The sequence below is a fragment of the Haemaphysalis longicornis genome, unplaced genomic scaffold (genome assembly GCF_048455015.1).
Source record: "Haemaphysalis longicornis isolate Haplotype H1 unplaced genomic scaffold, Haemaphysalis longicornis Haplotype H1 scaffold_4, whole genome shotgun sequence".
Lineage (NCBI taxonomy): Eukaryota > Metazoa > Arthropoda > Arachnida > Ixodida > Ixodidae > Haemaphysalis > Haemaphysalis longicornis.
In genome coordinates, this window is record NW_027526361.1 from 218,105,925 (window position 1) to 218,250,103 (window position 144,179).

The 144,179-nt window shown below is 46.5% G+C and overlaps 2 protein-coding genes across 2 annotated transcripts; both read left to right on the forward strand.

Annotated features, from left to right (window-relative positions):
* Positions 1 to 4,198: 4,198 nt before the first annotated feature.
* LOC144178066 (galactosylgalactosylxylosylprotein 3-beta-glucuronosyltransferase S-like) lies at positions 4,199 to 95,544 on the forward strand. Its single transcript, XM_077705593.1, has 6 exons — positions 4,199 to 4,319; positions 59,886 to 59,977; positions 75,380 to 75,645; positions 82,403 to 82,606; positions 85,030 to 85,317; positions 94,927 to 95,544. Exons 1-6 carry the CDS (start codon positions 4,261 to 4,263, stop codon positions 95,044 to 95,046), a joined length of 1,029 nt encoding a protein of 342 aa, XP_077561719.1. The 5' UTR covers positions 4,199 to 4,260; the 3' UTR covers positions 95,047 to 95,544.
* Positions 95,545 to 108,982: 13,438 nt separating this feature from the next.
* LOC144180218 (iris-like) lies at positions 108,983 to 123,150 on the forward strand. Its single transcript, XM_077708598.1, has 4 exons — positions 108,983 to 109,174; positions 114,738 to 115,291; positions 117,192 to 117,315; positions 122,726 to 123,150. The coding sequence occupies exons 1-4, from the start codon at positions 108,983 to 108,985 to the stop codon at positions 123,086 to 123,088; spliced, it is 1,233 nt and encodes a 410-aa protein (XP_077564724.1). The 3' UTR covers positions 123,089 to 123,150.
* Positions 123,151 to 144,179: the final 21,029 nt, after the last annotated feature.

Here is a 144,179-nt window from a genome sequence, read left to right on the forward strand (position 1 = left end):
TGGAATTAATGAAAGTTACGGAAAACTAACGTGCGTATCCCTCGATTAAAATTAGCGGCTTCAGAATGTTTATAACTATGTTCATTACTCCTACCCTCGAGTTTGCCATCAGAATTCGCAGAAACTCTCCTAATACAGCATCTTTATTAGCCTAATGCGGCTCAACAATGCCATTTGTCCTGGGGAAGGAGGCCTCGTTCCCACCACCACTTAAGAATGTTTAACTCTTTGTGATCTATTCATGTTTAACCTTTTGTGACCCTACCTATTTCCTGTTCAATTGCTAGCTTCTGTGAAATGCTCTTTCCTGACCCCTATCTATTCTCTTCATCCGCGGGGGGCACACCCATCTTCGCTTCCCCCCGAACCAGTCTCCCCAGACACTGAATACATTACTGTATACTCTTCCCTTTCTTTTCAAACCGCGGTTGTCCAGTTTCCCCCATTGTCTGAACTTGCAGCCCGCGCGGCATACGTTGACCCGTCATGGTGCAACCTTGAACGCTGCATTGTTAACACGACCCCTTTTTCTCTCTCTCGCTCCCCCCCCCCCCTTTTTATTTGTTATTATTTTTTTTGTTTGTTTGTTGATGTTGTAACATAGGTGTAGCCTGACTGTAGGCACACTCTCCATTTCCGAAACGTTTTCCGCTCCTTCTCACAGTTTTATGCAAACCTATCTAAGAAATGTGTCCAAAATGTTTGCGACAGGAAAAATCATGTAACTTTAGTCTGATGAAGGCGAGTCCCGTTGCCGCTACGTAAGTAAACATTGTTTGTTATTGTTCTTGCTGTGTATCCTACTCTTTACTTATATATATGTACATATATATATATATATATATATGTTCATTTTTCACCACTTTCTTTTCGACTCAAAAAATTCTTCATCTATTTCTATGACCCACCACAGCCTCCCCTTTGCTTTCCGAGGTTTTCTTGTCTGCCAACCCTTATTTTCTGTCTTATTTTCACGGAGCCCCTCATTTCCCATTTTCTGATTCGCTACATGATTAGCGAGGGCCTCTGTTCTGGCAGTCTTGGTGCCAAAGGGAGCTTAAGAGGGTTCAACGCTGGTCGACCACTCTCGACATGTCGTAGACACTCGAGTCACGACCCGGGGGTTAAAAAGAAGGTTCCCTTCACCCCGAGTAGTCCGAGTGGCGCTGGCTACCACCCCCAAGTGCAGGAAACAAAAATACCTTAACATAAATACCCGAGAAAGTGCTGGGGAAACAGCCCCGCCGGTAGCGTAGTGGTTATCGCACCAGACCGGTATTCTGGAGGTCGTGGGTTCGGATCCCACCCGGCGGGCATTTTTTCACCACTTTCTTTTCGACTCAAAAAATTCTTCATCTCTTACTATGACCCACCACAGCCTCCCCTTTGCTTTCCGAGGTTTTCTTGACTGCCAACCCTTATTTTCTGTCATATATATATATATATATATATATATATATATATATATATATATATATATATATATATATATATATATATATATATATATATATATATATATATATACACACACACACACACGTGTTGCACGGTGGCTAATCAGGAAACCCAATTATTGTGCCTTGCGAATGCTATATGTACACGCGAGGAGCTCAGGCTTGTAGGGCGCCGTTCTTTTTTTTTTTTTTGCATCGTTTCCATTCACTGACATTATCGCTATCCATGGCGTTACAACAAGCGTAACATTGCAAATTATGCAATTTTTTTGCGCCAATGTAGGCTGGCGTAGGGTTGGGTTCGGTATTTGACAAAATGTGTTTCATTGTTAAAAAAGCGCTAGGCAATCAAACGAAAGGAACGAATAACCCTGGTCATGAAAGGCTGGTTTGACGCGCGGATCGGTAGGTTCTTTGCTAAGCCCATGTTTTGGCGCTTTGCCTACACGTTTAGGGGAGTGCGTAAAAATAAATAGAGATCGATTTCGTCCACTGAGGCCGAATTCTCTAAAAAACGGGCGTCGCTTTGAAACGACGGGGTAGCGCCATGCAAATGCATGTGTTCTGGGGTTGGGGCCGTCGCTTTGGGGTTCGCGGCAGGGGCGTGAGCCACAGAAAAGCGCTGTGCCAAGGGCGCGAAGCGACAAGTGAAACGACGGGGGGGCAGTGGGTGTCGCTTCGCGCCCTTGGTACAGCGCTTTTCTGCGGCTCACGCCCCTGCCGGGAACCCCAAAGCGACAGCCCCAACCCCAGAACACATGCATTTGCATGGCGCTACCCCGTCGTTTCAAAGCGACGCCCCGTCGTTTTATACACTCTAGTTCAGCAAAAACTGGCAGATAATAAAATATGGCGTGCACAACCGAGCCCCCCACACAAAACCAGAATTAAGACAGATAAATTTCTATGCCAACGTTGCTTGTTTTTAACATTTTTGGGCTTACCAGAATCAGCGTATTTTTGCTCCATCGCCAACGATAAGCTAGTTACCATTCGTCAGAGGTATTCCCCCACGACGCTACCGACCTGCTGGAACTTAAAGGGGCACTGACACAAAAATTTTGCATCTTTTTTTTTTTGTTGCGATAAGTAGCTAGTGACCTACTTATAACCTGTAGAAACCTCATTTGCTTCAGCGTGCGACGGTTGTTTATTAGAGGCATTTTCAATGCGGCCAGTCGCAGTTTCGGTTTCAGCGAGTGCCGCGAAACGATGGATTTTGTGGATTTTGTGTGAACAAAGCTGACCACGTGACCGTCGGAGGGATATCACAGAGCAGAGCCGCCGTAGCACTGTCGAATCCGCATCGACGGCAGTTTCTGCGAATGCCCCCACGTACTGATCTCGTGAGGCGCTTAATTAAAAAGCGACCGTGGATGTGATGCAGGCGCTGCGAGTGCGAATGCTACCGCGGCTGAAGAACGACGCGCGACGCTCGAGACGGTGGGTGGCAAGGCGCGCGCTGGGAGCAGCCGGCCGGTCTGCCTACAGGTCCGCCTACAGATGTGTTCGGCTTAGCACAGCGGCGGATATTCGCGTGCCGCTCTTGTAAGCGGTGCAGATGACAATTTTTAATGCAACCCGCCATCGCATCATTAACTCCTTTCTCATGTAAGCCACCATGGTCGGGACTTGGGGACAATTTCGTGCAGCGGTAACAAGCTATCACTCGAGCTACCTGCGCCGGCCGCGGCCGTGGCCGCCGCCTGCACAGCGACCGTGCGGCTAGCTCAGTGGTCTTTTCGTGCCTCCGCCGCGTTTTCGCATCCAATGGTAATAAACAGTAATAGAAACAGAGTGCCTGGAATCGCTGTAGAACTTTGGTCGTGGCCAGCTGCCCGATGAGCTGACGAAATCACGGCGCCTCCGCCGCCAACGATCGGGTTGTTCGTTCTCGAGAGCAGAAGCTCCGCCCTCCGGCCCTCCGATTGGAGAGGCGAGCCGGGCGAGCCGGCAAAAAGCGCCGGCAGTGCGGAAGCGGCAAACACAAACTCGTGACGTGTTTGGATGTTGTTTATTTACAATTGCGCGTGGTCCTCTGCTGGCTGCTCGGTTGCGTTTCGCACACTTTAAAATTGATTTTAAATATGTTCTAGGATGTATTCGCCGCTGATATTTTGAAGATGATGTATATGTGTTCCCACCAATCTATCTCCGAAGTTATCTCGCCTTCAAAATTTTGTGTCAGTGCCCCTTTAACGCTTGGAATGGGCCCGCCGCGTAACTGTAGCTGAAGAAACAGTGAGCAAACAGTGCTTTCCCGAGCGGAAGATCAACTTCCGTGGAAGTCGGTCGGCACGACCAGTCCTTGCCCTTGTGGCAATTAGAAAAGCTCCGACGCTATCGCGAGCTAACAGCTTCCGTGGCTTCCTGCCTCCACTGGGAGCCGTCGAAATACAAAAAAAAAGAATACTTTTCCTTGCTCATTTTGTGCGTCGGGACGGATATATTGTTCAAGCCAGGCTGAAGCCGTTACTGCTCTCCTGTGGCGTGTGTCTTCGCGACTTTAGGTGTTGCAACCCCTCCGAGATACATTGCTGCTCTTTGATCAGGCTCACGCAATTTGAGGTATCAGAGTAGACATCTACGGCGTTCAGCTGGAAGGTTTGACGAAAGCGCTTTTCTGCGTCCTTCTTCGTACTTATATAGACTGGCTCGGCATGTGGATTTCTCTTGTGTGTTCATGTGTCGGAGGGGGGGGAAGGGTGTCACTCGTGTGTGCTACAGTTGGCCAGGTACGTAACGACTTACTGCGAAAATTACTTCTTGTAGCACCTGATGGCTGAGAGCCCCGTCCCAGACAATGCTTCTAGTACCGAGCGTCAGTTACAGCAATCCAAAAGTGCCAAGCAAATCTAAAAGGTAAGAGTGTTAATCTTGACGTTATATCCCGTGTATTGCTCCCAGGTCTTACTTGTGGCAAATGAGCCCTGCAAATGATTGTATCTTTGCAAACTCAATAGAGATGGCAAAGCTAGCCCAAAATGTGTTCAGTATTTCACATTGAAACATCTTTGGCCTAAGTAAAGAAACAAATCTGAGAACGTTCGCAGAAAAGAACCATTGTCTCCGAGTTGTAGCGGTGTAAGTATTGAAAGTGGTCCTACACCGGCATAATCTATCGTTCAAGGAAGCAAAAGAATGTTAGCTGCGACTTAGAATGTCACTGTCACTAACGTTGTCCTACAACAGGAAACAAAGTTGAACACACAGAAATCTTGCGACAAACCTCTCAAATTTTTAAAGTATTTCAAGACGGAAGTACCTTTCGCTGTGAGAATTGTTAAGGAAGCTTACTGTGAAGCTTATGCTGTAATTTTTGTGCGCCATATGTTTATTCATTTTATGTACCAAAAACCTCGGATTTTTAGAGGACAGTGCTTTCACACGAAAAAAAGAAATTACGCCGGAGAAATGCTTTGAAGCAGGACATCGCCTCTTTACACCTCTAGAAATTGACTTCAGTGCGCCAAAGTTCTTCCACTATACAGAAAAAAAATGTAAAATGAAATTCAGTCACATTTAAAATATCATCAGTCATTATAAGTTAATGCATATGCCTTCCGTATACACGGGCTTGTTTTTTACTCCGGCGCATAAGAAAGCTTTTTGATCATAATTAGAACGTTTAAGGGAAAATGCATTGTTATTGGCGGAGAATGATGATCACGTTTACTTCAAAACTTAGCCCGCTTGTGCTGCAGGAAGAAAGAATCGTAAAAAGAAATCTCAGAGAGCGCCTAAGAAATTCTTGTGAGTTATGAAAGCGCAAGCATTGCGGTCCAATTGAATGCCGCATAGAGCTCCTTCGGATGGTCGTGTTGACGTCGCAGCAAACGGGAATGGTGAATCGGCCGTGAAGATCTGCTGGCAGCTGTCATCCGTACTGGAAAATTCCTCACAGAGGGTATGTCACGATTGTGGATGGACAGGCGGACCTTGCGGCCTAGCAAGATTGTATTATTTGAAAAACGTATCCGCGCATACGCACCCAGCCTGCGCCTTTTCCTTGCGTCGTACCACAAGGATCTCAGAAATGATAAAACATGTTGGTGTGTAAACCACCCTTAAATATAGTGAAACATTCCATTTTCCAGACATGCGTAGAGTGTACCTATGAGGTCATTTTGCAATTACAAATTACGAATCTTGGCGAACAATACATGAATGGATCCTGCAACACTTTTTTCGACGCTATTCTACATCCAAATGCTTTCAGAACGTAGTAAACAAACACACTCAGGACTTCAAATAGGGGGTCACAAAGTACCTAATTCAAAATTTACTGCTCTAAGATCATAAAATGACTTAAAAACTTGCTCAAATGAATTTTCTCTTCTTCCCGGACTTCGCGTTCTTCGAGTCCTCCAATTACTTCATTACAGCGATGTAGCGCTTATTGGCTGGCTTTGTTTCAGGTACCGCAATTAGGCGTTCGATAGCGGCTTAACAAATTCCAACAAAAGAAAAGCAAGATCAGAACGCACATTGTTTCGACGATCAAACCAAGCAGTGCCGCTCCGGGCTTGCGAAATCTGTAGCTTTCGCAGTGCTTCCGGAAGCGATGGAAAGAATGCCAGCGTTTATCGGCAGTGTCGCAGAGTCCCAAAACTTTCTGGGTCTCGGACCGAGGCCATTCGGGTAACCACCCTCCGAACACGGGCTCTGCACCTACACTACAGGGAACGAATAGCGTATCTGTATAAACAGTTACTCGTTCTAAGTCATCCTACAAAAGTGTGGTTGAAAACTGTCCGTTTCAAATGCACGCTCCTCTGAAAGTGAACCATTCCTTCCGCGCAATAAAATTGTTGCTTAATAATGGGATATCCCATCTTTCAAAGGAAGCGATATCTAAGGCGTCAGTTCCGTGAGCGCTACTAAACAACGTTTCTTTTGTGAAAATACTTCTGTGGCTTTGGGTGACATTCCAGAATAAACCTTTCCACGCCTCTCCGATAGGAAGGCCATGGCACGAAAGGAAACGGGTACAGTATATTTGCGAACAATATCAAGGTTTCCGGCACGTAACTTTCAGAATTATTTTCACCCATCAAGCTGGAGCTGAAACGAATTTTGTTCACATTCCACAAACCACCCAACCGCGTGTAAGTGCCTTCTGCATACGGCCGCACTTCCCTGTGCATTGACAGTTTGGGTCAAAGCAATCCGCCGGCGGTAGCGGTTGGCCATATTGGGAGTTCTCAAAATGAATATGAAGCTCGTAAATATTCCACAATTGCGCTATACGTGTCGTATTAGGAAAATAACGTCGTAGTCATATAGCACCGCCATTCAACCTGGTGATCGTGAGGGTATGAAACTCATTGGTCAAATTTGCACTTTGTAATCGAACATTGGTTGGGCCTGTTTAAATCTTCACGTAGAATAATAATTTTTCGTTTCCCCTGAGTACTGGTTTGGAACTATTTTGTTATAAACATCACCAGCAATGTTTCCTTGTATTTAGCAGCCACGCGAAAGATTGCACATGGAACTTTGATTTTTAATCAGTATCGGTATACATAGTCTTGCACTGAGCCTTGTTTTTCACGTAAAAGAACGAACGCATTAGATTATTCTAAGGTGAACGGTTTTGGTGCCCCGTTGTGCCAAAAACAGTCTTTGTCGTATTTGTCCCGGACTGAACACGGCTTCCGATGTAAAGAGCAAATACACAACGCATTTTAGTACTTATCGGATCTGAATCCAACGTCTCCAGAGTCAAAGCGCAGAGCGCTGCCATTGCGCTGGCCCCGAACGTTCGCACATTATTCAATGCAATTCGAAATGCCTCTTCTCAAAACGTATATTTACAAAAGTAAACTGAAGGTCGGGATAGCGGGACCCACAGAAAGCCCCAAATTTTATCAACAGGTTACCAGCGGTAGAAGAAAAGTTAAACGAGTGTGCCCCACGTTACATGTGGACAGGAAGGAATGTCAGAAAAACAGGTGCACCCCATCTGCGTAGAGTTCTGACCCTGGGGAAGCTCTGGCATGTGCCACAAGTCTGCCTGTTATAGCATTTGGCTCCAAACGACGAATAAACTGAAGTTAAGAAAGAGATGCACACAGGGAATTTCCGTTCGAAGCCGTTCGAAGTAGTTTGGGCCAAACTGCGAGGAACCACAAGCGTAGAAACAGGTGAAAACACGGCGTAGCTGCAGGAAGTCTTAAGAATCACCGAGCATTCGCATTAAAAGAAATTTTGTTGCTTGACAGTAGCAGGTGTTTCTACCACGTAACTCGTTTCCCGTAACAAGGTAATGAACTGAACTTCTACGAACTGCGCTAGCCTCTGCTATGGCTTCTCACAGTAGAGTTTTTTTTTGTCTGATTCTGCAGGTTTGGCAACTGCTTATGTAATTATTTGGGTCTAGTTATCGGTGTTGTAGGCTTCAGCCAGTAATTTCTTCCGGGCTTCACAGAGAGTGAAGCCCGGAATTCTATCGCCTTATCTGGCAAAATAAAGGCAACACGCAGAAAATACAAGTTCAAATTGAAACTAACCCGTTGCAGTGGTTTGTGCTGTCATCTCGGAGGCAGAATGCGCCTGAGGCTGTGCCTCGTGTTCTCCCTCGTTCCGACGAGATCTAATTTAAGAGGAACCCTCTTTCGGGATGTGTCTGGAAGCAAGTTGTGTCTCCCAGAATTCTTCTTTTGCTTAGTTTTTGTTTTCTGCCGTCTTCCTGGGGCATCAAAACTGCAAATTGCATGCAGAAGTAATCTTATGATGTTATCAGTTCGTGAGATATATTGCTAACCATAATCCTGATTGTTTCATTACTAATGGGCAATTTTGATTTTGCTATTGAAATAATAAAAATCAATGTGTCAACATGTAGGCACTTGTGATAAGCTGTGAATGCAAATGCAGTTTTTTTTATATTTTAACGGCGCTGAGTGCTTATTCGGATTTTGGACTGCGAGTAACGTTGTCGACTTTCGCTTCCTGTTGTTTGCAAATTACTTGCGTGAGCGACCACATTTTGAGACTAACGAGGTTTGGCCCACCGACAATAGATGTTTCATATACCAGACCTGGCTCACTGGTAAACTTTCACCTCTAGAGGAGCTCCTCTGCGGGTGCAGAACGCTGTGTCTAGCAGGGCTAAGCGACATCCAGTAAATATGGGCGGGTAGCTTCTAGCGCAAGTGTTTGGTCTTGCGTTCGTAGTCTTAACCGTCTTGGCGCAGCGACTTTGGACCAAAGTAATTGTACGTCAAACTGCGGGTACTCCTTAACGTGCTTCTATACCACAAATTCTTACACTAGGCCTCATGTCGGGCAAATCCCGAAAAGCGTTGGTCAAAACACCTCTGCGGGTCCTGCAACGCACTTGTTTGGTTTAACGTGAGTTCGCCCAAACTTTGATGCTAACGTAGTACCAAGGAACGTCATACACTTACGACAAGCAGCGCGTGCCTGTTACGTATTTATACCCGAAAGCGTACTTCCAAACTGAATTTGAGGAAAGTCTAGGGGAAGCGTTGGTCAGTGCATTTCTGTAAGTACGGGCTACACTTCGGGCCAATGAGATTTCAGGAGAAGTTTTGCTGCTTAGGACACCGAACGCCGGTTTTTTTTCCATCAAACAGCGATGCATTGCTTTCTTATTTCAATAAGGAAATATCTTTCAATGAGAAGATATGTAACGTCAGCGTCCGACACCTAACATATAACAAGAAGTGTATGTGTAATAAGTAGCCTGGTGATACTTCCAAAAGTCAATGCGGGGTAAAGAGTACGAAAATGGAGAACGAGTAATGCCAGTAGTAGGAGAATTGATGTCGCAGAGAAACTAACGAATCCTGGCCCTAGCATTAAGGCCGCTTACCCTGCCCAAACACAACAAATCAAAGCACGAGTTTCGAATTCCTGACGAATGCATGTGCGTGGGCTGCCATGAAACCAACGCATCAGCAAAGACTACGCCGGCTGTGAGATGAAAAAGCGGAAAACTTGGAATGGCACGATCTAAAGATATAGCTTGTAAACACACTGTGGGAGAAGTTCTTTCAATAGATGGTAGGCGTCGTAACTCTGCGGCTTGATATTGAAAGAAAAAGAATAAGAAAAAGAATATACAAAACACACGAGAAATTAAGCCGTCTTTGAAGTGCCAGGGGCATTCTGTTAATGCTGAATTAGCCGCAAACTTGTGGACTAGTGCGCTGGATAATCTTTCTGGATATTACGGGATTACTGCACAGGTTTTTTGAAAGATTTCTTCATGGAAGTACAAGAAAATAGGATTATAAAATCCACTCTGTGCCTGATAATTTTTGTGGCGTTGATTGCGCACGTATGTGCTGTGCTGTTTCGAACAGTGGTAACAAAATCCTTGGTAAAAATGCGCTTATCCTCGGTGGAATACTGGTAAAGTTCAGATGCCGGGAAAGTTTTCAGCCGCTCATCACTGCTCACCTAGTACGGTAAAAAATGTTTTAACTACGTATTCTACAAAAAGTTGATGTTTTGATTGTGGGGTTTAACGCGCCAACACAACGCAGGCGATGAGGCGCGCCGTAGTGGAGGGATGCGGATTAATTTTGACCACCTGGGGATCTTTAACGTGCGCCGAAATCTCGTACACACGGGCGTTTTTGCTTTTCGCCTCCATCAGAAAAGCGGCCGCCGCGGCCGGTTCTACACAAAGTTGAGATACGTGCTTAGTAATTCGATTGAAGGCAATACATTCATGTTGAGCTCGTACAAATGTTATATACCCCTGAGACAAATAAAAGAGGTGGACCACAAAACAATTACCACGCTTTCGCTCGGTGAATTAGAGATTAGTGTTAGAGCAGGGGGCTCTCCCTTTGTGATTCTTTGTTAGCATTTGTTTACCAAGCTTAAAGCTTCAATAATGGGAATAGGGAATGAGCAAAACCATTCACTCGGGGCGCAAACTACTGGCGCAACCACAAGCTACCACTTTTTAAATATGAAACTGGTTTTGTGGTTTTTTTTATGAGAGCAAAAAAAAAAAACTAACTAAAGACGGCGCAGCAAGGCACAGCAAGGCAAATTGCGAAACGTACAGAGATCGATGTAGTGCTGTTCCAGGTATAGGCAGAAAGGAAACACAAAATAAATATCCGCGTTCTCTCACCAGATGGCGAGTGATCAGTGGAAAGGCGGGAAATTAGAATTGAACTTAACCAACAGCTATTGAATTGACCGTAAGAGACGCTACAAGGGAGACGAAGAGCGTGAGGCGAGGAATCGGAGAGCTGAGAAAGAGTTGCGTGGCAGGAGTGGGAGAATACGATTTTCTAACGACATATGAAGTGAAGCAAGCAGATTTTTGTCACGTGGCAACGTATAATTTGTGTTCATGCGTGACTGTCACAACAACAAACAAATATCTTCCTAATTAGGACAGGGCATTAGATAAAACGCCCGCGTGCCTCCGGGCGTCCAGCGTCTGCACATGCCCCTACTTGTGTACACGCATTTTTTGTGCCTACAGCCTTACTTTATAGCACGCCGTAACACAAATTTGGTTTGGCTGGCATCACGTATAAATGAATTTAAATAACAAAAGCCATAACAAACGCTCGTAGCAAAAATTAAGGAAAGCTCTGAGGCAGATTTATTGTATGGCGGAATCCAGCCTCATTTCGGTCATTTTCTTCATTCACTGGAAGAAGATAATATTGTACTACATATCTACGTAGTACTCCCTAATACTTGCAATACTTGGTAGAGCCGAAAAAAGTTTGTCTATACACAGCTTTTATACTTCCAGCATTATCCTGCCTCGCCCGAGCGGGGTTTCAAGAAAAGCGGCTTTCAGAAGTCTTAGCCCACCCTTTTGTCTCCAACATCTTTAAAAGAGTATGTTGCGGCAGTTTTCAGGTAAAACCAGTGGAAGTTGAAAGCGCAGTTAAAAGCAAGCTTCTTAGCCATTGTACTTGTACATCGGACTTGTATCTAGTATTACAAGTACATAGTACTTCTGGTACTTGTACAAGTACCGTATGCAGAACCGTACAAGTACCTGGTAGTTGTACGGTTCTGCATCGGACTTCAGATAACTTCCTGCGCATAGGAGTCTGGTCCAATATACCTCTGTGGCTATGTTCCATTGTTTGTATGTTACACTGCGGGCTTCAAACTACGCAAAGAGGCTTCCTTATCCAGCACACATTTTTTGTTCTTTACCACACTGAGGCACGGGCTAATGATTTTATTTATTTATTTATTTATTTATTTATTTATTTATTTATTTATTTATTTATTTATTTATTTATTTATTTATTGTGCAAAAGGAAATCTTTTATAGGCTTTTTTATAAAGCACTCCTCTAGGCGTCACTGGACATGCAAGGGCTTAGCAGCGCGACTTCGTTTCTTGCGGTTGACGTTTCTTGCATATTCACATCATTTATTTTAATTTTTGATTCACAAATTTCTTACACTTCCTAACTGACGGAAGTGATTGAATTGATCCACCAGAAATGGTAATCTAAGAAACTAGCCAATTCACGCCTACTTTGGTACAGCGTCATCAACGCGTTCCACAGGCAAAATGTCAACGCAATCGATTGTGGAGTGAAAACAGAACGCATTATACTTCTTCCGAAAAGTGGTAAAGAGTGCTTAAATTTAAAACCTAACCAAGACGCCAAGTTTAGAGATGTTCTTACATCCTGCATCTACGTGAGGACAAGAGTGTCGTTTCCCGTATGTATTGCCTGCAGCACTGAAATAAGTGCTGTCAGGCATCCTGTTCGGCCTCGAGGCAGTCGTAAACACTTTTGCGAAACAATATATTTATAAACGGCCTGAGACCACATGTCATTTTTGTTTACAGAAGAAAATGTCAGTATTGCACGCTTTCTGCTCACTGCTTAACGGATGCCGTCTAAGTCAAAACGACAGCCATCCATTCTCATTCCGGGGGGCTTTTGCTCCCGACTCGAACAATCCCTAGCTTCAATCCTTCGCGAGAAAAAAACAAGGTTTTTCAGCTTGTCTCTGCCAGAATCTGGCTTACAAAACAATAGGGGCGTGCAGTACACGGGATATTAGGCGCCCCGTGAAAAACCGCTTGACATTCGCAAAAGACCGCATGTAACAGCCACCAAGGCAACTGGGCGCGTAGTGTTAGAAAAGGCGTGTGGTCAGCATCATGGACGCCGGAGACACATGGGGCCGTCGACGCTTCGCCGAGCCTTCCGTCTGTAAATGCTTGGTGGGGCCACGTCGGATGTGCGTTCTCGGTTCGCAGTTCTATTTTAAGAAGAAACGTCTAATTTCCGCCTCCTCAAATCCCTACGCTGTGGGCTAGTGGGCTGACAGCTTTTCCAGATGTCTTCAACCATTTTCAGGCTGGTTTTGTGTTCTATGCTTCTCACGGCATTGTTTCCTATATGTAGAAAAATGAGCACTAGGGGTAGTGGGCATGATTCTTCACTCCTGCAGTATCAGAGGTAAATAGTACAGGCAGCCGCCATGGTTCTCTTGCAAGGGTTGTCTGCCGTGAGATTCTCACTATGGACTAACCTTCGGTGTTGCTTTCTTCTTCACCCTCGTTTTTTTCTTTTCGATGGCGGTGGCAGACACGTGGGTGTTCATGTGTTCCGGTTTTGGTAGAGCGATTTTGCCCTGGAGGAAGTGAGGTTGATTTATTGATTGCTTGATTGAAACTTATTTAGGTTTTGCACAGCAACATAAGCAAAAACAGTGTTGGACCCAAAAGCCAAAGGGTAGTTTAGGATCCACAAGCAAAATACAAAACACTGTGGTCGCAGTAAATCGTAGCTTTCTAATTATAATGTTCAACAAACATCCAGTATATATTACATCTACATAGACACACACATATATATATATATATATATATATATATATATATATATATATATATATATATATACGCACAAAGTAGAAGTACGCTCTTCGGAGACTTTATTTCCAACGTTTCGACCTGAGTCAGGTCTTCCTCAGGAATGAAGGTAAAATCGTACGGACTCAGAGTGGGGGCGGCGCCCCGAAACACAAGCCACATGGGAAACAAACACACAAACGACCACACACAGCATACAGAGCTTATTCTGCCAAAGGCAGGCGAAAAAGAGCCTTCAAAAAAAAAAAAGGCGAAAGGAAGAGGGAGGAACAAGGTGGCAAGGAGGAGGCAAGAAAGAGGCAAGGAGGAACACACTGCATGAACGCGGGTTGTGGGGATAACAGAAAATGCGACGAGTTCACGGGTGGCGAAAGGCCCAAAAACATCCGGTGTCTCCGGGAGGGAAAAACTACAAAGCACACGCCGCCACGAGCAGTGAGTTTACATGCGCGTCACCGGTAACAAGGATTAACTACTGACCGTCTTCAGCGGCATGGTCAAGAATGCAAGCGGGGCCAATTGCTGCATCTGAAGCGCAGGCAGCCTCCACGACTTTGAGGGGTCCCACAAAAGCCAATGGGGGAGCCCATTTGAGGCGTCCCCTTCTCCGCCTAAGCCTCCATTTGTACACGGCGTCGCGTCGTGTCGCGCCAGGTCAATGTACGGCCTGTTAACTGTTAGTACTCGGCTGTCGCCGGCACGCGTGGAGCCCTGGGCCCAATTCACGAAAATATGGCTGAGCGCGGCCATTTAAAAAAAAATGAAAACAAGAAGAGAGAGGCGACCGTCGGTATGTGCCGTGCCTCTGGGGCAACCAAAAAAAAGAAAAAGAAAAAGAGGGAAACAATGAAAAAGAGAAACAAAGCAAAACATGAGTGGAAAGACAGGAAGGACGCGTGCACTCCGTGAACACCAGCATTGGGGATCACAATGTGATTACAAAACACCCGAGGCATAAGCCACAACAGGCACCAAAATAAAATACTTCTTACACGCTCAGTTGGAACTAAAAGCTTCAACATTGCGTTTCACATTTCTCAAGGATAAAATGGGTATGACATATGGTGACATAAACAGGCAATGGGTACCATCTGGTTATTAATGAGACATGTTATGCTTGCTGAGCGTTGAGACAAGGAAATGAGAGAAAAAAATATAAAAATAAAAATAGCGGGGACGGGAAGGGAAGTGTTGGTAGGGGGTCGGGAGCGGACGAGATAATTGTAGTGACTGCGGAACATAATGGTAGGTTGTTGGTGTTACAATGTACAACCTCACACTTGGAGCAACAGGCTGCCCGTAAACATCAGACCGTGCAATGCCCTGCGCGGGAAGGGCCGATAGCAAAAGGACAACAAAACTACAAGGTCTCGTATGACCCGGGGTCACTATGCTTCAATGGTCATGCAGCGTACGAATTACAGTCATAGTCCCAGGACTCTCATTAAGACCCCCCTTCAGGGTATTAAATTTGTAGATTAAGTAAGACTCACATTGTTCTCGCTCCCTACAGCTAGAAAAACTGCTCTGTAGAAGCGTGACTTTAATGTCATCGAAAGAGTGATTTTGCATCGCTAGGTGTCTGGACAAGGGAAGGTTTGGGAGTGCCTTGGTGTGATAGCGGTGATTGTTAAACCGCATTCAAAAAGGTCCATCCGTCTGTCCTATGTACTGCATATTACATTCGCCACACTCCAATAGGTAAACCAAATTTGACGAGTCACAATCGAATGACCCACGTATAGAATATCGGAAGTCCGAATGTGTGCTAATTGCCACCCTCGCGGTCTGCACGTGTTTACACACCAAACATCTGTTTTTGCCACATGGTCGGCAGCCTAATTGCTGGGCGTCCCTGTCTTTGGCGTGGACAAGATAGTCCCCTATGCTTTTTGCGCGCCTGTATATTACACGCGGAGGATCACTGAAAATTTGGGAAAGTCGTTCGCTCTGCTGAAGAATGTTAAAGTGCTTTTTTAAAATTTTATTCACGTTCGGTGGGCTACTAGTAAAAGTTAAGACCAAATTAGCGCGGGAATTATTCTCATCATTCACGTGCGACCCCTGTAGCAGTGTGTTACGATTTAAACTTGCCGCCCTAGAAATGGCATCGTCAACAAGGGCCGGCGGGTAACGCTGTTTGACGAGGACGCCCCGCATTCGGCTGGCGTTCGAACGAAAGTCTTCATCCCTGGAGCAAATTCTTCTAAATCTATGTGCCTGGGAATAAGGGATAGCCGTTCTGCAATGGCGTGGGTGGCAGCTGTTGAAGTGCAGGTACTGTTGGCGGTCTGTAGGTTTCCTGTACACACTCGTCTCCAGTGACCCCGCCCGCACATGAACCTGAACGTCCAAGAAACTAATTTCGGTGCGGGAGTACTCGTATGTGAATGAGATATTAGGATGAACTGTGTTGAATTCTTCTATAAAGGCAATAAGTCGTTGCTCAGTGTCTGTCCAGATCATGAAAATGTCGTCAAGCTATCGCTTGTACAGTGCAGGTGAACTGTCTGAAGTAGAGAGGAATTTGGTTTCAATATTGTGCATGAATATGGTGGCATAATTAGGGGCCATTTTTGTTCCCATCGCAGTGCCACTTGTTTGGAGAAAGTATTTGTTTTCAAATTCAAAACTGTTGAGTTCTAATACGAGACGCGTTAATGCCTCAACAACCCTCGGGCTGGGAGAGTCTTCTTCGCGGTGTTCGTTGTACGACTGAATGAGGGCACTGATGCCATCGCTGTGCGGAATGTTGGTATAAAGGGAGGTCACGTCCAATGTTACGAGAAATGCACCGTCCGGCAGAACCATTCCCTCGATTTCTTGGAGAAAATGGTTAGTGTCCCGTAAGTATGATGGAAATTGAGGGGGTATATCGCGAATGAGGTAATCTAAATAACCTGAAATTGGCTCTGTGATGGTGCCTATTCCCGATATAATTGGGCGGCCGGGATTTCCAATTTTGTGTAATTTTGGAAGCATGTAAAAGCGGCCAACCACTGGGTGGGCCGATGTTAGTGCCCTGGCAAGTTTTCTATCAATTTCTCGGGCCCCCACAAGTTGCTCCAGCACGTTATTTACAATTTTTTGGTGTTCTTTAGTAGGGTCTGATAGAAGGGGCTTATAGAATTTCCGGTCGCCTAATTGCCGATCCCCTTTTTTGACGTAATCATTCCGGTCGAGAATAACAATCCCCCCTCCCTTGTCAGCTGGTTTGATTACAATGTCCTGTCGGTTACTCAATGCATTGAGAGCATCCTGTTCGTTTTTTGTGATGTTGTGATCACGGGTTCGGCGTGATTGGTATGCTTGGAAAACGTCTCTCTGGACGGCACGAATATACAAGTCTAGATTTTCCTCCCTTTGTGCACTGGGGGTCCAGTGGTGCTTGGCGACGAAAGAAGGTTTGGCGTTCTCCCCATCACTTCTATCGAAGAAGTACTCTCGTAAACGCAGAGTACGGGCAAAATTATCTAAATCTTTCAGGAGTGTTAATTCTGAGTACTTCCCGTTGCTCGGGCAAAATGTATATATATATATATATATATATATATATATATATATATATATATATATATATATATATATATATATATATATATATATATATATATATATATATCAACACAAAAGTCTTTTTCGACCACGTCGAAACAAGAATGCGTTTATTAACGTTTCAATCGAGGGACCAGCCTTCGTCAGATTACAGTGATGGCATTTGTGGTGCAGCTTATATATGTTTCGAAACTACAAATTATCAGCAAAAACAGCTCCGGCAGTTGAATGGGGTAACGAAAGAAACGGAAAGAGGCAAAAACAAGATACACTCGCTTGAATAAAGCATTAACTAAACGCTATGGTGCCTAGCCTTATCAACAAAGGCTTTCTGCACGATGTCCATGCTTATACAAAAGCAAGGCTATATTTGCAAGGTTGGTTATAAAAATAGCAAGAACACGAGCAAGGACCCAAAACAGCGATAACGCGAGCAATTTTCTATGAATATCCAGTGCAACAGAAGCACGCAATGTTATCACATTACTGCAGATTCAGGCAGCTTAATTTCCCTGGACTTTCTTTTAAACCAGATGCTAAGGTGTTACATTTGTAAATTAGGAATGACTTGCGAACTTCTCTGTCTTGGTGGGTGCGAACACCAGACTGAAGGATAATGGCTTTTATATGGTCAAAGGAAAAGTTCGCGAGCCATTCCTAATTTAGAAATGTAACACCTTCGCATCTGATTTAAAAGAAAGTCCGGGGCAATTAAGCTGCTTGAATCTGCAGTAATGTGATAACAGTGTGTTCTGCTGTTGCACTGGATATTCATAGCCAATTGTTCGCGTTATCGCTGTTTTGGGCCCTTGTTCATGTTTTTGGTATTTTTAAAGCTTTGCTTTTGTATAGGCATGGAAATCATGCAGAAAGCCTTTGTTGATAATGCTGGGCACCATAGCGTCTAGTTTACGCTTTAGACAAGCGCCTGTATCTCGGGTTTGCCTCTTTCCTTTCCTGCCCTTACCCCATTCAACTGCTGTAGCTGTTTTTGCTGACAATTTGTAGTTTCGAAACATGTGTAAGCTGTACGACAAATGCCATCACCGTAATCTCACCAATGCCGGTCCTTCGGCCGAAACGTTATTAAACCCATTCTTGTTTCACCGTTGTCAAGAAAAGGCTTTTGTGTGGACATATTTATATATATATAGATATATATATCGACAGAGAAAGAGAGAGAGAGAGAGGGAGAGAGAGAGGGAACAATAAAACTTCGCAGATGGTAAGAACACAAGAAAGAAAACTTCGTACAAGGTACAGACCACGATTGTTGCCAACGTTTCAGCAACGAGACATGCATTCGTCAGGGTTATGTCGGGCTATGCCTGTGGTACAACAACAAAAAGGGTTGTTCCACCACGGGCATATTCCGAGTGTATGCAGGCTCCCCCTTACAGTTTCACCCAAAGCTATATAAGAAGTGCGTTCGAAATGTTTGTAACAGCAAAAATCATGTTAATGTACTCTGAGGAAGGCAAGTTCATTGTCGCTACGTAGGTAAACGTTCTTGGTTATTGTTCTTGCGGTGTAATCCAACCCTAATAGTATTTCTGCACGCTTTGTGAGTTCTATTGGATGTTTGTTGAACATTACAATGGATCCGGTGCTATCTGTGCGACTGTATCTGCTTCACTTTATGGGGCATTTATGTTTTCCGCGACTGCATCCGACGCTTGAGCATGGTAGCCAGCGCCACTCTGACAACACGGGGACAACGGGACCTCCTTTTCAACGCGTTCGGGCGTGACTCGAACGTCTGCAGCTTGTAATGAGCAGTCAACTGGCGGGAAACCCGCTTATACTACGTCTCGAGATCCATGCTGCGAGAACCGAGGCCCTCGCTATACGTCCGCAGAATGATGTTAGAAATAAGGGGCTTGTTGGGAAAATACTGAAAGGCCGGCAGTCTTCAATGATAAAAACTTAAAAAAAAAATAAAAACTTAAAAAAAAATAAAAACTTTGGACGCGAAATTGTTACCTGCTAGTTGGGCAAAAGCCCGCACCCGGCTGGCGTCCACCGAATGCGCTTCACCAGGATATAGTCCGCAAGAAACCGTTCACAGCAGTTACAATGCGTTAACGCGTTCTATAGCGTTCCACATGTTTTATAGCACGCGTACATCATAAAGAATAAAAAAAAGGCTATTCGGTTAGTCCTACCAAACCACGGCCAGAAAACTAGGAACAATAAAAAACCTTTGCCACGCGCTCTTTCAGATAGTGCATCAAAAAAGTATCAGGAACAAAAACTCGGCAAGCTGTCAATTCCCATTAGTTTACCAGGCGTTTCATTGCACGAGTACATAAAAAGACAGAAAAACGAGCCTGTAGTCTTGGTTGGGCTTCAGCTTCCGGTGGAGGCAGTGTCGCGGCAGCATGAACAGTGATTCTGGAAAAAGTAGCTGCAGTGAGTGTGATGTGGAAGTTGTACGCTCAGCGACAGTTGACATCATCAGAACGCTTGTCAGCGAAACCCTTTCGAAAAAAAAAACATATTCTGAAAGATCCTATGCAACTTCTTGCATCAAATTTTCTGAGAAGATGGTGTACGCCACGGTATTTATTATGTTCTGCTGAGCAGGACCAGTAGAAGCATGGTCTTTTCACCAGCTTCCCATCGCCTGGTTTGGGGGGCAGTGGCTCAAAAACATTTTTCAAAGATAACGGGTATTCCCAGCGCAGGAATTGAGTCAGCATTCTTGTCAACTTTGCTACTGGTTGGGCTCGTGAGCCACTTCTAGGAAGCTCGTACAGCAGTGGCTGCAGCTGTCGGGAAAACACCGCCGCCGTTGAAGAGGTTGTCGTCGATTGGTGCTCCCTTCAATAAAAGAAAAACATTGTTTTCGCGCAACAATGACGGCGCTTCGACGCAGGGAATGGCCCTGTTGAATCTGCTTTATACACACTTTTTAAAAAAGGTCGGGGCATTCACTAATGGAACACTAACATGTTACTTGTCAAAGTATACACTAGGTACTTAGTAACTGGAGGTAGTAAATTTAGTGCTAGTCAGGGTTACAAACTGAGGCAGGCAGTAAGTACCACTACCTCCCCTGGTAAGGTCCTAGCGATAACGCTCTTCTGAGCTACATGCGTTTACTAACTGGTCATGCATAACCTAGTCACAAGCACGACCTTAATCTAGTGCTTACTACTTCCTACACTCAGTAAATTTTCTAACCAGAACCTAGTGGCAGAGCCTACGTCCAAAACCGACGGGCAGTTAGGTTCGTAAGGAGTTTGTAATTACGGGCGTTACTACCTTTTACGACGTTTTTTTATTAGGAGTGCAAGTTTAAGCCTTCTCTGGGAACGTTTTCACGCAGATCTATCAACAAGCTTCACGTAAAAAAGCTTCGCAGCGTTAAGCGAGAGTCGATATAGTTTCCGAATGTTTAAATCTCACGGGAATGAATGAAAAGTCGGGAAGTAATATATAGTAGTAGTGTAGTTTACTAGTATACGTTTAAGCGTGCGCAGCTAAGAAACAGGACTAGACTGAACCGCATATTTTCTGTGCTGGCCGGCGATATAAGTAATGATCGGTATTCGGTATTGACTAGAACGACCGCTACATTTTATGCAAGGAGACGCAGGTTGCACCTCGAGCGAAGCGAAGGTGGCGAATTTGGGGTTTACATGTAGCACTACCTGATGAAGCCCGCTGTCCCTAAGCAACAATTTTTAAATGCGAAGCATCTCATGCTCGGGGCTGTTTCCCTCCCTCACTCATTGTCGTTGTCGTTGTCCGCCGTCCGCACTCTACTGCGCATGCGCGTCTCTTCAGCCCCGTCAACTTTTGGGCTGACCTCAGGGCTGTGGACTATAAAAAGAAATAGTTTGGCGGCGCCCGGTTTCGATCCCACGACTCTCTGTCCGCAACGGGAGGTATGTGGCGCTCTTTCCACTGCGCTAAAAGACGTGACGGGAGCATGTGCTACGAACGAGCCTTATGGCCTTCACTGATTCAAACTACGTCAAGAAGCTACTGATACAACGAAGGCACGCCAAGCTGAGCGTCAACGGAAACGACGAACTGAAAACTAGTGGGAACTTCAGTCGACCCCATGGCTGCTTCGCATACTACTCAGGGTTCCCCTACGGGAATATGGTGCAATTTTTTCGTTCAGCACGATGACTTTCATTGTCGTCGGCTGCTAAGAGGAGGTCTAAAATCGGCATTTTTTTGCACAGCAAAAACCACCGTGAAAAAAGGCATCTTTAGCACACAAAAATGTTTCTCCAATCCACGGTGTGAATGTGGTTGGACCCCGAAACTGTAAATGACACCCACCACAATTACCCATGCCGCATCCCGTGTATTCTCACACGTGGCATTTCGTCTACCCAGCCCACCCCGACTCCTGGCTGTCTGCCCTTGCGCACTCGGACGCTCCGTCCGAGTACCGCCTGGTCGACAGGGCTCGGCCCCACAGAGCTGCGCTTCCGCGACTCAACCGTCCCTAATCCTGACCAGAAATAAAACGTGTTTCTCTCTATATATAAAGAGTGCAGCCAGGGACAAGTAAAATGGACTTAACTATTACTGCACAACGACATTCATGATGATGATGATGGCGATGTATTCAAAGATCTGGCACGTATCCAGATGGGGGATTGGCCAGGGGTTAATCGGTAGTTAAATACGTGGGGACTTCAAAATACTAAATTATTTCCGGAAAGAGGCTGTAAAAGGAAACTTAGTTATGAATAAAACCCGAATTACCCATTAATTAGCACCCTTCACAATTCGAACTACTTAAAGCACAAAGAAAATTTTGAATGGAATTTTATATATCCATTTTTGCAAACTCCAAAGTTGATGCGCCAATAGATAATATAAGTGGAATCAAAAAACTCTACCCTGAACTCTCAACTGGCCCCTTCAAAAGCAGTTGTCTAGCTGTTGAGAAACGGCGGCAGTCGAGAAAAATATGTTCGATTGCTTCAGGGACCTGGCACCGCACACATAGTTCTGTAGGGGAAAGTCCTGATTTGAACAGATAGAAATTGGGCCTTAGAATGCTGCAGCGCAGCTCGGTGAAGGTCCCCTCGCATTGCCGAGAACCAGAAAAATGAACATACCACTTGAACTTTAAAAGTTGGCACTCTCCAAATGATAAAAGTCAGTCTGAACGAGTAGCGTCTAAATGCCAAAATCGCCTTAATGTTGAAGATGAAAATAGAGCCAGATTAGAAATTCCGAACTGAATGGGAGCTGTGACAGTGAGATTAGTTAAATGGTCCGCTAGCTTGTTGCCCCTGATGTCCGTATGGCCAGGGACCCAAGACAAGCGTACCTCCTTCACGTGCCTAGGAACAAAAAACAATAGTGTGCATTAGAATGGAGAGCCGGAAGAGGAAGTTAATGCCGATATAACTGCCATCGAATCGGATAATATGATGATTTTTGATACATGCTGCGGTACTTTGCATAAAGCGAGACCTATTGCTGAAAATTGGGCCATTAAAATGGGTGTGTTATCCGGGATTCCTAGCAAATACCTCAAATCTAGAGATTGTGAAAAAATACGAATTCAAAACTGCTTTATTTTCTTCTTCTGGCTGTTCTTCTGGCTTCTTTACTTTCGGCGGTGTACCCAATTAAAGTAGCCTGGAATGAACTGCTGCTACACCAGTCTCCCTGTTTAGGTGACGTCCGTACGTGATTTCTATCACTGGGAGTATCATACGCAACCGTAATCTTCATCGCCGTGGCAGTCCTCCTGGGTAGGTATGTGCCTGCTGGCGTGCTTCCAAACGCTTCGCTGCAGGGCGCGCCGACGTGAGAGAGACAGAGACAAAACTTTTTTATTGAACTAAGGTGGAGTGGTCCCTCATTTCACGTAACCATGTGCCGTCCCTGCTCGACTGGCCCTCTCGACCAGCAGAAGTTGATCTTGAGGGTGGAAGCTGGACAGCAGTATCTCCCACTGCTCCGGGGTCGGGGAAAGAAAAGGGGCTGGCAGGTCTGGGTTCTTGACACACTCCCATATTATGTGCCGTAGACATGTGTGGTGTCATTGCGCCCACTATTATTTTGAGCTACCTGAAAACCAGAAAAATACTAAAAGGGGCCCGTGGTCTGGGCAGTGGGTACTGGTGCTGCCCGCCTGGTTTGGAGCCCAGCGGGTGTATTTTTTATTTTATTTTTTATTCAGACTTTTTTTCAACACAATTCTCCGTGGTTTTTTATCAATAATGGAGGTTTCGTAATTTTTAGGTCGCTTTCGGTTCGAGGCATAGCCTGTGACCGCATCTAATTACCGTTCTGCGTCACGAGAACAGATATGTCACGTGGGGCGCTTTGAAGCGAAGCGTTTTGAGTGAACGTGGTGACGGCACACGTGATTTCTATGCTGCTGGGTTCCACTAAGGGTAGCATACGCAACCATAATCTTTACCGATATGGTCAGTCCCCCTCGGGTAGGTATGTGGCAGCCTTCTTAATGATGATAGTTTGTTGCTGACATCGCAACAAAAATTTGCTTGGGTGCTTTGCAACCCAAGCAAATTAAAATTCACGAGATGCTTGCACAAATCCCGCACAACTTTTCAGAGTGGAGTTTGTCTATCAGGCTTTCCTGCTTCGGCGTAAAAATGTAATCAATGCACTAAATGCTGTAAATGATTACTATATTCTTTGCAGTACGCAATTGTATTAGACATACCGGTTAAATTAGGATATCTTGTAATGATTGTTGCTACGGCACAGTTCCTGGACTCATGATAATAATAGTGGTGTCGACAACAGCAGCCAGACACCCCGTATAACAGACAGCGCTGTAAAATGGGTGCCCTGTGTAGCTTCCTGATACTTCGAGGCAAAAAAAAAGCATTTTACACTCGTCCCTGGTCAAAGCTTTTTCTCTAAGGGTATACGTGCAGTTCGAAGGGGCTGGGGGTTGAGCCAGTTGGTTAATATTCATTTTTCTTATTATGCGGGAAAAAAAATGAAACACAAAAGAGAACTGCCTGTTTCCCCCTTTTTTGTGTCGTTTGTTTCTTGCGCTTATTCATAATGGCGGGTATAAATCATTTATTGAAAGACGCCGCTAGGTTCAATAAAATGGTTTGAATGACATCTTTACGAACAAGACGTAGAGCTCCGGGTATCTTTTTATCGCTAATTTAACATTTAGCTCAGCAGCAAAACTTAACAGCCAAGTCTTGTGGCGAATGCGCTAGGAGGTCTCAACTGCGCGTCGATAAACTGAATAGGTGCCCCGAGAAAAAATAAATTTGGCTCCAAAATGCTCACGTCGGATAAGGCCACCACATCGTGTTCTGAAGCCCTTACTTCCTGAAAGTGACACTTCCTCTGGAGATATGCTGAACAGACATGGTGCATCATTTTATATATTTTAAGCCTTCCAAAAATTCCTGAAAAGTTCTAAACATCCTAAAAACATTCTAAAGCAATCGGCATTCCTCTGTGCGCGCATCTTGGTTTTGACGGAAAAAGAAACCAGACCCAGTAAGCGATTGCACTTGGTGTAAAAACATTCGTTATTCCTAAAGCCAGGAAGTTTGGCATCGTAGCCAAGAGATGAGCCAGAAAACTTATTGGAAATTTGTCGCAAAATTTCTGACTGTTGGAAAAACCAAGAGGTAAAAGAGTACTCTGCGTTCGCCAAATTTCTCAGCGACTGCATTTTACTAGCAAAAAACGGACACGGACGAAGAAGTAACAGGCCACTCCTGTGTACTGTTAGTGTCCTGTGAACTTCTTCTCAGTCTGCGTCTGTTTTTTGCTAGTAAAATGCAGTCAGATCACCAACTAGCCCACCTTTGTGTCTTACCTGTAACACTTTTTCAGAGAAGCGTCCGTAAACGAAGTAACTTGTGTGCGTCAAAATCAGGTAAATTTGTCTGAGGAAATTGAACCAATAGCCCTCAGAATCACAAAGATCTATGCGTACCCAACACGACGGTGTGTCCACAGCTGTAGTTCAATACACGTATATTTAGTGAATGCGTTGTGATGTTTGACTTAGAAACATGTTTCTGGCACGTATTTAGGCCTACAGAAGTATTTTACCGTGCTAATTACAGAAGAAGCAAACAGGGTAGTAACAAAGCCTGTTTCCTTCAATAGCGTGTAATTAGCGTTAGCAAGGGTGATTGGGTAATCATTCCAGGTATATTAACGAAAAAAGAAGAAGCACTGAGAAAAGAATGATGGTAATGGTGAAGATGATTATTATTATTGTGATGATCATCATGAAAAGTCCAACTCCAACATTCAACGCTTGATGTTCCACTCAATAGATAGAAGGTGGCGCCACTTTACGCGCCCCACCAAAATTGTCTCTTGAAGGTGCCCGCTACCTTCCACTGGTCCAATGTTCATCAAACATTTGTGTGAGAGAAAATTGTCTTTAATTGCACTAGTAAGGTTACCCCGGCAAATGCGCTTAGCTAGCTACAGCAGATATATAAAAAAATGAAATTCATGAAATGATGATGATGACTATAATGACCATGATGCGCTCACTTACGAAGCCTTATTTAGTGAGTCTGATCAAGTCCTACACTTGAAAGAACTGTCAATAGAGCTTTTGTTCCTCGTAATGCTCGTTTAGAGCTAGATTAGGGGCCTAACACATCACTTAGTGGTACTCTACTGGGTCGCTTCATTACCTTAAATGAAAGCTGGAGTGAATCTGAGCGTACTGTTGTCGAATTTATGCGGTCTGGTGCTTACGGCGATGAACTCGACACCATCTACTTCCGCAGATGCTGCGGAGTGTGGCCTTCCACGTGAATTCATTGCCAAAGAGCAACGGGAGCCGCGCAATACGACGAAGTGCCGACGATATTTCGTTTCAAGATAGGTGCAAACCCGACAGTTCCGCCGCAATGCATAGCGTTAATTAAACGTGTTGACGAGTCACGCCGCGGATTTACACTGATCTAAAGAATACAAAGCTTCTTTATTTAGAAATATTAATCCGCAGAATTTAGCTAAGAGAATATTTTACAAGAACAAAATAATGGGTCGTAGAAAAGAACATTGATACCGCTGGAGCTCGAAGCTGGCACGTTTGTTACAAACCCCAGGATAACGCCCCTAGGCTACTGAGTCTTTTTTTCTTCATTGCAATAGAGAATACGGTCAAAGATGACAGTACGAGGACACTACATACAAAGTCAATCACGCAAAAATTACACTGCGGTTAGGAAAAACACACATACATCACAATTAAGGCGAACACGCCCAAGCGTTCAATGAAGAGAACCAGAGAACCGCGAATCAAGCTTATCACTTGCATAAAGGAATAGAAGGAGGGTTCCAAGCGAACCGGCAGGTGTGGCTGGGTACGCACAGGAAATGCTTGGCTTGTACCAACAAGGAAATCTCCCAATTGAGTGCCGAAGAACCACGATAGCGGCGCAATACAACGAAGAGAGCTAACTCACCTTTCGTTTCAGCAATCGAGAGGGAAAGATTGAGTAAACATTTATTTCGCAACCCACGTCCGCATTAGCAATCCGTAAGGTTAAGATCGAGTGATCTCCCTCCTCCTGGTGAGCAGGAGGTCAAGAATGGTAACCAAGAAGGCTAACCAAGAAGGGTAACCTTCTTGGGTAACCAAGAAGGGCAAGGGTGGTCAAGAAGGACCACCAAGGCCTCTCAGGTGGAGATGTGGTGGGGCAGTGAGCGACGTAGCGGTGTGTGGATCATTTGTAGGGTATGCAGCAGCACATAGCGACCTGTTCAGTCGCAATCTAGAAGTAATACTGTCTGTGCCACTACGTTGTCTCAGAACTGCTCAGGTTTTCTTTTTACAGTCATGTGCTCATAATGCACGCGAGTACACATATTTTGCATTAGATTCCCTTCAGGGTTGCCACGTCCTCAGACGGAGGAGTAGCTGGGAAATTGCTGAAAGTAGCCACAACAGTCGCCACCTTAAAGTGAATGTTTGAAAAGCAGCCAGAAAAGTTGCTGGTTTCAACAAGGCGATGCTAGTAAGTACTTTTGATTACCTTCTGCAAAAAATGCAGAAATTACGAAAAATAAAATATCGTTTAACAAATTTCTCTCGTTTGCTGTGGTGCGAGAAATAAGCTGCGTTTGACTACTGTCTACAAAAAACCTAACTGTGCAAGTTTAGATAAAGCATTCAAACGAAAACAAGCACTTAAAACGGACGCTCGTTGCACACATTCTTTTGCCACTTCGGCTGCCTTTTTACGTTCTCGCGCCTACTATACCTTGTCACACTTCCCGCCACTCTGTATAAAATATCATGCTCTCGTAAATTACTCCAACGGGGTTCCTTGAAGGCTTTGACGATATGGGTATGACACCAGGTGTCGGTTATTAAAAAGAGCAGCGTAAATTTCGATTTCCCCCGGTATGTAGCGCTGTACGGTGATGTGTTTGAGTGGCTGATTCATCTTGACTTTGCCAGACCGCGTTCATCTGCCTGAAAGTTTGTTCTGCTCCATTTGCTCAGTTTGTCTCGACATCTGATGTGCACTGAAAGGTCACAGGAACGGAATTATATGAAATCACCAATGCTCAAAGGAGCCAGAAATTAGCGATGTTGCCACACTCAAATTCCGTTGCCACGAGGCTCGACAAGTAGCTAGTTAGGTGGCAAATTGCCAAACCTGGCAACCCTGATTCCTTTAGCTAGTTCGCAAGTGAAGTGTTAAAACCTAATATTATGTCAATGAATGAAAACAGCCCGATGGACGGTACCCAAGAAACAAGAGACACTGCCATTGTGAAGCTGTTTGCCTCTTTTATTAAGGACCGTTGTCGCTCTTGGGGTACCGAAACGTAAAACGAGTTGGTCTGTCTGTCTGTCTGTCTGTCTGTCTGTCTGTCTGTCTGTCTGTCTGTCTGTCTGTCTGTCTGTCTGTCTGTCTGTCTGTCTGTCTGTCTGTCGGGCCGCCCATCAGTCCCTCGACTAAGCTGCCCGGCGAAAAGTTAAAATAAATTTTTGAGTGAAACGTTTTTAGGGAAAAACATTCAATCTATTTAATCTGCAAATATGCTCCGTACTTGTTCATATTCTTCCTCAAAAAAGTACCGTTAGGTTTATTCGAGGAAGTACGTCAATATACATCTGGGGTTTGCAGTGGTATTTCAATTAGAGGGAGATGTGTCCGTTTTTTGTTAGAACAAATGCAAGAACGCGATCAAAATATTGTTTTAACCACGAAATACAAACACTGCCTTCCGAGGACCACGATGCTGGTCTGACGGCTAGGTTCAAACAATCCAACACCGGGCGCAGCACTGCGAGCGCGGTAAAATTGTACTCCGCAAACCTCCAATTTGTGGACCGAGAAAGGGGGGATGGGAAACGGCGTAAGAGGTGCGGGGTTGTGACAGGCGCGGCAGTTACGTGGCACCGGCGACGGAAGGCTGCCGTCTTTCGACGTCACTTGCACCGATGGAAGCAGATGCGCGGCGAGTTTCAACCATTCCCGTTCATGGCGCGGTTTTCCAAGTACCGTGTTTACTCCATTACCTCAAGCCTCCTTTTTCTGATTGTTCTAATCGCACGTCGTTGCAGTCGAATACCGAAGTTCAAGTTGCTTGAAACGTGCAATGGTGCATCTATTTCTCATCGGCGGCTACAGTTGTGGCCATTTAGCAATGTATGTTGGCAGCCTATGCAAGCGCCAATCGGATCCGCTACAAGGCAAGGCCGGCTCTCTTCGTTTTCGTTTATTTCTGCGGTGTTTGCCGGTGTTGAGGATGCGCACAGCGCTTTGCCTTTGTTTTTATGTCGTACTATGTGGAGGCCTCGGTGGTTTTTGTTACCCTCGACTCCTATACGGCTCCCCTTGTGATGGCTAGGTGTTGTTCTCAGTATGATACCCTTTTGAAGAGACGCGCTGTTTTAATGACTGAAGAAATCGGCTATTCAGCTGCTGCCCGAAGATTCGATGTATCGACCTTACTCGAATGGTGGTTCCAGCGGGAGCGACTTTTCACGTGGGAACCTGGCCGAAAAGGTTTCCGTGGGGCTCCCTACGGCCGCGACGTCGAACTGGAGAAGCGTGTTGCTGATTCCTTCAAAGAGCAGCGCAGCCGCATATAGCGGTCACTGTTAAACTGATAAAGCTCAAAGCAACCGATCTCGCTTGACAGATGGGCACCCCGCGAACGAAGTTCTTAGCTTCACAGGTGGTTTCCTTGCCCAGTGTTTGAAAAATAAATGTACTTTTCTATGTTTCCGCTGACCTCACCTGAGTGCTTTAGCGGTTATTCATTATTTTGTATTACGCGACAAGAAATTACCCCTGGCGTTACTCTCGCGATATCACTTTTTTTTTCTAAATGCGATGAAAAGTTGCGGCCGCGTTACTTTCTCAGTCGCGTTAGAATCAAGTAAATTCAGTATATTTTTCGGCAGATTTTCAAGGGCAACCATAAAATATTGGAACTCCAATGCACGGGATACGTCGAAGAGTTCGTTCATTTGTTTTTTTTTTTTAGAAATACGCCAAGATTCTCAGCCTCGTTCTTTGAAGTAGTAAGAGATACTGATTGCGAATCATGTTAGTAGTTATAGGACGTTGTAAAATGGTGGTTCTGCTAGCCTTGATGGAGGCGAAAAGCAAAAACGCCCGTGTGTACGAGATTTCGGCGCACGATAAAGATCCCCAGGTGGTCAAAATTAATCCGGAGCCCTCCACTACGGCGCGCCTCATCGCCTGCGTTGCGTCGGCGCATTAAACCCCACAATCAACCAATCAATCAATCAAGTTCTGCTAGCTTGACCTAATGTAGTAGCTTTGGCGTTCCAAATTGATAAAAAATGTGTACATATTGCAGAAATTCACGAAGGAAAAATTGACACATGCATTGGCCAATGACGCTCCGCTTGGCTTTTTTACCTTGGATATAGCATTATTGCCTGTAATGTGCTATTTACGAAACCTGGGTACGTTTCGCCACAACTGAACAAGAAAAAAAAAGCCGCAGTTCCGGCTGCTGCACGAGAGGAGCCACGAATGTAATTTCTTGCACCGAGCGGGCAATACAATGCTGTGCATACTCACTAATGTTTCCAATGAACGGAAAACGCAGCAAATATTCAGCGGCACTTTCTCCTATAAGGTTATTGCCCCCTCACCCAATTTTTTCAAATTCAATTATGTATAAACTGGGCCAGATTTCTGCTTTTCGTCAGTCACTGAGGCTACGATTAAAAGCGCTTCCGTGAAAGAAAACACAAGAGCAAAGTCACTTTGAACTGTCACTTATCACGACAAAATGTTCTGGAACGCATCAAGAAGTGTTAAAAGTAACGGCAGCAATTACAAAGAAAAGAGTGCGAGAAGGCTCCAGGAATTTTTGATATAGCCTTTATAATTTTTTCTTCTATACCAATAGGTGGCAGCCAGCTAGACATTAGAGCAATCTAAGAGAGAAAATGGACAGCAAAGAGCACGCGGAAGCTAAGTGCAGCGTTTTAAAGCGTGTGTCGACGTTTGCGCCTGTCATGGGTTTGATACGTCTTGGGGCTGAATTTTTCTGTTGACGTCGTCCAATTGTGTATTTGAATCTGTAACAGCCCGCTTTAAAGTACTTCCGTTTGTTGAGATCATTCCTATCAGGGGCTACAGTTTAAAACAGTGGTCAGGTATGTCCCCACCCTAAAGAAAAAAACACCGACAGCGTGTTTTCGAGAGACTCATCAAAATTCGGTGTTATGACTGGCCTGTTCCCTTCCTGGGGGAATTTATGTCGTGGTGAATAGGGACGATCGTTGCAATGAAATGGAGCCTGGAGTGCCGGTGTTCTGTTGCTCAGAAAATGCCTGGGCAACCTGCAACTCAAATACGCCGTAGGTTTCTAGTGCGCCTTCGGGGACGTACACCTACTATAAGTGACGAAGCCACGACCGTCCCGACCGACTTCATTCATCGTCAATCCCTGCTTCTGAGTAGAGTCAATGCATTGCCTAAGTGTTTACTTTCAACAATTTGGCATTGTCTATTTGTATGGGGGGGGGGGGGCGCTGTGGAAAAAATTAAGAGCAATACAATATTATTAATGAAGTACAAAGCCTAATTTAAACGTAATGAAAGACTAAAACTTTGTGGAAATGTTTAAAAAATACAGAACTTGATGGCCCCAATGAACTTGAAAAAGTCAGACAAGCTTAGAATCACTGCAAATAACACGCGAAAATGATTGCTTTTGACTGCTGTGCCGAACCCACGTGTTACAAAAACACAAAATCTGAGGTAAACAATTACATAAACAAAAACTGGGGGCACATTTTGACAAGCCGGCATATTCAGAACTTAGATGTTTAAGATTATTTTATAACGTGCAAGCCATAAATTTCCACAATTCTAAAGGAACTTCTTGGGAGCGCGGGCAGTAAAATTTACGGCTGACGAGATGGCAACAAAACGCGCGCACAAGCCACGCGAAGAGAAATACTATGACACGAAACGTCTTTAACGGCCTAGTCAAAAAACAACGCGAAGTAAACTTGCATTCTCTGAACATTCTTGACTTTTCACACAGCACGTCCCCAGATTCTTTTCATCGTCTGCTCCTCGCACAATAGCAGCAACTGAGAAGCGACACTACTGAGAGGTCTGAAGTATTCATGATCATAAGGAAGACAAAGGGAAACCAAAATACATATAATAATCGATATTAAGTCATTGGACATATTGATTAGTATGCCATTCAGGAAATCCTTTAAGCAACGGATGCAGGGGTGGAACAGGGTAAATGGGTTTGGGATTAGTTCTGGGGGCAGGCAAAAGTGCCTTTTGTAGTAGGCTTTGAGCTGTCAGAAAGACCTTTTGTAGCCGGCTTCGAGCCGCCAGAAATGCCATTTGGAGCAGATGTAACACCATTCCACAGCATTATGGTGCCTTCTTTATCTCCCTACAGGCCACTGTGAAAAACCCCTGCCAATTGCGTTTTATTGATCCACTATTTTAGGCGACCTACCATGCACTAGAACCTATTCTGAACCAGGAACGCAGTTCTTTTACAATATCTCGAGGTTTACAAAATGCGGAGTTTTTCTACCTTCGTACCCAGCGAGCGCACCGTGTTTTTACCGTTCAAATGCCAAACCTCCCGAGCAGAGCCAAAAGAGATGAGATAGCAGGCCTTGCTTCGGGTCAGGCAAACGGCAGTGCTTATGCAAACACAAAGCGGCATTCAGAAAGACAAGGTGTTTGCTAGCAGGTTTTCTATCGAACACTGGTTTCAGTGCGTGCGAAGCTGAACATAGCTTTGTCTAGGCCTGCCCCCGGGTTGCGAGAGTCGACGAGCTTAGGCCATAGACTACGTAACGAGAACATATTAGAAGACATGATTAATGTTGTACCATCTTAAAACTAACCAACGTTAACCCCAAAGTTCGCAGGCGAAAATGTGTAATCACCTCGCAACAACAGCAAACCGAATTAACAAGCGAGGCCAAAGCATCCAGGACCCTGTTTGTTCGATACGTGCAACTACGGAAAGTTGCGGGCAGCAACGCTTGGATCTCCAAAAATGGGTAGCTAAATTTATGTCACCCTTAAATAAACTACAATTTTGCATGCGAATGTTATTCTACCTGTTCGCGATAAGACAAAAACATTTTACTTCTGGTGATTTTTTATTGATTGTGGCGCAGTTGTCTACATCAGCAAACGAAACCGTGAAAATGTAGCACAAAGAAATGTACAGAGTCTGCGGAGAAGCGCGAAGTGCCTGCGACCTTACGGCTAAGACAAAACCAACTTCCATAGCCACCCATGACCTCGTGAAACCGACACCATAACCGCCTTGATGAAACAGAAAACACGACGTTTCAGCCAAGTTTTCGGGCGCTGGGCATCATGGCGATCGTATCTCGCGGCTCAATTCAGGCGCTGCGGCGCAGGATGGTGCCGATAAGCACGTTTGGCGCAACAAGGCGTGTTCGGCGCAGGATGGCGGAGGTAAACACGTTTGGCGCTCAATGGCCTAAATGGCGCAGCGGTTCCACCCCTGAACGAATGTGGGTTACTTTATACAAAGCTTCGCATGAATTGTCCAGCCAAGGGGTATCTTTCTACTTTCTTCCCACACGTGAATTCATCGAATTTAGTAAGCTTACCCTGAAAAACAGACTATAAGAAATTCACGAAGGATGCAAGTAAACAATTGCATCGTGTTATAAAAGCATTGGTACACCTGCAATAAACGCCTGGTTTAAAAGGGCACGGAAGTAAATTTGTCATGCTAGAGTCTCTGTTTACATTGCGTATCAACCCTCATGAAGATGGACGTTGAGTTTTAATAGACCCCTTATTGTGTTTCTATGTAGTCAATAAAAAGTCAATTAAAACTCATCGCGTAATGACTGTGCTAGTTAGAAGGCCAACAAACTTTTTATTGCACAGCCTCAACCAAATTGTATGGCATTCAAGATCTCGAGTTTTAATACGCTTCATATTGCGTTTCTATAGAGTAAACCAAATCTGCCTCCCTAAAAACAGCGGCCAATATAAAATCAATAAACCTTTTTTGCAAAAATGCAACATGCATTATATTGCCATCGGTATCTTGAGTTTTAACAGACTGTGTATTGCCTTTCTCTGGGTCGATCGAACTTCTTATGGGTGGACTGCGGTCATTAGACAGGCAATGAACATATTACGAAAACGCAGCAAGCACCTTATTGCCTTCGTCATGTTGAGTTTCAATAGACTCTGTATTGCGGTTCTATAGCCCACCCATGAAGGTCTGGAAGTTTATCCGTGCATATATGGGGGGGGGGGGGGGTGCTCTCGCACCGGCTGCCCCGCCGCACCGACAGATATCGCGCGATGGACGTCCCATCTCTTTGTCTTGAGAGAACTTGGAAGCAGTGGCGCCTGGGCGCACGGACATCACCGCCGGGCAGTCCGAGCCCCTACATAGCTGCTCTGTTAAAAAATTCCCCCGCATTTCCCCGAGGGGGAGAATGTGAAAGTGCGAATGCACGGTTGTCGGCCCGCTTGCGGCGCTTGCGCTCGGCCCCCGCAGCCCACAGCCTCGCCGCCTTCTCTTCCATCTCTTCCATCGGGTTTGTAGTATCACGTGTACACCACGCAGTTATCAAGCAGCTATAACGCCGCTGAGTCGCCAACGCACGCCGCTGACGACGTAGTTTGAATGCGTTAAAGATATAAGGCGCGTCAACACTGATATCACCGTCGCGTCCGTGGCTTGATCGGTAGAGCGTCGCGCTGCGGCCGCAAAGTCAGCGGATCGAAACCTGGCGCAGGATGCTGTTTCTTTATAGAGGAGCACTGCGGACGCCGACGCCGCCGCCGGCGGTGGATGGTTTGGGGTCGCTTATAAATTGTATTCACACTTAAAACATGTTAGAAAACCTGACTCACAGGCAACCGAATATTACGACTGTAGTCACTAAGAATTTTACATAAAGCTAATAGATATAAATACAATAAAAGTCATCAGAAATTCTATTCAGACTTAGCTCATATGCAACAGGTTGTGAGGACTGGGCACTATAAGAATTTTACAGGAATTTAATTGAGATAAATGTAATAGAAATCCATCAAAAACTATATTCAAAGCTGACTCACTCGCAACAGGAGGTTACGACGATACTGAATGATAATTTTAAGAACGCTAATTCATGCAAATTTAATAAAAAATCATTTATTATTCAAAGTTTTTTCACAAGCAACAGACTGTTGCGACTATACTCAATAACGATTCTACAAAAATATTTTGCCATAAATGTAATGAAAATCTTTCAGAAACTATATTCAAACCTGAATCACATGGAACAGGCTGTTGCGACTATACTCTATAAGAATTGCATTGAAAGCTTATTTTTTTATAAAAAACCGTTATGAAACTCATAAGAAACTACATTCAAAATTGATAAGTTCTATTGACTTGGTTCTATAGACTTTTTATTAAAGCGCGGTGGCCAAATTGTAATGGGAACTCAATAGAAATAGTCTATAAAATCTTGAAAAAATAATAATGAGATTATTTTGAGCAATCTCTATAGCAAGTTTATTAAATGTAGGAAAACATTTATTGTTTGGCACCCTACTTTCTCATTTTTGGGCGTTCTAGATATCTCATGAATCAGCATACTGCGCTCATGCCATGTTGTTGGCTGTAAAATGGGTCATTAAGGATGCCGTAACGTTCACTGTACGGAGGCACAAGCAGTGACTGAACACCCCTGTCTTCGTCGGTGACTTGCCACTTCGAGGCGCTTTTCCTATGCCTTTGGAGCTTGCCTGACTCGTTCCTGTGTCGTTAGAGGCGCGTTCGCACCGGGCCGACCGTCGGTTGATTCGGCACTGTGTCCGCAAGCAGTCGATGTTTATGTCAACACTCCGCCAACGAAAACTCGCCAGCACGCCAGCGCTTGTCTGCACGCAGTCTTTAAACTCGCCCATGGGGCAGTGAAGGTTGGAGCGCAAAATGATGAATAAAAAACAGAGAAGACGACCTAAATAAAAGACAATCACCAAACATAGAAATACGTCAAATCATGGATTAAAACCTGCTCACTGGGACGCACTACATCCAGTGACTTAACCACTCAGCCACAAACCCCACAGTAATGGGGAAGGAAATATTAGGTAGTTATATATCGTATAGGCTGTTTGTTAATGTTTCAACACTCCTAGGAGCTCAGATGAGTATCTATTGGAGAACGCTTGGGCAGTAAGCGTAGCACAATTCCCCATAAATATCGCATTTCTAGCGACTGCGTTCTTTAGGCAGAAAAAGCGATAGCGAATGTGTGGTCTTGCTGCTGACCATTATGCTAGTTCACCTGCGCAAAAAGTGCTCCGCATACCTTGTTTCTATGGTTTAGAATATATGTTTCGGTTTATGTATATTTCCCCATTACCTATGTTAAATTCGCTGACTCTCCTCGCGCCTTAAATTGCCCTTAGATTTTTTTTTGCTAGCGTGCCAGTCGCACAGGCATATGCAGCTTACAGCCCTAGCAAAGCGACGTCAGTGAAGCATCGCATGTGCGCCTGTGTGGAACTACTTTGACTTCACCTTCACCGACTTTTCTAAGCTTGATACACTCTAGAAACCAAAAAAGTGAAGCCACACTTTTCCGGGCACAAATCTTGTCATGGCTCAGTTTCAACTGAGCGAAGAAATTGTGACGAACCGCCTGGGGACGTACGACTGACTGTGGGAGCGCCAGCGAGCCGCGCAGGCGCTGCCAAGCTGAGCCTGCAAGAGTAAGTGTTATACAAAACAGCACAGTCAATCGGAAAAGGGGATACAAAGAGGAGGACAGCACGTTAGAGTTGATTTTTTGCACTAAATAAAGTCTCCGTAGAGCAGCCAGAGTGGTCGCAACAACGCCAGGTACTCCGAACTACACTTTGTGCAAGTCATACCCCACTGTATACAAATCACTTAAGTGTCTTTTAAATCAGTGAACTATTTACATCAATATGTTGGGCGTTGTAGACTAAAATCGGTCGACACGACTTTTACGCATCAGTGCCATAGATACAGTTTACAAGGGCGTTTTGGGACGTTTGCATTGGTACACGTTTTCGTGTTCTAAGACACGTCGGTATTGAAACTATTATTTCGAGAGATACCGAATGGCGTACATCAACTCAAACTGTAGAACCAGTTTCAACAAGAAACTTCCAAAGAGCAAGAGGCATCGGTACGGCAAAGGTCATGCTCCTTACGTCGAACCATTTTCGCGAAAAGGGAGTGTCTTAGTGAATCTAGTTATCTAATACTGCTAGTCATATGAGGTTGGTATCTAACGCGTTGATTTGGAATGTTTGTAATGTTTTGAGTATCACGCAACAATTTTACTGCAATACGGTAAATTTCGTCAATAAAACAAATGCGCTGGTTTTTGGCATTCAGACGCCCCTAGCAGCAAGCGTTTACATACGAGTGACATTGTCAACGAAGGCGACGTCTTATCCCGGAGTACCTTGAAGCATTAGCGGGCGAACAAAAGAGGAGACGGGATATGTGCACACGCACAGATAGGGTTGTAGGATAAAGTTCATTTTTAGAGCAAAAGCATTATTACGTAACTCCAGGAACAAAACCAGTGAACGGCTTGTATCATCGATGTGACCTTCATGCTCAGCCAAGGTCAAGAAATCGCCTGGGGCCCTTGCGCAGAGCGAAAGCGCCTAATCGCTCGGTTGTTCCACGGGGAAAGTGCGGAGAAAAGAATAGCATGAAGCAGTAAATATGTGTGCCATCATTAAAATATACGACGTGCTGGGTGCATCCAAGTTTAGTGCGCGTTCGCACCGAGAACGGCGTCTGCTCCAAGCGGCGCTTTTGCTGTATCCCGTGCTGTAATTTTGCCAGTTCACTGCGCCCGCTCGGTGCGACAACCACGCTTTGGCTCTACAAAAGTCGTTTACTCGCTTTCAACCACAGCGAAATTTTTCTCTCAAGCTGTGGCATGCAGTATTTTACCTTTACCAAAGCTTTGTTACATTATCCCGACAATATATTGTCCCGGGTTAATGCAGAGAAGCTTCATCGCATTTTTGCAATGTTTCTTTTCCACTCCCAGTTGAGAAAACAAGTCTAAATATTAATTTAGGCGCTTGCACAATGTGTTCATTCAAAACGCAATGTACAGCGTAACGGCCATCCCGAAAGTATCGGGAACCATCGGGAAGGCTGCCGCAGGTGGCACGGCATCATAGGCTGCTCAGTAGTTATCGTTCGTCGTTTTCGTAAGTCTGAGCTGAAGATTACGTAATAGTAAACATGCTTCGTTTGAACATTACTAATATTGCGTTCCAACAAAGCGCGTTTTGAAATTGAAGCATGATTTTTACACGCAATAATGGCATTGAAATGACGACATAGCCCTCGTAAATAATTCGAAGGGATCTACTGGAGAGAGGGAAACAATCGAAATGCCATACACAAATAAAAGTAAACAGTCGTTGCTATACAGCCCTCATAATGCGATGTGTTAGGTCCCGCTACCTCGCATAGAGCAGACAAAAGAGTCGCAGCCACAGGATTGAGTTTTTTTGTGCTCCATTTTGCCCCGTGAACACCGGTATCTTTCAGCTAACGCGTCTCCGACGGGAGGCCTGGTGATTAAACGGTTCCTTTTCATAGAACACAATACCTGTTCGTATTTCTGGTTCGCATTCTTCCTTTCGCGACCATCTTTAACCCCTTATGTATGCCTGAATTTCATCCCTTGTACTGTAAAATTCCGACCTGCCTTACTGGCTGTGTTACGCGAGCGCTTGCCAAGCTGTGCTGCGGGGTCTCCGAGATTACCCGTGCAGCAGCGGTATGAAGATTCGTATTGTTAGCTCTGCTAGAAATACCTGTTTCTTTACAAATACACACGGGCCGCGTTAACAAAACCCCCACTTATATAACGTAGTGTTAGTGGCTGAGAACAAATGAATTCCGAAAAATTCTCCGCAAGAGCTCCGGTACAGCATTAGAAAGTATGTGAGCTACAAGGTACAACAATGCTGGTAACCGCTTTTTTTCGTATTTTTCCATCGATAGCACGCCTGTTCTTTGTCGAAGCCCCTCGAGCTCAGATTTTCAATTGAGAATGGCTGAACAGTTTTCGGCACTATTGTCATCCGTCGTTGCGACGCGTACCTAACAATCTGAGAGCAATGCGGATGGAAAGAAAGGTCAACGCAAAATGTAGTTTGCATAGGCGCGTTGGATTGGCGCTTTTCCCCAGGCAGCTGTTGCTTGACAATTTGCCTACGATGTCGCCTGAATTCTTCCAAGAGGTATAGAAGCAGTAGATCAGACATCTATCGAAAGCACTGAATCTATACCGATACTCAAAATCGATATATGTGGCACAGTTGCACCAAAGAAATTGTCCCAGGAATTTCAGAAATATCTCCACATTTTAAGTAGGATCAAAATTAAAGATTTAGTAGTAAAGTCCAACTATGGAGTTTCATTTTTAATGGTTAAGGGTAGACATCAAATTACAGCTACCTTCAACATACATTTTCTTGTCTTTCTACGCGTGTCGGCTTGCGCTTTGGATGTGTTTTCTTATATTTATTGTAACAACGCAGTACATATGGGCACAGAAGTGCCGATCACTACACTGCGTTGTGTATAATTAAACGGCCCATGAAGATATAATGCAAGTTTGGTTCATTCCAAAGTTTGTCTCGATAAATAAAAGAGACATTACCCTTAACCTAAACTTCACACAGATAACCTGTATAAGCAGGCAAACAAAGAACAGGCGTGTGACTCACTAGCTACTTTTCCACGCACAACGTATGGCCTATTATGGGCAGCTTGTAACGGGTGGCTGAGGCAGCGCCAATACAGCGCAAATTAAATTGAATAAAGCTTGCTGAATAGTTTATCTGTGCTTGAATTTGTGGCATATTCTTTTTCCATCAGGAAGTGTGGTAACATAAACGATTAAACTTACGAATGAACCCGTAAACTTTGGGGCAGTTAGTGCGGCACAATGCTAACCGACACTGCCTAACACAGCCTTCGGGCGCGTTGGGCTTGTCTGACCCAACAATCGCCATCTGACATAGACGGCACGGCCACTTACATCACCCTGCTTTGTCTGTTTGTCTTCTTCTAACTCATGTTTCACAAAACGATTACTATCAACGGCAACAAAAATACGTCACATATCCAGCTTTCTCAATTAAAATTCCGACCTATCAAGAACCTAGCAAAACCACATTAGAAAAGTGATATTTGGCATAAAGCAAGAATTCAATGTGAAGATGAAAACACTAAAAGAACTTTCCAGGGTTCTGAATATTTTCTATGCAATTTACTGTCAGATCTTACTCACCATGCATTTTTATGGGGTAGTTTCCATGGCTCAGGAAGTTAGTCGCGCAACGTGCGAGACTTGAAACTGTGCACAAAGCAAGTCCCCCCCCCCGCCCCCCTTCGCAATATTAGCTGCGCAAAAAAATTTACATTTGGCTGAATAACTTAAGAGTAATCACTGTTGAAAGGACTGCCATGCGCGGGAAAGCTGCACATGGGCAAATTCCGGTCAAAAGCGAATTCTGTGCGGTCAGCGTTCTTTGGGCTAGAGCTCCTGTATATGCTTAGCAGAGCTACGCGTCTGATTTCCACGAGCCCCCGCGCCGCGTGTTCCTCTGTGACGGAAAATCCAGCTTTCCAGGCTGCGCAGTGAGCCCATTTTTCAGTCGTGCGCAGGACAGTGGCTGCGGCTTCCCGCGCAGTGGCTGGCTCAGCCGGACGCACATGCTCGTGCCAGCATCGCACCACAGCTGGAACTGGCGTGGTGGATCCTACAAGCATTGGGGGGAGCTTTCCCTCCAGACTTTGGAACTTAATATGGCGGGTGGAAGCGCGACTACCCTACATTAAAGGGGTCATGCAAATAATATACAAGTTTGTTTTATTCAAAAGATTCCGTGTTTTATAGCGCCCATAGAGCTAGTCCGGTAGCAAGCGATGCCGTAATCACTAAGAAATTAATCCATTTAGGTTAAAATATTGATTCTGCCGCCAAATCGTCTGCTTTCGTGGCGTTTGCCATAAAGTCACAGGGGCGGCTATTCAAACTCTCTTCCAGTCATTAGGCTCTGCATCCTTTCCTAACGTGAGTCCTTCCAGATGGCGCTACCATAGGGAGCCGCAAACCGTTGTCCGCCGTTGCTTTATTTTGTCCGCCTTTGCACCTGACTTGTTTTTGTTACGGTATACCGTAATCGCTTCGCGAAACGCGGGGTATGCTCTACAAACGGGGTCACGTAAGACAAGGTCGCTTACGCCAATCGGCCAGTGCTGTGTAAGACAACTCCAAAGCGGCGGACAGCTGTGCAGCTAAAACGGGCGTACTGTGTCCAGTACCAACAGCAGTTCGAATCGGTACTTCCGTGTTTTTCTGTAGTTTCGTAACTCTCATTGTTTACCCCAAATTTTTATGGCTCTAAAAAGAATACACATTACTTTTACAACTACAAAAAAGGGGAGGATTTAAATTCATACTAGCAAGCTGAGCGAGCGGTTAAATCAAATGTGGTATTCATCAATTTCAAAGTTGGGCATGTGTGCGTGTTATAGCGCACGCTGCGTACCATCTGACACAAAAAATTGGCTAATAAAGTTTTAACGAAAAGATACATGCACAAAATTTCTGATTTGTGGTAAAAAAACTAATATAATACCATATAGTGAAGTCTGCTCGCAACGCCTCCACTTACGACTGCACATTTTCGTCTGCATCGGCTTTAAGGCCAAAGTGTCTGTGTGCCTTAAGGGTGTCAGACCTACGTTTCAGGCCACGTTCGGCATAGGGCACCTGAGACACTGCCCAGCACTGCGGGAACGCTCTTGTTTCAAGCAATCACTCAAATTAGAAATCAAGTATACTGCGGGCAGCTAGCACTTTAGATTGTAAGAATATTTTGGAGCCATGGCTCTTATTTCGTTCAACACACTTGCCTCTATGTGACCGGTAGTTGTGCCTCTAAGCCTAGCGCTCTGAGGTGCGGTTGCATGCGCAGTGTTTCTGCCTCTGTTATTAATCTGAAAGGCACTAGTTCGATTCGAACTCCTTAATTTTTTCTTTCACATTTTCTTTATCTTCGCTGGCCGAACTTTTTTTTACCTCAATTATGGTGATCTTTGGTTCTGAAACTTGGTAACAGGGAGAGGGAATGCAGGTCTGCCGCTCGGTTCCCTCGCAGCACTGCGTGTGAGGTTTTATTTATTCGACACTTGCCTTCTGAGGTTCTGTTAGATCTTTAGCTTAAGGTGCATACAAGTAAACCACCTGCAAAAACAATACAGCAGTGCGGAAGAGAGTAAAATTTTGATTGATGGCAAAATGTAACGCCCGTACAATCGCTGGTTGCCCGTAAAAACCGCTGCTCCTCGTCTCTTTACTTACGCTGTTGAATCATGATTCCAACTGGCCCGAGTTTACCTTTTGCTGCCTGTACAATAGCGTCACTCTTCAATTTGTTACGCTTAAAAACAGTATTCTTCACATTCAAGGGTGAAATTATACCTTTTAGTTCGTTCTCCGAAACGGCATGCACAAAAACTCTGTTTATATAGCGGCAAATAACGAAGTCATGAGTATAGCCATTCCATTATGATTTCACGGCATCAGCCGTTATAAAATATGCAAAGGCGCTGCCAAAGAGTGAACCTATTTTGTGTTCAGTAAAGCTTGATGTCGGGCTACTTGTCGCAACATGGTTTTGAAGGTACATTGCGCTTGCTGTGAACACAGAGACGGGGACTGGAAAAAAAACCTAGACTGTCATGAGAAGACGGCGCACAAACAACTCATTTATTCAGAACAATGCCAAAACATATATATCGAAAACACAGAATGCAACAACTAATTCCAGATAGATGAGGAGGATGAAGTCAGACGGATGAAATATACAGATAAAAACAGATAAAAAGGTAGCGGTGGTCGAAGCGGGTCCAGGTGGGTTAGTTAGAAAGATGATTATAAAAACGTAATCTCGCGCGGGGTGAGCGCAATCAAAGGGGTACTCACGCATTCACTCTCACGTCCTGAAATCATTGAAAACGCTTCGTAAAGGCCCCGCGACAATGCATCTTTAGCGCGGAACAAAATGGTGGTTTTGTCAAATCCAACCTCACACTTTTACCTCGCACGGTGTGCCGCAAGATGTCCCACTGTGCTAACTTTTTGGAAGGCATATCTTTGTTCACACAGTCTTTCGTTGATACATCGGCATGATTGTCCGACGAAGAAACGACTGCAAGACAAAGGTATCTTATATACAACACCCGCGCGCAATTCACAAATTTTCGCACGTGCATGTTGCCTTAGATGGTCCCTTTTCTTTTCTTAACTGCAAAGCCTTACGAAGGCCAAGGAGCTTTAAAGGCGCAGTGAAAACAACTGGTACTTTATGCTTTCCCCGTACTTTTTTTAACCTGTGGGAAACGCCATGAAATTAGTGCAGGTAGGCAGGTCGAATGCGTTCTTTCACACCTCCTACTTCTACACCTTTTCCTTTGACAACACTTCTCAGGACTTCTTCTGCAACAGTAGCTAGCTACGCGTCTCAGTAACCACTTTTCTTTAGCTGGTTGACTTGGAAGCTAAGGCTTGCAGTGATACGGTGGTGGCAGGATTTTTTTACCGCGTTCGAAAAACACGAAAACGCGATTCTACGCTTGAGTAACTTTGTATGGGCAGAGTCGAAAAGGAGTAAGCCTTATTCTGACCGGGTTCGAGAGGACCAGCAAGTGTGTTCAGAACATTTTTGTAGGCTAAGATCTAAACATTGCAAGCAGGCGTTGACAGGAAGTTCATATGTAAACTGGAGACCACAGTGGGCAGCCTTAAACATCTCCAAAATCCTATAGAAGCGTCATGAACGTTGCTACTGGATGGTATACACACTAGAACATCGTCAACATAACGAAAACACTTATTCACCTGGAATGCCTTCAAAAGATCCCGCAGCTCTGTCGCCACGCGCAAGGTATAGGACACAAAGTATACTGGCACGATGCAAGGGCCAATTGGCACCCCATCCTTTGGCGAGAAAACAGACCCTTGGTGGTAAATGCACGACGAGTTTAAATACAATTTCAGTAGACGCAAGAAGTTCGGAGAGAAAAGACCCACTTCGTTGTAGAATCGCAGATTGCCATAAACATCAATACTTTACTCCACCGCTAACAAAACATTGTCTTGGGGTACGCTGTAGAATAGGTCTCGCACGTCAACTAAGAACCAGTTTAGATAGTCCTCAACTTCATCAGAGCTTCTTATGAAGAAGCATCATCAATTGGTAACTTCTTTAAATGCCTCTGAATGACTGTGGCAACATTCCTCTGCCAAGTACCTTTGTCCTCTACTATTGGCCTTAAAGGTTTACCCTCCTTGTGAGTCTTCAGAGTGAAGAAAGGGCGAAGACTCACCTGCGTGCTGCTCTTGATTGCTTTGACCAGATGGTCTAGGTGCAACTCGTTGCACCACTTTTCGGCAGACGTTTTGGCCGGGAGGTAATGAAGCGCTCTCACTGGCAGCATCGTGGGCTGCTTGGTTCCCGACCGGAAATCCGTGTGACCTGGTGTCCACACCATGAGTATAGTTAGACCATTTCGCGGAAGATGTTGAAGGAAGAGCGTAATGATGTCGGCTATAGGATGGTCTGAATGTGGTTTCTGGAGTTCCTGCTTGGCGTCATGGGAGTCGGTCAATATGAGTGCCATTTGAGGTGTATTGGCAGAGTACGTGAAATGGTCCAGGGGTGAACAGGTGTTCATCTCGAGCACTGCCGCGCCATCCAGGTGTGGTGCCTCTGGAGATCTCCATGCTACACCGATGCGTCCGTCGCGAATACTGGGGTCAGTGTAGATGTCAATTTCCCCAGAGCGTTTGCTCATATGGAGTCGTCGTTCAGCCTGCTGTCGGGCTTGGGGGTGCCTTCTCGGTACGTTCGTGTTCTGATGCATTACGACCTGAGTTGTGCGTTTTTAGGGCGGTGGGGGTGCAGCGGGACAGTGGCACTGTTGTCCCAGGCCACAAGAGCCAGGCCTTGGCTTTTGACTTCACATCTCACCGCGTTCTGGGCGATGGTGGCTTCGATTAGTGCGGGCAGCGGTGGAAGAGCCACATAATCTTCAAGCGCCACTATACGTGTGTGTCGAGGCAGGGAAGGCCAGTTATTGCGCGGCGAACCACTGAATATAGAATGTCGAGTTCTTTCATTTGGGTGGCGGTGAGGTTGTACGCCGGAGCCCCATAACATATTCGGCCCACTGACACTGCCCTTGCAACCGTACGTGTTGGCATTTGAGATGCACCACCATACTTATTCGACATACGCGACACTAAGTGTAGCATCGGTTTCCAGGTTGACTTCAGGTTCGTTTATCCATTGTTTGCTGCTGTTGCCGTCATCTCTAGATGTAACCGAGCGAACGAAGAGGACGCCGAAGGTAGACGAGATGTAGTGAGGAGGAAAAGGCATCAGGAAAGTGCGGCGAAAGTTTAAGGGGGAGAGCAGTACGCCGAGGTCACACAAGGCATGTATGGGAAAACCGCTCCTTGGCGTCTACTGGCGCACGAGGGAGGAGAAGCAAGAAGCTCAGCACGCACTGCGTGGTGCACGTACATCTGTCCTTCGTAGTCCTATTCGTTGTGCGCGTCCTTCCAACGACGTGACATTTGCGCAGGAGGTTCAAACACGATTTACAACATGCTCGGCGGCGGCGATGCTCTGCGAGTTAACGCCGGTGTTTGGCGCACCATCGTGCATTCGCTGATCACGTGGTCTCTTCTTGAGATGCAGGAGCTATGCGCCGTGACCGACAAGACTGTAGTTCGCGCTGCGCGCAAATGTCGCGTTAGGGAGTATCGGAATCGTCAGACAACTTTTTTAGCAGTTTTACTTGCGCGTGTTTTCGTGCTCTTCGGCCGCATATATATATATATATATATATATATATATATATATATATATATATATATATATATATATATATATATATATATATATATATATTCCCGCTTCCGGAAAAAACGGCGCATTTTTTCTCGACTTGAATTTTCTATTATTTATTCCTGCATAAAAAAAAGCAATCATACCTCATTCGGCACTATAAAACACTGTTAAAACGCCAAACAGCACTGGCAATAAGGACTGCAACTTTGATATATATATATATATAGCAATATCGGTTGGCAGTCAAGAAAACCTCGGACAGCAAGGCGGAGAATGTGGTAGGTCATTGAAACAGCTACAGAATTTGGACCGAAGAAAAGTGGAGAAAAATTCCCGCCGGGTGGTATCCCAACCCACGACCTGCATAATACCGGTCTGGTGCGATGACCCCTACGCTACCGGTGGGGCGATTTTCCCCTCCACCTTCTGTGGTATTTATGTTAAGGAATTTTTGTTTCCTGCGCTTGGGGGTGGTAGCCAGCACCACTAGGACTACCCGGGGGAAAGGGGACCTTCTTTTTAACCCCCGGGCCGTGACTCGAGTGTCTGCGACAAGTCGAGAGTGGTCGAAGAGCGTTGAACCCTCTTAAGCTCCCTATGGCACCAAGACTTTAATAAAACGGGCTCAAGAACTGAAACCCTTCCCGTTTCACCGAGGTATATCGGGTATGGCACCAAGACTTCCAGAACAGAGGCCCTCGCTATGCAAGTAGTGAATCGGAATATGCAAGAAGGGTCTCTTTAAAATAAGACAAATAATGGTCTGCATTCAAGAAAACAAAAATTCCTCAACATAAATACACAAGAAGGTGGAGGGGAAAATAGCCCCGCCGTTAGCGTAGTGGGCATCGCACCAGACCGGTATTTTGGAGGTCGTTGGTTCGGATACCAGGTTTTCTTGGAAACCGTTATTGCTGTCTTATTTCAACGAGCCCCTCATTTATTCATTTACTCATATATATATATATATATATATATATATATATATATATATATATATATATATATATATATATATATATATATATATATATATATATGACACATCCAATCAATTTATAACTCAATCAATTAATAAATGCGGGAATTACGCTACGTGGTGATCTGGTGCGCCACACAGGACGCTCATTCTCGATCGGATCGGTGAGGGTGATAAATCCGCCTGGTCCAACCACCGCATTCGCAGACGGCAACAGGAGCCCCAACTGCCAAGCGAAAGGCCACAAGAGGGACAGATAAAGCTTTGCTTTGAAACTGTCACAGCAACAAAAAGTAACAGAAAGAGCATTACCTCACATTTTAAGTTACAAACCCGCAGCCGAAAATTGTGATTTTACCACACGAAAGAAGCCTGCGTTACAGGCGCAATACCTACAAGATTTCACATACATGTCATCTTTACGCTCGCATAAGCAAAAGTGCGTGGTCGCCGTTCCAAAATGGCGGTGATATTAGAAGCTTTTAGCCTAGAGAAGGGTAATCACGTCGTCCGTGACCACCCCTCAAAAATGTTCCTGCTATAAAAGCCCCAAAGCCACAGAGCGGCCGTATGCACCCGCAGCAAACGAAACTCGCAAGATGTGCGAGTTAGGCAGAAAGTGCGCTCGCAAGCTCGGTTGCATAACAAAATTGAGGGAACGGCGGATCAATATTTTCTCTTCCATCCCCTAAAGAAAACCAAAATCGCAACCCCTGTACCTTTCCTTTAAAAAAACTCGGTTTCAGCCGCTAATACCAATGCTACTTCTTTCATGCGTACACCTGAATCTGAAACGCACGATAAGTGACTTGGTAGCAGGGCAGTGAGCATGCGCATCAAATGAATCACAGAAAGTTGGAAATTTTTTTTAATAGTACCTCTGAGAGTTTGGGGGACTTGAATTTTTGAAAGTTCTTTTAGGAGCCATAGCGGACGAATACGAACGGTGATGGAGCCGTAAAACAACCAACGGAAAAGGCTTATATAAAAACTTTGGGAAAGAATATTAGGTTTTGCCATTTTCACCGGCATCTCCATAGGTCATAAAATTGTTGCCGCTCTAATATTCCTGCCTGAAGTAAGAAAACGTGTTGATGGCCTGCGCACAAAAAATGCTCTCGACGCTCTTTTGCACGTATGTTGGGCTTGCGTTTTCTGAACTAGAAAGCTACTACGAACGTGCTCTGTCACTTCTCACCAGCTACACTGGGCCAAAGTTGGCAAACGTAATGACGTTTAAAAATTTCTGATGGTATCCTGAGTTCGTCCGCGTGCTGAGCTTGTAGGTAAAACAGAACAAAACACAAGTACCGCACAGACAGCACACACCACGCAAAAGCACCGTGCAAATTTGGCTCAATAGAGCCCCTGCGTGTATGTACGCCGGTGTCACCTTGATGGCACGTCGAGCCCAAATGAGCCCCGAAGAAACTACGAGGACACGTCAGCAGTTCTTGTGGCGTGGTGGATACAAAAGCATTAATGAGTGTTCCTCTTAAGCGTCAACGAAAGTCATTAAAGTAAGCCGCGTAGCAAAACTTCCGATTCCAGAGCTGATGAGGCTCAGGTCATGAAAGCTTGGGTGTTTATTCCGAGGCAGCCCCTGGAACAATCTCAAGACCAACTGACGCATGTGACTCCTTGATACGTTTTGCCTCTACCTGTTCCACTTTCGCGTCAGTGGCTATGTCAGGGCAGGTTTCTCGATTGCCACGAGCCTTTCCCTTTGCGTCGGGGCGAATAAGCACCTAATATTATGGGTTATCAGTGCGAAAGCAATAATGTCCAATGGCTCAACGAATCAACAGGACAAGGTTGAGCATTCCCCGTTGCTGGGAGGAGAATGGAACGCCGTGCTAATTCGAGTGAAACATGGCCTCAATCCGCAGCCAATGGGAATTTCTTGGGAGAGCCAGATTAAAATTTATCTATGGTGTGTTTTTTCAATGCACCACCCAGAGTTTCCCATCAAAAGGACAAGGGCGCCAGAACGGGCCCCAGCGCTACTTTCAACTCGGTCGTTCATTCTCCTCGTTAGCTGTAAGCTTGGTTGTGCCAATTAACATCCACAACGTAGGCGGCAAAAATTCCTATTCATTGTCTCCACTGTCTTGTCAGTAGTTACCGAGCTTCATTCATGTTCTTGCTTGTACGGCCACACTCCTTGGAGCTAGTTTATCACGAGCGCACTTTTTTACCGTCAAAGCATTTGACTTTTGGCGAGGAATTGTCATGAGCACGATCCGCTCGCACCCTCTATTACTTCATTCTAGGAGAAAAAAAAATACGACGTAATGTAGGGAGCTAGAACTGATGAAATAACTTTTGATGTTTTAGCAATACATCAGGAACATCAGCAAAAGATTTTGTCTTTGATCCGCGGGTACAAAGCCGCACAAAAAGAGGGAATGACGGACCTGCAGCGCTGCATTCACGCATCTGGTTTACCGTATAACGTTGGTCAGAGCCACGGAGCAAGCCGTGGTCAGGGCTTACACCAGCTATACTGTCTGTAGGCAGTACACCGCTGCGAAAATTCATCGAAATCGTACTACACACCGTAAATGAGAGTATACAGTGATGTAAAGGTTGCCCGTTGTGTCTTTGCATACTTGAAACGGTGAAAGTAATGCATAAAAAGGCATTAATCTGGTAACCTTCAGCTGTTGCGTATCCGTCTAACAAAGCTTGCCGGGAAAAATGTTGTCTAGAACATCGCGTAATTGTGTTTCTGTAGGTAGGTAAGAATTGTTATTAGGGTTTAGCACGCTATTTCCACGTAATTACAACATTATCATAGCACGTGGGTACGCTCACAAAGCGCGTGCTTGCCAGTTCAAATGTGACTGGCCACGAGTGCAAGCTGACCAATACACCAAGCGATCAGCTGACTGAAACTAAGAGGGTGCGAAAATGAATTCCAATGCATTTATATGTCATATCGCTTTTTCGCCGTCGAGGCTTGTTAGGCAAATTGATGGAAACTGTGGCTTCGGCGAATGCGTTTAGCCGAAACTGATCGGTTGGGCTTGTAGCGCCGTCATTCGATAAGCAACAAAAAAGCGCTCAATTTAAATCTTCTGGTATAGTGTAGGAACCATGTAGCGCATTTATTTCGAAATTGCCTGCAGACCGTAAGACGGTTCCGTGGTGTTCTCATACGCGCTTTCCGCACACCGTATTTTTTGCGATACTTAACGAGCAAATCTAGTACTGTAGAGAAGGGGGCAACTTCCCTAAAGGTTAAATTAGATTTCTGTGCAAAATTTTACCAGAATGCATTCATAGTTCAAACATTCATTCTCTTTTCATGCTTCACTTTCAGACTGCATTTTTGGCTAGTTTTGTAGTAACAATGAGATATAGGTGTACACTGCCCTATATTAAAAAATCGTGTTGTAGCTGATTTGTCACGCTGAAAAACATGTAGCAATACCTCTTTTGTAGGTATAACGGAGAAATAAAAAAAACAGGCAGTTCTATGCACCGCTGTTGAAGTATTCCATAAAACTTACTTTCTCAATAAAATATTTATTTATTGAAATGTACCACGACCACTGTTTAGCTTAGCCTGTCAACTTATCTCAACGCAAGCTTATCGCTGGTCACGTTTCGACCACGCATATGAAGTCGCAGACATTTTTGCCAGACCAACTAATTTTTTTCATTCTTTTTTCCCGGAAAAACTTGGACTGAATATAACCAACTTCCCTGCGTTATGGCATCAATGGCCGATTCAAATTTTTTTCGCCGATATGTGTTCCCCTTTATCGGGTATAGTGATCTTAAATAAACTTATTTCTGTTCTTGTTGTTTATTTTTATTTACATTGAAAAACTGTTTATGAGCGCATGCATTGCACAGACTTTGTGTAGTATTACGCAGCTTAGTGCACTTTTTGTACCCTGCAAATGCTTTGAACCTGCTTTTTTAGCCCCAATATGACCACAGGTCTCTTCAGAACACTCTTTGGCGCATTTTTGTATGTATTTGTGTGGCTATGCCACCAGTATATGTATTTTACCTTACTTTTTTGCCGATTTGTTATGACTATTGTGTTTAAAAACCCCGTCTCGTATTTTATACTTGTGCGATTTAGGGTACTTGAAATAGAGTAAAAAAGTAATTCGCAGCGGAATTTTTTACACAGCAAAATGTATAACTTAGGTGTCAGAGAGCCCTCTCTTGGTCATAATACATATGATGTGTTAACAGTGTGAAGCAGGTGACAAAAAAGTTGAAATTTCTTTTTTACGCGTTTTTGTAAACACAGGCGGGTACAGTAATCAGCGTTGCAGGCATGACTGCTCACTGTACGTAGCGACGCTTTTGCTTTTAAAGGTCGATTTTTTATTTTCCGGCACTTTCGAGGTAATAATACATGCATTTCTCGAACACTATAATAGATGTATACCGTATTTGTTTAGCTCAAATCACGCGATAATTCCTCACTGTGCGAGGAAATAAATATGTACCCTGTGGAGTAAATCGAGGAAAGAAGAACCAGGCTTTTTGCCATAAATAGAAAAACGACACTGAAACAGTTCAGAAACGGGCTTATGCAAATGCGGATTTTCAAATATAAGGAAAGAAAATCGAGGGCCATCTTCACTAACGTAAAATCTGGGAAGGGGCGAAGCATGCAGCGTATAAATGTATTCTTTGCGCTTTGGCGTTTTTGCCAACGGAGATGAAACCATTGCGGATAAAAGAATGCAGCTTTATTGTACAAGTCTCCTGTCTTTGAAGCACGAAGCTCTGTAGCACGAGGCGGAAACGAGTATCCCGTTGTTTCTTTAGAAGGCGTTGCGTTCTAGCCTGAGGCGTAAACTAGTTTCCTGGAGTTTTAGCACCTTGACTACATGAGACGACGATTATGACGATGACGACCGGAGACGCCAAAAGCCCCAGCACTTAAATGGCTTCGCCCCTAATAGAGAAACGCCATAATTGAAACATGGCACAAAATTGTCCTAAAACATAGAAGGCGAAAAGTGAAAAAAGGAAAGAATCAACTACGGCTCTGTCAAAAAAACAGGGTGGGGGTAACGCCCAACTTTACAGAATAAAGGCCAACACCTACGTAACCAAACCAGGTGAGAGCGGACCTTCCTTATTTTTGGTGGTTATTATGGTGGTCGTCGTATTTAAAACGAGGGCGGCATTTTCTTTTGCTAATTTTGCCGGTCAACGTGGTCCTTTCCAAGTCCAAACTGCTTCGACCATGCCGGAACGGCGCGATGGGATAGGCGTCTGCTTCATATCGCAAGGGACCGACGTCCGCTTATGCGCACGGGATGTGTTTTAATTTTTTTCATTTTACCAACGATCATTATCGTCGGCATACGAAGTTGGCTTTCCTCAGTCAGTTTTGGGTGGACTACAGATGACATCCGCGGGAGGGTAAAAGCTTCGCTTTAAAAATTCTCCCCAGCTCTTGTACAGATGGTTAACCAGTGAAAATATAACGTGCGGCCGTGTTTGCTCTGCCGTTACTCCTTGTGGTTCACTAAAGTCTTTTTTATGATACGTTGCGTGCTTGTGGAATATTTTTTCTACCACCTTTACTGCCCGCGGCGTCTAGGAAGGGCAGACATGAACAAATGAAACGGGATCACGAACATTTGAGCCAGAACACATAAACAGCGTGGTGTCTTACCATGCAGGTCGAATTGACGCGTGTATTTATTAAAGTTACAAAGTTGGGAAATGTTGCTTGCTAAATATACCAATAGCGGACCATTATTTCGCCTGTGCGAACAGCATTTTTCAGTTTTTTATGTTGTGGTTCATATTATTGTGTTCCCATTTAATTTGTGAATGACTGTACGTATGACGCCTGGTCTACCCTTTCCGAAGCAAAGCGCCGATGGTCTTCGTCATTTCCACGCTGACGGTGCTCGGCACGCCCTGCCACTCGGCCCTAACTGTTGTTGTCAATTGATTCGTGCTTCCCTCGGTAGCCGCGCGCGTGCTAGATAGGTAAACGGATCCAATCCATTTCCCTACTGCACTGAAACATTTAAAGGCGAACCTTTAGTGTCCTCACGCATGGCGTCTGTAATGCAAAACGCCCTGCAGGAAAGCCAAGTTTTTCTGGCGATGCTCATGAATGATAGTGGGTGAAGTGAAACAAAGAAACGCTTCAGGTGCCCGAATCTAACCTCGGTCCCTCGTGCTATGAAGCCGGGGTCTATCCCAGTGCTGTATTTCGACATGGTCAGAACGCAGTCCAAATCGAGAGGACCACCAATGACGTCGTCACGATAAAATTGTGCGTTAAACCACAGTTGTTGTTAGACGGAGGCGTGCATAATTTTTTTTAACGCATGCTTGTTGTGTTTGGGATAAGGACGTTTCTTCACGCACGGGACCACCGAATTTTTATTTCGTCTAGCCATAGAAAGCTTCGACTTAAAGACAGACGCGAAGAGAAGTGGCCAGGCTCTCGTCCGTTACGGACTGTTGCAAGGACCAGACAACCTGCGCCCCCACCCCCCGTGGTGTTTCAAGCTCCCAGGAAACGCAGAGTTTTCTAATCATCTGTGAATGGCAATTGTACGTTGCCCCCATACGGGCGTTACCGGGCCCAACCTGGTGAGGCAGTGCTGATACCGTAGCAGTGCTAGTAAACCTCGAAACTGGTTAGTGCGCGGTAACGACAAAGCTCATCTTGCTGCTTGGGTGGTCCAGTCTGTGTTCCAGTTTTTACCCTGAATAAGGCGGAGAACTAAGGACGCGTAACAGCTTAGCCCTCAAGCTGTGTATAGAAGGTATTGTGTTACGGGACAACAAAAGCCTCTCACGACACTGTTGTGCACACCGTTCTATAGTCAGAAGCTTGTCTTTGCATGGCTCGTTTCGGGACCTTCTCCGTGTAAGATCGATAACGGGCGGCTATGAAGTTGCATACCCGAGCAGTCGAATGAGTGGTGATGCAGGGGAGCTTAGATTTGTGCAGACAGGATATATTTGTCTGCTTTACAGCGTTTAGTCTCGATTCGCAGATTAAAATCGCAAACTTAACATTATGTTCCAGCGACTGCAAAACGAGCCAGCCAGCAGCTTCTCGGGCCCAGGGCGCAAAAGGAGAAGGCAATTTTTTATAATTAATAAACTCTCCCCGGGCTTCTGGCTGTCAATCAGTCGGGTCTACGCCGGCCCTGCGTCCGCCCCTTCTAACAGCGGAGCTGTTGTACAAACCGTAGTTCACCGATGCAGGAAAAAATAACAAGTAAATGCCGAGTGCTCGTGAGCGCGTGCACCTGGGCCCACGGCGATCGCCGAGCGTCCTCAGCACTCGCCATGGCTTCAGCGACAACAACAACAAAAAAAAGGTGAAAAGCCAGCCTGCTTGGGAGGGGTCACCACGGCCGCCGCATTCTCTAGAAGCCAATATGCATAATTGGATATATGGCATAATTGGAGACATAGAGACAGTGCGCCACTCCTTCCAGAGACTACTTGCAGATGCCGACACCGCTGCTTCGAGTCGATGATAAATAGCTGGCGGAAGCCTACGATGCTGATGATAACTTTTCATCCACCACTCGCAGCGAAGAAGAGGACAACCTCTTCGTACTTATATTATGTAGTGGCGCTCTACTTGCCCTCGTGCACTTGGCATCTCCGGACAATAAAACCACGGCTGCGAACGAAAGTGACACGGTCCGCAAGAGGCCGATACTGCAATTTCCTGCGACCAAGGATGTCACCACAAATGCCGTCTAAAGCATGGTTGACTACAAATACCAAAGAATGCCTTTCAATAAATGTTTCCCGCCTACGCCGCTTTAGACGCGATGGCAGCGTAGCAGCTACTAGATGCGAGACCATCTCCCGAGCATATATGCGCCTCGAAGGCTGCCTGTAGGGGCACCTCTAGAATTCCCCTAGCGGCCCGTTTCCTAAGTAGCCGTGGGAGTCTCCGGCTGGCTCACCACTGTCGCCGCTGCTTTTGCGACACGTTCACAACTGAGATTTACTAATTCTATGCGTTGGAAATACACATCTATGTGAAGCAGACACTCTCTTCGCCCATGTGGCGTATTAACGCGAGTATAAAAGTTTCTGACGTGGTAGTGCGCCAGGCATGTGTCACAGACCGGTGTCGCTAAGCCGGCAGATGCATTGAGGTGATTGTATTTCCACACCCGAACATTCACTAGCAGTATCTCTGTAAGCAGTGTTCCTTTAGAAGGTCATGCTCCGCCTTTACACTGCGATGTAAAGTGGTTTTTTGTGCTTACATAATCTAGCGAAGCACTCGTACCTGACCACGCCAGTTACGCTTCATACCTCACATATTGATCACTACCCTTGGCAAGCCAGTCTGGCATAAATTTCGCGAAAATTCTACGACGTAAGTGCGATGGATAATCTGATATTATACGCTGGCATCAGCACACTGTGGCTGACCATTCTTTCACAGGAATCAGTAAAACACGAAAGTAAAATGTGCGCTCACAGGAGCATTTCAGTGTTTACTGGGCATCGATATGAACTTGCACATCGCTACTTATACTTCGTCGGTATGTCACCGTTAGACGCATCAACATTAGACACTGGATTAAACGCGCCGGAGCATTGCGTAAACCCGATTGAAACCCCAGGCACTCGCAAACCGTGCGAACCAAACCGAACAGGTTGTTAGTGAATCGTTTGAAGCCACGGTCCCCTACAGCGAAAGGAACATGATTTGGGGGTCCGCAGCAGTCTTGTGGGCGTGCTTGGCGAGCGACGTCCTGCAGGTGAGCGACGTTCTGCTGGCGGATCGCTTCGGTAAAGGTGACAGCACACTGGTCCTGCTCCGTGGCGTGTACGCCAGACGCTTGCGTTGGGGCGAGATCAGCTTGCGGAACGCGGCAGCGGCGTTCAACATAGGCGGCGGACGGATAAACACAGCAGCTTCCGCTGCTATACGCTGCCCTATCAAGGCGCCAACTATCGGCGCTCGTTATCGTCATGACGCGCTACTTCGCTTCACCTCTCCGATACGGCAGCACCATCTCAATGGAGAAGTTACAGAAAAGGACATAAGCTGCGTTCGTACAGCTATCCGGGCATGACTTTGTGGCTCAGTTGGCAGAGTGTTTCACACATACTACATGGTTTCACACCTCCCGTTGCGGCCAGACTGATCGTGGGCTCGAATCCTGGCGCCACCACGCCAATAGAACTTTTTCTGATGATGTCATTTCCGTGATGAATATGGCGTCGGTGAGGTTTGTGTACCTCGGCATAAAACACTCTCGTGTTAGACATTTAATGCTGGGTCAGCTTGTCGCGAGGTGAGCGCTCGCGATCGGTATCTGCTACATATATCTTCCGCGACTAGTGCGGATACGTGTTTATAGAGTAATCCGCGTGCGCTACTAAACGCTTCTACGAAATATTGTCATACGTCACAGGGAGCCTGCAGGATCTAGCACAAAGTGATATCAGAGGGCCTTATCATGTGCCATGCTCTTTCGACGACATCTTTATCCCTTGTAAACTTACTGTATACTGTAGAAACCCGCTCTTAAGTTCCTCAGTGCTGCGTTTTCCCGGTTGCTACGTTGTTTTCGGCTGGTCTCGGCGCAGCTCACAGAGAGTTCCTTGTATTGAAATCCTCACTTACGTCGTGGCTCAGAGTACGTTCCCGGATGATTTGTCGCAACCTGACACTTCGAACCCCCCCCCCCTCCCGGGCAACATGCGCGGACGGCCATTTTGACGTTTGACGAGCCTTGGCCAGGCTTGGCCACGGAACGGACTTCATTAAACCGTACGCGGGTGTGATTTGTTACGACTAGATGGTCCTATGTTACGTGATGCTATCACCGTCATCACTGCGTGTAGAACGAAAGTTTCACTTCGCAACGCCGGAAGTGCGTATTTGCCATAAAAGCACCCCCGCAAGAACAGCACGCGCTCTCGTCGTCATCGTGCGCTTCAAGCTTTGAGCACATCGTTGGACTTGCAACAGCGAACTTTGTCGTGCCTTGCTGGCGTCGAGAAAGCGGGAGGGGCTTTCCCTTCAGCAAAATCTTGACGCACTAAACGCAGTTGACAAGCAGCTAGCGCATAAAAGGGGCGGCATCGCTAGGGACCTTGCATTGTCACGCGCGGTGTTTTCCACTGGTCGCGAAAAACGGCAATCCTGCATTTTCGAGTTTTTAATGTTCAAAAGCCAATGTTGCAGTACTACATGGTTGCAAGTCAAAGCTCCACTGTTTTCGTTAATTTTTTAAGGTTTCCCCGCTGCTGTGTTTTTATGGTTGTTACGTTTTGTTTTCCCGGTCCGGTGAAAAACGTATGATCGGAGTTTCACTGTACTTCAAAGAATGCGTCTGCCGAGTGATCAGCTATTCCTTGAAGTGGAAAAACAAAAGAACACTGAACACGCAGCTTGTGTGTGTGATTACTAAAAACATTCGTTCCTTTATTTCGCTGCGCATTTCGCTCTGCAAGAGAACCAAAACACTACATGAGACCCTATTAGCCACACAGCGCTCCTCCCGCAAGCGCCGAGGAAAAGCGGCGGCAGGCGGCGCAGCGATCGCGAAGCTCGAGGCGTATAGCTGGCCCAAGCGCTGACGACTCTTTGAAAAAACCACTTACTGAACTTTAGCTTCCGCGCTTATAAATTCTCGGCAACAACATTTCTGTTGTTGGCCTTGAACAGGTAGGCAGACCTTGAGTGGCAATCGGCTTTCACTGGCATACGCACGCGACTCGGTGTATCACGCACGGCGCTGCCACGCAGTTGCACGCATACGTAGGCTCCGAAGTTTTTACAGTTCTGCCTAGTCGTGCGACGATTTCAACCGTGTCTGGCGATATGTAGATGGTATGTTGCTTCACGTAAGAGTATTTGGCGTCGATGTATTACTTCGTGCTCGGTGGGGCATAGTTTGGAACATAGAACAGCCCGCTGCAGTCATGTGCGACGCTTTTTCGGGCCCGAGCACGGACAAATACTGCCATCTCGCGGAGTCCGACGTAACCACTGCGGCATCGCGTTAGCAACACACACGCTTGGGCAAACGCCTAGCGGCATACGCGCTTGGACTCCAGCACGCGTGCCGCGCCAGTAAATCCAACCTGTAGGCTGTTTTTAAATCCCATTTAATTAAGCTTGTTATTGCATCACTAAGTTTTGGATTTTTTTGTTTTTGGTTTGTCCCTTTCGTAGCATAGAAGTTAATGCAAATGGTTCGAAATGTTTGAATAAATATTATTATGCGTCGGCAGCGAGAGCTGCACGTAACGGCGAAAAGAAGGTATTAGAGTGCGCACAAAAATTGCGTATCTATATTTTCACATTTTTTGTGTTAGAATATTTGTTTTCCTTTCGAGGTCAGAATGGGCTGGTACTTAGAAGCATGTAAAGAACGACGTGATCACTTAAGTCAACACATTAAAGTCTGCTTTTATAAATGTCGTAGAGTGCTTTGAAGCGATGAAACCAAGCAGAAGAGTTGACGTATCGCGTATTGTATGAGCGCATGGCTGATGTCGGAGCAATTCTTTTTTATTTTAAGAGAGCGGAGATCGTTTACAGCCTTATTCCGCGCATAAAATTATTAAACCGCTACCACTCGCAAGTTCAAAATTGTTTTGTACCGCGAAACCAACATATAAATAAGAAGGCCTCCTCAGGAACCCTACACAATGCCACAAACATAAGCGGCGGCTAACTTACCACGGAATTGTGCCCTACGTGTACACTAGTTTCCAAGATTGCATTTAAAATTTATTGTAACAAGAACACATTTGCCTCCACCATGGCGAGGAAGATTCGTTTCAACGAACGGAATAGGCAACGAACGTGCGTACCTTTGGCGAATTATCCTTTCTCCGTAGATAATTTCAGTTATTATTCAGGGGCGAGATTTGAACGATACAGAAGTTTGTTAAACATTACTCGTGAAACATTGCATGAAAATATTGACAGAGAGTTTATTTGTAAGCGTCTGCCACGTCAGCGATCATCAGCAGGTCGGATATATTCTTCCCAAAGTCCCCGAATGGAACTGCGCGCTACTACGCGGGCACCTCAGCGGTACGGGACTCCTCACGGTTTACTGCGGAAACGCTACTTGGCTACGCACAGTTCGAAGAAAATGCGTGCAAGCAGTTTTCTTTACAAGGAGAGCGCGAAATGGCACGACGTCATCCCCGATAGAAAGTGTAGACGCCCACAATACTACTACGCCCTATCGGCAATTATAAGTATTTCTTTGTACTCACTGCATCACATGAATTGCTTCGTTGTCCACAAAAATTTTATTCCGTGATAGAAAAATGAAACGGTAACCTAAATGTCTGAACAACAAGTTATGAATAGAGGGGAGGCCAACTTTCAATTATATTAAATATGATGTGTACCAGGGTAACATTCCTCGGCAAACGCTTTTATCACGCACACTAAAGATATTGTAAACAGCAACGACTAACAAATATGTTATTTGCGCAGGTAAGATGCAGGTAACACCCAACCCATTTTTGCATTCAACCGCACTAGGCTGGGTCAATTAACTCCCTCCAAAATAAAGCTGTGCTTAAAGTGTATGCGCCATTGATAAATAATACCGGAACCAAGCCAGTTTCTTTGATGGGAAAACCAGGCAAAATAAAACCAACCTGTGAATGGTGGGAAAGCTTCTATAATTCCGAATTCATAAATTATAGAAATTTGCCGCCGCAAAAAAAATACTCTTCGTATCTATCCAAAAACACATCCCGTGGACTGAAGATAATCGAAAGGTCACTAACAAGGTATTGCCCACGGTTGCGTTCATAACGAAACTGCGAACTATTCTCCTCACAGAACTAAACCCTACGTCGTACGAAGAAATTTTTTTGCCGCATTAGCCACTGTGACACTGGTCGAGTGGGCACAACGGCATTCAACGGTATTTAAACGATTCATACTACATAAAACAGCTGTAGGCGCCAGTTCTAAAACTTTATCGGATGCCCTCGCCTCACAACGTGTAATAAAATTGGCTATTCTTAACTCCTCACGTAGAACAATACTTGTTCGGAATGTCTTTATTCTTCGAAAAACGGTAAAATGCTACAAAGCACCTCACCAACTTAGTCAAAAATAACGCGAAGTATGAAATGAGCCAGAACAATCTTTTCAGAATTTTATATGCAAGCACAAATTGTGGTGCGGAAATTCTTGCACACACGTTGTTATTTTACAACATTTGTAAGTTAGGAAAATCTATTCATAGCTCTTTGAAGCTGAGGCACTGTTTATTTTATGTGTGTGTGTGAGTGATGCTTGTATTCCAGTTTCAATCTTTCTTCGTAACTTCTAGGTGTACTAATCCTGTTTTAATTCCTTTTTAACTATTCATGTTTTCAACAAATATTTCCGCATAACTAGGGGGCTTCTTTACAATCGTGTAATAGCATATTCCTGCCGTGAGCAGTGAACTGCCGTAGACACGCTGTAGAAATTTATAATAAACCTGTCATGAGGTGGTACCCACACAGTCAAGCCGACTGCGTGCGAGCTCCCAAAATTGCTAAAAACGTTGAGGAATGAAGGTTTGGATTTGACATTCAAGATCATTTTCCTTGCAGGCACAGCATGTTTGTGACACCAACGAAACGGGGATGGTTGTACAAGCTCATTGGCGCGGCCGCATGCGCGACTGCTGTGTTTTTACTCGTCGGTAAGTGATATCTCATCCTAACTGTGCCGTCTGTTTTTAGGGGCGAAGCTCCTTAAGTCATGGGTCTGTCCATCCCTTGTGTCTCGTGGTACGTGACCGCCGCATGCTTTCGGAGATGTCGCAAAGTGGGCCGCGTTGCACGCGCTAGAACCGGCTGCAACCGGCAGCGCAAACTCGGCACCGGGAGCGCGAGCTTGTCTTTGTTCGCCAACGAAGGCGCGAGCGCACGTGCACTGCGAGGGGGAGATCACGCAAGAGATCACGCCACGAACGCAGGCAATAGTTCTCGGAGATCGAACGAGACGCAAGGACCTTTGCTCGTTTCCTCTCGTCTTGTTCGGACACAAAGTTCGCCCTAAATAAAAGTTCTTTCTTTATACCGTTGTGTCCCATCCTACGTGACAAATTGTGGTGGAGGTGCGGGGTAGTCCTCGATGTCGCGGGGTCTTTCACCAGGTCTGGGCCTGGGAGCATTGACTCCGAAAATAAAAGTAGATTTGTACAATGTACGCACACAGTCTTACGTCTTTCTTAATTATGTAATGGGCGAACTTTCACGGGAGAGTTACGGTTAGCGATGATCTCCCCCTCTCGAGCTTCGCCCCACTTATCATCATTCATTCCGTGGATATGGCGTGATTTTTTTTTCAGACCCACTTCTGAATTGCTGAGGTAGCAATCATATTTTAAACAAAATACCGTCGACAGTGCTGTATCTTTGTATTCGGGTTTGATTATGTTGCAGCCTGCATCCGTTTCCAGTTTACAAATGCCCGTGTTGGCGAAGGCCCGTACAAAAGTTCACGTCGACAAAAATACTGTCGCACTCTCTCATCGTCCTGAGGAACGATCGTAGCTAGTGCTGTAGCGTTTCCAAAGGTAGTTTGACCGACGGAATACGTGACCTCGTGATGTCGTCTCCTTCTTCAGTACCGTTACAAGCGTTATATTGATCGGACCGGGTAATGGCTCCGTTTTGTATAGTCACGTTGGCTTTCCTACATTCGCGTCAATAATGATACAACCCAACTGCTGAGTGAGACCGTGATAAGGGTTTATTCCGGCGTGACCCACGGCTGCACCTCATTGGAAATAGTAGCATTTCTATGGCTCTTGCAGATACTTCAGAGCAGATTGACATGCAGAGTGCTTTCCTACTCCTTCTAAGAAACCGCGAGTGACGGGAAATACTTTTGTCCTAAACAGAGGAGCTGTGCAGAGGTTCAGACTCTCTATCTCGCCACTGGCGATGGTGATTTCCTTTTATAGGCGCGAAGAGGTTCTCTGATCTTCCTAGAAAAGGGTCCTACATCGCATCTTCAGCTGAAGCCTGTAGGATTTAATATTTTTGATAGCCAACTACTGTCTGAATCTCCTGCGTAAAAAAACATTCCCAACTGAACAACGCAACATAGGTGTGACTGTTTTGCCCCAGCCACGTACAGCCGAGGTCAAAAGATTCCAGAGCGTGGTTTCGACGTTCAAAGGTAATTTCTCTGCTGTCGATTGCTCAGCTTGCTAGTAAGCGTGCTAGTAAATCGTGCTAGTAAGCGAAGCACTAGGCTTCAGAGCATCATCACCATATGCGTTTAAAGAGATTAGGCAGCAGGCAACGGAGAAATTAACTGACATTGTTGAAATTGCGTCCTGAAAACTTTTGTTTCCGGGTGTTCACGCGTGGAGACAAACTTCCCTTGCACGTTTCTGGTCATCTTTGGATCTTTGGTGAGTGTAAATCGTGGGGTTCTACAAAGGAGACCAAATTGTGTGGGCTGCCGAAGGTAGCTGATGATAGACTTAAATCGCGCGCGAAAAATTGAAACTGCGGTGGACCACATAGGAATGCGGGTTTAGTTTATGCCGAAAAAAAAACGGTTTCTTTACCAAGGGGAAGCTACAAAACGGTGCCACTGAAAGCACTTTTGATAGCTTGAGCAATACTGGCAGTGACAAAATATTTAGATATTTTTAAGGCACGATGTACGATTCTTAATGGCTGATATCTCATTTGCAGACCTTAAGCACCACTGCAGTGACAACGCGCTGCCACGTTGTTTGAGGGTAGTCTACGGGTCGCTAGCACAAGCTTGCGCAGTACAGGTGACGTGCAAGAATTTAATACGACCTTTGAAGAGTGCCCTGGTACTTTTCTTCCCAGAATGACGCTATCGGGCGCATGCCTTAAAACTCGATGGTAGTGCTGTAAAATGAAATAGCATCCCCTCCCGTGAAAGAACTAGCAGGCGACGGTGACAAAGCGGGTAATGAAGAAGAGTGGAACGAAGCGAACAAAACGTCAGCGAGGGGCAGAGATGCGCGAATGGCAGGAGCGGAGAGCGGGCGAGTAGGGCCAGAACAGGAGCGTCAGGGAGCAAGGCGGAAGGATCGAGAATGACCGGAAAGCAGCATGCAGCCAGTCTCACAAAACCTGCCGGTGCCGGGCGCAGAATTATCGACCTCGCGGAGTTGTTCCAGAACACCCACAGCTTCCGTTCCGAAGCTGTTCCTAAAGGAGCCGATGCCTCTAAGCGAGGCCTAAGCTGGCGATAGGCTATCGCACCCGTGGCGCCAGTGGGTGACTCGGCCGTCGGAGGTAGCTACCGCACCCGCTCAAGCCGTCCAACTGCTCTACAGTATTCCGGTAAGCGAGACGTTTCCAGACCTTGAAGATGCGACGGCAGGCGCCAGACCTTTAAGATCTACGAAATCATCGCCCCATGTAACCGAAGCCGTAAGGCATGAGCGTGCCATTCGGACATGCGGCTGGCCCAACATAAACGTTGCATTACTTTCATTTGCTTTTTCCTGTCTGTATTTGTGTGTGCCCTTTTTGGGAGCCCTGCTCCGGCGCTCCTGTTTTTTTGCTCTGCGCGCAATTCGTTGCGATTTCTTAGAAGCCTTTTCCATCTCTGCTACTTCCTTTTCCTGCACGAGCTCCTGGTTGACGCTCCTAAATCTCTGTAACAATTTTTAGTGAGCGACCACTTTGGCGGCTGCAACTGTGGTTTCGCGGTGGAGATTCCGACGGCGTGGTAACCGAACGATTGAAGGCAAAAAGAAAATGGTGGAGGAAAGTGCGGCGAAAGGGTGTGGAGGAGGGCAGTATGTTGAGCCCGCATGAGACGCTCATCGCAGTGTTTGGCTATAGGGTGTGAGATCGAGGACGGCACGCGCTGCTATGGGATCACCTCTCTTACTCCCTCCCACGCCAGACGCTACACCTCCGTGCGGAATTCGCACCACTTGACATTTGCGTGAGAATTCAAACACGCTTGGCAACAACACGTTCGCCGGCGCCGGTCATGCACTGGGAGATAACGGCGAGTAGCGCGCGCCGCAGTGCATTCTCTGATCATGTGATCACTTTCTAGGACAAGAGAGAGAGAGAGAGAAACACTTTATTTGAGCCCCATGGGGGCTAGTCTAGGTGGCGGGTGACACGCGGTGGTAACCGGCCGGTGACCATTGCAGCTCGTTGGATGACCTTAGCCTGGACCTCATGGTCCGAGCTTCACAACGCTTTCACCCAGTGCTCTCCGTCTGTGAAAGGGGGGAATGGGTTTTCGGGGTACTGCCACATGCAGTGTTCTTGGGTATTGAGGGAACCGCAGTCGGGGCACAAAGGGTTGGGGTACAAAGAAGGGTAGATTAGGTGAAGTCGATATCGGCAGGGGAGTACGTGTGTCTGGGTGAGTCGCCAAGGCGTTCCTCTTCGTTGGAGAAGGTCGGAGCGGCGGGGGGTAGTTGCCGGCAGGAGAGGTGGTAGTGCGAGGTTATGTCGTGGAAGGTAACAAGTCTGTCGCGGGCTGATAGGGCTCCGTGGAAGGGCTCGAGGCCAGGATCAGCTCGGACGGTAAGCTCTCGAGCGGCCCTGTGTGCTGCCTCGTTCCCCCCCACACCCGTATGAGCCGGAGTCCATACCAGCTCGATTGGGGTGGTGGGAGAATTTTGAAGAAGGATTCTGAGGGCCAAAGGCCAGATCATTCCTTTGGCGAAATTTTGAACGGCCGTTTCGGAATCGGAGATTACAATAGAGGGGGGCGGCCTGAGGGTGAAGGCTAGGGCTACTGCAGATACGCGACGCGACAAATTTCCCATTAGGGAGTACAGTAATCGTTAGTGCATTTTTAATGCTAGAACGATACTAGGCTCACTGAGCGATTTTCTGTGTCTCCAGTCCTAGTGCTACCAGCCAAGGTCGTTAGGAACTTCCCGCAAATGAAAGAATATGTACAAAATTTGGCATGCACTCCGCCTGCACACTGAAGTAGGCGCCCCATCGTGCGCGAGACAAGCAGACGCCGGCCGTGCCCATTACTTACGCCTTTCCACTTAAGCGCCTCGATCTCCTCCGGAGCTGATGCCGGCGCCATCGTTGCATCAGCAGTCCCAGTCCTCAAGCTTGTCAGAGCTCCGATTGGGATGGAGTCCTACCGACCTATAGCGCTCACGGTGTATTTCGGGAAACTCAGAAAAGATGTGGCTCTACCGCTTTGCCTGGGATTTTAGCATCCGAACTAGATACCCGGCATAGACGCCTGGCTTCCGCAAGGGTCGCAGCAGCATAGACAGCGTCATCACATTTGCCAATAGAAGCAGACTAGCCAAATGTCAGTGGAACATTACTATTGGCGTTTTGCCATCTATATAATCAGCGTACGATTGAGTGGCGCGTGATGTTATCTGCTCGGCCAGGTAGGCTGCAGGAATCGAGGGCTGCATCTGAACGTGGTTATCGGACCAGCTCTATATGATAGTCAACGGACAGCGGTGAGCCATCGCTACGGTCACCCGAGGTGTTTCTTAGGGCGGGGCGGTTCTCACCACTCGGTCTAGGCGCGCAGGAGTTACGTTGTGCGCGTATGCTGATTGTGGGAAAGTAGGTAAGCCATCTTTTAGTGACAGGCTCGGCCAACGAACTGCGCGGCTTGAAACCTCATATACACCAACAGTTCGCTCCAGTCCTGTACACCCATCGGGGATGTATCTACCAATACATATAAAGACCGTAGTTCCCAGCACTCCGAAAAAGAAACATGCTCCGGCCACCGCTCTAAACTTCTTCACCCTTCACTGCATTTCCCAAAAATACAATGCCCAGACTCGCCTGTACACCGATGAGTCCGTATCATCCTATTATGCACCATAGGGGTGTTAAGACCGTCCGCAGACAGTGCCATGAACTCGATGTTCAGCCGCTTAACATCAACTATGGCTGAAGGACTTGCACCTGTAGTGTAGGCTTCGCCTGTATTATCGAGTAGCCTGCCCGAGAGTGGGCTATCTTCACGGACAATTGGGATGCATTTCAATTCCTTGCATGTTTACCGAGTGAGCAGTTTGCGCGTAACATACATGGCCTGGATCTATAATCGCTACATACGGATTACCACATACCACTTCATTGTTTTTTTCCTTATGGTGGGATAACTGGAAATGCGAAAGCGGGAATTGCGTGAATTCGTCGCGCACGGCCATCACGCCACCAAAATAGCGATACTATTGACTATGAAATGTGATACAGCTCTTGCATTCGGCGTTACATGTAACATGTAGGGTTCAACCTGCTATGAGGCGCTACATAACTGCGGGCCGTTGTATTCTATTGATTCACACTGCAAGTTCAAGATGCACTAGTTCTCTCCACGCTTGAAGACGAAATACCACATGGCATTTGGCTGAATGTTGCCATGAGGCTAGACTTCATCTTCAAGTTAAAACGAACCACGTCGACGCTGTGGGCACACTGCGATCGGCTCGAAAACTTCAAGCACCTTCTGTGCCAATGTACTCGATTCAGCGCGCAAACCCATGTCCTTCGAGCCTTTTATGGGGTGTCGCTTTCTGCCGGAGTCTAAGTGAGGGACCCGTTATGTTGTTGGTCATGTCGTGAACGTGGTTCCCGCGCGACAAAAGCTCTAATAGCGTACCTGGGAAACAGAAACCTTTATTTACCAAGCACTGTAAACGACTGAGCGCGACTGTGTGCACAAACTTCTTTAACATCAACACCGTCTTCATTATCATTGTAACAAGATTCATCTATCGTAGCAAACTAGGGATATCAGCTCGGCTAACCTGATAAAACTTCTTCAGAGATGGTTCTTTCTTCTTATAACTACAGAGCGTGGCCAGAATTTACGTTACTCTCAAAAAACCAATTAAATACCTGCAATGTGAATAGAAAAACAATGAAATTGTTTCATCATTAAAAATTGAACTTGGAAAAGACGCCTTAGTAACATGTGTCAAACTCATTTTTCGAATGCTCTGTGGCTTGGTCACCAGCACCAGCATTCGATGGGTAGTACCACCGTGCGGATCCGGTCTTTTCGGTACACGTCCTTTCGGTGCACAGACCTTTCGGGGCACGGGAGTTTCTGTTCAAAGACGAATTCCGGCAAGTGCTTCAGGCTGCCGGCGTTGTCGACGTGGAGGTTGCAAACACGCAATTTGTACCTATTTATTACAGATGTTCTTGTTCGCAATTCTGCGTTATTGAGGCCAGCAGTTGGTTATGTAGCCATGCAAAAAAACCCTCTGTTTTTAAATATTAGCTGGGATATTTGTAGCACATAGACAACCTTATTGTCAATTTGTAGCGACTTATTATCATCAGTGTTTTATATAACAGATCAGTGAGAGTATGATTGCGTTTTTTCGCTAATTTTTTGACGTCTTATTATCACCTTTTTTTCAGAAATCCGTCAGTGTAACAATTTTCTTTTTGCACTTGGGGGAGTGCCTACGGCAACGGCTGCGTAAATGAGCGCCACCGTCCAGGGAATGAAACCCCTGCCTTTACAACGTAATGACGAACAAAAGTGGCAATTTCTTGGCATTCTGCATTCGTTGTTGGGAATGGGCATCTCACTGCAGTCACCCATGTTGTGACTTGCATCCAGCTTGTCACCAATGTTGCGAATCAGCCATCCCGACGTCGTCACCGCTCTTGGGACTGGGCCCTCTCACCGCAGCCACCACTGCTGGGACTGGCCATCCGAGCGCAGTCACCGGTGTAGCCGCGTTGCCTTGCTCCGTCCGCTATCGACGCGGCGCAGAGCAGAGCGATGAAGTTCTCCAGCCTACGAAAAGTTGAAGCAACATTTATATGCAGTATTTATGAGGGTAACAACAGCGTTACAGGGCAAGAACCACGGAGCAAGAAATATTGAAGAGGCGCAACAGGGCTTGCTACGGCGGGGCGAGTCACGCCGCCGGGCACGCACCGACGCACCCTCTGTCGCAAGGCGCCAAACAGAAAACGCGCGCGGGGCGCTTTCCGAAAAGTCTCGCCGGTTCAAGGTCAGTCAGTGCATAGCCGGCTGCCGTTAGAGGAACACGACGCCAACGTATCCCTATCGCGACTGGACTTTCATTGGAGTCGATTTGCGTCGGAAGAAATCTTGGCGTTTCAAGATTTGCTTGTTCTGCAAGACATGTTCTGCATCGCGTCCGGTGCAGAACATGTAAACTATGGCAACGCGCTTGACGGGTTATCTGTTGTGCTGCTCCGCAAGCTGCATTTACTTCTCGCCAGGCAGTGACATTAACGCGTCGCCCACCTGCGCTGTCTCTGCCCAGCCGATTCCCCTGCTCAAATACATCTTCCTCCGTGGCTCGAACAAAGGTGACAGCACCTCTCCACTTGGTTCCTGCGAAAAATGCCGCCGAAGAATGCCCCTGTAGAAGGCCGATGATAAGTGCCTCCGGGCGGGTTTTTATACCCCCGGGAGCCCGTCATGGTCCCGAAAAGTTAGAATCGCTCCACTCACGACTCTCGCTGGCCGAAGTTTGAAATCCGACGAATGGAAGCGAAGCGGTTGCGTCAGCCGAACCGCCCCGATGGGGAAAGGGAGGGCGACGCCCACGCCGTCTTCGCGAAGCCGCCTCCAGGCTAGCAGCATGTTGGTTGCCGTTCGTTCAGCCGATGCATGTTTCGGCCTAGCCACCTGGACGAAAAAGGAGAGGCGACTCTGCGGCGCTGCAAGTCTGTGCCCGTCGGGCGCTGGTGGTTTGGTCCGGTTTGTACGAGGCGTGAATCAGCCCCGCTGTCGGCGCATTGCCCCGTGGAACGCATTTAAGGCCGAGCGCTCTGGGAAGACATTGTGGGCGTTGTTTTCTTCTGATAACACAAGTACCTAAGGCATTATTAGCAATGCATTACAGAAGGACCTATTGTATCTTGCCGCACGCTTCCGTCCCGACTTCTTCGTAGTTACCAGGGTTTGTTGCGGCGGGTTTATTGCGTTTATAAATGATAAGTTTGAAACGCTCGGTATTGACGTTCAAAGCACCCTGCAATGTTTTGTGCAGCATACAAACAGCTACTCATCTTCGCAAGGACTGCTCCTTCGGAGTTCGTAGCGTCTTGCCGCAGATTATACTTGCCATAATACGGCCGTGTTGTTATCTGAGACCAATGTCACCTGCAGCTCCCGATCAGTACTTTTTTGAGCCGCACAATATCACCAATTAAAATTATGTTCGCAGAAGCAGGTGTCGGCGCGACATTATACATTGGTGTAAAAAAATAGCAATTGCCGACTGAAACAGGCATGCTGCAGTTTGTCATGAGCCGCTGCAACTCAAATGGCGTAGAATGATGTAAGTGAACAACCCGAAGTAACACTTAAGCGCTACTTTTCCAACTGATAATTTCTTTCTGACTGAATAGTTAAACCATTTCATTCGCATTTATAAGATGCGTGTTTACTTTGTTTAACAGTACGAAAGGGCGCTAAGCGCGTAAGAAATATTTTCCGCAGCAATCATGCAAGTCAAACAGCATCGCCGAATAGGAGCGACGTTGGATTGTGGCTCATTGATATCTCCGGAGCTCACATTGGGTTCTTTTTGTGAAAAATAAACTTCGCTACCCACAAAAAAAAAAAAGCGCCGTACCTGGAAGAGCTCGGACACGTGCAAGGCGGAAAATCAACGAACAATCACTCCGTTTTATTGATGTCGCCAACAAAACCCAGCATTGGAATGCATTAACGGCCCCCTGCTCCTCAATGGTGAGATGTATGTTTCACCGGATGCGACCCCTGAAATTCTCGCCGCGCATCTGGACCGTTCGCCCGCAGCATGAGAAAGGCGAACGGTGGTGTCGGCAGTGCGCCATCTAAGCACTAAACAAAGATGTAGCCCTTTTATAACGTTGCCCTCAGTGGGATTAAATTAGTTTTTTTTCAGCTTACCAGAAGTGCATACGTTTCTTTTTCCTTAGACGTTATTGTCAAGGACAAAATGCATCCTGAGTGCTCCCGCTCAAATATACGACTGTCCAGGAACCTAGTTAGTCCGTAAGAGAAAGGTTTATTTGGCCCTGACCAAAACGTCGATTTGGATATGAAACTACGAATAGCTTTTGTGTAATTATTTGCCAAAATTTACCGGCCATACACCCAAAAGGGACAGTTTCAATAGCCCTGAAACCAGATAGCACGAGGCTCTAAACTAAGCACATAGCAAGCTTTTGCCCCCGCTATTAGCTGCGCGAAAGTTCGTTGCAACACGCTCAATAACTCCGTAGCAATCACTTCTCGAAGAACTGCGGTAAGCCAGGAAGCTGCACCTGGTCTTTCTTTATTCAGATATGTGTTCCGCAATTTTTCTGAAGGTAGGTGGCAATGAAATTATTTGTTTACAGCGAAGCTGTGTGTCGCTCACTCGTCTGCGTATCTTCTCGTGTTCTGTCAACAGGATCGTTAAGAAGAGTTAGCTTTACGACAAAGCCCGTTTATTCGGAAAACTGGTGTAACTCTAAATCTAGTGTCCACATCTCAGGAAAAAATTATGGTGCGGTCAAACGAATTTTTTTATTAGAGCGAGTTCATGCTTGTCGTAACTAGGTACTCCACTGTGAAGTGGTAAGCATTGAGAAATTCCTGTCTTTTGTCCACGTTCGGATATCTACGGGCGGAGAATCTATACAGAAAATTCCTGTAACTCTTGTTTTGCTGGAAGGACCGCGAAACATACAAATGACGTTTGACTGCTATGGCGGCTACATAATCGTGGGGATTTCCAGCTTAGGCGATGTCGCAGGTAATTAGCAGTCGCAGTTTTAATACAAACATAAAGCTGCCGCTCCTAGCGTCCTAAAGACAGCAGGAAGAAAAGAAAACTGCTTTATTTTATTTGCTGCACAGCGATGCACGCAGAATCCTACCTGCTCTCTTGCATCGTCATCGGATACGCATAACGCAACACGAACAATCATGGTGCTGTCGGCATAGCGCAATAAGGGACAGTTCGTCGTTAAATTGAAAAGCCCAGGGTACTTTCCACGTTGGCCGCAATTAGGCAGCTGTTATGTCCTAGGACGTTTCCCCTCTGGCCATACCCTCGCATTCTCCTACGGCCTTCCAAAAAGAATGTCTGTTGCTCAACAATAGTCAGAAAATGTATAGCTTGTTAATTTAGTTTTTTTTTTCTCGCGACCTAGCGCCACCACTATTTCATTTAAAAAACGCAGTGACAGTATCATCATGTTTTCGTCACAGGGTGTTTTTTTTTTAAATCAGAAGTTTTTGTTAAAAACGAGTGCCAGTAACTTTTTTGCTGCTTTCAGAAGCTCCAATAACCGCTGCTTAATTGAACGCCACCGCAGGGGCAAAGTGTGTGCGTTGCTTCCTGATTACGCAAAGCACACAATGCGTTATTAGCAATGCGTTACTGAAGGACCCTGTGTACCTCGACACACCTCCTTCTGCGAACTTCGTTTTCATGTGTGCTTGTGTGCGCTTAAAACCCTTTGGTTAATGTTGTCCTTTGACTTCTTAGAATGTCACTAGGGGTTCTGTGGGCGACCGCTTTTTTAGTTTCGATTGATTGATTGTTGGGTTTAACGCGCCGACGCAACGCTGGCGATGAGGCGCGCCGTAGTGGAGGGCTCCGGATTAATTTTGACCACCTGGGGATCTTTAACGTGCGCCGAAATCTCGAACACACGGGCGTTTTTGCTTTTCGCCTCCATCAGAAAAGCGGCCGCCGCGACCGGGAATCGAACCCGCGACCTCGTGCTCAGCAGCGCAATGCCTTAGCCACTGAGCCACCGCGGCGGGTGCTTTTGTAGTTTCCTGTGCGAATTTTTCAGAAAATTAGGCATCAGTGTATTTTTAATAGAGAACGATGCAAATTGCTGTTATGTGCAGATGTTTCGCCTCAAATATGCGTAATTATTTGTTTTGGCTGAACAATGATGTCAAGTATTGACATAGGGGAGATTGACACGGGACTCAGATGCTTGGAAATGGCTGTGGTTATATAAACGTAGCGGTAAACCTCTGCATTAACTTTGGCCACTTGGCTAAATCGAGGGACAGACAGACAGGCAGAAAAACAGACATACAGAGACACGAAAATTTCCGCGTTCAGTCAGCCCAAGAAAAACTATCGTCTTTAAAAAATACTGATGGTGGGGAGCTGCAAGTGCCATTTATCTTTGATAGGAATGAAACCCCACCAAATTATGACAACTATGATTTCTGGCAGAACTCCAGAAATCACAAGCGAACCGTCCTGGCAAAAAATATATCGATGTAGGTTGTAGAAAACATTGCAGATAGCTTTGAATATTATACAAGAGCCTTTCAAGTTGCAATTGACAAATACAGTAAACCCAGCATAGTAACTGCATCTTCGTCATTACGTTAAACAAACATATGTTTCCTTGTCCCTGCGGTGGTACTTAATTACGCAGCCGTTATTGTAGTTTCTGGAACGTGAAAAAATAGTTACGGTCGCTGATTTTTGACAATAACACAAGAACAAATACACGAGGGTGCCGCCGCTGATCTGTTTTATAAAATACTAGTGAGGGTATATCGCTAAAGAAACGAAGTAATGAGCGAGATATGCATTTTCTGGCAACTGTTGCGCAAACAGACAGGCATTTTTTGGCACGGCCGCATAAATTTTTACTGGTGTAAAATTACGCATAAATATGAGCAACAACAGCTGTAATAAACAGGTTCGATTTGCGTGGTTGTCACGCCCGTGTTAACAACGCACGGGAATTTTGCTCCCTCAAACTCTCGCCCGAATTCATTTTTGAGCCGAGCTAACCTGTACCGAACCACCCTGTACCGAAATGTCGTGTACCGAAACGCCCGTGTCCGGAAATGCCCATGTACCGAAACATCCCTGTACCGAATAGACAGTACCGAAACGTTTCGCCCTGCACCGAACCACCTTGTACCGAAAAATCGTAGACCCACCACACAGCCAAGCCCCGGCTCCACAACGTCCACCGTAGAGTACGCACTTCGAACCAAGAAAATGTATTCCCGCACAAACTCGGCAAACCTCCGCAGGCCCGCGCTCTCGCGGCCACACGTTCAGTCACACACGCGTAGGTTTCCTCTGGCTTTTAAAGCATAGATGTCCACTGCACTCTGCTACCATATTTTGGTTGCTTTTATCCCCGTTTTCACAAAGCTGCTGCTGCTGCTGGCGTTCTAGTCGGGTTTATTCCTCGTGGGGATTCATCTTGCAATACATGACGCTGGTCTTTGTGTATCGCACCCGCAGAATACAGTAACATTATGCACCCCTCCCTCGAACGACGAAGATGGATGAACGCGAAGCTTTCTCGTGAGGTGTTAATATGTTTTCGTCGGAGTTTGGAATTTCACTTGTTGAATTTCGACTTTGAGTCGCACGCAGTTCAGATTTTCGATCCCAGCGACTTTGGCTTCGATTCTTCGCCATTTCATTTCGCACGGGGGAAGCTTCGCGTTTGTTCAACCGCCGGCGTTTTACACGGAGGGCTGCGCGATTTCACTGCCATGTTTTGCACGTTAATGCAACCCTCTCCAGCGCGAGGGACGCAGGTTCGTTTCTTACCACGGGAAGCGTTTGTTCTTGAGGCGTTTCCACGGTCATCATCATCGTCAGAGAATGTTGACTTTCCTGTAGTGGGTTATCATCTCAGTTTGAATTTTGACTCACAGTCGGCTTCGGTTTTCACTTGTTCAGCTTACACTCTGACTCTCACGCAGTTCGGTCTTTTGATCGCAGGGGGTTTGACTTTGGACCTTCGCCGTTTGATGTCGCGGGAAGAAAGCTTTAGGTTCAACCGTCGTCGTCGTTATACGGAGGGAGGGGTGCATGATATTTTTGTGTGACGTTGCATGCCCATGCGCTCCTCTCCAAGTTCAAACTGTTGTGACCTTGTCGGTATTCCGCAATCAGATAGACGTCGGCTTCATAAAGCGAGAGAGCCAGATTCTTCTCCGACAACAGCGAGCGTTTTTCTTTTCTTAGAACTCTTCCACGATCATCACCATCGTCAGAGAAAGTTGGCTTTTTTGCAGTGTGTTCTTGCAAGGCATTGAACGCCTTCAGTGAGACAACAAAAGCTTCGCTTTAAAAGCTATTTGAGGGAAAGAAGGGCAAGGGGGGCGCCCAGGAAAATTGCTCCAGGTAGCGTTGGCGTGCGTGTTCAGAGTTTGAGGGGCCCCCAAAGAAGCCCACTTGCTGATTGATTGTAGGGTTTCACGCGCCGACGCTTAACAGGCGATGAGGCGCGCCATACTGGAGGGTTCAGGAATAATTTTGACCACCTCGGGGGCTTTAACGTGCGCCGAAATCTTGAACACACGGCTGATTTTGCTTTACACCTCCATCAGGAACGCGGCTGCCGCTGTCGGAAGTCGAACCCGCGTCTTTGTGCTCAGCAGCAGAACGCCTTAGCCCCTGAGCTACCGCTGCGGGTCAGCCCCACTTCCTGGGTGTTTGACGTTTTCAGCGCTTGGAGCGGCTTCCACCATCTCGATTAAGAATTGTACGTTTAACGCTTCTCGTTACGTATTTCATTAGTCGGAGCTCTCGGCACTGCTTCCTGTTCTAAAAAAATTTCACCATCTTCCCGTAGGGGACCCCTGAGTAGTATGAGAAGCAGCCATGGGGTCGACTCAAGTTCCCATTAGTTTTCAGTTCGATCGTGGCGTTGCGGGAGGACAATGAGGGTAGTGGATACGCGTGCGCGCCATTTATACCGTGCAGCTACCGTGGCGCCCCCAGCGGAGTATACAGCGGCTACCATCGCGCCTCTAACCCTAATTCCGGAGAGGAGAGGAGCTTCAGAAAGGAGAGGAGGAATGCCGGAGAGGAGAGGAGCGTCGGAGAGGAGAGGAGGAATGTCGTAGAGGAGAAGAGACGAGACAAGGAGAGGAGAGGAGGGCGAGAAGGATGCGTATGCGCAGTGGGGGTGTTGACGCCACCCAACGGGCCGCACAACGGCGGACGCACAACGGGGGAGGGAACATGCGCGACCATAAGCTGCTCCGCATCTAAAAATCTTCAACTTTCAACTACGCCAAGCCCCATAAAACTTAACAAGAATTTCCCACACAAGCTCAGTATAACAGATGTAGGCCACAATGAAATTTTTGAGTTAGGTCGCTTCCTACCTAAGTATTGTATTCACCAATCTCTTTGTATCATTCTGTGTACCTCACAATGCAACTTCAAAAAATTTTATATCTAAGACTGCTGTCTTAATGCTTTCGGGACGTTCTTTCTCAAGATTTTGGCTGCAGTTAGTGCCTATGGGTTCCTCTAAAGGAGAAAACGTAAAACGCTACACCACCCGCGGCTATTGTGTTTCAACTCGAAGTAAGGATTTTAATTACGAAAAAACATTAGGCTGCCCGGAGGGAAATCAAACCTCTATTTGAAGGAATTGTAAACTCAGCAATTTTTTTGTTTTCGCTTGACACAGCCTGTGATTAAGAAAATAGACCTGCGTGCGTATTTTCTACTGAAAGCATAGCTCTAATATTACTTGCAGTTCTGCCATGCGCGACTTAAGAGAAGGTCAAGTTTACTTGTGATCAAGCGCATAGTACGTACCTGCTATAATGTCAATAAAACATTGCAGCGCTCTCGGTTTGACACAGATATTTTGTCGTGAATCATACATTGGGTTTGCTTATTTATGTTTTGTTTTCCCGCCTGGCAGTGCCGGGCTGTGTTATATGTGTACCAAGTGACGCGCGTGTTCCCTTCTGATTTTTTTATGGCGCACGTGTTATCTTCTTGGATAAGGACAGTGCCGCGGTATTCGATTCACAGACCCCAGTCTGTGCACGTCACTTTGTTTACTGCTGTTTTGCGGCTTGTGTATTGTTTGAGTTGTTATGGCAGCGAACGTTCGCTCCAATCAACTTGCTTTTCTTTCAAGACAGCTGCGTTGTCTTTGGCTGCGGGACAATATTCTAACCAGAGAACGCTTACATTCTTCATGTTCTGTTGAATTCAAGTAGTCTATTACAGTTGACAAGATTAAAACAAGCGTTACGAGCATGATTTCGCGTTCCCCTATACGGAGCGGTCTGCTCGATTGAAAGCTAGTGCGTATTGTTCATAAGGTGCATTTACATTTTCCAGGCTTGCGAACTCGTGCCTTCCACACAAGTTTGAAGACTGCTGGATATAATGGAGGCGACCTGTTCTGGTTCTCTTCCTCACCGTCACCTCTATTGACATTGATGCCGGAGCCGACAGAGGATCCCGTTCCTACTGTGTACGTCGTGACACCCACCTATCGGCGAGCCACGCAGATACCCGACCTGCTGCGAGTCGCTCAGTCACTCATGCTTACAAGAAATGTCTTCTGGATTCTCGTCGAGGACGCCGTCCGACCCACCAAGGCGGTAATGAGCAGCTCTTAACGGTGTTTGGGGCACATTTTTAAAAGCGTATTTCGCAGTAGTATGGACTGCGAATGTCAAGGTGTGTTAGGCCACGCACGTGAGGTTGCCTAACGATTGCAAATTAATAGTTCGCTGTTGCAACTTTAGACCGGTTGGAGTTGTGAGCCGTTTTGGCTTGTTAGGGAAAATGGCTGAGCACTTTCAACGTTAGGAAGCCTGCTCACTCACTCACTCACTCACTCACTCACTCACTCACTCACTCACTCACTCACTCACTCACTCACTCACTCACTCACTCACTCACTCACTCACTCACTCACTCACTCACTCACTCGCTCACTCACTCACTCGCTCACTCACTCACTCACTCACTCAATCACTCAATCACTCCCCTCACTGCATCCCCAAGCAATTTGGGGCAGAAAGCGAGGTCTTCTTTATGGGCGTCTGCTGCTGAGGTAGGTTATTCCACCATAAAATCCGCTTTCATTTATAGTCGATTTTTTAATAACGGAATTGTATGTACGTAGCTATCCAGGTAACTCTGGAGAGAAGTTAGATATCATTTTTATAAGTGAAGGTACGTGCTGTAGTTGAAAAGGTTCTCGTTCGCATGGGACAAGTCTGCGTACTGTGCGCGCAAGCTAGAACTCTACAAAGCAATATTCAGGCACTGCGGCAGGAATACCATACCTTCTCTCTTAAAGCCGATAGTAATACAACGATCATTGAGACATTTTCTGTTGCAACTAGGTATCCACACCTTCTGAGCTTATCGGCCCTGTTTACATGCGCACGTTGGAACGACGTTATTACCTCCACCCCTTAACGCCTAGGGCGGCTGCGAGAAGCGAACACCCGTATGCAGCTGGAACATGGCCTACGGATCACTGGAGTATGTAAATTACGCCGGTAGATCTCGGGCAATAATAGTACGGGGAAGACTACAGAGCGCATACTTGATTAAGGCATACTCCTGGCCGGTGCTCTGGGGTTGAATTCCCAGCGATCTTCTCTCCGCCCGTGTTGTCACTTAGAATGAAGTCAATTCTGTTTTAGGTTGTACCATCGGGTCTTTTCTATGTCCATTTCCCAGTCTTTCGTTTGTCGTAGAATGTGTTCATTAACGTCAGGTTATTTCTCTCTGGAAATCCCACCATGGTATCGCCTCGACTGTTGCGATTGTCTATTCCGGTTTCCTAATCATCTTTCTCACATTTGCTTCCTAAATATCTTTGAGTTAAAGCCTGCCATTACAATCGTGAACTCCGTTGTTGCTTTCTTCATTACTGATTCGATGTCCTCGTAGAAGCTATCTATGGCTACAGCATCGCAGCTGGTTGTTTGTGCGTAGGCCTGTGCTATCTTTACCTCTATCACTTGTTTAGCGTTATCACAACCACCGCGAATCTCTCGCTACTGCTGAAATACTTGTCCACGTGCCCTGCTATTTCTCTGTGGATCTACAATCCTCCCCCGTGCTCTTTCTTCTTAGGGGGTCTACTGTAGCACAGAGTATGCCCGTTAATGAGCTCCATGAAGCGTTCTTCGGTACTAACTTCGCTTGACCCTATACTATACCATTTAATGTCAGAGAGCTTTTCTAGTATTACAGCCAAGCTCCTCTCGCTAGACAGAGTGCGTAAATTGAATGTTGCAAGGGTCAAAGTTTCAATGGCGGCCTGTCCGGACCCAAAGATACTTTGCACCCTTTGCTGCGTCGCTGGGCTGACCGCCGCCGTGGACACGTGCTCTACAGATGCTGGGGACTGAAGGCCGAGAGTTGATTTGGTTGGTCACGTGAGGTGGCGGCCAACTACTAAAACAGGGTGGCCAGACCCTTCTCTGGTGAGGAGTGCTGTTTGTGTCCCTAAGAGGCTTCCTGGCATGGTTGAACCTTCCTAGTGTGGCGCCTTAGATATAGCGGATGATGGTTACTTTCGGAGCAGGCAGCACTCCATACCTGCATGGGTTGGCCATAGAGAGCCAGAAAAAAAAATAGTGAGAGAGAGAGGGAAGTTTCCCACCGACGACGTTGTAGCGCAGGCCTCAGGCCTGTAGTCATACTGAGCGAGCTTTTGTCGGTTTTGCTTTTTACACGCGCGGTTCTGAAAGAGTAAGCTGACACGCTGGCTTACCAATGCGATTCAGTGACGTCTGGTCGTTAACAAAGTAAGCTACTGCTATTCTCAAGGATATAGCTATAAAAATGGCTAGTGGTGAGGTCACCTGGCCAAAAAGAAGTTGGTCAAGAGAACCTGAGCTTCTCAGCTGATGCTGAGCGGGCTAGTTTGAAGCTGAGCTAGCGCATCTCCGTCTAACCGTGTCCGCCATGGATGGAACCTTCTCCAACGTAGGGTGATTGTGTTTAAATTTCGGCTTTTGGCTGTAACTTTACTAAAAATGCGCCTAGCGAGCTGATTTATCAGTTAAACTATCGGAAGAGCAACGCGATAACGCGAGTATGGCCTTCAAAGGGTCACCTTGTCGCGGAAGTTAGGTAGGTTTGTTTTGCTTGCATGGGACCTAACGCGCCCGCCCGCCCTGGCGCAGAACAAAAATCAAACATTATTAACGGTAAAACAATTCGTGCTACGACGTTCAACTTTGGTACAAAGGTGCTCTATATTTTAATGAAAGAGGAGTGTCAAAGGACCACAACTTACATGGCAGATGTCAAAGCGAAAATGTGAAAACTCGCGCAGCTCTGTACAAACGTGTCCGCGATGAAACGGAGCTTTCTCGAAGTTATAGGGACTGTCTGTACATTTCCGCTTTTAAATGCAGAGCATTTCAGTAACTCACGATGTCAGCCGCGTTGACGTCCCTAGTCCGCACCGCACCCCTCCCTACTATATAAAAAAAAGAAATGCTATCCAGCGCCAGGTTTCGATCCCTCGACCCTGCGGGCGGAACGCAATGTACATGGTGCTCTAACCACTGCGCCACAAAGCCGACACAGAATGGGACGCTATGAACGCGCCTTATATCGTTGACTCATTCAAATTACTGCTGACGAGCGCTCTCTCGTTCGCAGTTGCCACAAGTGCAACAACATTAACGTAACGCAAACTACTTAACGTCGTGCGCCCCCGGAAATGCTCTGCATTTTTTATCGTGCCCCTCGCGAGGGGGATGTTTCACTGCGTGTTCCTATTGGCCAGTACACTCGTCGCCACCTGTCGGATGTTGTGCGAACCCTTTGCGGCTGATAGCGCGCGATTTGAAACGACATTTGCATATGATCAAACTGAAAGGCTCTCCAAGAAATAAACGTTTAATCGAGCAGTCAATGTTGTTGCGTTTGCCGCCAGGCGGGGGATTTCCTTAGTCGAGGAATCCCTGGGTCTTGGCGGCCTGTCTCGCCCTGTATACCTGATGTTGTTAGTGATTCGGGTTGGCGCTGGTAATCCGACACTCCCGCTGCTCAAATGAGAGGTTGGGATTTGGGACAAGGGATGGTGCGTGGCCGCACTCCCACACCATGTGAGGAAACTTCTTTTTTGCTCTTTCTTTACCAGAAATGAGCCTAGACAGCTGATTTAACTTGTCAAACTATCAAAACAGCCACGCGATCACACGAGTATGGCCTTCAAATTATCACCTTGTCGCGGAAGTTACCTAGGTTTGTTTTGCTTGCGGATAATTCCCCCACGCGGCCACTCTGCTAGACATATAGGTGCTAAGTAAGATTCGGAGAAGCGATCACCGGATGATTATATGCAAGCTAAGGCTGAATCTCAGAAGAGAAAGAACGCTACTCCTGTAATCTAAGAAATCCTGCATGGAATCAGTCAGAGCCAGATCGCAGGAGTTTGAAATAATTATTGTAACAAAATCTAGCTTTGGAACGAGCAGAGCGAGGTCAGTGTAGACAAGACAACCTAACATTGACACTTAGTGAATCAGCAGGAGCCTTGGGAGAAGCAGCATGAAGACAACAAACTGGAAAACGAACTAAGAAAACGAATAAACTAACTGCCAAACGTTGGAACATGAAATTGCCAAGTTCTGTGGATGGGATTGAATTTGCCTTGCAGGGAAACCTGAATCACAGAAATAAAACAAAAAATGTCCATGCATATAACATAGAAGTTGTCGGGAAAATGCTGCGAACAGAGGGAAGCTTCAAAGCAACTAAGATAAAGCTAGCCATCGGCAATGACAGGATGCACGCACTCAGAGATGAGCAGCGAAACATTATGCACACATTAGACGAGAAAATTAAGGATACAGAACGCGTCTACAACAGGCTGTATGCCAGCGACGTTAAACTACTGGAAAATACTTAGAATACAAGATCAAATTGCGATGTCACGCTACTAACTAAAGAGGAAGTTGAAAGGGCTCTCACAGGCATGAAAATATGAAAAGCTGTGGGTGTCGAAGGCATAACTGCAGATCTTTTGAAGGACGGAGGAGGCATTGTACTGGAAAAGCTTGCTGTACTATTTTCGGAACATTTGAAGACTCAAAAAGTGCCCATAGCCTGGAAGAACTCCAAAGGTATTCTGATTCATAAGAAGGCAGATCCCCCGCCGCGGTGCCTCAGTGGCTAAGGCGTTGCGCTGCTGAGCACAAGGTCACGGGTTCGATTCCCGGCCGCGGCGGTCGCTTTTCTGATGGAGGCGAAAAGCAAAAATGCCCGTGTGTACGAGATTTCGGCGCACGTTAAAGATCCCCAGGTTGTCAAAATTAATCCGGAGCCCTCCACTACGGTGCGCCTCATCGCCTGCGTTGCGTCGGCGCGCTAAGCCTTACAATCAACCAAGAAGGCAGATCCAAAGGACAGACCCACCAGCCCACTCTCATTGGATTACAAGCTGTTTACGAAAGCTATATTTAACCGCATGTGTGACAGCCTGGATTCCAATCTACCCAGAGAGAAAACTGTGTTTAGGAAAGCGTGCTCAACCATGGCTGAAATCCATGTGGTCAATCAAGTGATAGAAAAATCCGCAAAGTACAATAAACCCTTTACATGGCATTTATATAATATGAGAAAGCATTTAATTCCTTACCCACCCCAGCCGTCTTAGAAGCAATAAAGACCAGGAAGTAGAGGAAGCCTAAATAAGGCTTCTAGAAAACATATATATCAGTTGCACAGGCAGGAGAATCCTCCACAAGCAAAAAGAGAGTAGCCATCCGAGAGGGAGTTAGACAAGGCGATACCATCTCTTCAAAACTATTCACAGCATGTCTGGAGGGGGTGTTTAGAAAGCCAGTCCTGGAAAATATAAGATTAAGGATAAAAGAGGAATACTTGAGCCTTTTGAGGTTTGCGGACGACATAGTTCTGATCAGTGAGAATGCAGAACACTTGCAAACAATGCTTGAGGAACTATGATGAACCACGAGTGTGGAGCTAAAAAAAAAAGGGGGAAATCTACAGAAATGAGGAATAACCATGCCAAGAACGTCTTCTTTAGCTTAGGAAACGGAACGCTAGAAGAAGCAACAGAATATAACTACCTCGAACAGACGACAGGGAAATCTGGCGCCGAACAGGTACGGGCTGGGAAGCCCTCACAAGCACTTCCAAGTAATGAAAAGTAAGCTACCTCTGCCTCTAAAATGAAACATCTACAACCAGTGCACACTGGCAGTAATGACATATGAGCTGAAACCTGGGGCCTTACTATACAACTACAAACCAAACTTAGGTCGGCCAACGGGCCATGGAACGAATAATGTTAGGAATAACACTCAACTACACGAAACGAGCTACCTGGATAAGATAACAAACCAGAGTTAACGATATCATGCTTGAAATAAAGAAAGAGAAGTGGGCGTGTGCTGGCGATATAGTGAGACGAACAGAAAACCGGTTGATCATTGGGTAACCAAGTGGATACCAAGAGATAGGTCTAGAAGAAAGGAAAGGCCAATAACACACTGGAGGGATGAAATGCGGAACTTCGGCGATGAACTGTGGATTCGAGTGGCGCAAGACAGGAGCGGTTGGTGGTCACGTCGAGAGGACTTGTTCCTGCAGTGAATCTGAGCATCCTGCTGCTTCTGTGATGCTCTCCGCCGATGAGACACTGTTTTCGTGTGCTGCTTCAACGGAAACTCGACTCCTTTACCTAGTATACCTTGTATTAAGTGGTTGGTTTGGCATACCAATAATCTGATACCTTGTGTTAAGCCTTTTGATGGCAACTATACACCGCACCCGGTAATGAGGAAGATGTGACATCGTGAAGCCGACTAAAGAAGCGCTTTATCTAGTGCGTTCCGTAAAGAACAAAGGTTCACGGGATTACGTTGTTACCGAGATGAAGCAATATTGCACCACTGCAAATGGATGCCCTTATCACACGGTTCAGCACTCCAGGGCGAGTTCTGTGTTATGGATTTTTCACGCCTTTTTCTTGAAGCCACACATCCAGCCTCGGCAGTACCACCTTGGCTACTTGGCTAACAGGATGCCTGAACAGAGAGCCGCAAAGCTGAAAATCATTCAGGAAGGCTGTAAGTTGGTCGTGTCCCGAAAAACGCTACCAGTGACATTAGCAACAGCAAATCAGCAGTGCAACACAACGCTGTAAGAACATAATCGCCTCTGTATTTGTTATGGATGCCAATGAGCATACTACACAGCGTTTTAGCGTAGCTGGTGCATGCATGTGTCGTATGCGGGGAACATCACCTTAAATATATATCGTAACTGATATACCCCATTTGCAATACGACTTTTGAAACGTGATGTTTTTTACGGTGTCAATAAAAGCAGTCGCCATGATTTTCCTAGGTGTCTAGGCTGCTTCGGGAATCCGGACTCGAGCACGTGCACTTGCTTGGTCCGTGTCCACCTTGGCTCAGACGGCACGGTTTTGGTCGTGGCGTGTCCGCACGCCGCACTGCACTTGCGTGGCTTCAACGAAATGCCACTTTGCCAGGCGTGCTCTACTTTGCCGATGATGACAACACCTACGATCATCGCTTATTTGACGAGGTAGGCATTCGGGCATGATACTTTTACACCACAAGTGTAGAACCTTGTTTCACAACATTGGTTCGAACTCTTCGAATGTAGTACACGCTCTTTTGTGGGGCCCTTAATTAAACGCTAAAAAAGAACACGTTTTTTAGCACGTATCTAGCCGACAATAGGTTTTTGGGCAGTTAGGAAATAAAAAAAAGCAATGCTGAATCCGTGAATCCAAGTTCTCCTTTTCCCAGGATAACCGAACAACCTTCTTAAAAAGCGCTGTGACCGTTTGGTGCCTGCATACAGCATGTGGTTTACAGTCATGGACAGCTGAAAGGCGAACAGTAAAATCCGAATAAGGAGACGCAAAATTGAAAAAGAACGTTCCTTAAGGTCTAATAATGGTGCGCTATAGGTATGTTTGGAAAGCCACATTTACAGCTTCGTTTTTGTAACTCATCCACGCGCCATTTTGGCATGCATGGAAAGACCTCACGCTATTTGTGTGTTCAAGTTTATATGTTCGTGTTCACGTTTCATTTGTTCATAACTGTACGCTACATTGCGGTCACATGGGAAAATGTAACAGTTCCTGGGTCAACGCACTCTCAATGGACGCCTCCGTAATCATAACCTAACCCCGTGAGGGCCGTAATCCCCAACCTTTGTGCATACTCTAGGGATTTCGGTTGCAACCCATTGTTGAAGTAGAATTGCGTGCTTGTAAAGAAAAAGCCAATGAAGGGGGAAATAAACACAAGGGAATTAGTATGTGGCCGTGGTGACCCTTCAACGGCTTTGCTGGGGTCGCGTAACCAGGAATGGAGCATCTAGTTCTTGACCATGCATAAAATTGCCGTTGGCCCCGTGGATATTTTTTCATCTGGTATGAATGTTGCTGTGCCTACCGGCGTTCTTTTTTTTATACGGGTCGTTCTGTATTTTGTTGTCAGTTCAAAACATACATTCATTTCGGTTGCAATGTGCCTGGGAGATATTTATCGAGGTTCCCTTTCCTATTACCGCGAAAGAATTGTATGTTCTGCCTCGGTAAAAGTTCTAGTCTGCATATTTGCAGGATTTCCCTGTCGATATTGAAACCTTCTGTTCGCCGTAAATTTTTGTTAGGCTCCTAAAACTTATACGGCCAGCGCTCCTGTTTTTCGATCCTGCGTTTTCAAGAGTGATGGTAGGTCTCTTTTTTTGCCCGCTCAGAGCAGCTCTGAGCAACTCAGAGCGGCCCAAAACTGCTCCCGCCATAGAAGTTCTATGGGAAAATAAAAATACGGAGCTGCTTAGAAGCTCGTCAGAGCTGCTTTGAGCAGGCAAAAAAAAAAGAGACCAGGTACCGTTGCGAATATGGCGTCTTAGAGACAAAACGCAGTAAATGAGTTTAATGCTTTCGAGATTAAGTGAACGTAGTTTTCAAACACCGTAAAAAGTGCTACAACATCGGATGTTTAAAGGAAGGCGAGGTAATGACAAAGTTTCTATAGGGTACATTTCTCTTGACTGTACCTGTAGCTGGAAGTTACCTGATCTATTAACAACGTTGAGATTATTATTCTAGGCACTTGAGAACGGCTTGTTTTTTTGCTAATACTTTGCCATCAATCAAGGCTTTATTTACATTCCACATGTAACATATACGTGAGTAACAGCGGAAGTGAAAAAGGGAATGTTCGGGCGTTGACAGCAGCTATTGTCGCCAAACAGACGCTAAGGCACCCATGAGAAGTCCATGCTGTTGGTCAAACATGAGGTTATGTGGTTAGCCAGCGTTTACTTCCTGTTGATGGAGCACGCGGTAAACGAGACATTGAAAAAAATAGATGTTCATATTCAGGTTGTTTCCGAATCATGCGATCTGTGCTACGAAACGAGCCTCCTGCCGGAGAATGTGGCTATGCAAAATATTTCATCCGCAATTAAAAGCTGGTGCTCAGTGCAAGATGGTCACCTTGCCTGGGAAAATTTAGTTCTATAGTTGTTCGCGCTCGTTTGCTTTAATTTGAAAGTGCTTGAACCAAAATCATGGTTTTTGGAGACCTTAGATTCAATGAACAACTAATCCGTCAGTATAACAAACAATCAATAAATGCATTTATAAAAACTATCACTACAAAACCAACAAAAACATCACGCAATAAAGAAGTAAATGTACAACAAAGAACAAAGGCGCTCGTAGTTGATAAATTCTGGGGACCGATCGCATTTTCAATTCACAGCCTGCGTATTCACAGCCTGCAAGGCGTGTACCTGTCTACAAAAACATCCGCTGGAATCGCGAGGCAACCTGATCCTGTCAGCAATGCATTCCAATGTACGCATTACGCCAATGTTTTGCAGTTACCGGGGCAGTACTTGTATTTCCGAGACGCTGTAATATTATAGTGTTTAAAAGTTCAGCGGCTGCATGCTGTCCCTGTATCCCGTCTATTACTCAGATTCGGTGGACGGAAGTGGTCAGCGTTTTCCCAGTGGGAACCATCAAGGATACGGGCTTGAGCAGTCCTGTGGTTGTGAACGGCAGAGTAATCGGCTTCCACGACCCATACCTGACGCGTCGAAATTTCCCGGTAGACATGGCAGGCTTCGCCGTCAACCTGCGGCTTGTGTTGAACAACACGCACCTGAAGATGCCGCATGCAGAGGGACGACAGGAAACCGAGTTCCTCGACAGCCTGGGAATCTCTATTGAAGACCTCGAGGCACTCTGCGACAATGCCACCAAGGTATTTGAGTCTTACGTAAAAGCAAATTCACGTCGCATTTAGTCGCGCCGAGAGTGTTTTAAATCGCGTCGCGCCGAGAGTGTTTTAAAAAGAAGCTAACCAATTACCTGAACGAAAAGAGTAACCAAACCTGTTATGTCCACTTTTTTCTTACTAAAACGCTCTAAATGTTCAGGAAACTACACAGAACACCCAGTACAAATGTGCGCTCAGTTTCGTTCTTTTTGTTGCGGTGTTCTGCTAATAAAATGATCTCATCATTGCTTCAGTAAGAACCACATTTATCACGCATATTCCTCCGGAAAGATACTGTTCTGGTATTTATCAAGAGCTCACGCATGTCCCACTTTGACACGCACAAATGAAAGAGGATGCCTGAACGAAGAGTTGACGTGTTTTCAAGTCGTACGCACGGGAAACGCGGGGTCCACGATGGCTAAGCCAGCTACATGTAAATGAATAGTTAGAACACACTGAAGCGGTTTTATTTAAAAATTTTGCGATCAAAGCGCTTGGGTGTATTGATGTGTCTTTGCACGTGCAATATATCTTCCCGCAGCTACCTTCACCTCTTAATTTCTTCTGGGGGACGATGTATTTTGCGGTAAAGGTAAAGGTTAGATTACGTATTTGAGAATTCACCATAAAATATCGGTTGGTGAGGTGGAGCGTAGTGCATTTTGACGCTATTTACACCTATAGTGGCTGTTTTGTGAAGTCTAGGTAATTGCGCACTTGATTCTTATGAGCATGCTAAAGATAAAAATACCCCATCTTAACTGAACTCTTTAGCCTAACTGATCTGTGCCTCTGCCTGTCTATGTTTGTCGGCCCCTTGATTCAGCCACCCGGTCGAGTAAAAGTATAAATCTAAATCAATACGTTTTTAAATGTGACACTTTTTAAAACCTCTAAATCTGGTACCATACCTAATATTTGTTAAAATTGTTGATCAAAAAGAAAACATTACGCATAATCGAGGAAGGCGTCAAAACATAATTGATGCTAGTTAGTGTTCTGTTAATTTCAAATGAATAACGACTTTATATTTCCGATAGCAGATAAATAAATGCTCGTTGAAAGCAATGTTTTCACCCAAAAACACCAAAGCGCTGGCGTCGGATTCTAGAGCATATGGCGGCCTTTCAAGGCGAACACTAACTAAAGGTTCCAGTTGATGATGAAGTAGGGGTTAAACGGGGGAACTCTGAATTGCCTTCAGCCAATCCCCGCGGTGTTTATTCTGGGAGCAGCGAAACGGGAGGAGAAGAAGGTGAGACTAGAGTGGAAAGAGATGAGAAGCATTTACGTGGAGGGGCGGCACAATGACATTTTTAGTGAGTGGAACAGATACGCAGCCAATTTTTCATTCCGAGAGTCGATGAGTGAGTCGGTGCGGTTTATTTTTTTGGTGAAATATCCCTTGGATGATGGTATATATGAAGTTTTTAATGCAAAGCGGTATATCTCTATACTCCAAGGGTTCTGTCTTGAACGTCGGCATCAACGAAAAACTCCCGCTAACAAATAAAAAAAATTACTCGCACCGTGTCAGCTTGGGGGACGATATTAATTACAAAAGGAAATTGTAAACGAGACTAGTTGTTTATCATGCTGGAAACCCAAACAATATACACCCAATAAGGTAAAGAACAACAGAAAATTCAGAGAGAATGGGTAACGCTGACAAAACTATGCGAAATGGTAAATAGTTCGAGCTACCGCGAAACAGTCAATGTTGGGAATTGGAAAAAGTCAGAATACGTGTTCGGTGCTGGAACGGGGTTGTCCCACGCGTCCGAAAAGCAGCGCCGTGGAGTTGCAGTGTAGCGAGGTCCAGGTGACGTGTCGTGGCCGCAGCGGTAGAGCGCGCTCCGAGATCCCGTCGCGTAGTAGCAGACGCAGCTCTCTTGGGGCGTCGTGGTCCCCTACCGATGTCCGGCGAGACGTCTTCCTCGCGGAGATGTCCTGGAGGTTGCGCCTTTGGAGGGCGTCTTGGGGCCCGGCACGGGTAGGGTCACCCGACCGCCACGACTCTCGGTCACGCTCCACAATTCACAGCCTCTCTTCCCTCTCGTGTTCTTAGGATCACCTCTTCCCGCCGGTCGCTGTCGCTGGCCTGTCCCGATTGGCTGGCGGCCGGCGCGAGCTCGTGCCGTGTCCCGAGCAATCGGCGCCGTAGCTGGTTTCAATCAACTTGACGGAACATCTCGCGCGTGTCGTCTGCTTCGTAGTTTCTTTTCGTCGTCTTATTTAACCGACGTTTCTTTTTGTCCTTGCGAATTCTTCGCATGACACAATTCTTCGCATGGCACACTGCCAAGATTCCAACCTGAACCTGAATAGAGTAACGGAGCAACAACCCGCCGTCTCACCAACTCAGCTACGCCCACACAAGGAGATGGGGAGACACACGGTGCACTCAACGAGCACAGCAGCGCTTTTACCACCTGCGCTCATTCAAAGATCTTGTAAGAAGTGCAAACCGCATAAGATATGATAACGGCGTTCACGTGGTTTGAATTAGCGGCGAACTGAACAGCGTCTGGAGAGAGGAAGGCAGGGAGGGTGCTCCCTGGCGTCGATGCGTGAAGCAAGAAGTAGGGGAAGGCAGCGAGAGAGATGAAGCCAGAGCCGCGCGTGCCGTTGTACTCTTCACCCTGTGCCAGACGCTCCTTTCCGCTTTCTTTCTGCCGTCGCTGCTGCGTTCGGTCATCTCTGGTATCACTCTTTGTAGAGCAAGGTATGTCAATTCAAGTGACGTCGCACGGGTAATGGTTGTGGGTGTCGTTTCGAGCTTCGCAGTCAACTACCTTCACAGCGTGGATAGGAGCCAATTTTTTTTGTTTCCCTGGCCTTTTTAAACCGTCGCCTGACATGTTTTCGCATTCACAATTTGTACATTCCTAATACCTATTCTGGTTAACCTCCCTGCCTTTCCTGTACTATTCCTTCCTTCCTTCCTAATACCTATATATGATCTATCCGAAAAAAATGTGGTTATCACTTTTCTACACTTTAAACTACTACAGTAAAAGCTCGTTCGAACTCGAAGGGGACCATAAAATTGTTCGAATTAAGCGGAGTTGAAATTATCGGGCGGGCGCTAGAATGAATGGAAATCCCGCCACACTGCGCGGGCAGAACACAAAGAAGCCACCTTTGGACTTGTCATCGCGAATTAGGCGCTACTATACGTTTGTGGCAGGTCATTTCGTAAACAATGCATCGTAAATAATAATGTAATCCGCCGGAGCACTGGCGCCGGTGGCGCGGCGTCCTCTGTAGACGCGAAATCAGCTGTTGCAGGAGGAGAGCTTGCGCGCCGCAATGTTGTTTTTCGGTTCGGTTGTTTTGCATATCTAGTAAATTTGGTTTGGTTCGGATTTGCAACACATTGTAATCCCTCGGGGCCGACTTTTTTCGCTAGAAGTGATGGAAACGAGGGGATTATAGTTCTTATTAACCGTTCTAGATGCCGACGCGTTCGAATTATCGGAAGGTTTCCCCCATTCAAATACACAGGGCTGTGCCGGGACCAGGGCGTGAGTTCGAACTAACCGAGTTAGAATTAACGAGCTTTTACTGTATTTGTTTCACGTGGCTCTGTCCTCTTGTTTCGATGTTGCTTGTCTGTAAACTGATAAATCGATTTTCCGTCAGTGGGCACGAAATTATGCTTAAGCCTCTTTTATAGCGATTAGGTGTGGCAGACATTTCATGAAATCCATGTTTGTCGTAAGGCTGGTCACACTCATTGTTCACGGCGTCCATCACTCGCGCAACACTTTTATTGTGCAGGATTTCAAACATTGATCAATTGCCATTCCCACGAATCGGGAAATCTTCTTTACAGCCATTCTGTGTTATTCTATAGACATTACATTTTTCCGCAGGAATTCGGAGACGAGCTTCAAGTGGGCGACTGGCTCCCCCTTCATATTGAGATGTTGTGCGACCAGGCATAATAGCATTCATTCAAAAATAATTCATCCACTTGTACGTGCAGTCCGCGTATGCTCCATCTAGCTTAGCTTTGATCTGCGCAGCCAATCACTACATGGAGCTCGGCTTATGATAGTACCGTGACAGTAGCGACATTCTGGCTTCATACGTTTTTTAAGCTACACGAAACTTAAGCGTATGAGTGACATATTGCGTGAGGTATATGGAAGGGTGATATTTGCCAGCCATGGCCTCACCACAGACATCGTGGCGCTATATCATAGACGCTATCTAAAACTTGAATGCTATTCCGGTACATCGTTCAAGATTCCACATAGGAAGCAGATGGCAAAAGTAAACGTTCTTTAGAACTGTGCTTATGTAACTTGCACCAGCGGAGCTCTTGTGCCAGCTGTCAGTTCGGTGTTGCAGGAAAAAATACCGAGAAAATACTGAGCGCTCGTGAGCGCGTGTCTCGCGGCGACCGCCGAGTCCCCGTCTCTCGCAGTGCATCTAGCAAAAAAAAAATAATACCTGCAGCGCTGTCGCCACGAGCAACCTGTCACGTAATGTTTAGCATGAGGATCACGACGATATCGATGCATATTACGACGACTACTACTAGCACAGTTAAAAGCAACGACGGAACATGTGAACAAACAATCTCTAACTTGTACAAATACGTGTTGACGTGTCCTTAAGTGCTCACGTATAAAGAAATCGAAATCCTGCGGCTTCGCAATGTTTCAACGATTGCGACACTTAGTGAAAGCTATGCTATTTCGGTTTGAGGAAGTCTACAATGCTGGGGATGACTTTGCATCCAACGCTCGCCTTGGACAAGACGGTGAACTCTACGATGCATATGACGACGATTATTAGCACCGCAATCATGCAAATAAACAGTGGTACTGAACCTATTTGTCTGGCAGGGCTCACCTAAAACAGCTTCCCCCTTCAAGTATTGTGCTTCAGTGGAAGCTTCCGCGACATTTTTTGTTTTCGTTCCATGATATATAACCTTCTATGCTATCATTTGCCTCTGCAGCCTATATCTCTACTGAAGGCACTTAACAGAGACAAGGCTAACTTTTCAAACAAAATACATCTCACTGTACCCAATGACATACCAATTTTCCACTTGTTCTTTGAAATGTCCCTCATTCGCTAACTCAAGTGAAAACAAACGCACCCGCAGAATATGTATAAAACTCGGAGCAGTTGTAACTGTCATCAGTCGCCGTTAGTGCGGGGTCAATGCGCCTTTGCCGGAAGCAAGCGGCATCAGCCCATTCAAATTTAGCGCTTCAATATTACAGCTAGAACTGTAGTATAAGGTTTATGGGAGATGGCGCCACTGTATACAGTCAGGCTCACTTTGTTTCTAGCAACAGAGCGTACACCGCGCCTTCTGGAGACGCTTTGCTTAGTGAGCAGATCGCGCGTGCGTGCGCGCCTTCATAGAGGGCGCACCATTGCTTGCACGAACATTCAATTTTTTCACTTATTTACGCCCGTTGCTATGCAAGTACTTTTTTTTCGAAATGGGTGGGATCCAAAAACCGGTTCTAAGTCAGATAACACTGTATTGAAGAAAAAATATACTTTACTTTAGAAAAGCGCATGCAACTAAATACAATAATAAGCCAAAATCATTTTCCAATTGGGAGTGTGCTGTGGCGCATGATTAATATAACCAAAATGTCATCCTACTGGTCAGTTCCCGCCTCACAGTCGCACTGCGAGGCGGGGAGAAATACATAATTCAGACCCAAACAATAAATTGTTTAATTCGATTGTGGGGTTTAACGCGCCGATCCAACGAAGGCGATGAGGCGTGCCGTAGGAGGGGAGGCTCCGGATTTATTTTGACCACGTGGGGAGTGAAATTCTGCCCAGGCGAATTTGACCCAATTCGAAAAAAAAAACTTGCCTCAGTCCTGCTCACCAAGAAACGCTGAAAAGGCCTTAACCCAAGCACGAAAGAAATATAGTTTTGTTGTTATAATTTTATTCTAGTTTATACAGTCTTTTTTATAGTTTTGTTCTATATTTTTTATTTATATAGTTTCCTTGCAGCGCGCTCATTTCTTTGATTTAAAAAATTTTGTGCTTCTAAAACATAACTACATAAACAAGGTTTTGTAAACGGAAGAGCCGGTGCTTTTGAATGCCTGCCTAATTCTCGGGCCCTGGTTTCATGTAGACTGTAACAAAGTGACTTTTTGGGCGTGTTTCTTAGACACGATCAATAGAGAAGACGGCTCGTGTCTGTTTAAAGCCTTCCTTTTGTTGGTCTCCCAGATACGATGTCTTTCCTTTTGCGAGTTGACAGCGCACGGACCTATTGGTGGTTAAGCTTTAGGTAACGCTCAAGCGCGGGTAAGCACCACGAACTTGCAAATGGAAGGCCGCTGGCCAATAAAAGAACAAGGCTATATCAAAAGGTAAGAAATTGGCAACGTGCGTCCGTGCTTACTGTGGACGGCCGAAATTGGGTGAGCCACGCTTTAGCAAGCGTTCCATTATGCACTAGGTAAGAACGTTTCACTTGTACTTGGCATGGCTCATGAACCGCCTGAAGATTTTCCTGTGGCTGCAATAAGACAACATTGTTATTGAAATGACTATATAAAGTGCTTTAGCTATTTAAAAATTGGAGCTCCGAGAGATGTATTTGTCAGTAATTATTTGGAGCTTTTCGCAAGGCGAACAAGAAAAAAACTGTGGCAATTTGTGTTGATAGGGTTCCAAGATGGGGAAAGAAGCCATGCTGATGATGTAGCTGGCATGGCAGCGCCAACGACGACACACCGATTGCAACGACACCTTTCCCTCACTTACCATATTTGCATGATTCTAATGCGCCCCTGATTGTAACGCGCAGGTAAGCTTAGGTATGAAAATTTGAAAACACATTGGGCGTAGCTTGCATTAGTGGTGCGAGAGCATAGCCAAAGTATAGCTGGTCGGAACTTAGCTGGTCCTGGAATTTAGAGATTTTGCTAAGTTTTGCAAGGCTGTGCTAGCTTTTGCGGCTCGCTGTGCCGGGTCAGCTCGGCGTCGACTATTGTATTCTAGCTTAGCAGCGCGACGCGATTCCCGGCCAGCGGCTTACTCGTCGGGAGCGCAGATCTTCTTCGCCCACCCCATCGCTACTTCTGGTAAACTGCCGCTGTATGCGAGCTTTAATACCTTGTGTTGCGCAGTGACTTCACGGCTTGACGGGCGCCGGTGAGGCTCGGCGGAGCCATGCCTAGGCTGGTGAAGCTAGCGCGAAGCTATGCACCGCCGCGCCAGGGGTTGCTAGGCAACGCGAGGTGAGGTCACTGCTCCGCTAGGTTTTTTTTTTGTGTGTGTGTGTGCGGCTACGGACGGATAACACTGTGCGCAAACAGCTCGGATTTTAATAATTACGGCCATCCTGCAGCGCAGATGGCAAAGACATGACACCACGTACATCTAAGAAGACATTTAATTTGGCGCACGCCAATGTGGCCGCAGGAATCCATTGTGCTTCATAAACGTGCTTATCCAGGTCCTGCTGAGATAAAAGCAGAGAAGGGGACCATTGAAAGGCGATTTCAATTTTTAGCCCTATTAGGTCGCGCACGTACGTATTAAAGCTGCGTCTGGCGAAAAAAGGTACGAATACAGTGCATACAATTATTGCAAATACAGTATAAAAACTCCAGAAAATTCAGTATATACATGTATGACCATCCATGGTGGCGCCGACACTGGCGACGCTTCGCCACGCATGCGTGTAGAAGGCATCGTTACCTGCCCGTTTCCGCCGTAGAGCGGCGTTGGCATCCACGCACCCTACATGCGCGCCCGCTCCCAACCGAAGGGCCACCGACCGCGCTTCGGCCGTTGCCCGAATGGCGGTGGCGGTATTTCTGGGAGCGCGATTGGAGGCTTTCCGGCATCAATTAGGATTCCAAGACGGCGGGCAGACGTAAAATTCTGCTATCTCCACCACGTAACAGCAAAATAACAATACCGGGAGCAGGAAGACCGGACAATTCATGAGCCAACCATCCAAAATCCGTCGAACGAGTACGCTGATAAGTTTCCCAGCAAGCAAGCACAGGACGTTCTCGGGCTATAATAGGGCCATGAAACCGAAATGGTGCAAGCTCGCACGGTTTCCGCAAACGCAGATTAAAAAGCACCTTTCACTTCACGAATCATACAGCGAATATCAAGCTTCAGTGCTTGGGATATATAAGATTCGTAAGTATTCTAGATGTCCTTAAAGATATCTACAACTAGCAATGTCCCTTCGTGGACTCGCTGTTTCAGCCCTAACCTAGACCACTTATTTCGCAGAAAACAGATTTAGATTGGAAGACAATCGACAAAGGTATTTTCTAGGTTAACGGTTGTGAAATACCGTCCCGACATATGCCACAAAAAAGCATGCCGTTATGAATAATAATGCAAAAGGTATGTTTTTCGCTTCCTTAAATCTGTCTACGACCATGCGAGAACTAGAAAATTAATTCGTTGTCACTATTCTGTTCCGGATGAACAATGGCGGTCGCCCTTTCCTTTGTGGCCACAGTTAGATTTAACTGCGAATGGCAGCGTGGTATAATGACGTAGAACACATTGTGGAAAAGTATGATTTTATTGCTCTCACTCGGAGCGCATCTCAGCAAGTTGCCCTTGCGGTGTCTGTGCCCTGTCTTCTATGGTAGTTGAATGCGCTGTTCGAGCACTCGTGCCGACCAAAGTCCGCTTTCAAAGCACCGCCGTCGCCGAGCCAGCTCTGCCGCCGCGACGTGGCAGCGATTACTCCCACCGGTGGCTGTGTGAGGTTCTATTTTCCTCGGCCCTGCTGGTAACTACTAGCAACACGAACGCCACAAAATGATAGACATATTATTTCGGATTACCGCAATTTCCTTTAATTCTGCGCTGCAGTTTCGGAGGAGGAGGAATAGCTTGATTTTTGGAGGGGGCATGAATGCCGTGGTGCAGAAGGAGATTGACACGGAGGGAGGGAGGGAGGGAATAATCGAAAATATCACTGTTCAAGGTTCAATCACGTGAAAGCGTGGAGACCATTTTAAAGTTAAGGGTTCCGTGAAGACGTAATGTATAGATTTCTATAAAAGATAGGTGCTACGTTTATGACAAAAGTCGGCCCAAGTTATCACACCAACTTGTAGAGACCAGTAGTAGGTGAAAATTCAGTTATTTTCTCTAGCGCTGAGGGATCTAGAACGCATTGCACATGCGCGATGCTTGAACGCGTTGCTCGAACGCGTTGCATATGCGCTTCTTCATTTCGGGTGGGGAACCGAGGTCTAACAGTAGCTTACGACCAGCAGTGAAGCGTGCCCAGTGCCATATCAAATGATATAGCTTAGGGATGCACGTCTTGTCACAATACAGGCAACGTTGGATGTGCGAGCTGGCTCCGTGGGTTCATTTATGCACTACATGATAGGCTAGTACCGTGTTAGCACAGATATTATTAGCTATTAGCTCCCCCAAGCATGTGAGCGTCTTGAGCGGGCTTAGTACACCCACTGGGGTGGCGTCTTCCAGCCTATTGCAATTCTCTGCCTGATATTTCCTCAGGTAAACTTGCCAGTGTTCTGCTCAGTAAAAGTTTGCGAACTTCAACATTGTTTTTTTTTTCACTTCCAGGTTCTGGTGTGGCACACACAATCGAGGCCAGCAGTTTTCCCGAGATACTCCATGGTCAACAAGACTTTTCGACGCCTAAAGACAAACCTGGACGCTCTACTAGACTACATCAACTCCTAGCTACAAACCGTCGCCTCCCAAACTCACTCATTGAAATGAACAGGCAATCTCTAGGTGCATCGGTTACCCTGAACGTGAAGCGGGACGTCTTCTTTGACCACGTCAACTATTCCCGTTAATTTCGTGACCTTGTGGTGCTGAGACATTGAAATGGCAAGCTTGACTTCCTGTGGGCCTTGTAATACTAAAGACAAACTTCGATATTCTTCCAACCTACCTAAGGACCCAGCCACTAGTATGTACTGCTGATGCTTACCTAGTGAAGTGAGGAGACCACCTCTAAGTGTGCCGGCTTCTACTGAACACTTTGTTTTAGTTGTCTGTGGAATACTACGTGGCGTAGTAATGGCTACAACTACACCATCGATTGTGATGGATGCCTAAGGCTTACCAGCCTCTCAGGGAAGCTGTCAACATACTTCCAGAAAATAACAATGCTGTCTTTGTGCCAAATTATAAAACATAGCGCCCTCCTCTTTTGGGCAGAACCAAACGCTGTCTCCCGCCGCCACGGCGAACCGCTTTCCCCTCCCAATTTCGCGACGCTCTCATCCTTTGCTTTCTTTTATCGTTTGCTTTTAAAGTAAAACTTCACTACTTTCGTCCAGCGATTTTGTGGAGGATGCGCAAATGACCTTTTGACCGGAGACGCACCCCTGGCGACAGACAGACAGACAAATGTTTTTATTTGGGATGGCTCGAGGCCGCAGGCTTAAGGCAGGGGGTTAATAACGTCCGGCCATGGATGCCCTGGCGACGAACTCCTCGAAGTGCATCACGTGATTCGCCGGCCCCGCTGTAGGCGCCTGCGGGCGCCGACACCGGTCGCCACCACCGCTGCGGCCGAGGCGCAGAGAAGCACGCCCTCAAACACCCATGCATGCGGCGCCGGGTCGTTTCCCGCAACTTGACTCGTCTAGCGCATGGCGAAGGGAACGGTGCGTTCGCCATGAATGAACGCCGCGTTCCCGCGGCCTCCTGTGAGCGTTGCACGGGGCCGAACGGTTTTCAGAAATGATCGGCAATAGAGCTAAATCAAACGTGTTACCAAGCGCAACGAAGACTCAACCCGAGTTACAGACAGACAGACAGACAGACAGACAGACAGACAGACAGACAGACAGACAGACAGACAGACAGACAGACAGACAGACAGACAGACAGACAGACAGACAGACAGACAAATCGAGTTACAGACAGACAGACAGATAGACATACAGACAAACCAAAATTTCTGGGTTTAAGTAACCCAAGAAAGACTATCGTCGTTAATAACGAGTGAAGTGACGTCACACATAACAGGCTATGGTGCTGCGCAGCTAAGCGTTTGGAAACACACGAGCCAGAAAGCGGCCAGACGCACATGACACGGGCTAGATGGAAAGCATATCAGCCGCTGTGAAAGCTTACTGCAGAGGATCAAAGGATGGATGAAGCAAGGGACACCAAACTTGGAAAGCACAGAAGGAAATACAGGAACAGTGTCCTATGTACATTGATTCACGTGTAGCGGAAGCTGCTCGGCACCCAGCGCCAGCGGCGCCCACCGACAGGGCTTTTTCTTTCTCGCCGGTCTGCCGCCGGCTTGACGACAGTGCGCCTTTGTGGAAGACGCGTATTGCCGACGGCGTCGCCGGCTTACTTCGGGGGTCAGTCCCTCGCCCTCTTTAACGGTCACCGTCGGGGGGAAGCATAAATTGTTGTCCGGCCGACTCCTGGCATTAGTCCTGGCGCCGTTGCCGTCTGGTCGCTGGCGGGCCTTTTTCCTCTTTCTTTTGAGGGACGCGGGGGTTCCCATTCTTTCCTTCGTCGGGGACGCTCTCAGCGTACGCATCTTTTGAAAATAAACAGTCTTGTCTTGAAACTGCAATTCAGCTCGACGTCTGCTTTCTCACCTTCTTCAGCAGCCGACATTCCGGGTTGCTACAAAATTGGTCACCCGAGCAACGCTCTCACTAACACGCCGCGATGAGCTCTGACCACAACACTGCTGCCTCCACGACTGCAGTCTTCGCCACCGAACTGAAGCTACCAAATTTTTGGCCTAAAAATCACAGTTTGGTTCAGCCAAGTGGAGGCCGGTTTTCAGCTCCGGCACATCACCTCGCAGTCGACAAAGTACCTTCATGTCGTCGCAGCCCTCCCCCAGGAATCGTGGACGTTATCGACGACATTGTGGTTTCACCCCCCACACAAGGGGATTACGACACCCTCAACAAGACGGTGCTGGACCGCCTCGAGGCGCCCGAAGAAAGCAGACGTCAGCATCTCCTATGTCGGGAAGAGCTGGGCAATCAGCGACCTTCCCAACTGCTGCACCGTATGCGGCAACTACTCCGTGTGCACGCGTGGCAGGACGGCCAGCTCCAGCTTCTTCGTGAACGTTTTCTGCAACGGCTGCCCCAGTCCGCGCGCGTTGTTCTCTCGAGTTCAGATGAGACGTCCCTTGATCGACTGGCGCAACTTGCCGATTGCATAACGAAATACTCTTCTCGAAACTTTGTGCCATAGCTTCCGCTAGACACACGAACAACCAGATCGACTGTCGCACCTTGAGGAGAAAGTTCAACAACTTACCGAGACCATGCAGCAACGTTTGCTGTCTGGCGCTCCCCAACAGGGCGAGCAACGACGCAACCGATCACCTTCAAGACAGCCAAGCTCTTCCCAGAGAAGCCAGTCACGAGATAGACAAGACGGAGTTTGCCGGTACGACCGCTGTTCGGCACGGGTGCTAGCCCAGCCGCTGAACTCAACCTTGCTCGTTTCCGGGAAACGCTCCTACCAGTCGTTGACGGCGGCTTACGAAATCGGCCCTCCACCTAGCCGCCTGTTCTTCGTAGTCAACCGCGTAAGCAACTCACGCCTGCTAGTCGACACGCGAGCCGAAATCTCTATTGTTCCGGCCATCTCTGAGGATCGCCGACGTAGCAAGAGCATATCGTCGCTGCAGTTGGTGAACAACCCTGTCATCGCTACGTATGGCTTCCGCTCGCTGACAATAGACGTCGGGCTCAGGCGCCTGTTTCGCTGGTTGTTCGTGGTAGCGGACGTTAATTTCGCCATATTCGGAGCAGACGTTCTCAGCCACTTCAAACTGGTTGCGAGCGTACGTGACCGTTGCTTCAAAGATAACAACACATCCCTCAAAGTACGTGGTTTGGAGTCAAACATCTGCTCATCTGGCATCTGCGCCTTTCAGCCAGTATCTACCTACCACCACGTCCTGGCCGAATTCCCTTGTCTCCCCAAGCCCCGCAACACGGAACAGCTGGTGAAGCATAACGTGATTCACCACATCGTCACCATCAATCCCCCAGTCACCGCCCGGCCACGACGGCTGTCCAGCCACAGCCTTCAAGCTGCACGCAGTACGTTCGGTCATATGCTGCAGCTGGGAATTATTCCCCCTTCGTCTAAAAACCATTCATCGCCGCTGCACATGGTGCCTAAAGACAGCGAGGACAACTGGCGCCCGTGCGGTGACTACAGAGCCTTGAACGCATCAAAAACGCTGGACCACTATCCTGTGCCCCACATTCACTATTTTAGTGCGAGGCTGGCAGCGACAAAAGTATTCACCAAGATCGAACCCGTAGAAGCATACACCAAATCCCCGTCGAACCGGAGGACATACCAAAAACACCCATAACACCTCCATTCGGCCTGTGTGAGTTCGTCAGAAGGCCCTACGATTAGAAAAATCAGCACAGACCTTTCAAAGCTTCATGGAGTAGGTCACCCGGGGTCTTCCTTTCGTCTTTGTCTACGTGGATGACATTTCGGTGGCCAGCAGTACTCCTACCGAGCACAAACAGCACCTCCGCCAGCTCTTTCAGCGTGTGAGTGAGCACGGTCTGGCGTTGAAACCTCAAAAGTGCGTGTTTGGTGTCGAGGCTCTAAACTTTCTCGGCCACCACATCACTGCTAAATGAATTATGCCTTTGTAATCCAGGGTGGAATCCGTCAAGAAATTTCCTCCTCCAGCGTCTTTCCGCAAGCTAATATAGTTTTTCGGGCTCTTAGACATCCACGGGCGGTTCATTCCGTCTTGTACACGAGAACTCCAGCCATTGACCGACCTGCTGCGCCGAGACGACCAAAAGGCACCAGATTTTTGTTGGTATGACGATCACCGGAACGCTTTCCAGAAGGGTAAGAACGAGCTAGCCGCGCCTACCCTTCTCAATCATTCATTGCCTGACGCGCTTACACGGCTCATGGTGGACGCCTCCTCCGCATCTGTCGGAGCAGTGCTGCAGTAATAGGAGGGTGCTGCAGTAACGCCTGAAGCCTGCAGAAGTACGGTGCAGCACTTTTGGAAGGAGATTCTGGCAATCTATTGTACTATTAAGCATTTCTGCTACTTCCTCGAAGGTCGTGAGTTCAACATCTCGACAGACCACAAGCCCCTCACCAATATCATTCAACACCAACAGTTTGTGTTACCAAGAACGGGAAATTCATCAGCTCTGATTTATCTCTGAGCTTTCTACAGACATCCGCCACGTTCCCGGGGTCGAAAACGAAGCAACCGACGGCTTGTCTCGTGTCAACGGTTCCGGCACAAAAGTCCTCGATATTGAGGCGATGGCCGCGGCTCAGCGGGAGGACATTGAGTTGACGAGACTGAAAGGTGGGGGATCTTGACTCATGTTTTCGGAGGTTGCCATTCCCTACGTCCGGGGCACGATAACCTGCGATACCTCCCAGGCAACCCCACGACCTTTCGTCCACTGAACTTTCGCCGTGTGGTAGACAACCCTTTCCACTCCATCAGCCAACCAGTTGTCCGCGCCACAGAGCGGCTGATAACAGAACGCTTCGTTTGGCCAGGAGTCAACGCGGACGTGCGACGTTGGGCTCTGACATGTGAAACGTGTCAGCAAGTGAAGGTTACTCGCTCGCTACACTGGGGCTGGACTAGAGGAATTTCGGACCCCTTTATCGCGGTTTGACCACGTCCACCTCGACCTGGTGGGACCGTTACCGCCCTGCCAAGGTTTCAGGCACCTGCTCACATGCACGACAGATACAGCCGATGGCCCGAAGCTATACCGATTGCGGACATATCAGCTGAGACAGCCTCGCAGGCCTTTATTCAGACATGGGCGTCCCACTTCGGCTGTCCCGCCCGCATAACAACTGACCGGGGACAGCAATTCCAGAGGAACCTTTTTTCCGCCCTTTCTACCCTCCTCGGCACGAGGCTGCAACAGAATGGTTGAGCGCTTGCACTGGCAACTGAAACCTGCACTTACAGCGAAATTCGATCGCCAGCACTGGGTGGAAAAACTCCCGATCATTCTTCTTGGCCTACGTTCAACGGTGAAAGAAGACCTCGGCTTCAGTGCAGCGCTAATGGTGTACGGCTCAACAGTGCGTCTCCAAGGAGAAGTCTTCTCCGACCAGACACTTTCCACCCCATTAGCCTCCGACCTCATCGAGAAGCTGCGCGCATGGCTTCTGCAACTCAGGCCAACAGCACCTCGCATCGCCCGCAAAAGAAAGCTTTTCACTTTTCCCAATTTGGACTCAGCTACACATGTGTTCGTGCGACACGACGCAACGAAGAGGCCCCTCACCCCGCCGTACGACGGCCCTTTCAAAGTTTTAGGACATAATAGCAAGGCCATCACAATCGACGTGCGGGGCAAACGAGAAGTCGTCGCCGTCGACCGCGCCAAGCCTGTTCATATTGAGGTTTCTGGTCATGCAGCCTCTCGCATGCGTTTTCAGTGATAACCAGTGGACTCTGACCTTTCACCATTCAGCCGGTAACTGCTGCCTTTCTTTGAAAGCTCCGCAATCTAGGTGGGGGGGGGGGGGAAGCTTTTGTAGCGGAAGCCGCTCGGCACCCCGCGCAAGCAGCTCCGCCGACGGGGCTTTTCCTGTCTCTCCGGTCTCCCCGCCGGCTTGACGACAGTGCGCCTTTGTGAAAAAAGCGTATTGGCTAGGGTGCCTCGACGCGCGGGCGCGCATCCAGGCACCCTAGTATTGGTGACGGCACCGCCTGCTTATTTCGGGGGTCGTTCCCCCGCCCTCTTCCACGGTCGCCGTCGGGGGAGGCATTAGTTGTTGTCCGTCCGACTCCTGGCATTAGTCCTGGCTCCGTTGCCGTCTGCTCGCTTGGGGGCCTTTTTAAATGCAGAGCATTTCTTTAACTCACGATGTCACCCGGCGTTGTAGGCGTGCCTCGGAGTCCGCAACAGCCGTTCCAGGTGCGCCCTCTCCAGCACTCCTCTTCTCCCGCATCCCGCTACCCTCCTCGCTCCCAACAACAGGTCCGGACCCCTCCCCCTACACTATATAAAAAAATATACCTACCGGCGCCTGGTTTCGATCCCACGACCCTGCGGGCGGAACGCAAGGTACATGGTGCTCTAACCACTGCGCCACAAAGCCGACACAGAATGGAAGGCTAAGAACGCCCCTTATATCCTTGACTCATTCAAACTACGTCAAGAAGCTGCTGATACAACGCATTCACTACCTGTGGGCGGAACACGAGGTACATGGTGCTCTTCCCACTGCATCACAAAACCGACACAGAATGAAAGGCTACGAACGCGCCTTATATCCTTGACTCATTCAAACTACGTCAAGAAGCTGCTGATACAACGCATTCACTACCAGCAACTCCCCAAACACTAAACGTTAACGCAATACACCCACACCCTATGCGACGCATTTACTCGAGTCCCTCTCGCGGGGAGATGGGCCCTTTTCCTCTCTCTTTTGAAGGACGCGGCGGTTCCCCTTCTTCCCCTCGTCCGTAGGTGGTCTCGGCGTACGCATCTTTTGAAAATAAACAGTCTTGTCTTGAAACTGTAAACCAGCGCTACGTCTGCTTTCTCGCCTTCTGCAGCCGACATTCCGAGCTGCTACACACGTAACAGGAGAAAAAGATTTCGGCCGGGTTGGGTAAGGTCGTAGTGACGTTTCCGTAAAGATGCATTCATTCAATCAATCAATCAATCAATCAATCAATCAATCAATCAGTCAATCAATCAATCAATCAATCAATCAATCAATCAATCAATCAATCAATCAATCAATCAATCAATCAATCCATTCATCAATCAATCAATCAATCAATCAAACTATCATTCAGTCAGTCAGTCAGTCAGTCAATCAATCAATCGATCAATTGTTACGAGGAATGTTTCGCTATAAAGATGAGGCTAGATGTGCTGTGCCGAAGGGAGGTCATCATAAAAGAGGGAAAATGAAGAATGATGGTGACACGTGTGTAGTTCGGTCGTTTGCCAGCGCGGCGCTCTCTTCCACTGTCGCTTTTATACACTACAAACTCGGAATAAGTACTGTAAATTCACATCTGTATATACCGCTTTACCCCACATCAACATCAATTAGTCAATTCAATCAAGCAAGTTTTCCAATGTTCAAAAGCATGTTACCTCTTCCTTTTCAATAATCATTAGCTAATCTCATCATCACGATTGCATCTTTTTTTGCACAGCAGTAATTATATCGGTGCAGTAACGCAATCTCAGTTCTTCGAGTACCATAAGAATATAACAGGCTAAAATTTATACACACACATCCTGGGCTATTCCCCCGGCTCTTCTACAGATCACAACGCTTATAACCACCACGTGTTTCTTTTCGCACCCTAAATTTCTCTAATAGCCCACGGTAAGACACAATGCAACATTTTCTCTTGCTGCTCGGAAAGGAAAAATGCGAGCCGTTTCACACTTTTTTTGCGGTTCTATAGCATGCAGTATAGACAGTTTTCATCAGCTAATGCAATGAAGATTATGGTGAAGAGAGAAGAGGAAGATTTCTCCCGAGCTATCAGTCAACACCCTGGTGTCATTTCTCGTTCGTGGCACCACCCGGTCGCCCTTTACAGAAACGGGAACGCAACGGTAGTGGTAAGCGATCTTCTTGTATTTACCGCTCATAGTTACGAATGTTTCTTCACTCATGTAATCTTGATATTGTAGGCAACTTTTGAAGGCGTTTGTGCATCACAAATTAAAACCGCATCGATTACGTTCCAAAAACACCCTTCTTCGCCAAGGGTTGCGTGTGGTGCCCAATAATATAAACGTGCGAAGGAGTTTATCCAGCTCGTAATAACACATCCGAAAGGGAGATGGCGAAATGAGGACATGCACCCTATGCCGTTGCATTCTTCTGGGTGATAAAAAAAATACTGGGAGCAGTGCACCGCATTTCAACTGAACCAGGATGACATGGTTTGGTATAGGGTACGGCATTTAGCTCTCGTTGACGATACGCTCTGCATAAGGAGCTGCTGTTCCCGTCTCCGACACTCTGGTTTCGTAAATGATGGTCGTTATAAAGCTAGCGGTCAGAATGGTTCCTATTTACGTCACTAAAGACCTGGTTAGAAACGAATTATTTTAGCCGCAGAAAATTTCATGCTCCTTTTTATGCCAGTCTGACGTTAGTATGACAAAAGGTGATACTGCAGCTCTTGGTGAAGAAGAGATTCCTGATTTTGTACGTTCAATTTTATGAGGACAGGGAACCTGTTTGCGCTCTGTACCAGGCGTACAAGTCAAAGGGATGACGTACACCCAGCCGCTCACATATACACAGACGCAGGCGGAAAATAATAGCTAATAAGTAGCCGATAAATTTTTTTATGAGGAAACAGTATACTCGGAGTTCATTTTATTGAATCGCACGAAGGTTTTATGAGTAAAACTGTGAGCCATGGGTGGACACCCTCATCCTGTAGTCCACTCTGTCTGCAACCCGGTCACCGTAACTATAAACTACTGATCTATGAATACGACCACGGCGCTGCACGCTATCCCATTGCTGAGGGATGTGTGGGTGTGGGGTTGGCGGTTGGTGAAGTACAGCCAAAATAAATGTGTTGTAGAATTTTGGTTTGTGGGGTAGTATGGGCAGTTGGGATGGCATGAGGTTGGGGAAACCCAACGGAGTGACGTGTGGCTGTAAGTATTGGTCTGGAGTTGTCGCGAAATGTGTGCGTTGGCCACACCTAGGATGGATTTAGTGTGGATCTGTGGTGGTAGCGGCAGGGAAGGGGGATGGACGTAGGAGTATATTTGCGAGAAGGGGTGCAACACAGAAGGGACGCTGAGTGTTTCGTCTTCTTTTTTTGGAATTCTCAGTGCTTACGTTCGCGGGCAATGGCATGCGCCAACTCGTTCTCGGTTAGGAATGTACGAGCTGGGGTCGATGCAATGCGGGTATGTGGCATTTGTAGTCCTTGCTGGAGGATGGCAGCTTCACGGCCGGTACTTTTTGGCATTGTAAACCCTGCAAGTCGGCGAGGACGCTAACACGTTGCAGTTGGGGGTGTGCACCACCGGTAAGGCAATTGGCCGCTTCTTCAGCTGCAGTTGCTGAGCCGGTGAGAAATACTGCTGTTGCCAGAGGGGTGACATTCGCCAGGACTACCGTAACCATGTGTGTTTGTTAGGACCGGTGGCTTACGAAGTCTGCGTACCGGGCTTCGGGGTCAGGGGCATATCTGGATGTGGGACGCTATATCCGGAGGTGCGTGCCCAGAGCGTTGTAAGTAGTGTGTATGTCCTTTGGTACTGTAACGAGCCGTGTGGCAGCTCGTTGGGCTCTGCCATCCTCTGGGGGGTGTCTGTTGTTGGTGGGTGAGAATACCCCACAGAGCCTCAAACATATCGCCCTGTAGCTGTAGCTGAATACTTTGAGGCTGACTGTTCGTGTGGGCTACAATTATTTCAGTCAGTGTTACGCAAGCTGAGCGAGAAGATGCGGCGTGTTAATGTGGATACTAGTAGGCCAGGGATTGTTTTGTAGGCTTGATGAATCACGCCGATTTTTCTTATTTTTTTGGCCGTAAGAGTCACGTGGGATGTCCCGTAAGGGACGATACTGGGATTACAAGAAATAGGTATGCGTGCAATAATGAAGTCTGCCACTTCTTTCCCGCGAAAAAAAATTTTTGAATAATTCTCTGCGGCCACGACCACTTGAACACGTGTGTGTTCAAGATTTCGGCCCTTTAAAATATCTTGAAATGGTCAAAATAATTCCTCGCCTACAGCGCACCTCATTGCCTGTGTAGCGTCGGCGCGTTAAACACCACAATCCATGAATTCTTTTCAAAATGTTTTAGAATGTTGAACGATCAGTTTTATTCAGCTAGAAAGAAAGGGTTGGGGTAGGCAGTCTTGATCCTGGAAATAAATATTCACGAAAAGTGTGCTTCCAACATTCCGCCTTGTAGGATATTGGCGAGCGAAGTGGGCAATTCTGATTATGCGCAGACACTTGGATATTGGAAGCAAACATGCTCGAAACGATGGAAGTGTAGTCGCTAGTGCCTGCATGATTTCCACTTCCGTGGGGCATATCGGATAAAGGCCACGACGTCGTGTACGTACATTCCGACGTGTCTGCCGAAGCAGGGACCCGATTGCGCAATACAAATGAGATGACCGATTACACAATAAATCCGACCTAATTCGAAACGTTCATTTACATTTCGGTTTGATTAATTTGACTTTATTGGAGGGTTTTAGGCACCGACACTACACAGGCGATGAGGCGCGCCGTAGTGGAGGGTTCAGGACAGATATTGATCACCTGGGCATCCTTCTCGAACACACGAAAAGCGTCTGCCGCTGTCTGTTCTCGTCTGTTATATTTCGGCTACCATCCTTTACGGATTTCCGTTTTGGAAGCATGGTACACGCGTCTCATTCCCGCATTTTACGTCTTCGCAAAACGCGCAATACTATCATGTCTGCAGCTTATCACGTGAGTGCCCGTCAAGCTTTGTGCGTAAACATCAGGCGCAGGGGAAGAAGCACGGCTGCGCCCATACGCACAACGGTCGCTGTTGGATGCGCACTTGGTCAATTTTGGTACGTTTCCTAGTAACTGTGGTTCGCCGTGCGGTGATTGACGCATTGACTGTAGCCACCCAATGCCAGCTAGAAACGTGGGCCCAGCTTTCTTGCTCATCGTATTTGTCATCGACAGCAACTCAGATAAGAACTAACCGCAAAAGGCACACTTCTGTGAGTAAACATGAGGGGTATGGCGCAGAGGAGTGGATCGTGTACGGTTTGTCCAAGTGCACGGATGTTAACCGCCGCGGCGGGGATTCATTCGGCGCGGCGGAGGAACCCGCTTTTGGTTGGCAATTTTGCAGGTCGTGTTTTGCGGATGAGATGACCGTTATTTGCATGACCGTATGCAAGACCGTTATTTGCGTATTCGCCTGCAGGCGCCTCCTGGCTGTTGGGGACGCAATCTTTGAGTTGGCGCTGATGACAGATGCGGGGAGCACTCCAGGCCAAACTTTCTAATTTACACTCTCTGGCTACTGCCGAAGCTGCACGTCATCATACGGCCGATTACCGGCTTTGCGAAAAGTGGTGATGCTCGTCAGGGGCTTACCAAAGCAGAAACCTTTCTGCACGAAGAGAGCTGCCAGGTTTCTGCCGCCTCCTCCTCATGTCGGTGCACGAAGGTGGGGTGGCCGCCTCGGTGGCTCAGTGGATAAGGCGTTGCGCTGCTGAGCCTAAGTTACGCGGGTTCGATTCCGGGCCGTGACGTCAGATTTTCTGATGAAGACAAACAGCAAAAGGGTGCATGTGTTCGAGATTTTGGCGCACGTCAAAGATACTGAGGAGGTCAAAATTAACCAAGAGTCGTCCTCTACGGCGCTCCTCATAACCTGTACAGTTTCGGCACGTTGAACACCGTAATCAAACCAAATCAATCAAAGGCGTGGTGGGCAGTCACATGATACGCAACACAGTGAGGGAATGGATAGAGTTTAAGCCCGTGGGAATAACCTTTTACGGCCTGCATATCTAGCACGTTCCTCACCTTTATTTTCCGCCGTCCGCCGCTACTTCTCCCATTTCGTGCGCTGTTCTCAGCATTGCTCCTTGTACGAACCTTTCATCCATAACTCCGTCGCTTACCGAACGCTTACAGCGGTGAAACCCAGTTAGCGATGCTACCCAACCAAGAAAAAGCGGCTTTCGTTTACGTTTCCTCTTCTGTCTTTCAGTTCACAAAGAAAACACACATACGCATGAGCACTCTTTATTTATCTGGGCTTGCCAGGCTTATGGCCACGTGCAAACACCTTTGTAAAGCACCAGCGTGGATTTTTGCCCTCCGTGCCGTACAGCGACTCCTCAGTTACTTGGGCCGGCTCTAAAGCGCTTTAAAGACCCTTCCCCAAGCACCGCTGCGAGAACTGCCTCACTCCAGTATAGGCCCGCTTGTTTCCACCTTGAAAACACCAATGTTTCGGTCCATTGAGTATCACAATGCCTTCTTTACCTCACCTGCGAGTCAGGTAACCACATTTGGCACTCATCCGCAGATTTAATCTAAAAACGGTCACTACACCGAGTGAAATAAGGCATCAAGCACCAGCCTGCTTGGTGAACCTTCAGGGGTGCCAGCTGCAACTCAACGAGGGGTCCGTGCTGCCAGACCAGGCAAAGGCTCTGGAGCATTCATCGCGCCTGGCTTCGTTTGAGCCATACAATGTCACTGGTGCGTAACTAGCAGCTCCCCAACGTGTGTAATCGCGGCCTTTAGTTGACGGAGGGTGTGATTAGAGATCGGGAGCCGACTTTCGTCAACAGAAAAGCGGTGATGCTGCGAGATTCGAGGTCTGCCTTCAGTATGCTGAGGCGTAACAACCATAGCTGTTTCGCTGTGCTTACGTTTTGCCAACAAGCTGTAGAGGCTCGGCGCCAAAAACCCCGAAATCCACCCGCAGAAACTGAGTGCTCAAGTTGACATTAAGGAACTGAACAGGCGGACTGCCTGCGAGAAAGCTAATCACCCGACTACCACAAGAAAATCTGGCCCCTAAGCGTCGCGAGGTACCTAATCCGAAGGAACGTCGAAATCATACATTCTGACTCGGACTTTCATCCCGTGAGCACCCTCGCCTGCTTCCCCGTGAGCACCCTCATTGTTTCTTTAGAGGAGACAAACTCGAGTCGACCGCGCACTGCTCCTCCGTAGGCGAGTAGGGTGCCACCGCTGAGCCGTAAGAAAGAAGGTAAACGCTTAGCTTTGCTTGTTCACCCTGGCCTGTAATGGTGTTGCTCTCGTATGCACTGTGCGAATTTTCGCAACACGTTCGGGCTCGAAGTGCGCTTAGAGCGTCGCACAGAAAACTGGGAATGTGTCGACGCACCCCTTCAGACCTTCTGTTCCCGGACGCTTCCTCCTCTTTGGATCATACTGTGTTAGCCTGCCAAGATGTGCCGGTAAATGATCCGCCCGAGCTCAACCTAAGGAATCAATAACATTCAATTCAATTCAATTCAATTTATTTCTGACAGACTATGTTTGCACGCACAGTACAATAAAATACAACAGAATACACTGCTGTCTAGGTAAATGAGGCACAAGGCGATTAGCTGACGCCTGCCTGGACCTAGCTTCCCGTATGTTTCGCATTGCTATGCAAAACACACGTTGGTTACTTCACCACAAGTGCGCCTGTTCCGTATCCTCAAGTAAGCTAAGAAGTTGCGCGATGTTAGCCATATAGTTCTTCGCTGTAAACCTTTTGCGATGGAATTTCCGTAGGCAAGCACCGATAAAGGAACGCAGTAAACGACGCATGGTGCTTGCATTGCATAGTGAAAAAAGAAATGTTTTGCGTATGGTCAGTGCCCGGTGCATACTGCGTAGGGCGAATACTGAAATAAGGGGCACAGGGTATACAGATAAGGAGTCGTCCTGAGCCCCGGAAGGTTGAAGAAAAGAAATTAGCCCACCCCGGAACGGCCATCACAGGTGTGGTCTGCGTGCTTTTTAAAGTACTGTTCGCCGGTAATGGGTCCAAATATTTTCTACTTGCAACGTGCGAGCGGTGCTATCTTCTCATACAATCGTTTCATGCCGTCGCCATGGTTTCGATTACGTAGGGGCATCCATGGAGCCGGCATTCGGAGAACTGCTCTTCACATTCTCCGTAAACTTGTACAAGCAGCTGGCCAGCGGTGACGGCAACGGCAGTGCCAGAAACGTGCTGTGTTCGCCGCTCACCGTCGCTGCGGCGCTCTGCATGACACTGGCCGGAGCCCGCAACGACACGGCCAGGCAGATCAGAGCGCTGTTCGGCCGCGTGAGTTTCATTTCCAGATCTGATCTGAGAGCACACCGCAGTAGTCATCATTCCATGTCAATTTCAGCAGCCACGAGCCAGCTTCACAATGCGCGAAAACAAAATGAGCGGGTCTTGAGGGGACCCTGCAAGACATGCGATAAACGTTTTCAGTCGTTCCTTCGCGTCTCGATGTACTGCGAAAACTGTAGTTATTGCGAGCACGGAGCGGCGCTACGTGATTTGCTCGTCGCAGCAGGTACGAGTTCTGTTTCTCCTATGCTTTCGTGGCTTTATTTTTCAAGTGGCAGTTGAATGCTTAATTTCTGCAACTCAATGAAAGCCGGCAATAGCCGCTACACCACTGTAATGACGTAATTCCAGCGGTCGAAGGACGCCAAGACCAGGAAAGAAAGAAAAATGTTTTAAGTTTTTAAGGTATATGATGGGCATGGAGCAGCAATTTTTCGCCGAGGTATTTTGCGACCCCAATTTGAGTACTGGATGTGCCGGTTGACTGTGTTCTGCGAGCATTTAAGATTTGAAAAGTTGAAAAAAGCGTTGAAGACACGTTAAGTGATGACGCATAATGTACAGCAATGCTTTACTCTAGGATAAACGTGATGTCACACGCGCTTACGCGCACCTTACTGTTCCGTGGGTTCCGAAGCCAAGTACTCTACTATTTACGTGGCTGCATCACTTAGTGCCACGAGAGAAAACACTGTGTAGAGTCACCTTCATTCTGCGGTTTCGCATGCTGTAGCAGCCAACAGAGCCAACAGATCCCTTTAGTTATACAGCTCTTTGCATTAGAGCTTGAAATAAAGGCCGATATGCTTATTGGGAAGACCAGCGGTGAAAGGTAAAATAGGGGAACCGCACAATGACACATGTATGCGAAGAGGGAGCGCAAGTTTTCGACACATTTTGTTTCGCTGGGTCTTCAATATATAAAGAACCTTGAAGCACTGTAACAGCAATGAGTGAAACGCAAACGGAAAGATTTATACTAGGGAACAAAAATCTTAATTTTCTGCTTAGGGTGCCAGATTGGCATTTAGGGCAGAGTACGAAGGGTGAATCCTCCAATTAGGTCCAATTAAAATTCCAATTCTAATTAAATTTCAGTTCCAATTAAACTATGGCAAAATGTGATACGATTCTGTCCCAATTGACTATTCCGGGCCTGCGTTTCGTTTGTTGGTAACATAGATAAAAAAGGAATACGGCAAATAAATAAAGCAAAGAATTAGGGAGGTTGGAGTTTTAACAGCATGAAACTATTTCGGTGTGTGGTTGCACTGGGCTACATGAAGTCATGTAAAATATTTACTTCCTTTTTACTTATACCAGCTTTTTTGTTTTCAAGAGCAGCTTTTGCAACATTTATTACCACCTAAGACTAACTACTTGCACCTCTGCCATTTAAAAGTCATCCACCAACGCTGGTGCAAGCCAACAGGCTTGCGGGGGACGTCCCTAGTAACACCTCCAACCTGTCATTAATTATTAACAGGAACACGTAACGCAAAAACAGAACGACTGGACCAGCTTTAGGAACAAAATACGAGAGAAATGCCTGTGCATATGGAATGTCGAACATTCTTTGGTTGCCACCTCTAGTTCCTCAAAAGGCTATACTGAATTCGCCTCAAGACCTTCTCTGTAAAGTTATGGTGGTTCATTTTCGGGTTTTATATTTTGTTAAAACGGAGGGTGTAAAAATGGGGTGACATTTTCCAAACAGATAATCGAGGAGAAATCGGATTTTTGACACACTCATTCCGAAATTCGGGTACTTTCGGGTTAGTTCTACAGATGCACAAATTATTATTCCACGCACTATGTATCACAAGCTTCTTAACACTAAAGTGTTAAATTTAGTGTTTCTTTCAAGCCAGGATTTGAGGGGATATGAGGACTTCCTAGCATACTCTAAACAATGTTGCGTCCGTTTGGATACGGGTCAGTAATGATGACCGTAAACAACATTGATAACGTTTAGGAAGTAAAACAGTTTATTCAAAAAACGCTGGTCATCGATTTTTTAAATGCAGAGCATTTCTTTAACTCACGATGTCACCCGTCCTAGTTGTCCATCGTCGTTTGCACCCCTCCCCCTACACTATATAAAAATAATACTTACCGGCGCCTGGTTTCGATCCCACGACCCTGCGGGCGGAACGCAAGGTACATGGTGCTCTACCCACTGCGCCACAAAGCCGACACAGAATGGAGGGCTACGAACGCGCCTTATATACTTGACTCATTCAAACTACATCAAGAAGCTGCTGATACAACGCATTCACTGCCTGTGGGGGGAACGTCGTGCGCCCCCGAAAATGCTCTGCATTTGATCGTGCCCCTCGCGAGGGGGATGTTTAGTTTCCTGCCGCAGCAAGAACCAGGCGGCCTCCTGCGCAGTTTGTGGCGCATACCCACTTGGGGGATTGGCCAGGATCGTTTCACTTACTACATGCCGGTTACGGCAGGGTTTGACTTGATGGGGGCGAAAAGCAAAAAAGCTTGTATGTACGAGATTTCGACGCACGTTAAAGATCGCCAGGTGGTCGAAACTAATCCGGAGCCCTTCACGATGGCGCACCTCATCGCTGCGTTGCGTCGGCGCGTTAAACCTTCTAATCAATGAATTTACGTCCATAGATCACGATACGGCTCTTGCGTCGATAGTCTGAGCATAGGTTAACAAAAAAAAACCCCATCCGCTCTGCCACTAAGGACCCCGGACTGGTCCCATTGGGCCGTTCAACGTGCGCGTTTAAACCTTGCAACAGCAGAACAGACATATAATTAATCAGTACGGGCATGAAGCCTATAGCTGCATCTGCACGCCGCCCCCCTCCTCCCTCCTACTTTTACACATTTTTTTGTTTACGTATACATTATCAGCCTCTGTGCATTCAGCTGCGGTCTCCAATGAAGACCTGTCCGATTGTTAAACGTACCTCAGCTAGGAGAAAGTTCTTTGGACATCACAGCGTACGTTAGCTAGCAGAACTATTTCAGTGCAGCGTTTACCAGCCTGGAGTTGCAAGCGGTAGAGTCATGCGAATACTCCATGAGACCGAAAGTTCTGTTTGCGGCACTTGCGTCCAGCAAGTACTGGTCTAGAACCGCGGACCGTACGCCCAGTATTGTGCAGATCGCTACTTCGATAAGTTCAATTCGGTGAGAAATAGGGTTTAACTGAATGCTAGACAAACACGTTCCGGGTGTATAAATATGGTAAAATTAGTTTTACCCAGAAATGAAGAACCCTATACACAGTATGAAAAGTGACGTTCCTGAAATGTTTCCCAAAACGCCCCAGCATTGACATTTCTCCTAACTCGCGATAAATTGGCTAAGGGCTTTCTAGGTCCTCTGAAATATTATTAAACATATTTTTCGCTCAACAGAATTTCTCTCGAAGAAGAAATAATAAAAATGAAGGACGCTCACACTGACGTGCAAATCTTGAAGGTAGCGAAGCTGTACCTCACATTCCGACGGGTTAAGTCCACGATTGCAGCCTATTTTCTTCTTCGCTGCTGATGCAACAACCTTTACTTCAGGATTGTTGTTATAAGTGTGAGCTTCCCTAATTTTTTTGGAAGTGTTAATCATTCGACACAACCTTGGAATGGCGTACACGATGACGTGTCTTTCTCGTTCCGATTAAAGGTTGCCCAGATTACGGCGGACGCTGGAATTTTTTTGCGAATCTTGGACAATCTTTGTAACTGCGTATGCTTGGCTTGACAAACATAGGCCGGGAACGCCGGGCGGCAGCCGCAAGGCACGCACACACGAGCGCTCGGCATTTTCTTGTTTTTAACTGCTGGGCAATGACCACGAGGAGTGTGTCCACGTACGTGCGCTCGGCATTTTCTTGGTATTTTTAGCTGCGGATATCAAACTTTAACAATTTCCCTAGCATATTCATTGATAGAAAACCTCGTGCAATTTTCGCTTCGTTTTGGGTACTCTGATATATGAAAAATGTCACGTGGTATTATCAGGTAGCGCAGCCGCAGATTTTCCGTTATTTGCGACAATCATTTGGCAGCCATGACAATACCAAGGAACCTGCGGCATTATATTTTTCGAACCAATATGTCACGAGAACAGTACTAACTTCTACATGGTTGCTCAGAGAAAGAACCCTGAAAAAAAATCATCAAAGCTGCGTAAACTTCCAAGTGAAATTCCCCAAAACTGCATAGACCGCTCTGCTTAGCACACGACAACCTTTCCTAACCAGCGTAAACTAAAGTTATTCCTCCAGCTCCTCCTCAAAATCGCGTATACGCTCTAGCGCGGTTCAATGAATGCATTCGTAAGACCCGAGTATCCGTACGAAGCACTATGCATAGACCTGTGTGATAGTCACGGCTATACAATGAAGATTTGCTGTGGATGCATTTTAAAGCCTACATGAGAGGTCACATGAAAATATGAATCCCCTAGGGGTTTTTAAGAAATGCGTACCCAAAATATCTAATTCATTCTTATGAAACTCTTAACAAGGGGCCGTCTGAGAGTCTACGTAACTTTTGTACCGAAATTTGTTGCTGGGAAGAGATTTATCTGCAACATAAGAAGCCTGATATCAGAATATACTCGGCGAGATTGTTTTAATTATACCATGTAACTGTGGCTTAGCCAGAAATATTTTCTGGGGGGGTTATACGCCGCCGGAGAAAAAGTTACGAAGCATAGTCTGCGCTCAAACAATATCTAATTCTCCAGTCGACAGTTAAATTTATACATGCGGTACATAAACAGTATGGACGACAAAAATAACGCCGAAAGAAGAGGGGGCATGTACCAGTTATGACATTTCGGGGGCTGTTCCGACATTGCAAGACATCCGCTGCCGGGCTACGCCCTTGTCACCTAATACCCCTTCGATCCCCAAGAACCACTGCTAAACAAGCCTTTTTTGGTCAGTTTCACTTCTGTACACGGATGCACCGCTGGAAAGGCGTTTTTTTAGGGGCAATAGTAGGAGTCGGATATAAGAGAGGAAAGGCCCCACTGCCTTTTTATTAGCATTCTTGGTTACGTTGTAGCTGCGACACACCAAGTGTAACAGACGGACAGGCGGATTCCCGCGTTCAGTTCGCAGAAGAAAACCTAAAGAATTTAAAAGTGTCGGGCCAAACCTTATAAGTGCCCTAAAAATAGCCGCGAAGGAAGTCCAGTACACTACAGGCAAACTGCATACGTGAATGGACAAGTGTTCGTTCCGTGCAGCGGTTGGGTATATAAAAATCTCAAAGCGTCATTCCATAAAAAATCTGCAAGTATCAACTTTACCAAATCGTACATACGTGAAAGCAATAAAACCAACTCGTGACCTTCAGCGCAGTACCCCATGGAAGCTCACTTGTTCTCCTTCTTTCAACCAGTTGAAGCTCTTAAGTGAACCATAAAGGCACTATCATTGTAAATTAAAGCTAATCAGCAAGTAGTTACAAGTCGAGGCGCCCCCCCCCCCTTCATAAAAAAAGCAAAGCAGGAAGTCAGCCTGCACAGTGTACTGCACAGTCTACAACTAAACGCCTTTCCTGCCCAGCACGACCCTCTAAAAAGCCCGGAAGCCGTTGGTGCCCAGGCTTGGGAGGGTGATCGTGCGATCCACACCGCATTCGCTGCGATCATGGGAGGCCTCAGCAGTTTCTCTGAAAATGCCGAAGCAGCGGCGCTGGCTCCAGTAACCCTTCGGCTGGCGAACCGACTGTACCTGGGCCCCAAGGCTAGCCCGTTCCCCGAGTTCTCAGCGCTTCTCAACTCGTCATACAGCGCATCGGTGGCCAACATTGACTTTACGAGGGACCCGGAGTCTGCCCGCCGAGCCATTAACGATTGGGTGTCCGCTGAGACGGCGTCCAAGATCACCGAGCTTCTTCCCGCTGGATCGGTGGATTCTGCTACCTGCCTGGCACTTATAAATGCAGCATACTTCAGGGGTCTCTGGGAGAACCAGTTTGACCCCGAGCTGACAACAGAGGAGCCGTTTTACGAGACGCCTGACCATAGCCGCAACGTGAAGATGATGTACAAAATGGGAAAGTACGACTATGGCCATCACGAGGGGCTTGGAGTCAGCCTAATCATACTACCCTACAGGTGAGCACGCACCATCCTTTTGACGGCTAGATTCTGGCGTTATTTAGGTGGCGTTGCGGCAATGTCAATAAAGGACCGATCTTTAATAAAGCAGCCGTGCATTACAGCACAGTGTGGCTTCGTACCTCTTTCTTAAAAACGCCTCACGATAGGGAAAAGCAAAAATAGGCTTCGCGCGAAATCGTTTGAAGCGGCGAATATTTGTACTTCCGCCCGGGCCGGAATGCGAGAGACCACTTCCGTTGGGTGTTGTGAAAAACAGTTAACATTCCTTGTGCTAGAAAGCGTATTCTGTTCTTTCGGGGATATACGCATGAACGCTCCCCGAAGTAAACCTTGTTTGAAGGAAGCGCTCACCTTTCCCCTTCTCTTGTCCAGAGTCCATTTTTGCTCTGCATATACTAACAAGCGATATAACTAGCGCTACATCACAACATTTTTTTGTTCTAATGCAGACAAAGTTAATCTAGTCTGTAAAACTCTTATTGGTAAACGCTGCATTAGAAAACAAATTAATCCTGGTAGCGACGCTAAAAAACAACATTGTTCATCTCAATGCGTTCACTGTATTCGAAAGCAAGAATTAATCAACCGCACGTAAAACTCCCCCACGACAGCAAGGAACTTTTTCAGAGTTGCGAATGCGGCCGCATTAATGACCAACTGGAATCCTCGGTTTGCTCGCTCAAGTGTTGATATGCGAGTAATGAGCGCTGTTCGATGGTTTGGCTGGGGTCATCCGCTCCCTTACTACGCCTGCGCCGCACTGGCATACACAGCTAGGCATAGCGGAAAGCACGTGTGGCTGCCGCCTGGCTCTGGGCCTTGGCCGCCGTGATCCCTCTGTGCAGGTCCAGGCGTTGGCTTAGCCAATGGCGCGGTTGGCTTTGTTTGCTTTCAAAGGCATCTGACATTGAACGCGTCTCAGAAAATGGGCATCTTGAAGCAGCTCTTGAAGCCGGAGAACCCATCGTAGACACGGACTTCTTAATGCAACAGGGTTACTAGGCTGTTTGAAATATTTTCTGCAGGCACTAGACTCCCGCAGCTGCTGTGATATTCAGCCGTTATGGTCCCTTATTTCTAGGGACCATATAGCCGTGCTTATCAGTCCGAACAGAGAAATACCCGCTTCCGCAGAATATGTATCCGCCGCCTTTGCCGCCTACACAGTAGTTGAACCTCGTCGAGTAGCTGCGAATCACTGACGGATAAAGAGCAACTTGCCTGCTGGGAATGCGGACCTCACGAAATCCTTCTTGTTCAGCTAAAACGCCTGTGGGAGTCACATGTTCCTCTCGCGTCTTTAACGTCTAGGCACACGGAAATCACCCCGATTGCCAGTTCATGTGTGCGAAGGTGGGTGCAGAAAGCGTGCGGGCGCGAGCACCTGCGCTACGTGCCCTCACTGATGACACGTTCGCGGTGGATGTCTCTGAATAAGATGACGCTTTGCCTGCCAGCGTAGTGCGGGAACACTCATGACGCAAAGGAGACAGAAAACGTGGCCTGGTGCACCGGATGTCTGGGCAGCGGGACAACCTGTAGCGTACCGCCCGTTTCTCCCAGACGAGTGCGCAAGCTTCCATCCGTGCTGCTGCGTGGCGATGTTACTCGGTTACTCACTGGGAAGTCGACGTACCTTCCAAGCGTCCGTATTGCCACCTGCTCTTCACATCGGCTAAAATAGTAAATTTCCCTCTTGGCGACCGGCACGCTGACGCCGATTTCAGGAGTCACATGTTTTGTAGCGTCCAGTATCTTTATTCACATCATACGAAATCGGAATTTTATAAGGAAGAAACGTTCTATTCCTTTTGGCCTTTAAGAGCCGAATAATATGAGCTGTGACACAATAAAGGTCAATTTCTCATCGGGTTCAAAATACGGTACCTTGCAGAGGTCTGAAGGCTTCCATGGTCGTGGTGCTTCCGGACAAGCGAGACGGCCTCGCAGATTTTGAAAAGCGTGTCACGCCATCAGAGCTATCCACAATGATCGCCAATGTGAACGCCTCCGTTAAGGTAAGAATGTCCGAGTTGCCAAGATGAGATAAGTTAATGTGTTTTTCCATCATTTCGCGCTTCGACGTTCTCGGTAAACAAACAGTTTTAAAAGCCGATTTAAAAATGAAAAGCCTGTGTCGTGTGCATTCTATTGTTGTTGCAAGAATATGGCCTCCACAAAAGTGGCCACTAGTGCTTGCGAATATTCGTCATATCGGATATGCGATTGAATCGGCTTTGAGTGACTCCCCCTGTGGAAGCTGGTTATCCAGATATCCGGGTTTCAACAACAGTTAATGAGTTTATGCGGTTTCCATAACCGGCTCACCCGATAGTTAAATACTCGAACGCAACAAACAGAGGTGCTCATACGCTATTCGATTATTCCGTTCGAGCGTCTCGATATTGATATCATGTGAGAAACGCAATATTTCGCATTCTGTAAATTACGTTTAACATACAGTAAAAATATTCGTGTTGTTTAACCATTATCACCGTTTTGCACTTTTCAATATATTTGGAGTACAAAACAGAAATTCATATATCCGAGTATCCAGATACAAAACTGGTTAACAAGGTACGTAATCTAATCACTCCGGTTATGTGGTTATGCGGCTTTCAAACAGGAATTATTATTATTATTATTATTATTCTTTATTCGGAAGGGGGAACTCAAGGTCTAGTCAGGGATGGGGAAGGCGGTAAAGAAGGTGAGAGCGTCTACATTGTCTTGTGTATCCCCGTGGTACAAGCGAAAGTCCACAGGGACATAACAGTCTCTCTTGGGTGAGCCCGGCCCAGAGGAGGCGATGCAGGAATAAACGGTGATCATTCAAGCCGGATAACAGGTTTTGCCACAAAACCGGTTTGGTCTTGCCCCACTTTAAACAACAAGAGTTTTTTTCTCTAAGGAAGTTAAATGACCTGGGGCCCCACCCAATAGCGTCCGCGTACAGCAATCGGTACAGGCAGTATTCATTCCATACCAAAGCTCTTCCCCACGCAGCCAGGATAACAAACTCACGTCAGCTACCGTTGCAGTTAAGAGGGAACGTTTCACATTTAAATAGACGTAGTCCATCTGTGAAGTTGCTGTAAGAGTGTCTGAAGCCTCCAATATTTGCCCGTTTACGACTGTATTTTGCAAATGTTGATGTGAAGCCGAGGGAAGCGTGTACCGTGGTATGCCAAGGCCAGAGGTTAAGCCTAACGCCCCGCTTTGAGGCTCAGCGATGTCAACTGGCACCCGAAACTTGACCTAGAAAAAAATGGCGTTCTTTGGTAAGCTGTAAGGCACACCTTGAAGGTTTCGCCACGTTAGAAGAGGACATAAGATCTGGCGAGCTTTAAGGACTAACGTCCCCAACTGAAACGCAAGGCCAGAAGTACTGATTGCATTTAACGTACTTATAGCTGCGGATGCAGATTCATTTGGGAAGCCCTGAAAGAAAAAAAAAATATTGGGCCTATAGTTTGCTGCTCCACCTCACACCCGGTAGTTATTGCTGGTGAACTAGGAAAGTTGTACCTGTGGTAACGTATGGGACAGCTCTTTCTAGAGTAATTAATACTGCGACAAGTTGATATGGACGCGGCTGCGGCATTCACAAAGAAACCATGATCAATCAATTATTTGCTTACAAGGCAAGCGCTAGAACAGTCGACCATGAAGAATATGTGCCCACACTCGGAATCTTGTGTAAGTACTCTGAATGAAGGCTAGGGATGGCTTAAAGGGACACCGAACAACAAGCAAGTTAGGGAAGTCTGACCTTCTTATTTTCATTCTACTGTTGCTTCCATGCCGAATCGCTGATTTCGCTCTATAATTTCCCTCGCAGTGATTTCATGTGCAGCAGCCGCTGCTTGTGCCCCGATAAACTGAAAGCACGTGAGGTAGCGGTGGTGTATAGGGGTGTAGAAGTAACAAAATACAGAGATACCACGCCCCAAGCGGTTTCGTTAGCCTCGGTCAAATCAGTCGTGTTTTCCCGATCTCCCACAGAGATACCACGCCTCAAGCAGTTTCGTTAGTTTCGGTCAAATCAGTCGTGTTTTCCCCAAATCCCACGTGCTGTGCGCTTCGGACCAGTAAGCAAAATGTCTTTTAATGAGACTCCTGATCAGTAGTAAGGCTTTGTTGAAGACAACCACATTGTCCTTTTCAGGAAGCCCTACTATTGACGTCGAACGAGTTGCCTGTGGCAGCTCTTGCACGCCTCCTCGCATAGCAGTACTGTCCCAACTATGGACGATATGCGTCATTGAGCGGAAATCAGAGAAGGCGTTGCGTGCACTCAACGTTCCATACACTTGAGAACACTCACTTTAGCCAAAATATGCGCTGCCATGTTTCTTTAGCACTGCAAATGCACACAGAGGGTTATAATGAAAGTGGCTAAGTCCACAGTACTGTACAGGGGTCGCACAATATTCTAGCCGAGTATTGCAGCAGGTATTGCACCAAAGCCGAAACGAGCTTGTTGGCGTTTGGGGTCGCCGCCTGACCTATCGGCTGGGCTCTCATAATGTTGTTTCTAGCCCCTTTGTGTGTTTGAGGTTAAAATATGACACAACAAAAACATCCAGTTAGGTTTTTATGAACGTGTGATAGCGTGTTTTTACTAAATGTTTATCACGCAATTTTAAGCACTTACCGAGAAAGTTTGCTGGTAGAGCCAGTAGCGGCGACACCTCTCTTCACGTTTTCATTCTTTTCTACCCTATTTTAGAAATCCCACCTTGGCAATATTTCCATTCTCGATGAGGCAATCTATTGGTATAGAACGACTTTTTTTGTCATCAGTGTCCCTTTAAACACACGCAGGGTACAAAGCACAAGCCTTACTTGCAGTTTTAAAACGCTTTTAGAGAGGTGTAGGCTACGTCTGCACAATAATTCATGGTTGGCTGGGCCAAGGCTTCTATGCAAAGAATTGAAGAATAAAAAACACTCCAAAATTCCTTAGTGCGTTACCCGCGTTCACAAAGTAAGGCGCTTCTCTATTTTATTTGCCAACTCTAAAGTTTCAAATCTGGGCATCTGTATCGCATCAAATTGTGCCCTTTTTGATGCGAAGCAGCTTATGGTCGAGCCTGTTTTTTTCACCGTTGTGTGGGCGCCGTTGTGCGGCGTCCACAGCCCCTCTGCGCATGCCTTGCCAGCCACAGCTGATGATGATTGTGGCAGGATGCCCCTAGGGATTGAGCAACCAAAGAATCCATCACGAGGTAGCTTCGCGTTCAACCACCGTCGTGATCTTCCCGTAGGGAAACCCTGAGTACTTTGCGAGGCATTCCTCCTCTCCTCTCCGACGCTCATCTCCTCTGCGGCATTCCTCCTTTCCTCTCCGAAGTTCCTCTCCTCTCCGGGATTGTGCAACGAATGGCATCACCTGCGGCTCCCCGCGCGATAATGCGAAGCACCTTAGGGTTGGAGACGCGACGGTAGCCGCTGCATATTCCGCTGGGGGTGCCACTGTAGCTGCGCGGTATAAATGACGCGCGCACGCGCTCTGATCCCCTCATTCTCCTCCCACAACGCCGCGATCGAACTGAAAACTCAGGGCAACTTGAGTCGACCCCATGGCTACTTCGCATACTACTCAGGGTGTCCCTACGGGAAGATGGTTAATTTTTTTATCAAACCGCAATAAATCCCTAATTAGCATTAGTCTGTGTAAACAATTGCTACATATGCATTTTGCTGATAACAAAATATCCACCTGGCGTGCCTACGTGCCGCTAAGGCTAACTGGAAACGTTACAACATTTTCTTTGTTGGCGCACATGTCTGGTTTGGTAGAGGCTTATACGTGGATTGTGGTCTCAATAAAAGTTTGCTCAGGACAGACAACGAAAAGGAACAGATGGGACTGGCGATAGGCCCATCCCGGCTGTCCCACTTCTGTTTTTTTGTTATTGCGAAAACCGTGAACGTGCTATCCCAGCCGCAAGTTTTTTAAAAAATATGAATAGTTATCGAATTCAGGTCACCCTTGCTTCGCCGATTCATGAGAATACAGCTTAATTTATTATCCTAGAAAATTTATTACCTTTTCTAAAGTACTCAACGCTGTTCTGTGTCGTTCGTTTGCTGCCTCTTAACCATCGTCGACAAAAAAAAACATCGGAGCACTCCCAAAACTATCCGCCCAGCTGATGGTAGGCCCATGCATAGTGCATCGCCGCAAACTGCATATGTTCCTCAAGGTGTGGCCTTCGCTTATGCACCTAGACTGAGTGATAGTGCAGAAACTGATAACGCTACCAGTGACTGGTTAGAACTAACCAGAGACAGTACAGAGAAGTTCAATAGAAGGTATGATTCAACCTGCCTTGCGCGTGTGGTGAGAAACAGTTCGGTTTCCGAGGCTTGCCGCAGGCAGTTATGCCAAACGACATGTGGGCAGGCATTCACAGTTCCGGCGGGTAATGTTACAAAAGCGCACTGTTTATTTTCAATGTCCAGCCAATACAACATACGAGGTTTGGTTCAGTGTTCGTGACACTTCTTGCTTCGCGGGATAAATGGCAGGCCCCACTAGTGAATATGTTCGATATTCTAGGTGTAGCTTATAATTCGGGCGTGTCGCTGACATGAATCATTATGGCCATGGGAATGCTAGATGCTAAGAGTTGCTACACTTTTTTCCTTTGTGGCTTCATAAATGTGAGATGTCATGGTGCAAGAGCAAACAGACATGTTGGCCAGATAACACAACCTTCACAAAAAACCTGTTCAAATAGCGGTGCCCACATCCATGTATTCTGAGACCAGAGTCCTTGTTTCTTCGCTTCTGGTCCGTATTTCTTGAGATCTTGGTGACAGCTTCAAATTTCCGGGGACACGTAGGTTTGCTTACGTTTATTGAAGGCGAAAGTTTAGTGTAGTATTATGACGGGAGCCGTCATTTCCACATTAACCCGTCCATACAGCAGCAACTCTATTTTTCTTCATTATTTCAGCCTAATTCCAGGCTGAATCCGCCATTCTTAGTCATATTCTGCCTAGATATCTTATTCCACGCTAATGCTGACCTAAATCTACCTGAATTGATCTTACTGCACCTTAGTCTATTCTTAACCCACGTTAATCCCAGCTTAGTAATCATTACATTCAATCAATAAACAATCATTATTCTCATATTGATCTTAATCACCCTAATGTATCTTGATTAATCTTAGTCGTCCTTAATCCGCGCTAATGCCGCAATACTGCTCTCAATCACAAATGAATCAACATTCGTACACAATAAAATGTCTCCTACGCTCGCTAGCAATCTCATTCGTGCGAACAGCAAAGATGAGTGCCGTCGCTTTTTGTATTCAATTTATTGGGTTTTGACGTTTCTGTTGTTATCAATGTCTTTCGCCTTGATAGTTTTTAGTCCCCCGTTGCTCAAGTGTATTCACTCTATTCCACAAGGTCCGGCTGAGCCTGCCGCGGTTTAAGCTGTCAGCGACAACAAACTTGCGGCACCACCTGTCGGCGATGGGAGTCACCGACTTGTTCGGCCCCCGCGCCGACCTGTCCGGCATCGTAGCGCCCAGTGGGGGACCCTGCGGAACGCGCGGAGGAATCTCTGTGGCCCTCCACCGTGCGTCCATGGAGGTTACCGAGGAGGGCACGGAGGCTGCGGCAGCCTCGGTGTCCGTCATGACTCGCCGCGACTTGCACACGACGGAGTTTACTGCGGACCACCCATTCTTATTTCTTGTTCAGAGCCACAAGCCGAGCCCTACAGTGCTTTTTATCGGCAGTGTACGCAAAGTTGATGATATCGACTAGGATCCCCGCAGAGCCTTCGTCAGCGCTGGACGAACAGTGCTAAATGCTTCACTGCATGTGAAAAAACGCCCAACTTCTAAAACTCCGGATTTTTAAAGTTTAATAACAATTTAATTTTTTAGCGTCCCACTTTACGGGCACGGATTCGCGTTTCACAATACCGGTCGTATATGGATTTTTTTACGAATGGAGGATATGCGCTTGATAAGTGCCTCATTAAAATGCTGGTCGAAATGTATGGCTCAATTATTTTTCTTTGCCTCTGTAACTTGTTTTTAGATCCACATGAATGCTAACTTGCTGTAAGTAAGCATGGAGTTTCAAAGGACCCCATAAAAACCAGTGTACAAGGTGGCGCCCAGTTGGTCTAGTGTGTTCAAAATTACTTGCTAGAAAATGCCAATAACGAGGCTCTAAGATCAGATAAAGCCACCGAATCATCACCCTTTTTAAAAAGAGGGGCTACTTATCCTTCAGCCAAACCATTTATCCCCTGTACTTATGCAGTGACAGAACCGTCGTGTGCACCGCTTTAAGCTGCACAATTGTGGACCGAGGCAAGAGTTTTATTCATGCCACGTCAATATCTCCCTCTTTTCACACGGGCTTTTGTCGGCGCACAAGAACAGATCATTCAGTAATGTTTGAAAAGTTCTGACAAAGAAAGGAAAGGCCTGTACACGTGGAAATATACGAGATGCTAGTGAAGCATGTCACATAAAGGCCCATTATTTTACACGAGGATTTCACAAGAGATCGCTCCGTCGTGATCGCGTGGACTAACTAGCAGCCACCGGCGCCCTGAAGACTGGAGCCCTAGAGTAGGGGCACCCACCACGTCGGACTACCCAACGAACATAATAAAGTTATTAGTGTCTCTCTCGCGCTAGGTAAGGAGCGATATTTTGTAAAATTCTTGCGGCGTAAATATGACACATGCGGGGAAACGCTAGCTGACATCCCATCTAAACTTTCAGTATAATCGCTATCTCGGCAAATGCAAAAGCCACGTTCACCCGGTGAAAGAGGGCCCGGTCCGGAGAACTCTTTCTCGCTAAAAGGTATTTTGTATTCCCTTTAATATCGTCACAAAAATGTTTCCTTGACATCAGTATTGCACCCTCCCCCCCTATAATAAACAGATCACTAATCCACCTCTATTTCGCAGTCGGCAGCAATTCTCCTCGAATCTCTTTTTTCCAACAATGACGCTTAGCATGCATCTCTCTCCCATAGGTTATTGAGAACATAGGATTGCAAGGCTCCTATTACAAGCAAATTCAGGAAGAAGACCTCACGTTGCACGAACTTCGATCGGCCCCACAAAACTCAATTCCTGATGCTTCTGCTGGACCGGGGCATGTCACTGCACTAATGTTGACACTACTTAGGCCACACGCCTGGACATTCTTTTTGTAGGTTATGCATGCCTTCGACTACGACACTTCCTGGCAGTGCGGGAAGAGGATAGATCGGTTTTTTTGCTCAAAGACGGCTGCCTGCGGCGATACCCCTCATCCTACCCTGCTATTTCTGTCACGTCGCTCGTGGGAAACCGTTTGAAGCACGTATACTTTTTTACGTACATATAACCTTCTATACGAGCACCACTTTGGCTTCATCATCATCATCATCATCATCACCAGCCTATCTACGCCCACTGCAGGGCAAAGGCCTCTCCCATTATTCTCCAATTACCGCTGTCCTGTGCCAACTGTGTCCAATTTATCCCCGCAAACTTCTTGATCTCATCTGCCCATCTAACTTTCTGCCGCCCCCTGCAACGCTTGCCTTCTCTAGGGATCCACTCTGTTACCCTTAATGACCAGCGGTTATCTTGGCTTCGCATTACATGTCCTGCCCACGTCCATTTCTTCTTCTTAATTTCTACTAATATGTCTTTAACACCAGTTTGCTCTCTGACCCACTCCGCTCTCTTCTTGTCCCTTAATGTTACGCCTATCATTTTCCGCTCCATTGCCCGCTGAGTCGTTCTCAATTTAAGTTGAACCCTCTTAGTGAGCCTCCAAGTTTCTGCCCCCATGAATATGCCACTTTGGCTTCAAGCAGGGTCAAAGTGTAACTTCGTCTCTCTGTTTCCTCAGTGTAACGCCTGCAAACAACGCCTGATGAGGTGTCGCAGGTACCCCGAATCTCTCTTGGTTTCAGAGAAGCCGTTGATTCCATGGGCCCCCTTTCTTTACTTCTTAAGTGCTAAGAATTGTTCGTCACACCTTTACTGCCTATACATGCTTTCTGAGAGAATGGTCAGTGATATATACGAGTCGATAAAGGTGTGTGCGGAGGTAGACCACGCGAGGAAATACACACGGCTTGCCGTTGAGTCCCTTGTTCTTGTGGAAGGTGATTATTAATAAACTGCTGTTCCTACTTGTGTTGCGGTAAGTAAAGATACAGGCCTCTGTCCACAATACGGGAGTAATTGTTTCAGGCAAGACATGGATAGGTATTCAGCACGTCGCCAACGAGACGGTGTCTAGAGCTGACAGTTGGACTCGAGCCGCGAAATTACAGGCCTATCCGGCTAAATACAACTGCTTGCTTATCTCAAGATCTGCGAGTGCTGCATTTCGAATGCCAACTATAAATCTTTGTGGCCGAAGCTTAAAAAAAATGTTATAAAAAGCTATGGGTTCAGTCACCTACACTCACCTCAAACTCTTGGCTCGTTAAACATACTTAAGAGATCAAGAAGAACAGTTGCCAGCTGCCATTACTGCTTTTGCGCGGATGTACCCCTCCCTCAACCTGAAATATTCGCAATTGATGTACTACCAAGCAATCAATACGGTTGTGATATACGCCGCCCTGGAATGGTGGAGCACGCAACAGCATCACATGCTGAAAGCAAAGGTCAATTCCCATATGCAATTCCCCAACTTTGCTGTAACCAAAACCTGCACCAAAAGAACCACGTTGCTCGAAGTACTGGCCAACTCTTACCTCTATCCGTTCTCGTCGACTATTAAAAGTCGTTTACTCAACCTGAATCACCGGAAACAAGTGATTGATTTAACGACTACACGCGTTTTTTCAACACAGGTTTTTTTTACTTTGAACTGGACGTGCTGCAACGCCGCGGGTCGTTCATCGGTTCCGTACCGCAGGATTGACTCGAGCATAGTCTCCCGTCTTTGTTTGGACCCCAGCCTTCCCTCCTAAATGCACTGATAGTTTACCTCAACTGCTGCAGCAGGGGCGTTCGTCGTGTTCCATGCCCCGGAAAATATACTTGCAATGCATGCTGGCGTGTTTTGTGTTGTCTCTCCACAGTACTCGTCTACAGTTGTGTGTTTCATGTACTGCTTTTATTACGTTACTGAAAGTGTTCGGTTCAAGCGCAGCAGTGTATCAGTGACCGCCATGCCACAGTGTACCTAATTTGCATAAGTGTCACGCCTGTAGGTTTTTTCTCGTCAGTGAGTGGGCTTGTCGCACGCAATTTGTCTCAGTTCTGACCCTTGTTCATTTTTGATGAGCTGTAAACCTGCCATACGCAAGCTGGAGCTGGTTTTGTTTGCCATTTTTTAGTTTTATTTTTCGTGTAGCAACATGTAAGTTTGAGCCATGCGTAGACCAAGTGTGCGCTGCTCTAATGCAAGTGGGGAGCCGTTACGATGTATTTTTCCCATTTCTTTATCAGTAAGAAAAACTCGAGTTCGGAATTAGAACATCGCTGAAAATATCGCAGTTATATATCCCTTGTGGGTACCTACAAATGCTTTATTGACAATTGAATAGTTGGCCCAGTACTTTTCGTGTTGGATAATTAATTACGATTACTATTTAAATCGCACTTACAGAAAAATTACAGTCCGCTACTGCTCTGCACTGGAAACATTACGCATTTGGTTTTCTTCGAGTAACACCACTTGTGTCTATTCAAATCTTGCTGCATGGTAGTTGGGATGCCCTGTCTTAGGGTCGCTACCTATATTTTATTGTTGGTTAGTCCATTCTATGTGGCCGCCGATGTTTTTGGTGAAGGACAGATTCGGAGTCGTGCCTTTACAGACGCTGTTGCCAAGAATAGTAGGGCATCTCGGGGAAGTTGCTAGTGTGAGTTCAGCTGCTAGTGCGCCTTGCCAAAAAATCATACTTTGTCTGTTTTCTTGCTGTATCTCTATGCTGCGCATAGAGCTCCCCAGTGATGACAAGGGCTTGTTTCTTGGTGATTTCCAATATTCTATAAAATAGCCCAGTTAATTTATGCCTGCTCCTTGGAATGCTAAACATATTTAGCATAAGTAAACCGTTCTCTCTTCTTTTCTCGATCTGTATAATTTCTGTCGTGCCCCACGAAAACCAAGTTTGGATGAATGAAGGTTTTGATAGTAAATTTTGCGCTGTTCTCGCGTATCGTATTGTGTGCAACACCAAATGCTTCGTAATTAGGTAATTTGGGAACGGGTCCTGTTTCGTTTATGACATCTGGCTTGTCTCGATCATGTTTGGTTAGTATGTACTGGTCAAGATTTCCGCGTTTGCGACGGTATGCACTGCAGTTACATTACAGACGATGTGTTATGAGGGGCCATGTTTACTTGAATGCGCATTGTCATGCTGGGCTATGCCTATTTCGACCACAGGGGCCTTGCTTACTGTTTGGTTATTTTGATCGGGCCTATCTGCCATCCCAGTCCTTTAGTGAGTCGGCGAGCCGTACGTCGCTGCCAACAAATTTTTAGAGCGTCCGCTTTTGGCGGTGAGCGCGAATACAGGCGGCGCTGCGAAGCGCGCCTCCGTGACGTCAGCTTAGGGATTCTCGCATTTGTCGCCTGCTTCACTCAGGATTGCTCCCCTGCTGTTTCTTTGCGCTCGGTCAACGTCTGATGCTTGTCCGCACCAGAATTGGCGTGTGGGTAACTTTTTATCATAATAATAGGATTAAAATCGCATACACTAGTTCATGGTGTCAATTAAAGTATAGTTTTGGATACCACTACGGGAGAAACATTGCCGGCGCCACCCCATTCCTTGCGAAGTCGGTCCTGTGCGGAGCGCGAAGAGTCTGAGCTAGGCGTCAGTTTCTCATGTAAGCATTCGAACAAAAGGAACAGTCAGCTGCTAATAACCTACAACAGCGAAAATGGAAGACCAAAATAAATTCTAGGCCTTCAGGGCTGTCGGCTTTGGCAGAAGGCATCACGATTCCCGGTAATCATATGTAAGGTAAAACAGTTTTTGCAACCTTGCCGAACGCTCGAACGCGTTTTGTAATATCCCTTTACGTTGTCAAGGCATGAAAGTTTGCCGACATGAACTATAGACTGCAAAAACTGGAGGTTGAGTTCCAAATAACCCAGTGTGTATATACGCTCCTGCTGATTCTATACCAGGCATCTAACCAGTATGGAGGTTTATTGAGCAAAATGAGTCACGTCTTCGTTAAATTTATAGTAACACATATATGTTTGTTAAGACCTGGAGGAATATTTCGGAACTTTTTGCACAGCCATATCTTCCCGATATTCGGATATGCGTTATAGGAAAACTGCACTCAAGAGGAGGAGGAGGAATCACGGGAGGAGGAAAAAGAAGAGGAGGGGAAAACTTTCTTTAACAATTACACCGATCTGGTTAGTGGGCCGGGTCCTCAGTCCAGGAAAAGAGAGTAAAAGTAATTTTCTTCAAATCATAGAACGCCATCCCGAGTAGAATAGGATTTGTTCTTCGCGCCTGGAAGGGTTGAAAAGCAATAAAGAGCTATTTGCAATTCTTCTTCGGTTTCGAGTCTTGTAATATATGCAGGTATACTATATATTACGTTATTATATATATTATATATATCATATTATTATATATCATGCTTTCAACACCGTAATCATGTCATTATTGTTCTAGTTGAGATTCAGTTCGTAATGATAACGATATAATTACGATAGAAATTCGGAGCACAAAAGCCGCCTTCGAGTGCTGTGGACCACGTTGTTTAGGGCGCGATCGCGGTTGCGTAGCACGAACCTTCTCATTGTATTTACATGTGAATAAATAAAAAACGCTGCGGATATGCACCGTCTTGCACGCAGCCGTAATGAAAGCCAATTTGTGAAGAAGGGAATGTATGACATATAAAATAAAGGAAATATCCACACGACCTTTGTGAGGTTCCCAAACATCCCGAAACCTCCTAATTAGAAGTTGGTGACGGCGCAGAAAAATTATTGCGTTGGGCAGAAAAAAAAAGCAAGAAACATTAATCCGATACAAGACAACAACGAAAGAAACAGAAGAAAGCCGCTTTATTGCCTGCTGTGCGATGAGCGTGTAGAGCCCGCTGCTTGGTACGTAGTATTAGACTGTTGAGTCTTCATAGGAGCATCTCACAAATACTGCAGGGAAGCCTACACATTTTGAATACTTATCGAGAAGCTTTGATCGCTGATCCTCGCGAATAAGCAAGAAAGAACGACTTACACACGATCTTCTGACCGATACTCTGAAGAAAGTTGTTCTCTACCTCTTCATGTGTTGCAAATTTGTGGGGGATACAGCTTCAAATTATTCAGATGCGTCAGAAGCTGGCAAAATAACTGAGTCGCTATAAATACGCTTTTTAACGCACTACAGCAACGAAGAGGGCGATTTCTAGCCCAGGCACTGTTGCCCCTCACAAGCGGAGTGTAGCAGACGACAGTGGCGCGAATACCTAAGCCGACATCAGAGCCAGGGGGCACCACTCAAAGATCTCACCGCCATTAGGTTATCGCTAATGAATGAGCGTATGGCTTCCAGTGTACGGTCTATCTCCCCTTCCAGTATCTGTAAGCGCGTGTCGGGTACTTCCTATGTTTGTGTTTTTCGTATGCTGAGTTGTAGTTATTACTTCTTTCTGAGCGTTTCTACTTCTGGGTTCTCCTTTTTGAGTGCTGATTGCTGCGTAAGTTACAGTAAATATTCCTCAGGAAACACAGCACACTAGCGTCCGGGTGTGCCGTTTATCAAGTACGTTGTTAGTGGGAACGCTACAAAGAGGGAACCCTTATTTCGGCACCAAAAAAATCTTGTGCGGACTCAACAAAGAACGCTTTAGCGGCCCCACTGTTAATACGGTAACTCCACGCATTTACAGCTGATGGTAAGAAAAATGGAACAGAATTTGGTTGCTAAAGCTTTGTCTTTTAGTAATGCTTGTTTACTTACAAGCATCCATTACGTGAACCGAAAAAACGACAGATCTTTTCGTCATTACAGGGAATACGGCGAATTGATCCTTATATTAGTTTATCGGTGTTTTGAATGGCCTGGAAGGTTTGCCCCGATCGATTTTAATCTAGCGTTGAGTATTTGCTTAGGGAATACGTACACGTGTCGAACAATACTCTCTCATGATACCTGTGTGGATGTTTCAGGTAAGCAGGGGAGGCAATCATGAGGGAACAGACGGGAAAAAAGTAATCAGTTTGGTAACAAGTTCGTTTATTTACATTTATTTCAGGGAGTGCATGCTTGGTGATAAGGCCGCAGCACTTGGCAAGTTTCGAAACGTCTGCTTCTTTTTTATTACGGCGTTTTCACGTGCAGAATCTACTATGAGGCCCGCTGTAGTGGTGTACCCCAGATTAATGTCGACCTCGTGGGGATCTTTAACCTGCGCAAAATCACGACACACGGGCGTTTTTGCTTTTCAAATTTAGGTGAAAAGTGAGAATTGCCGTGTGTAGTGGTTTCGGCTCTCGTTTAGATATCCCGGCGGTCAAACCTGTCCCGGAGGCCACATTACGGGACGCCCGATAGCGCGTGTTGCAACTTCTGGCCGTAAAACCTCACCGTGATTGTAAATTAATAGGAAATACGGCATCTACGCCCAAATTTGGTCTCAAGTACTGTAGTTGTAATGGTTATTTTAGAATGTAATGTGTCAATGAAACTAATTTACATGGCACTTGTATAATTCTTTTTGGAGTGTCGGTAAACGTACTGCATGAGGAGATGGTGCGAGTAAACGAAAAGCTGGCATTCCGTGGCGTAAATGTTCCCGTCAGAAGACATATAATGTTCTCTGAGGCTGCTTAACTCATGAAAATGGTACTGATGAACTCGTACTTGTACATGCAAGCCAAACTATCCGAGTCGAATGTGATCATTGAACTATGCCGGAATGGATTAAAACTATTTCTGTGGATGTCTTAATCTCGGAATACGTCACTCCTATAATGAAAAAGTTGTACGCACAAGGAAGAGTAGATTTGTTACGAAATATGTCTAGTGATGCAGATCAGAACAATTTATCGTTCATGTCCGATTATTAAAATCAATTTGGTTTTTAAGGTTTTTTTTTATTTTCGCGCATACTCCGCATGCCCGGGACATTCTCCCTGTTTGGGCATGTGCCTCTTCTGGAACTTTGGGGGTGGGAAGAAGTAGATGCTAAGGTATTACCTCACCAAAGCCGTCCTAAAGCCTTCATTTCTGAATATTTTTGTAATATTCTTCTCCAACCTATCTCCAGCTCCTGCTCCTCCTCCTGCTTACTCTCCTCCTCCTCCTCCTCCTCCTCCTCCGCCTGCTCCTCCTTCTTGTTCTTCTTCTTCTTCTTCTTCTTCTTCTTCTTCTTCTTCTTCTTCTTCTTCTTCTGCTCCTACTTCATTGTCATCTTATTCTCTTCTTCTTCTTCTTCTTCTTTTCCTTCTTCTTCTCCTTCTTATTCTTATGTATTTATTTATTTGTTTATTTCCCTTTTTTGTTTTATTTTAATATTCACTAACTTGCAAACTCGATTTCTCAAACACAAGAACAAGAAAGCTTCCAAATTTTTCTAATTTTTCTCGAGTAATCTACCTAGGCAGTTATCTCTTCCGGTTAACGACTGATGTTCGCCCGATCCCCTGATTGGGCATGCGCCAATAATTGTAAGGAACAACAACTACCACTGCAGCTGTGGTTGTTCGTCAGCGTCAGTGCCGTCTATAGGTCCTCTATGCCCGGTAAACAATGTTTTTCTAAATTTATTTTTTGAAGAACCGTAAACACTGTTTGTCAAAATAAAACAACAGGACACTCGTTTTCCAACGATTCGCGCTAGAACGCTTCGTGCGTCAGACACGTTTACAGCAAAGCTGTATGCGTCTACCCCCCAACGGTTTCATCTCCGTAGGCAAGAACGCCCAAGCGCCAAGAATGCCCTTATACACTGCAAGCTTCGCCCCTCTCCAGGATTCACGTTCGTGGAGATGGCCGGTGTTTTTTATGATGTGTTTGAGATGAAGAATATTATAGCTGTACGAAGTCCCAATTCGAAAATACAAGTAATACAAACTAGAAACGTACTAGAAGACTCTCGAAAAAGCATGTCGACCAACAACTCCTGAATCATGTGTAGTAAATTTGCCGCCGTAAATCTTCCACTAAGAAATGATGAACGTCATACTAAGATAATTGTAACAACCCAAGCAGCTCACTCTAACGCGTAAGACTTGAAGGTAGTGAAGGTGTACGGTACCTTCACGACAATAACAACGGTTTAAGGGTTTGTAACTGGGCTAGTTGGTTCATTGCATGAAGTTGAACAGCGCAGGGACGGGACTAAGAGCAGAGGCGACAAACTCGGGCGCTGACTAACAACTGTTTATTTTTGGAAAGAGGGAACATTTATACGGGTACCTAAAATTAGCATGGTTATCAGAGAACGGATTGCAGAACGCGGGAAGGCATGGCAAACAGGCAGTGAAGCTCTTATCCAGCATGCGCGCGAAGATACGGGCGAAACGTGGGCTCCTCTTATCCGGCAAGATAGGCGAGTTCCTTATCCAGCAAAGCCACCGACGACGGTGCGCTGACGCATGACGATCCTCTGCTGTGAATGAGGAATGCCTCACATATTTCACGTGTGCGCTGGCCTCTATCATTTTTAGGACACGGCAGGCTTCAAAATCAGGCACGCACGGCTTGCAAGTTTTCAAATGGTGGACAAGCATACTGCCCGTCCCGGTTTTCAGCGAGTTGGCATGTTCGCGCAGCCTGTCATTGAGACATCGTCCCGTCTGGCCTATGTACGACTTTTTACAAGACAGTGGTATTGCCTTCCCGCGGTATTGCCATGCCTTCCCGCGTTCTCAAATCCGTTCTCTGATAACCATGCTAATTTTTGTACCCGTATAAATGTTCTTTCTTTCCAAAAATGAACAGTTGTTAGTCAGCGCCCGTGTTTGTCGCCTCTGCTCTTAGTCCCGTCCCTGCGCTGTTCAACTTCATGCGACGGTGTAAGTCGACGATTGCAGCCGATTTGCTTCTTCGCTGCCGCAACAACCTTTACTCTATCATTGTTGATTTAAGTGTGAGGTTCCTTCATTTTTTGGAATTGATAATCATTGTACATCACCTTGTAAAGGCGTACGCTATGACGTGTCTTTCTCGTTGCCAGCAATTGTGTTGCCCAGGTTATGGCGAACGCTGGACTTTTTCTTTCTTTTTGTTATTTGAGGGGGTGGGGGAATTTGGCGAATGTCCTTGATTGGATATTACTGGCTTGAGAAACGTCCGCCGGAGACGCTAGCCAGTCACCGCAAGGCACGCAGACACGTGCACTCGGCTTTTTCTTGGATTTTTTTATGGCCTGGCGGTTACCGCAATCTTGGCCAACCTGCGTAAGTGAGTTTTCATGGCTTCAAAAAAGTGTGCCAGGGACGCTGGGTGGTCGTCGCGAGGCGCGCACACACTAGCGCTAAGCATTTTCTATTTTGTTTCACTAACGGGCGGTCGCCGTGAGGCACGCGATCACGTGTTCGCGCCCACGTATGCGCGCTCTGGCATTTTCTTGGTATTTTTAACTGCGGACAGGAAAAATTACGGTTTGCTACAGATTTTCGCTGTTAAGAAATAAGGCTCTGGCATTGCATCCTTACAATGTGGCCAAAACCAATATGCTGTGCGTTCTGCAATTTCCCAGTTGGTGATTCTCTGATGAAAATTTATCTTGCCGAGGATCATTGCAAATTTTATCTGAGACAACCCCAGTGCACTGCTAAATTGGTAGTAAGTACGCCGTTGCGCTCCCGCATTTCCAACGATTCTAATGGTAACAGAGAAAAGGAAAACACCAGGAGCAAAAATACAGTGCCCGTCTTCTCTGCAAAGAAGCACGCCCAGAGAAACTGGGAGTATATGAAACCAAACAAGTTTTTTTGTAATTTGTGATTTAGTGTATTTAATGGCCAATTAGCTGAAATAATTATTGACAGTTTGGAGCTTTTGTCGTAGGCACCTTACACTCTTTGTAACGCGCAAGCCGAAACCGCTCGAGCGCGGAGGACAGCAGACAGGTTGCATTGTGCCGTGAGAAGTCCAAATAACAGGCATGTCATCGATAGGTAATTAAGCCTAGCTCCACGCACACACCCTCTCTCCCTTCTTCTTCCCTCCAGCCTTCACCCCGTGCAACCGGGAACCGGCGATGTACGCGTGCTTATAATTGAAAGGCACCATAACAATGCCGCTCCGAAAGCTGTTCCAGCTGAATGAGAATTTTTCGCTCACTTTGGTGTTTCAGGCAGGCAAGTTGGTCTTCCTCCGAAAGGGGTTTGTAGCTACTCCAGGGGGCGGAACTCGTGGCGGCAACGGGGGCGGCTGCGCGTTCTGCGGTAGCGGCTTTCGGCAATGTTTTTGCACGCATTCGCGCTTGTGCGCACCGACGCTCCTTTAATTCCTGCTCTTCTTTCTCCGGGCAAACGACGCATGCCTGTTGGATACCGATATAAAAGTTTAACTACTGATAAAGGCGGTAGCCCAGTTATCATCGGATTGCTCCGCTTGAAAAGAGGCATCGGTAGTGGCGCGGGCTATAAAACCTGTGAAAGAGGTGTCAGCGGTGGCAAGGAGAAGTGGGGGTCGTGGCTAGTAAAATAGTTTCATATGAATGAAAAGTCCTGCAATTAAACAAAAAGAGGTTCTCTTTAAAAAGCTTGCAAAAAGCGTATTAGTTTGGGCTTTTCGTATGGGCTAAAGTTACAAAAAGAGCGTTGGAACAGGACAAGAAAGTGTAACAATTGACTGAACTCTATGTGTTGGTGCTGTGTGGCAAGACAGGGCAGTCCTACTTGTCCCACTTGCTTTTCGTGCTCCAGCGCTGTTCTTGTAACTGCAGTAAAAGGCTTGTAACCGCGCTCCGTGAATAAAAGGAAATACGAGCCATCTGCACGTCTGTCTCTTCCTGCAGATAAATTCTCCTGTCAATATGCCTGTCTCTTTGCTGACCGGCCTCTTCAGATGTGTATTCCTTTCCACAATATGTTCCAGCAAAAATTATTTTTTTACATTCAAGTAGTAACTGAAAGTAGCCCAGAAGCCTTACGTTCTGATTAAATCCCAACGATAGGGTACGAAAATGTTTTCTAAGTATCCAGGTGGTTTCTGCACTTCTCGTGTTACGGCGTTAACACCCTATAAAAATTCAGGCGAGCGTGGACACGATTTAGCCATCCCCTAAAAAATCGACCGAGTGCTTTATTGCGAACATAGACATCCTAATCAGTGGGTAGCCCAAAGCACAGCAAGCACTCGCCAATACCAGGAACTTCGCACTCCACTTCTATCCATCGTTAGCAGACACCGACGTCGGAATGTACCCTACGTTTCTTTTTTTTTAGGAAACTCAGCAGTTTTTCTGACATCAGGTGGCACTGCAGACTTCCCGAAAACCTATTTGCCTATACGTTATTTGGCCATACACACGCGCGGCAGGTGGCCATATTGTAACGCCAAGTAGAACATGGAGCGAACTTCTGCTCAACAAAGTGACGTACGCAGGCGAGTGTCGGCGAATTGATTACCGCGGCGTCTGCTCTGCGGGCATTTATCTCTCGGCGCTTGGGCTTCTCGAACCGTCGAATTGCATTCAGAACACTGTAGATCAAAACAGGTTACTCTCAGATGGTGAGGTTATTTCGAAGCACTCTCCGTACCAAAGGAGATAACACGTGCGGCATAAAGAATGGAACCCGCGCTTCACTTGGCACAGAGATAACACAGATAACACAGCCCGGCGTAGCCGTTGGTCAAAAACAAAACATAAATAAACAAAACCCAATGCCTTCCCGCCCACATAAATAGGTATTAACGCAGATAACTGAACTGAATAATTATAGTGGGGAGAGAGAATAAACGCGAGAATAAATGCTTTAAGGAGGCGTCCTTAGTCCAAGAAGCTTTGAGCGCGGGTGGCATCGACAGCCCCTTGGACCTGCCGAAGGTGGTCGTCGAGGCCGGTGATCGCCAAGGCAGTCTTTCAGAGCTCGGCAGTCGAAAGCTGGGGGAATCATTGGTGATTGGTCAGACCCGCCGACTATATGGCGTAGCGTTCCGGATTCTCCGCAAAATCGACAGAGCGGGAGTGCTCCAATTGGATTTTCACTTTATTAGAAAAACAAATTAAATAACATAGCATTAGTATACAGGCGGAGGCCCTATATTGAACACCATTGCAGGTGGGACCCCTGATTATCAGTACCAAAATTACAAATAGCTCCAGTTTCTGAGGAAAAATAAATGCATTACGATTATACAGTTGAAAAACAAATTATTAAGCCACCACATATCAAACCAGCGCTAATATGTTGAAGAAAAGCAGGAGTAAAGCAATGCTTACAGAGTTGGAAAAACATATAAATGAGTCTAACAGCTTAATATTTATAAGCGCAGTAACCTATTTACATATGTATGTACATGTGACGCCCCCCCCCGGTAGGGGGATACCTAGGCCCACATGCAGATGAGGAGAAAAGAAACAACACTGGTTTGGCTAATAAATAATTTATTAACAATGGGTTTGTAGCGTGATGCTACATCCCCCTATCGGGGTTGTCACATACACATGTAGTTATACACCCGTCTACAGCAGTATACATATCTATAAATATATTATGTATTTTCATCAAATAGTACAAATCTTTTCAAATACATGGCCAAATACACACACATTCATACGGTCCAGGATATCGTAAGGTGCAGTAAACGTTACTTGTTATGATACGTAAGGTGTAGAACTCAACCAGCGCCTAAATGAGCTGAGGCATCGGCATGTTTTCATGGTAAATTTAAAGTTATTCCGCTGCCTAATTGCAGCAAATTCAAAACAGGGCTTGGTATAGCTGGTCCCTATTTTTGGGAGTATAAAATTATTGTGTTCCGAAAATCGGGCGTATTTAGGGTTATCCAGATCCCGTGTACTTAAAATATTCAGGAGATTTTGGTTGTTGAACAGGCGGTGTGCCGTAATACTTATAGTATAACTGGTGAGCCTCTCTAGTCGTAAAATTACAAGTTCTTGATACTGAGGTGTGACATATGCATTGTATGGGTTACGAGTGATAATGCGAAGTGCTTGGTTCCGGATATGTCGTGCTGGATCGAAATGATATCTACGTCAGGCCTCAGGCTTCGATGCCATATCTGAGATGACTGTGAGTGAAAGCATTGTATAGTGTTAGCAGTGTCTGAGGACGAAAGTATTTGCGGGCTTCTAGAAGTACATCCTTGCCATATGCCGTCTTTTTATTTGAGTGGTATGGACATTGAATTTCAAGAGGTTGTCAAGCTCAACGGCAATGAATGTACATTTATTGCAAGGAAAGATGAGGTGCATGTCAATGTATAATGGTTCCAGGCTATCGGATTGGATCTCAGAGCAGAAGACAGTGTACATTGTTTTGGACGAATTGTTTACTAATTTGCTTTTATAAAAGAAGCTCATGAGACCACAGAGATCATTGGCTAACCCGGTCGTCACTGTTTTTCAAGATTTATGCGAAGTATAAAAGTTGTATCATCAGCATACAATACAATCAGAGACAATATATGGAGGAGGAAAGACAGGAAGGTCGTTCATCTAGACTAAACATAGCAAAGGGCCTAACTTACACACTCGTGGTAGACCAATGGGTGAAAACGCACCACAAAGACTAACTATTAAAGCTCTATTTTGCAGGTAACTGCGAAAGAGCTGTACAGGTGGTCCTACTATGCCATAAGAAGTATTAAAGCTCTATTTTGCGGGTAACTGCGAAAGAGCTGTACAGGTGGTCCTACTATGCCATAAGAAGCGAGTTGGCTGCAAAGGATGTGGTGATCAACTGAGTCAAATGCTCGAGTATATATACGGTCGGAAAACACCGACCGAACAAGTTTAAACTCGTCTATTTGTTGTTTGAATTTATCAGTAAGTGATATGATAGCTACGGTTGTCGAATATCCAGGCGAAGACCGAATTGTATTGGTGTCATAATGCGACATTTCTCGAGATAGTTAGAAAGCCGCTGTTGAATTTAGTTTTCAACCACTTTACTAAAAATGGGTGCACAAATATTTGCTGATAGTTTGTTATTCGTGTCTTGTCACCTTTTTCACATATTGCAATAACTTTGCTTTAGTTATTCATGAAAAATGCGTTTCGGAAATCATAATTGAATGATAAGGGAAAGGTTTTACTATATAGTCAATGACCTCTTTTATGTGAAAGGAATCGATACCGTCAAGGCCACAGCTAGTATTTTTCAGAATAAGAATAGTACTTCTAACCTCGAGGTACGCACAAGGGAACACAACAGATGATCACGGGACACGTGGAAATCTATCTACCTCAATTATAGAGGAGTGGTTATGCGGGGAACGAGCTCACTTGTCACAAGCCCGCTTGTCTATGAAGTACTCGTCGTAGGCAAACTCGTCACACCGGCTTTTTTGTACAATGCCATCTGGAGATAGTAACTGTGCGCAAGGTGTTTATCGTCCCATGAAATCCCCCTCACAGCGAGCGTGTGAAAAAAAGCCTGGAGGCGCTGAGCGGAAATTGGCGTTGAAAGTGGGTGTGAAGGTGTTTTCGACAATGGTAAATTAGTTACCGCTGTTTAGGACGGCGTGGGGTGGGCTGAGTTACTTGAAGTGTGTATAAAAGGGCTGTTTTTTTCTCTGGGGGGAAGGGATGGGGGTGGAGAGGTCAGCGCGACCTGCACTTCATCAAGCGCCGATCGTACAGGGGCGTTGATGTAGGGTGCTTCCGTATTTTCGCACGTATAACCCGCCTTTGCATACAACCCGCAACCCCACTTTCTGTCTACGAATAAAAAAATTACACCATCTTCCCGCGAGGGGAACCATGGGGTAGATGCGACGCATCGGGGGTTTCCGTTGCGTTTCCGTTATGTTAGCGTGTCCATTGTTATTGTGTGTTCATATTTTACGCAGCATGTTTACCCCCGATGCGTCGCATCTACCCCATGGTTCCCCTCGCGGGAAGATGGTGTACATTTTTATCGGGGTGGCCAGTGCTTGTTACGGTTGCGCCGACCAGCGAGATAGCAGGCCTGTTAGTCTCCTTTGAAATAATCGGTGGTCATCGGAGGATGTCATCGGCGGAGCGGCGGCGGAACGACTGAGTGGAGCGGCGCAGTTACCACGTTTATATGCAGCGGAATGAGAGAGCCACGCATAGCAGCCCATGCGCATGTGTTAACCGAGCGCAAGCTGCGCGCAAGCTGCGTGCTAACCCGCACCCACGCACAGCTGGCACGGTGACGGAGAGAGTACCGGCGAGCGTAACACGCAGATGGCGCTGCGGTGAGAGCGGCGCTAGCGCGCAGCTGTCGTGGCGAGGAGAATGGGGGTGGGATGCGGACTACGCCGGACGACGCCGGAGGGACAAGGTGAGTGAAAGAGATGCGTCGCATCTAAAAAATAAAAATTTGCCACGCTTGCACTAACTGGCGCAAGGCTTTAACCATAGCTCTAGTTGGAGGATTTCCTTCTGTGTAAGCACTGACAGACACACCACCACGCATTGTATTAGGTTTGAAATTGTTGGTTGATTGATTTGATTGATTGTGGGACTTGACGCGCCGACACTACACAGGCGATGATGCGCGCCGTAGTAGAGGGCTCCGGGATTTATTTGACCACCTGGGTATCTTTCTCGTGCGCCGAGATCTCAATCACTCGGGTGTTTTCGCTTTTCGCCTCCATCAGAACAGCGGCCGCCGCTTCCTGGAATCGAACCCGCGTCCTTGTATCAGCAGCACAAGCCCAGATCTACTAAGCCACCGCGGCAGGTAATTGTTTATTTACAGGTTCCATTGTCGCTTTTCACGGTGGTAGTACTAGTCATCGTCATATCTAGATGTATCGTCGTCTCCCTCATGCATGACTGGCGGGCCCGGATCGTCTTGCTCGCCAACTGTAATATTTCTCCCAAAGTGGAACACCTCAGCACGCGCTAGAATCAGCGGCAAGTTTAGTTTTATTTTTTTCTATAATTGCACACATTACCCGCTGCTTAATCCTGGTGAGAAGAAAAAGTGTTCCGAATACCTCTCGGCCATCCTGTTTGAACAGGTATCAGGTTGTGATTTATCGTCATCATCATCATCAACAACAACAACAGCCTACCGAGGCCCACTGCAGGGTGAAGACCTCTCCTATTGACTTCCATCAGCTCCTTTCCTGCACCGTTCAAGTCTAGTGTTGGCCACCGAAGTTCCGTGTTTCATCTATCAATCGTGTTATTGGCCTTACCCTTCGTCTAGACACATTCTTGGTATCCACTTTGCTATATTAAATTTCAGTAACGTAAGGTGTGGCTCTGGTAACTTCAAGCGCAGTTTACGAACATGCAAAACCCTAATTGTCCACCGGTTGTCGGTTCGTCTCACCACATGGCCAGCCCAAGTCATCTCTTTTTCTTTACTTGAACTGTGATGGCATCTACACGAGTTTGTTCCGTGATCCAAGAGGCTTCGCTTCCTGTTCCTAAGTGTTACTCCTATCATTTTTCGTTCCATGGCCCGTCTAGCCGGTATAAGTACGCTTACCCGTTGTTCAGTAAGGCGGTAAGTTTCCGCTCCGCATGTCATCACCGGCCGTATGGACTGGTTGTATATTTTCTCTAGAGTGATAGGGGTAGCTTACTTTTCATTATTTGCTAGTGCTTGCGAAGTGCTCCCCAGCCCAAACCTCTTCTGCGACAGATTTGTCTCTCGTGGTTGGGGTCAGCAGTACTCATCTGTCCAAGGTAGTTATATTCTTGTCATTCTCCTAGAAATTCGTTTCCTAAGCTGAAGAGGGCGCTTTCGGCATATACTTATTCCTCATTACTTTATTTTACACCCACGGCCTTACTTTCTGATTTTAGTTCCCCAGGCATTTTTGGCCGGTGTTCTGCAGTCTCACTCAGCTACAGTATGTCATCTGCAAACCCCAAATGACTCGAGTATTCTTCGTTTATCGTAGATCTTGTGTTGTCCCCGTCAAGCTTGCTGAATACTCCTTCCCGAAAAACTGGGAATAATTTTGGCGAGATTGTGTCTTTCTGTCTTACTCCCTTTCGTGTATGAAATTATCGCCTTTCTTGTAAAGTGCTGCCTTGCCGGTACATTCCTTATACACGTCTCCAAAGAGTCTTTGATAGGTTTCTTCTATTTCCTGTTCGTTTAATGCTTTTAGCACGGCTGCGGTTTGTACGGAGTGAAACGCTTTCTCATAGTATATATATGCCATGTAAAGTGATTTAGTGTGTTTCGCGTATTTTGCTATCACTTCATTGACAACATGGATATGATCCCTTGTCGAGTACCCTTTCATAAGCATTGGAAATACAGGCTGCACCTATGCGGCTAACTATAACTTTGGTAAACAGCCTGTTAACAACTGAGAGTGGGCTGATGATTCTGTAGTTCTTGAGTTCCTTGGGATCTGGCTTCTCATGAATAAGAATAATTTTGGCATTTTTTCAGGCTATGGGCACTTTTTGAGTGTTCAAACATTCCGAAGATAGTACAGCAAGCTTTTACAGTACTATATCTCCTCCTTCCTTCATAATATCCACGATTAGGCCGTCGTCGTCTGCAGAAATTCCTCTTTTCATGTGTTTCAGAGCCTTTTCTACTTCCTCCTTAGAACGTAGTGTGGCATAGCGACTTAAGGTTGTACAATAGTACTTCCCTCTGCTCTAACGTCGCTGGCATACAGTCGGGCGTAGAATCGCTTTGTTACATTTAGTATCTTGTCGATGTCGTGTGTAATGTTACCGTGCTCGTCTTTGAGTGCGCACATTTTGTTTTTGCCAATGGCGAGCTTCCTCTTGGTTGGTTTTATTCTTTCTCCTATTTGCAGTGTTTCCTCGATCATTGCCATGATAAATATACAAATGTCGCTTTTTTTGCTTCTGCTAATTAATTTAGCCCGCTCTGCTTAGTTATACTGATCCCCCTCACTTGACCCTTTCATGTTCTTACATATTGCAATTATTTCCTTCGTCGTCTAGCCCATTTTCCACCTCTTCGTTTGATGGCGTCTCAGCGGTTGCTCTTGCAGCTTGTCCGGCTGGGAGAGTCCGCAGCCGGAAAGGCCTTGCTCAGGCGTCTCCGCCTAAGGGTGGAATCTCGCATATACGCGGCGCTAAACACTCTCAGCATTCTCTACCCGCAACGGCGGAAGAAACAACATCGCTTGGAGCCACCGTGGTCTTTCGAGAGTTTGGAGTGTCATCTCACCATCCCGGGCATCCGCTCGAAGAGATATACACCAGTGGCGGAAGCGAGAATGTTAGCACTTGAGCACTTGGACCGGTCGTACAGAGATTTGCCCTATGTACACTTTTGCCCTAGTGTGGCAAACCAGTTTGCCCTATGTACACTTTTTCGAAGCCCAGGAGAATTTCGTAAAAAGCGTACATAGGGAAAACTGGAAGGTGTTTCAATGAGAGGGCGAGGGAGCACAACTCGACTGTTGCAAATAGTGCTGGTGGCCACCTTTCTGATCAATGAAAAAGATGCAAGTGTAGCCCCCTGCTAGGTAGGACAAAGTTTTTGCGGAGGACAAGAGGAAAGCTGGAGCGCGAAATTATTGAAGCTCATTTAATCAGACAGGCATGGGATAACTGCGTCAGTTCTGCGTCCATATCGCTGTCAGATAAAGAAATTGCCTGTTTAGAAATGTGGTGCATTTTGACGTAACAATGCTTATAGTATTTTAGTTTTGTGTATATAAGCAGCGTCTTTTTTCAATAAAATCTAGTTGGAAGTTCGGCACTGTGTTGTGTATTACATGTTTCTTCTTCGTCCCTGTTTTAGCGCCGAGTAATGTTTTAGCATATTGTTCCAACTCGCCCACATCAAGCTTTTGTTACTTCAGAATCGGTAAAACACTAAAGTGAGATGTGTCTTCACAGGATCAGTTAAATATTTATTCCTCATCGATATGAACTTTCACAGCGCTGTTTATATTTCGTCGGTGTGGAACCGTTATACGCATCAACGTTACACGCTGGATTGCACGCGCCGGAGCACTGCGTAAACCCAAATGAAACCACACGCGCTCGCAAACCACGCGAACGAAACCGAACGGGTTGCCAGCGAATCCTTAGGTGAAGTCACGGTCTGCTGCAGCGGAAAAGCATGATTTGCAGGGCTTTTTAAATGCAGAGCATTTCGTAGCCTCGCCTCTTCCTGCGTCGGACGGCGTCCACAGCTCCCCGTCCGCAGCAGGTGCACCTCTCCTCCTTCCATCCTCTCTCTCAACAGCAGCTGGCGCGCGCATGCGTCGTAGTCAGCCCGTTCACTCCGTTGCGGTCTCGGCGTAACAGGTGCGTGATAGCAGCGCGGTGGGGCGTGGAAGGGCGCGCGCTGCTTGCGCGTGCGCGCTCTCCCCCCCGTACTGCTCTCCCTCTACTGCGCGCGCTGCAAATATAAAGCGGCTAGCGGTCGCTCGTGCTTCAGTCACTGCGTTGCTCCTTCCTTCCTTGGTTGACGCTCGCTCCACCCTAACGCGACTTTACTCTCTTCTCTCTACCCCAAACCAACACCAACGCCACTACGACCCAACTACCCACCCTAACGCGACTTTACGCGGCGTTAACGACCCCCAATACTCTGCATTTACTTGTGTTCCCCTCGCGGGAAGGCGCGGGAATTTTTGTGCTTGTGCTTGGCGAGCGACGACCCGCTGGCGCGTCACTTTAACAAATGTGTGACCACGGCATCCCTTCTCCATGGTGTGTACGGCAGACAGCACGTTCCAATGAACTTACCTGGCGGCAACTATCGGCGCTCATTAGTATCGTGATGCTATACTTAGGCGGCAGCACCAC

Coding starts and splice junctions, on each gene's coding strand:
- LOC144178066 (XM_077705593.1), top strand. CDS start 4,261: ATGCTTCTAGTACCGAGCGTCAGTTACAGCAATCCAAAAGTGCCAAGC. Junction 75,646..82,402: donor CCGTCCGACCCACCAAGGCG/GTAATGAGCAGC, acceptor TGATTTTCCTAG/GTGTCTAGGCTGCTTCGGGA. Junction 82,607..85,029: donor ATCATCGCTTATTTGACGAG/GTAGGCATTCGG, acceptor TCTATTACTCAG/ATTCGGTGGACGGAAGTGGT.
- LOC144180218 (XM_077708598.1), top strand. CDS start 108,983: ATGGAGCCGGCATTCGGAGAACTGCTCTTCACATTCTCCGTAAACTTG. Junction 109,175..114,737: donor TCAGAGCGCTGTTCGGCCGC/GTGAGTTTCATT, acceptor TTTCCTGCCCAG/CACGACCCTCTAAAAAGCCC. Junction 115,292..117,191: donor CTAATCATACTACCCTACAG/GTGAGCACGCAC, acceptor GGTACCTTGCAG/AGGTCTGAAGGCTTCCATGG.